The following is a 144,179-nucleotide window of genomic DNA, read 5'->3' on the forward strand; positions in this document are numbered from 1 at the left end:
CCACGCGCCACCGACCACAGCGAGAACATGGCCCACGTGTCTCCCATCGGGGACAACAGGGGCCTGAAGGGCTGGGGGAGGGGGAGGGGGGACACAGCTGCCGAGTGACGACACAAAACCACTGGGCCAGCTTTCCGGAAGTAGAAAGTGTATGGAGGCTCGTTAGGGACTGAATTGTGTCCTCTCCAAAATCCATATGTTGAAGTTAGGACCTCAACATCCTAACCCCCAGGACCTCAGAATGTGACTCTATTTGGAGACAGTCTTTAAAGACGGGAGTTAAAATGAGGCCATCAGGGTGGCCCTAATCCAGTATGACTGGTGTCCTTATAAGAAGAGATTAGGACGCAGACAAGCACAGAGGAAGGACCAACAGGAGGACACGGGGAGAAGACAGTCGTCTAATAGCCAAGGAGGGAGGGCTTGGAAGGGACCAACCTGCCAACCCTTTGATCTCCGACTTTTAGCCTCCAGAATCATGAGAAGATAAATTTCTGTTGACTAAGCCACCCAGCCTGTGGTACTTTGGTTTGGCAACCCTAACAAACTAATGCCAACGTTGGTACCAGGAAGTGAGGTGCTACTGTAACAAATACCTAAGAAGTATGGAAGGGGCTTTCGAACTAATAGTGGGCAGAAATGGAAGAGTTTCGAGGAGCGTGTTAGATAAAGCCTGGGTCGCCTTGAAGAGACTGTGGGTGTGAAAGGTGATCCAGAGAGAAGAGGGGGCCTACAGAGACCGCCTCCCTTGTCTTGGAGGAGCACACACACCATCACAGACAGGATACAAACATAAACGCTGAAGGTGCCCCCGGTGAGGTCTCAGAAGGAAATGAGGAACAAGAGACGGGAAGGGGAAGGGAACCTGGAGGAAGGCGCTCCCTGTCAGAGCAGCAGAGATCTCAGCTGCATCACGTGTTCTAGTGTTTTGTGGAAGCAGAACCGGCAGGTGACCAGCGTGGATGCACAGCTGAGGAGGTTTCTTTTTCTTTTTTTCATTTTATTTATTTTTGGCTGTGTTGGGTCTTCGTTGCTGCGCGCAGGGTTTCTCTAGTTGTGGCGAGCGGGGTCTACTCTTTGTTGCGGTGTGTGGGCTTCTCATTGCGGTGGCTTCTCTTGTTGCGGAGCACAGGCTCTAGGCATGTGGGCTTCAGTAGTTGTGGCTCACAGGCTCAGTATTTGTGGCTCGCGGGCTCTAGAGCACAGGCTCAGTAGTTGTGGTGCACGGGCTTAGTTGCTCCACAGCATGTGGGATCTTCCCAGACTAGGGCTTGAACCAGTGTCCCCTGCATTGGCAGGTGGATTCTTAACCACTGCACCACCAGGGAAGTCCCGCTGAGGAGGTTTCCAAGCAAAGTGTTGAAGGTGCAGCCTATTTTCTCCTTGATGCCTATAGCAAAATTCAAGAGGAAAGAGATAAATTGAAGAGGGAACCAGAACGTGTAGATTTGGAAAATTCCCAACCAATCCACACTATAAAAAATGAGAAAAGCTTGTGCTCTGGAGAGAGCACTTAGAGTGGTGCTGGGCAGTGTTTGCTAAGAAGCTTATGGACATGTGCCTGATGGATCCAATCAGCCATCCCAGCAGAAGCCAGGGTAGAGGGGAGCTTCTCCAGGGGAGATCTGCGGAAGACCCTCTTGTTTGGTGGCTTAGGCCCACCAGACCCAAGGTTTCTGAGAGTTTTATATCAGCAGAAATGCCACCAGCTTGGACTGAAGGAGACTGAGACAGGATGAGATGAAGGAAAGGCTGTCCAGGATTCTGTAGGACAGGACCATAGCACCAGCCCGGCAAACATGCCTCATCCTCCAGGCAGAGGGAAGAATGACCCTGAAGAGTGGTTTAAGGTTGCCTGTCACACGGCCCAGGGCACCGCGGTGGGGCAGGGCTGAGTTCTCTATTTCACTCCAGGGCTGAAGGGTCACGGCTGCCACCCTGGTGGACCCAGAAAGAAGAGCATGGAGCCAAAGAGGATTATTTTCTTTTAATTAAGTAGAGTTGGCTTAAAGTATTGTATTAGTTTCAGGTGTACAACATAGGGATTCGATATTTTTATAGATTACACTTCATTTAAAGTTATTATAAAATAATGGCTATGTTTCCCTGTGCTGTACAATATTTCCTGGTGGCTTATTTATTTTATACATAGTAGTTTGTATCTTTTAATCGCCTCCCCCTATCTTGCCCCATCTTCCTGCCCTCTCTCCACTGATAACCACTAGTTTGTTCTCTATATCTGTGGGTCTGTTTCTGTTTTGTGATATTCATTTTTTAAATTTTTTTAGATTCTACATATAAGTGATAGCATACAGTATTTGCCTTTGTCTGACTTATTTCAATAAACATAATACCCTCTAGGTCCTTCCATGTTGTTGTAAGTGGCAAAATTTTATTCTTTCTTTTAAGGCTGAGTAGTATTCCACGCACACACACACACACACACACACACACACACACACATATACACCACACATGCATATATATACCACATTTTATGTATCCATTCATCTGTTCATGGACACTTAGCTTGGTTCCATATCTTGGTAATTGTAAATAATTCTGCTATGAACCTTGGGTGCTTGTATCTTTTCAAATTACTGTTTTCATTTTTTTTCAGATATATACCCAGGAGTGGGATTGCTGGGTCATAGGGTAACTCTATTTTTGGTTTTTTAAGGAACCTCCATACTGTCCTCCACAGTGGCTGCATCAATTTACACTCCCCCCGAGAGTGTACTAGGCTTCCCTTTTCTCCGCATCCTTGCCAACATGTGTTATTTTTTAACTTTTTGACAATAGCCATTCTGACAAGTATGAGGTGATATCTCATGGTGGTTTTGATTCGCAGTTCTCTGATAATTAGTGATGTTGAGCATCTTTTCATGTGCCTGTCGGCCATCTGTATATCTTTTCTGGAAAAATGTCTATTCAGGTCTTCTGCCCATTTATTTAATCAGGTTGTTTGTTTTTCTGATACTGAGTTGTATGAGCTGCTTATGTATTTTGGATATTAACCCCTTATCATAGCATTTGCAAATATTTTCTCCCATTCAGTAGGTTGTCTTTTCATTTTGTCCATGGTCTCCTTTGCCGGGCAAAAGCTTTTAAGTTTAATTAGGTCACATTTATTTATTTTTGCTTTTGTTTCCTTTGCCTGAGGAGGCAGATCCTTAAAAATATTGCTACAGTATCTCTCAAAGAGTGTTCTGCTTATGTTTTCTTCTAGGAGTTTTATGGTTTCCAGTCTTACATTTAGGTCTTTAACCCATTTTGAGGGTTTTTCGTTTTTGTTTTGTATATGGTGTGAGAAAAATGTTCTAATTTCATTCTTTTAGATGTAGCTGTCCAGTTTTCCCAGCACCACTTACTGAAGAGACAGACTGTCTTTCCTCCATTATATAGTCTTGCCTCCTTTGTCATAGATTAATTGACCATAGGTGCATGGGTTTATTTCTGGGCTTTCTATCCTGTTCCATTGATCTCTATTTCTGTTTTTGTGCCAGTACCATACTGTCTTGATTACTGTAGCTTTGTAGTATAGTCTGAAGTCAGGGAGCCTGATTTCTCCAGCTCTGTTTTTCTTTCTCAAGATTGCTTTGGCTATTCAGGGTCTTTAAGTTTCCATATAAATTTTAGGATTATTTATTCTAGTTCTGTGAAAAATGTCAGAGGTACTTTGATAGGGACTGCATTAAATCTGTAGATTACTTTGGGTAGTATGGACATTTTAACCACATTAATTATTTCAATCTATGGACATGGGATATTTTTCCATTTCTTTGTATCATTCAGTTACCTTCATCAATATCTTATAGTTTTTAGAGTATAGATCTTTCACCTCCTTGGTTAAGTTTATTCCTAGGTATTTTATTATTTTTGCTGCAATTGTAAATGGGATTGTTTTCTTGAATTCTCTTTCTGATAGCTCATTATAATGTATAGGAAAGCAACAGATTTCTGTATATTAATCTTGTGTCCTGCAACTTTACTAAATTCACTTATTAGCTCAAAAATTTTTTTGGTGAAGGCTTTAGGGTTTTCTCTATATAGTATCATATCATTTGCAAATAGGGACAGTTTTACTTCTTCCCTTCCAATCTGGATACATTTTATTTCTTTTTCTGGTCTCATTGCTATGGCTAGGACTTCCAATACTATGTTCAAGAAAAGTGGTGAGAGTGGGCATCCTTTTCTTGTTCCTGATTTTAGAGAAAAGGCTTTCAGCTTTTCACTGTTGAGTATGATGTTAGCTGTGGGTTTTTTTGTTTTTTTTGTTTTGCGGTACGCGGGCCTCTCACTGTTGTGGCCTCTCCCGTTGCGGAGCACAGGCTCCGGATGCACAGGCTCAGCGGCCATGGCTCACGGTCCTAGCCACTCTGCGGCATGTGGGATCTTCCCGGACCGGGGCACGAACCTGTGTCCCCTGCGTCAGCAGGCAGACTCTCAACCACTGCGCCACCAGGAAGCCATAGCTGTGGGTTTTTAATAGAGGACTTTTATTATGTTGAGATATGTTCCCTCTATACCAGCTTTGATGAGAATTTTTATCATGAATGGATGTTGAATTTTGTCAAATGTTTTTTCTGTGTCTATTGAGATGTGATTTTTATCCTTGCTTTTGTTATTGTGATGTATCACATTGATTGATTTGAGGATATTGAACCATCCTTGCATCTCTGGAATAAATCCCACTTGATCATGGTGTATGATCCCTTTTATATATTGGTGAATTTGTTTGCTAATATTTTGCTGAGGATTTTTGCATCTATATTCACCAAAGATATTGACCTGCAATCTTCTTTCTTTGCAGTATCAAAGAGGATTATTCTTAAACCTTAAAATCTAATGGAATTTGCCCTGGTAGGTTTCAGACTTCCTTTGGACTGTCACCCCTTTCTTCCTTCCAATTTCTCCCTTTTGGAATGTGAATGTCTATCCTATGCCTGCCCCACCACTCTACTTTGTTATAGCAGTTCTGACTGGCTAATACACTGTTGCCCTCATGAATCCCCAAAGCCACATGCACAGCTCAGCTTGGCCTCCTGCCAGCTCCAAACCAGATGTCCATAGGGTGCACACATCTGCAGGGACAGCCCTCAGCACTGGACAGGGGCTCTAAGCTCATAGCCCATGATGAGCTCCAAGAGCGCAGGTTCAATCCCTGATTGGGGAACTAAGATCCTGCAAGCCAGTATCCTTAGGGTCAGAGGCCTTTGAGTGACAGAACTTATCATAATGATAAAGTAGACAATAAAATGAATAAGGGTTGCAGAAAGCATTCAAATATAGACAGTGAGAGCTCCTTGGGGGAAAAGAACGGCTTGATCGGAGCAGGGACGAGAGAATCCAGTTCCATGTGGCTCCTGGGCTCAAGCCTGAGGCTGACGGCTCATTCCTGGACTCTGGGAGAAGGTCTGTGTGTATCTCCGACACCTCTAACCAGCCCTGCTGGATCGGGGACTTAGGTGATAAATAAACTAACATAGACAGGCCCACTTCCATCACCTCCCTCAAAGGGGGAGGAAGTAGAACTGAGAAATGTATTTAAAGAAAGTACATTAGTGCAAGTTCTTCTTTTGGTCTATGCTGATAGCTCAATGGGGTTTTTTGGTATCAACTCCTTAAGGAAGCATATGGACTTCAGGCCAGTTCTTTAGGGGAAGCAGTGAGGATCCGATTGGGACACGGGTCCTCTTTCCGGGTGGCTGCTCTCACAAGCCCTGCAGCCAGAGCTCACCACGTGCCCCTCTGTCCCTGTAATAAACGGGCCTTTACCCCGTGCTCTCAGCTGCAAAGAGCACGTGCGGAAGGGGAGGAGATGCATTCCTGAGGCCCTGGGCATGTTGGCCGAGCCGACCTCTCACTCCGAGAAACACCCACCGTGTCCTTGCCTTCCTGGGACAGCAGGGCTCCTGAGAGGGCCGGTGGCTCCCACCCAGGGAGGGCCGGAAGCAGAGCTGCCAAAGTGATAAGTGCTCTCGTCTATCAAGTCTCTTTTCATGACGATAGTTTTGGGGACAGAGCTACTCAGACCATCAGCTTGAGTCCCACATGCCGGACCTGAATTTTATTAGCTGCATCTCTCTCTCTCTCTCACTCAATGAAAACTCAGACTTTCCCTCCAAACACAGTCTTTCACTGATGCATCCTTTTATTTTAGCCAAGTCACCCCAAGAGACAGAGGATCCAGACTGTGAGGGATGTCTCCAATAGTTAGAAGCCCGCTGTGGCAGCGAGGGCCTCCAGCATGCCCATGGTCACACCACTGCAGGAGGACCAGATGGCCAGGTCCGTGTCTGCATTCCAGTGGCCAGCGTCTAAAGCCAGCTCTTACACGGAGAGGTTGCCTGGGTGATGGGATTTTAAAAGATCGCGTCACCTCAGACTATCATTACCTGTCAATCTGTCACACCACCAGCAGTATTATCATTAAAATCAGTTGTCCCTCAATGGATATGAGTCTTATCGAAGGGAGGACCACGGTGCTTTTTAACTTGACCATCAACTACTCAGAGACTGAACTCCCCTGACAACCAGATGACAGCCTCACAGGCAGCGAGAGTGGGCAGACACCGGCAGGGGAGCCAGAACCCCTGTTCAATCACAAGATGGGGCAATGGGGGTCCTGACAGTTGCCGCCTGTGCCCCGATGCCTGGCCCAGGGCTCTTTTCTCTGAGTCACCCGTCATCATGGAAATGAAGAGCCCTCACTTCCAGGAGGCTCGTAAAAGCTTCTTCCTAAGACACTTTATATTAAGGCATTTTCCTGTTAAGAAGACACACGGCTTCTCACCGCACACAAGGCTAAGCCAGATGCCATGCTGGCGTCCGGGCTAGCGTGCGGGCTCTGAGGACACGGGCAGGTGAGTTCTGAAGAGGCTGAGGGGACACTGGGCAACGGAAGGCACCTGGAGAGAAATCGAGGCAGAGGTGAGATGCTAGGCAGAGGGCAGCGGGGACACTGCTGCAGGGCAGAGCCCTGTCACCCCTGCGGACTCGGGACATCCTGGTCTCGCGGCAGCTGAAGAGGACATGGATCTGTGATTGGGCCCGTTGTTCCCAGGAACGTTCACGCCACGAGGCCACGCCCCAACTTGCCTCCTTCCTGCCCTGCACGGACTCAGCTGGCTTCCTCAGAGCACGTGACGTGTGGGTCCTTCCAAGGCACCGTGTGCGGGGAGAGGCTGTGGATGGGGTCTCACAGGAGGCTGTCGTTCACGTAGGAATCCGTGGGGCTCCTCCTGGGAAATTTGGGGGCCAGGGTGACGGAAGAGCTCAGACTTGGCCCGGCAGGGCTGGGTGCCCAGCTCAGTGGTCACTTCCCTGTGCAAAGTGATTTGCCTCACAGGTCGCTGTGAGCAAACAGGTGGCCAGTAGAGGAGAGGCGGGCTCCCCTGCCCCTGTCTTCCTCAGCATCCAAGGGGGCCTGCGGAGGGCCGGGGCGGCCACATTCGCCGAGGCCCTTGCTCAGAAGGGAAAGAAACAGCTGTGGGGGCTTCCCAGGTGGCGCAGTGGTTGAGACTCCGCCTGCCGATGCAGGGGATGCGGGTTCGTGCCCAGGTCCGGGAAGATCCCACGTGCCGCGGAGCGGCTGGGCCCGTGAGCCATGGCCGCTGAGCCTGCACGTCCGGAGCCTGTGCTGCGCTACGGGAGGGGCCACAGCAGTGAGAGACCCGCGCACCGCAAAAAAAAAAGAAACAGCTGTGGACGGCTACCCCAGAGCTGACCCACAGGCCAGAAAGAAAACGGGGCTGGAAAGTTTAGTTCAGTAAAGGTCAGGCGGCCTGCATAATAATCATCAGTCAGGCTTGTCTGTTATCAGCTAAGATGCAACTGTGCTAAAATGTATTCTATCAGCTAAGATACAACTGTGCTAAAATGTATTCTATCAGCTAAGATGAAACCGTGCTAAAATGTGTTCTATCAGCTAAGATGCAACCGTGCTAAAATGTAGGGAGATGAACGGGAGGAGTGAATTGGCGAAGGAGATGCAACTGTGCTAGAAGCTATGAACCGTGCTAAAGGCATAGCTAATGAACCGTGCTAAAGAATAGCTGAGATGCAACTGTGCTAAAGAATAGCTAAATGCAACTGTGCTAAAAGTGTCTATCAGCTAAATTACAACTGTGCTAAAATGATCATCAGCTAAGATACAACTGTGCTAAAATGTATTCTATCAGCTAAGATGAAACCGTGGTAAAATGTATTCTATCAGCTAAGATGCAACCGTGCTAAAATGTGTTCTATCAGCTAAGATGCAACCGTGCTAAAATGCGTTCTATCAGCTAAGATGCAACTGTGCTAAAATGTGTTCTATCAGCTAAATTACAACTGTGCTAAAATGTATTCTATCAGCTAAGATGCAACTGTGCTAAAATGTATTCTATCAGCTAAGATGCAACTGTGCTAAAATGTATTCTATCAGCTAAGATGCAACTGTGCTAAAATGTATTCTATCAGCTAAGATGCAACTGTGCTAAAATGTATTCTATCAGCTAAGATGCAACTGTGCTAAAATGTGTTCTATCAGCTAAGATGCAACCGTGCTAAAATGTGTTCTATCAGCTAAGATGCAACCGTGCTAAAATGTGTTCTATCAGCTAAGATGCAACTGTGCTAAAATGTATTCTATCAGCTAAGATGCAACTGTGCTAAAATGTATTCTATCAGCTAAGATGCAATTGTGCTAAAATGTATTCTATCAACTAAGATACAATTGTGCTAAAATGTATTCTATTAACTAAGATACAATTGTGCTAAAATGTATTCTATTAACTAAGATACAATTGTGCTAAATACTCTTAATAAAGATACTCTTTGACACAATAATATCAACGGACACCAGCATAGTGCTAGCAGCAGAGTCAACAAATAACCACCCAAAGATAATAGGTCCTAATCCCTGGTGCCTGAGCCACGGGACCAGAGGATGGAGCCTCAAGCCCCAGAGGGTGACTCCCAGACCTTGAACCTAATGGAATCAGCCCTGCTGGGTTTCCAAAGGGCTTGGGACTGGTGGCCCCCTTTCCCCTTTCATTTTCCCCCTTTTGGAATGAGAATTTCTGTAGCTGTTATTCTAGGCCTGTCCCACAATTTGTATTTTGGGAATAAAGAATTTATTTTCTAGTTTCGTAGGTCCAGAGGTGGAGAGGAAACTTCCCCCAGGACGGTTCAAATCCAGAGTCTTACCGAAACCTGATTTACACGTTGTGATTTGAGGCTTTTGAGCTTATAGATTTAGATGAGATTTTCAACTTGAATTGATGCTGTAATGGGTTGAGACTTTGGGGGATGTTGGGACGAGGTGAATATATTTTGTAATTGGAATGGACATGAACTTTAGGGGCCAGAGGATGGACTGCTGTAGGGTGGCTGAATAATGGCCACCCAAAGATATTAGGTCCTAATTCCTAATTCCTGGAGCCTGTAGATATTACCTTATAAAGGAAAAGGGTCTCCGCAGTTGTGATTAATTTAAAGATCTTGATATGGGGAGATGACCCTAGATTGTGCAAGAGGGCCCTAAACCCAATAGCAAATGTCCTTATAAAAGAGAGGCAGGGGAGAGTTGCCACCAAGGAGGAGAAGGCGATGTGAAGACAGGCAGAAATTTGTGCTCACAAATGCCTGCAACTTTAGGAAGAGAAATGAAGCCTCTGGGTATGGAGAGATCGGATTCCTGTATGAGGGAAGCTGCGATGCAGGGAGGATCCGGGAAACCCCTGCTTAGAGACGCCCCGAGAAAGGTGCACCTGAGGGTGTTCTCAAATTTGTTGCTGTGAAAGAAAAAGCATCAACTCCTGCTTCCTGAGGCTGTATTAACAGACCCCTCCCATCTCCCCACCACCATCCCACCTCTCCGGGGTCAGGAAGCCCAGCAGACCTCCTCCCCTCGCAGAGCCTGGGGAGAGGGAAGCGCTGGCCGGTGGCTGACCTCCCAGGAGAGTCGGGGTCAAAGCCCCCACTTCCACCCTCTGAACTTCCACCAGAAAAGAAAAAAGAAAAGAAAAATAACAGCGGGGGTTTTGCTCAGTGCGAAGCTTTAGCATCACCGGTTGGTGACAGAATCGCGTGAGCAGCGGGGCAAGGGTGCTGGGCGCTGCTGTGTCCCGGGCCCGATTCCCGGGGCCAAGGGCCAGACGCTGTCCCGAGGGGCAGAGGCCTCCCAGGCGCCTCTCGGAGGTTCCTTGGCTCCCGGGCTGCTCAGGACGCGGGGTCAGGTGGTGCGGTCAGAACCGCTGGGCCCCTGTCCCAAGATGCCCGGCACGAGCCAGCTGACCGGGGCGTGGGGCTGGGGTCCTGTCTCCATGCCCTTCTGGAGCCTCCCTCCCTCCGGCGCTGAGCCAGGGCTCCCGCAGCCCCCCTCCTTTAGGGAAGCAGCTTCCCAGGCCCCCTTACCCCTTGCTATGTGGGGCAGGGGCTCTTACTCTGAACCTTCGCTTCTCTCAACGTAAATTGCATTTTCATTTTGTTATTTTTATTTTGGCTGCACTGGGCCTTAGTTGCCGCAGTCAGGATCTTTCTTAGTTGGGGCGTGCATGTGGGAGCTAGTCCCCCGACCAGGGATGGAACCGGGGCATTAGGGGCACCGAGTCTTACCCACTAGACCACCAGGGAAGTCCCTAAACTGCATTTCTAAGAAGCCACAACAACCAACCTGGATTTTGTGTTGCCTTGCGTGTTTTCTAAATGGTCTCATACGGTGAAATCCTGTTTTCCCAAACTGGCTAAAACGGACTTGAAGCCACATCTTAGTGATGCCGTGTGATAGCTGAGGGTGAGGTCAGGCTGCCTGAGTTCACGCCCTGGCTTCATCACTGACTGGCTGTGTGATTTTTGACCAAGTACATAACCTCTCTGTGCTTCAGTGTCTTCATCTACAGATTAGTGACAGTGACAGTGCCTGCTGCTGGGGCTGTTGTTAGTATTAAAAAGAACTAATTTATGTACAGCACTTAATATAGTGTGTGGTACTTAATAAGTGGTATGAAAACAATGTCAGCTGTTATCATTAAACTTTTCTATAAGCCCTGCAGCACCCAGAAATATACTAGGCACCCAGTGCCTCCACTCAGTAACTATTAATGATTCCGAAAGAACACTTGTGTGAAAGCACCTGCATGACTTTACATAGTGTCTGGTCTCAATTCTCCGTCTACGGATGGTGAAACTGGAGTCTAGGAAGAGTCCAGAGCTTGGGGTCATAGTGGACCTCACCCTCCACCAAGTCTACCCTCACTTTCTTTGAGAGAAGCCCTTTCGAACCATGCCAGCAGCTCACCATTCAGTGAACAGATTCCCAGCTGCCAGGGTGGCACAGCTCACAGCAGATCTTCACATTATCAGGACAAGTTCTCTTACACGGAGCCCAACTCTGCCCTTAACTCTGACCACTAATTTTACTGAATTAGTCCATTTGCCCTTGATCTGACAGCACTTCAAATACTTGACAAGGAGGAACTCTTCAAGGGTCCACAATGGTGCTCCAAGTTACAAGTCAAGAATAAGTGATTTAGCTAAAAGTTAAGCAACATAGTCAAGGCCCCTCAGCCAGGCTCATGTACCTCCGGAAACAGAGGCTCTGCTCCTGACCCCCAGTCCACACATGCTCCCCAAGGCCTGGGAGTCAGGCTTCATCACTCTTTCCTCCAAAACATACCCCAATTCAGGGGTGATGCTTATCTTCCACAGCTACCCCAGACCAAGCCCCTACCTTCTCTGGCTGGCCAGCCCCTACCCCTTTGCATCCATGCTTGCCTTTCTTCAATACTGTCTTTCCCAACATCTAAAGTGATTTGTTAGAAAGAGATCACTAGCGAAAAGATACTCGACCTCAGAAATCACTAGGGAAGTACGAACTGAAGCCATAAGAAGACACCACTTCATACCCACTAGGGTGGCTATAATATAAAAGACAATAATAATAAGTGTTGGCAAAGATGTGGAGAAATTGGAACCCTCACACATTGCTGGTGGAAATGTAAAGTGGCAAAGTTGCTTTGGAAAACAGTCTGGCAGGTCCTCAGAAGGTTAGCTATAGAGTTACCGTATGACCCAACAATTCCACTCCAAGGCATCTTCCCAAAAGAAATGAAAATATATGTCTACATAAAAACTTGTACACAAATGTTCATAGCAGCACTATTCAAATAGTCAAAGTGAAAATAAGCCAGACGTCCACCAACTGATGAACAGATAAATAAAATGTGGTAAATACATGAGAATAGTACTCAGCCCTAAAAAGGGATGAAGTGCTGCTACATGGATGAACCTCGCTAACATTATGCTGCGTGAAAGAAGCCAGTCATAAGAGACCACGTATTGTCTGATATGAAATGTCCAGGATAAGCAAATCTATAGAGGCAGAAAGTAGATTAGTGGTTGCCCAGGGTTAGAGGGTGAGACGGGGGTGGGAGAGGGGCGTGTTTGCTAATGGGTAGGGGGTTTCTCTTGGGGATGATGACAGCGTTCTAAAATTCGATTACGGTGATGACCGCACAACCCTATAAATATACTAAAAACCACTGGGCTGTATACTTCAAAGGGGGGAATTTTGGGGTATCTAAATTACGTCTCAGTACAGCTATACACTAAAAGTGAATTTTCGTCGCCATTTATTTTTTATTCGGCAGCTTATATGCTTAAGACTAGTGCAACTGACACAACTGACCACACACGTTTTCTACCTTAAGAAAAAAGAAGAAAGAAAAAAATGAGCCATTTCTTTGTGGAGACGGAACTATCCTGCTAGTGGTGGTGGCATCTGGGGGCTGCACACGTGATGTGGCGTCACAGAGCTGTACACACAATTTCTACACGGAGAGAGAATCACTGCACCAACGCCAGCTTCGTGCTCCCCTCACACAGGGCCCAGGGGTCCCGAGGTCCAGGAGGAAAGGCCTGTCTGTGCCCGGACGCTCGTGGTACTGCCGCCGTCCTGCTCTGGCCGCGCAGCTGTCTGCCGGGCCTTTTAGAGCGCGGTGTGTTTCTGTACAGACACACCGCTACTCAAAAGCTCCCAAAGTCTTGCCCTCACACAAGGCAGGGGTGCTTACAGATTCCTTTGCAAATCTGATCAACTCTACAGCCTTCTTTCCAGAAAACAAAACCAAACATATGCATACACAAAACACTATTTTCCTTTAGCCTTGGAGCCCCTACACCTGCCCTACAGGGGAGCAGAACAAACCCTTCCCTGCCCTGCCGTCCCCACCAGGTCCCTTTCTCAGCGCTCCCTCACCCCACAGTGGCCGTCCAGCGGACATCTCTCCCGGGGGCGCAGCGGGTTCCCCTGAAGCCCCAGCTTCCTCTCAGTCAGCTGCTCTCCCTAGGGCAAGCTTTCAGGTTTCGAGGCACTTTGCACAGAACTCTAACCTGAGTGCGCAAGTGTTCATTGCTTCTGCATCAGGACGCCCCCTCCTGGCAGGACCGCTGCTGTGGAGGATCTGGGTCTCACCGAGGGGTGTCGCTGGCATTTAGGAAATAGTTAAGATCCTTTATTTGTGCAAGGTTCTTCCTTGAATGACTGGTTGAATGTATTGAATGAATGATGGCAAGGAACTAACTTACATTAAACAGTTAATGGAAGACATTATTTTTTTTTACTTTATTTTTTAATATGCTGTTCTTTTAAAAAATTTTTTCTTTATTTTTTTGGCTGCGTTGGGTCTTCGTTGCTGCGCACGGGCTTTCTCTAGTTGTGGCGAGCAGGCGCTACGCTTCGTTGCGGTGTATGGCCTTCTCATCGTGGTGGCTTCTCTTGTTGTGGAGCACGGGCTCTAGGCGCGCGGGCTTCAGTATTTGTGGCGTGCGGGCTCAGTAGTTGTGGCTCGTGGGCTCTAGAGCGCAGGTTCAGTAGTTGTGATGCACGGATGTCATTGCTCCGCGGCACGTGGGATCTTCCTGGACCAGGGCTCGAACCCGTGTCCCCTGCATTGGCAGGCGGATTCTTAACCACTGCGCCACCAGGGAAGCCTGGGACTTTTTATCTTAAATGAGAGACGGTGGGCAGTGAGGTGGGCAGGGGACAGCGCAGGGTCTATGAGATCATAGGGGTGAGGCCCACCCCCCCCACTGCCCACTGCCGGGCTCCTTGCATAGAGCGTGGTGTCAGCTGTGACTGTCCCTCGGGTACCATCCGCAGGAGCAGAGAACTTGCTTATTCTAACGCACTCCTGCTGAGTGAGCCAATCCTCAGGTAATCAGAGACCCGCGAGGTCCCTGTGTCCACGCTGTTCATTCTGTTTGTTTACGCTTGTCCCAAAAGACATCCCGAAAGAAAGGCACCCAGTCCTTCCTGCAACATCCCTGAGGCCGCAGTCCCCCTGGACGGCAGGGAAGCCCTGCTGATTCAGCTGCTGGAGCCCAGCACACAGTGGAGACGGGTGGGGAGCGTGGCTTCTCCCTGCCGGGTGTCTGGCTGCTGCATCTTCTGTCTTTACATTTTATCTTATTGTGGTAAGAGCACAGCGGGAGCGCGAGCCTAGAGCTGACGGGTTTGTACGCGTCCAACACGGTGTTGTTGACCACGGCCAACGTGACACAGGATGTCGTACGGCAGATCCTAGCACCCACTCCTCTCGCCTCCCTGAGACTTTACGCCCCCTGACTGCAACTCGATTCCCCCCACCCCCCGCCAGCCCCAGCAGCCACCATTCCCCTCCCTGATTCTGTGAATTTGGCTATTTTAGGGACCTTATGTAGGTAGAGTCCTGCCATATTTGTCTTGCCATGTCTGGCTTCTGTCACTAAGGCTAAGGTCCTCAAGCTTCATCCACATTGTCACTCTTGCAGAATATCCTTCTTTTCAAAGACTAACGTTCCATCTTATGTTGACGAAATAAAAATTCTTTTGAAGGCAGGACAAGCGAAAGTTTTAAACATAAAATGATCTCTCTGTCCGTTTGGGCCCTACCCCTCTTTAGTGTGCGTGGCGCATCTGTATTACATGTTAACCACGTCCCTTAGAGGACGCAGAAAAGCCTGCTCGCCAAAAGAGAAAGACAATTTCCTCCCGGCGCCAGCGTAGTAAGTGTTCAGGAGATAACATTTCCTTCTCAATCCTGTAAGGGGTCACAGTGACCCGCTACTCACCTTGCTGGACTATGTACTCTGTCCACATGTTACCGTGATGTGGGATCCTTTGTCTCAAAAATGTACACAACTGTGCTTTGTCCTCAGAGCTTTTCTGAATGTCTCCTGGGTTATAATCCTCATGTTGGCTTGAATAAAAACTTCCACTTCTTTCTTAGGTTGACCATTGATTAACTTTTCGTCAACGACGTATGTTCCACGTTTTCTTTATCCATTCATCTGTCGGTGGACGTCAGGTTGCTTCCACATCTCGGCTGTGGTGGATGGTACCGCAATCATCATGGGAGTGCTAATGTCTTTTCAAGACCCTGATTTCAATTCTGTTGGATAAATACCCGGAAATGGAATTGCTGGATCATGTGGCAGTTCTATTTTTAATTTCTCCAAAGAAGACATACAAATAGCCAACAGGTACACGGCGGGCGGGGTGGGGGGGGAGCTAACATTGCAGTCATCAGCAAAATGCAAATCAAAACCACAATGAGACCTCACACCTGTTAGACTGGCTATTATCAAAAAGACAAGGACAGCAAGTGTTGTCAAGGATGTGGAGAAACTGGGAGCCTTGGACGTCTTCCGGGAGGATGCAAAGCAGTGCAGCGGCTGCGGAAACCAGCCTGCAGGCTCCTCTGTTTTCTACTTTGGACTCTGATGGTAGTTGGTCAAGAGAGCACAGTCTTAATACCTAATTAAAGCCTTTTGATTTGACTTGGAGGCAGACCCTCTTCTGAAAGCACCTGGACATCCACAGTCAGCTTTGGGCCCCTGGGTGTCCTCTATCCATCCCCATATTTTGAGCACCTTCTCTTGTGCCCTGAGATGTGCACACATTAGTGAACCTTTTAGTAGCAAATGTCGCCTGTTACCAAAAGGAAGGGTGGGCACTCTGCAAGCAGGGGCGGCTGGTGAAAGACACAGATTTAGAAGAAAGGAACCCCTACAGGGCTGGGGGTGGAGGGACCTAGGAGGCTTCCGAAATCTGTTCCGGCCTCCCAGCTCCTAAGATGTGGACAGGGGGCGCCCCCTACGGCGCCCTGCCCGTTGCCGTCATCCCGTTGCCCACATGCCTTGGACCCGTGGGGTCCCTCGGCTCCCCTAACCCCAGCCTGAGCCGGACTGTGTCTCCACCAGCTTCTGCTGGTGCGTGGCTTGGAAGAAAAAGGGGACACAGGATCCCCCATGAACCCCCCCCCCGGGATCTCATCTTTCAGGGGGTCTAACTTTTCACCCTGGAAAGATCGGCCTCTTCCTGGAACGTGCCCTGCGTGTTCCATCCTTTACTTGGCCTTCCGTTACCGGGGGGTGGGGAGGTGGGGGAATGGGGGGTGTGCGTAGCTGCACACCAGGCCCCCGGAGGGCCTGAGAGCAGGAGGCCTGGGACAGAGCTGACCTCCGGTGTCACCGGGTTTGTCACTCAGCCGGCCGAGCTCGCGGTCGTTAATGGGGGCAGCAGTGCCTGGGTGTCTACACCCCTCACATCATCAGGGTAACCTTGGGAAGGAAGCCAGGTAGGTATTTTATCCCCAGAAACCGAGGCCCAGAGAGGCAGTGGGCGCGTTCAGGGCGGAGCCTGTGCTCGGCTGGAAGTTCCGAAACCTCAGAGGGCATCCCCCCTGCAGGGGGTCATCCAGCATGGGATCCCCAGGACCCCCACGGCAGGGCCAGGCTGTACAGGGCCGGCAGGACTTGGGCTTCACAGGAGACACCTTCCCTCCGCCTCCCGCTCCCTGTGGGCCAGTTCTCTCTGCCCCGGACGGTCCGGCCCTGCAGCATCCTGTCCTCCGTTCCCGCTGGGCCACTGTCACGATGGTGGGGAGAAGCTTCCTGAGATGCTCCAGGCTGCCCCTCTGAGGCTGCAGGGACACACAGGGGACACGCAGAGAGCTCTGGGCAGCCCTCTGGAAACTTCCAAAGGGTGTCGGGGCCCCATGCGGAACCCACCAGCTCTGCGGGGTCAGACTCTATGTTCTCCTTGGCCTTTTGGGGGTGTGGCCAAAATGGAAGCTGGGAGACTCCCAGTCAGAAGTCAAGGCTCACCTGGCTCGCCAAGGGGGGACCCCAGAGGAGGGGACGGTTCTGGAAGCTGAGACCACCCGGAGACCACGGCAGCTTGTTCGAGGGCGCCCGGCCCGCAGCCCTCCCTCCATCTCCCTCCCCCCTCCCCTTCCCACCCTCTTCTCTCTCCCTCCCTCCCTCCCTCTCCCCACATCCAGGAACCACTTCCTCTTGATAGTGGGTCAGCAGTCAAGTAAGCCATGAAACTGTTAAAGTCGGTTTCCTCTATCAATGTGCAGGTGTTTTTTCTAACCCAAATGCAAGAGTGCATCTATATTTTATTAACATTCTTTGAATGCCTACTACATGCAAAACATGACGCTAGTTTCTGCTCCGACACCCTCCGGGGGTCCCTGAGTGAGCCTTCCCCGTCCTGCTGGGCTGGTCATCTCCCCCACCGCAGCCTGTCCGGCCTGAGGTCGTGCTCTTCCCCAAGGGCACCGGGCGCTGCTGCTCTAGACCCGCAGCGCCCAACCTCGGCCTGGGATGGGCCCAGCAGCCCTCGCGCCCCCGCACAGCCCGGCTGAAGACGAGGCTGTCGTGGGTCCCTGAAGCTGCTGGGCCGACTCTCCCCTTGGGACTTGCCCCAAACAGGCCCTCTCAGCCTAACCTGACCACCTGCTGCCTCAGGGCTCCCCAAACCTGAACCTTCCCGTCTTCTGCAGAACTGGATCTCTTTACAAATACTATACAGGCACTTTTTGGTTTGCTATGTCCTCTCCGCCCTTCAGGAGGGCAGGGGTCTTTGTCTTGTACCCACAAGGGCCTGGACCTAGGAAGCACCCAGCACACATCTGCGGGAGGAATGAACGTGGAATTCAGCACCAAGTTCCCTTCCCACTCCCGCCCCGTGACAGCACGGTTGGAGGTCTATGACTTGTTTATGGTTCTCTCTCCTCGCTCTGGAGCAATAGAGACCTCGTGTGACTTTCTTACCTTGGCATCCACGGTGCCTTAGAACCCTGTGGGACCCTAACTCAGCACCTCTATGGAAGGAACGCGCTGTGTCTGCAGCCGCGAGAGGCGCACGAGGTGTCCTCTGCCGCCCTCTGCTGGGCGGACGTGGAGAGGCTCACGGAAGGCGGGCGGATTCTGGGAAGGCAGGGGCTGGACCAAAGACCAGGTGTGAAAACATCGTTTTTCATTCTAACACTCTTGAAAACAAACAAAGCTGCCCCCACCTTCCCAGCGCTTGTACAGTCTACAGCAGGACAACAATCCTTCCAGGTTTTAAAATATTCCATCCTGTTATCTTCATGAATAAACTTATCTGGCCGGCCGTCTCAATTTAGGGCTTTGCTTACTTGTGGTCTCTAGACTTTCTGCCTTGGAGGATGGTGACTGTGGATAAAAAAAGCCACTGCTACCACCTGGCTTGATGCAGGCTGGCCAAGGTCAGGCTGCTGCTAAGAGCTGGGGCAGCCATGAGAGGGCAGAGCTCACCCCACCTTTTTCCAGTTCCTGGCATGGGGGGAGGGTGACAGGGAAGGTGGGTCAGCCGCTGCCCCCAGCCAGGATCTGCCTAGCAGAGACCCTGTGTCCAGCTGCCAGCAGGGGTGTCCCACCCAGTCCCGCCTCCTGCCCACCAAGAACGCTGCCTCTGGTGCAGGATGTTTAGCAACAGGCAGGGTGTCCCCTGCTTTCGGAGGCGTCCGGTGCCCACGTGGGGCAGCTCTAAGTGCTGGAAAGCGCTTCCCCACTGAGCTGAAGGCTGCCTGCTGGTGATGTCCACTGTATCCCAAGAGGGACTAGGAGCCCAGAGACCCCTGGCATGCACCCCTGCCCCGAGTCAGCGCTGCACCACACTCATCACCCCGTTTGCCCAACTGCCCCTCGTAGCATCCAGCTTTGATGTGGACCCACTGTCCTTGCCTCCTGGACCCCTGACTGGTCCATGTCTCCTGCTGTAGGGAGGGGCCAGGACTGGACACGTGACTTGACTGGTACAGGAGCTGGCAAGAGCACCCGTCCCACTTTGGATACTGTACTTCTAGTGATGAGTAGTGACAAGGGGACAAAACTTCTGAGTCACATACTATGGCATTATGTTGAAATGGACGAAAGTTACCCCAAAACGCCTCTATCAAAACTCCCACAATCCCACAGCTCCAGATCTTAAATTCACACCTAAAAATGTATACAACTGTTCTGAGTCCACCTTTTTAATCTACTGAAATCATAGAAACCCCTTCCCCTCCTTCCTTCTGTGTTCTACTCACAGGAAGGAAGCTCCCAACTGTGAAGCTAGATGCAGTTTTTTCTTTTTAAACAGCTAAGTCTAGGGAAAGAGCTAATTAAAAAAGCTAAAAATCTCATTTGCCCAATTAATCATTTTTTCCACCACTTTTCTGCCTAAGCTGCGGCCCTTTCTTAGTGGAGGAAGGTGGGGAAAGAGGTGAGCGCACCACGCTTCCTGGGAGAAAACAGAACCAGGTACAAGTTGCTGGGGGAATGAAAGGAAGAAAAGGGTCACAACTGCATATGAGTACTGATGAGATGAGAAACTTTCTTCGTGCTTGGTGATGACCTCTTGAATAGCTAAGACCACTTTTTGCCTTGTTGCCCCACAGATGCCACGCTTTCCAAAGACACTTATGTATAAACCGGCAAGTCCTGGTCAGAGGCAGTCTCGTCCCAGGCTTCCGAGATGCTCAGATCCCATCTTTCCGGGTCTGTGTAAGCAGGTGTGTCTGGTGCCTGCGGACGTGGAACACCCCACATTTCGGAGGGGGCTGTGCCGTGCACCCAGCAGCAACGCCGACTGCCACCTCCACCACGCGGGGGGCTCGCCCCTCATGGAAACCTTTCTTCTGGGCAGATCTCAGCCTCCATTGAGCCCCGACGTACTTGCACCCCAACGCCCTCGAGGCAGAGACCGTGCAGTGTGGCTCTTGGTACCACGCCTGCCGGGAAAGCTGAGCCGCCCGGGCGTTGGTGGGAGTGACTGAGGTCCACCCCGCGCCTCTGCCCCCTGGAGCCCTCACGGCTGTGAGGCATCACCTTCCCCCCCTCGAGAAATAAGGATACAATAAGGGGAAGCTGGGATGAAATGAGAGAGTGGCATGGACTTATATATACACTACCAAAGGTAAAATAGCTAGCTAGTGGGAAGCAGCCGCGTGGCACAGGGAGATCAGCTCGGTGCTTTGTGACCACCTAGAGGGGTGGGATAGGGAGGGTGGGAGGGAGGGAGACGCAAAAGGGAAGAGATATGGGAACATATGTATGTGTATAACTGATTCACTTTGTTATAAAGTAGAAACTAACACACCATTGTAAAGCAATTATACTCCAATAAAGATCTATCAAAAACAGACAGAAGGTGTTTGGGTGTGACAGTGAAGGCTACAGAAATGCAGGGGCTATTCGACATTGCTCTTTTCCAGAGGGGGCTGTGGCGTCCCTGGGGCAGGGCTGGGGTCACTTCCTGGGAACCGTGCTGTGATCTTTTGGGGGTTCCCTTTCCTCTGGTACCCTTGGCTTTCTATACCCAAGACTGTTGACGAGCCTTTACCCAACATGGGGACAACACCAGACACATGCTGGCCAGTGGGCAGCACCTGAGGAGGAGGGATTGAGGCCATTCTGGAGACGCACCCCCTACCCCAGCCCACCACCCACAGGACGGCATGCACCTGGGCACCTGGGGAGAGGCTCCAGGCCGGCCCTCCCCTCGTGTTGCCTGGTGAGGAGAGGCCAGCTGCAGCCTAGGGCCCTTCTCTGGCTGAACGCCCCCCAGACCACAGCTCACCACCAGGTCAAGTTGGGCTGCATCAGGCCTTCAGCCAAAAAACACCCACCTGGTCCAGGGCAAGAAGGCAACACAAGTGAGCGAGAACGACACAGGGAGGGTGTGCACCTTGACTGTCTGCAGTATTTGAGGTCAGAAGACAGGTTTGATCTCTCTTTTCTGTAAAGCCCCAGACAGGAGAGAGCACCGTATAAAGGACTTACGTGAATCAGGCCTAAAGCTGCCGACCCTCACGGTGGGTCTGGGCAGCCAGTGTGTGCAGTGGCGAGAACGTGGCCTTGATGTCAGGTCCACTGGCTTACCTGGGAAAGCTGTCCAACGCCCCTGCCAGCTGGGGATGGTGACGGGAGGAGGGAGCAGGGAGCCTGGAAGGAGAAGAGCTGGGGCACAGGGAGCTCTCTGTGCTGCACGGACATGGCCCTGGCTGTCTGCCTGTGGCCGCCCGTGGTTGCCTCGTGGTGGACGGCACGCCCTTTCTCTCTCCCATCACCCTGTCGCTGAGTTGCTCTCCTGGACCTCCAGGACCTGCTGTCGGGGGAGGGGGGGGATGCTTTTTCCCTTAACCGCAGGCTGGAGGAGCATCACTCACTGGTGATGGCGAGCCTGCCTCACACCCGCCTCGCTGCGGATGCCAGGGCGGGGTTCTGGAGGGTGACAGCGGTGCCCGGCCACACACTGTGACCCAGGACCTCCCCGCTCCGGCCGGGCTCTGCGACCTTCTCATGTTGGCCACAGCTGCAGAGTTAATTCGATTTTGGTGGCCAGGCCTTGTCTAATTTAGTCAATAAACTGGATACCTTTACCCAGAATGATCCAGACACCAAGGTTTTCCTATGTCACTCACCTGAGTTTTGAAATACTCATGTAATGTTCCCGTGACCAAAATAAGATATTGTTCAAATCTGAGACTTTTGGGGAAGCAGAGTGCGGGGGAGAAAAGACGATGCGTCTGGAATATAGACCCGGAGAAAGAAAGCACCAAATACAATCAGAAATTCATCCAAGTCATATTCTCCTAAGAATTATCTTACCTACTTCCAGAGACAGCTGAGGTCATGTGACTACGTCACAAACTGTGGAACCAAACAGGTTAACCTGCATTCGGTCTAACAGATGTTCTCTGGAGAAGCTTAGATGCTCCAGTGGTGCTTTGTTTTGAACCAGGTTGGGAGCTCATCGTCTGTCCTTCCTTCCTAGACCCCATAGCAAAGACCTCCCACCGGGACTGGTATGCCACAGCGGCAGGACCTGTGCGGACAGGGGTCCCAGCAGCCACGGGATGCAGGGAGGCCACCTGCCTCCCAGCCTCTGCCAGGCCTGTGCTGGCCGCCCCTCCCCTGCGAACCTCGCACAGGGCCCCTTCCTGGTCACCAGTAATGGCGAGCTTCTCAATGAGCCCGTCCAGTGGGGAGCCGCCGTCCCTCAGACCCAGGGAGGTACGGTGCCTGGTGAACGTCAACAAGTCACTCCACAGCCCATCCAAGGGTGAGGTCCGGGTCCCTGCAGGTTTCCCTCATCTGTGCTGCCTGTCACTCTGTCCTCCTCCCGGAAAGGGAAGAGACACTGCCCTCAACCTGAGAGCTGGTGCGGTCGCCACAGCCTCCGCTAGAGCCCAGCTGAACTGCCGTCCCCTCAGTCATTTCTCAGAAACCAGGTGGCCACCGTCTTGAGTTCAGAGCACTGAGATGGTGTAAGTACTCTGTAATCGCTTGGCGATGTGAAGTCACCTGCTACTGGTCACGGCAGCGCCTCTTGTGTTGAATCAGAATGACACACAGCCCGGGAGAGGGCGGACCGCCAGGCTGGGAGACAGGCACGACGTGTCTGACGGCAGAGGCACTTGCAATACAACTAAGCACTCACGGGGGGGACCAGGCCTCCGTACACGTGTCTACCAGTCAACACTTTTAGCTGAATTCCTCTTCTAAACTGCTCACGGGCTCACGGTGCTAGAACAGTCAAGATCGTGTACGTGGGATTATATGAGAAATCAAGACTTAAAAAAGGAGCCTGGATTTTTGTCCCTGACCTTTTCAACAAACTCACGTATTAACAAAGAGTCAACATCTAAATAGACTTTTATTTTTTTTCTTTTACTTATTTGGACAGAAAAGAAAATTCATCAGCTTTCATTAGAGTCTCCCTAAGTGTTGGAGACGCATTAAACTCGGAAATAGTGGACCTTGTAGAAAAGCATCACAAATTAAAAATAGATTTCTCCACGTGGTAAAAGTGCTTCCAATCCAATTAAAGGACACGGCGAAGGTGTGTTGAGACGCGATTTAAAATTTGGCCTACGATCCGTGGCATCGGATTAAAGCCACAGGCGAGGTGACCGTCACGAACCCGGGGACAGAAATGTGAGTTGGGAGCATGCCGCCAGCAACACTTTTAATTAACTGAGTGACAAGGAAGAACGTCCCAAAGCCTGAGTAGAGTAGGTTTGCATCTGTAAAAATAAGGGGGCGACATAAACTGGGTCGAAGGGGGATCACGTAACTCTAGGAATGACTTGCTTCTTATCTGCGGGGACAGCCAGACCAGCCGACCACCCTGGCCGAGGTCTCCCAGGGAGACCTGTGGACCTCGGTTCAGAAAAGGCCCAAGTGTTCTGGGCAGTAAGCAAAGCCCTTGCTGCCAGCTGCTCATCACATAGGCCTTTCTGGCTGGCGGTGAGCAGGCCCCCGGCCCGCGGGAATCACGCCCAGCCAAGCTGGTACCGGTGGGTTTGTCAATGCCCACCACAGCGTTCTGAGGGGTGCTGTGAGGCCGGCAGACACTGCCCGGTGACCATGCGAGGGATAGAGTTAGCCAGTGGTCATCCGCAGAGACATTCTGGTGTCTCAGCCATGCTGTGTGTTTTCCAAAACAGGTAGTTCTGCTAATGATGACAGAGCTCAAGGCCTGCAGGCCCCCGTGCTCTGATGGAGGCGAGGTGCCCTCTCTGGCCCAGGTCTAGGCCTGTGATCATATGCAAGGAGCCACGACAGGGTGGGGTGAGAGGGGGAGGGCAGAAAAGAAGAGGGATATCTCCTTTTACAGAAGATCTGAAGCAACAGTAAGAAAGTAACCTGAAGACATATTTAAAAACAAAAAGCAGCCTCACACTTCACTGTCATCCTATCGCCGTTCTCCCTTTCTCCGTGTCCACCAGCCACGCAGGGATGGGCAGGAAGGCCGCGTGGACGTATCAGAGGGCCCCGCTCCCCACGCCGTCGCTGCCTTTTAATGGCGCCGGGTTGTGTTTCTTCTTCTACGAGCCCCGTTCTAAGCTGCCTGCGCAAGGCAAACGCTGGAAAACCCTCCGGGCTCCCGCACACACCTGAGCGGTCCCAGCTGCGCAGAGCCCACCCGGCTCGCTTCCCGCCACTTGCAGGCACGGCGAGACGCGGACCACGTCACGGATGTCTCTCCATCTTCACCAAGCAGAGCACGCTCCGGCTCATCTCATCCCATCCCTGGCGCCCCTGGTGGCAGCAGCCCTCCCAGGTCCCCTGTGCTAAGCGGGCTCTCCCGCGGCCTCCGGGGGGTCTTGAGGGTGCCCTCTATGGCCCCTCGCTGGCGGCACGGAGGGTCTGGTTCAGGGCCACACCTGCCGGGTGCTCGCTCCGAGGCGGTGGCCGCTCTCCGGAGGGAGGCCGTGCTCTTCTTTGCGTGGAAAGCGGGATGGTGCCATCCTCTGACCAGGTCCGTCCTGGTCCCTCCAGAGGCCCCGAGCACCCCTCCCGGGCCGCAGCCCCACGCAGGGCGTCTCCGGGTCTCTGGCCGGTGGGTCGGACGTCAGGCTCCCCCTCCCCTCCCTGGACCTGGTTCTTACCTAACCTGGGCCGCGCCCCCGGCATCAGAGGCTCGGAGAAGTGTCCTCCAGGCCCAGCAGCTCTCGCACGAGTCTCTCCCCGAACTGGGCCCGGCTGTACCTCTTCACGTGGTAGGCCTCCGACATCTTGTACAGGATGTAGGCGTTATTGATGGCAATGCTTATGGCAAACCAGAACACCTGTTGCCAGGTCTTGTTTGGTTTATGAGAAATGAAATACCTACGAGGACAGAACGGCAAGAAAGGCTGGCTCAGACGGTGCCCGGGGGCCCGGTGCAGGAGAGACATCCCCAAAAGGCCTCATCGGGGTCAGCGAGATGCTGCAGGGGACGCGGCGGTGGGAATCCGGCTGTGGGGAGGGGCAGCCTCTCTCTGAGGCTCGGTCACGTGAACCGTACTTGAACGTGCAAACAACCCCTATCAAAGATCAGGTGGGAGGAGGCGGGTCACCACAGGGGACACCGAGACCAGGAGCCGGGCCTCCGCGGTGCAGCCTGGAGCTCTGGCGGGAACCGGGCCTAGGGGCTCCCCTGCTCGCCGAGGGCCCTGCGCAACTGCGGCACAGCCCAAGCCATCTTGCGCCGCGTCCGCCCGCAGCTCTGTGCGTGTCTCTTCACCACGCCCGCCTCCCCTCAGATGGAGGCCTCCTCTGCCCCGAGGCGGAGGACGGCGCTTCGCCCCGGACCGCCAACTCAGAACCCATCCCTGCACCGCGCCCTCCGTCTGCACGTGTGTCTCTGCACCCGGGGGGCCAGGGGCACCACCGAGACGCCCAGCCAGGGCGGCCATGGATGTCCATTCGCTCAATCGTGCCGATTCCCCTGGAGCCACCGCGCAGGCCCACGAGGTGCCAAGCACACTGCAGGCTCCGTGGAGCCCGTCCAGTGACTCCCTGGGCAGCAGGGCTCCCTCTTACACCCGGGCTTTCCCAGGAGACCCAGGTCCACGTGCTGCCCTCCTCGCCCACAAGCAGCCCGGGGAGACGTCCGTGGCCCTCAAGGAGGGCTGAGAAAATGCCCACCACCTTTGGGGTTAGTGCAACCCTGTTTCAGGCTGTGAGGCTCAGGCCCAGTCATTTCATAGGCAGACCGAGGTTCAAGGGCAATCACTTTTTCCCTCCTGTTGTGGACACAGGAGCTCGCCCCGAGACAGCAGGGGGCCGTGTACATGCACACTGTGCGGGCACTTGACGACGACCCCACACCTGAGACTGCGCCCGCACGCGAAAGAGCTCCGTAACCAGTGCCGGAAAACATGTGGCCCAGCCCGACGGCGCCCAGGGCCCAGAGGGTGTGGGGTGAAGGCCAGCGGCTGGGCCAGGGGGGAGGGGCAGAGAGGGCATTGGTGCAGGAGGTGGGGGGCTGGGGGGGCCAGGCCGCGGGCCCAGGATTTTCTCTCTCGGGCTCTCCCGTTGTCAGCTCTGAACCTGGGGAGACTGACCGCCCAGCAGCCCCCCTGCTCTCGGCGGCGAGGCCTCCCCTGCCGGGGCGCCGGCTCACTTACTTGCTGTACTTGTCATCGTACTTGCAGATGTAGCTGAGGTGGGCGGCGAAGGCCTCCACGGCCAGGGGGCAGGGGATCTCCCCACTCCTCCTCTTGATGATCACTCCTGCGGGAAACAGTCGGAACATCCCCTCTGAGCCGCCCCCCGCAGACCCCCGTGCAAAATGCGCCCCCTCCCCCCTGCCTGCTCGTCAAATAGACGGCAGGGGACGAGATGGAGGGAAACCACAACCAACACCGCCACTGCAGCTTCAGGGGAGTGCAGGACACCAGGCCACGGCAGGGCCACGGCACGGGGGCACGGCACAAGCCACGGCATGGGCCACAGCAGGGGAGGAGATGGAGGGGAACCACCACCAACACCGCCACCGCAGCTTCAGGGGAGTGCGGGGCACCGGGCCACGGCAGGGCCACGGCAGGGGGGCATGGCAGGGCCATGGCATAGGCCACAGCAGGGGGCATGGCAGGGCCACAGCAGGGGCCACGGCACAGGGGCATGGCAGGGCCACGGCACAGGGGCATGGCGGGGGGGAGATGGAGGGGAACCACCACCACCACCGCCCACCGCAGCTTCAGGGGAGTGCGGGACACCGGGCCACGGCACGGGCCACGGCAGGGCCCGCTGCACCCGATGGGGCCTTGAGAGCAGGAGGGGAGCTCAGGACCCACCTTCCCCCTCCCTCCCTCCCTCCCTCCCCCGGGCTTCAACCCCTCCCGCCAGGGTCTGAGCGGGGGTGGGAGGAGGTGGCCGCCAAGGTCAGGGAGCCGGGGGTCCCTTCCGCCTGCCCCGCCACCCCCATCAAGGCAGAGGGTGGCACTAGAGGCTCAGGAGAGGCAGGAGCTGCCCCGACCCCAGGCTCTTCCACGCCTCGCGCCGCGCACAAAGTGCTTCACACCCAGCCGCCCCTGGCGCTCCCTCTCTCACACGCCTTCAAACGCCTCTTCCTCCCAAATACACATGGAACCGCGCGTCCCAGGGCCACTCGCCAAGGTCACGGCAAGATTCAAACGGCCCACTGACCGGGCATGAGAAGCAAGAGGCCATCAGTCCTCTTCAGCCTACTGCCCAACAACCTGTCTTCCAAGACCTGCCCCGCCCGCCTGGGTGGACGTCCACTGCGCCCACGGAGGTGACGCGGCGGCGGGAAGGACGCTCCTGTGAGCGAGGCCGGGATTACAGAGCGCTTCCTCCGCGCCGCCCGCCCCCATCCGCGCTGCCCGCAGAACGGTGTGATTAGCGGAACAGTGCCATTCAAAGGGCTGTGGGTTTTCAGCACTACTTAAATAGGCGTAACCGAAGTAGAAATGGTCACACAGGTCCATCTGCTGAGGCTGAGCCCTGAGCCGGGATCTCTTTTGTCTCCCACCCCACTCCCCCAGTACTGAATTTTTGCACTGAAGAAGCACCTGGACATCTTGTGAGAGACTGAGAAGCCAGGCCCCGCCCCTAGAGCTGTGGTCTGGGGAAGCCCGGGGCAGGACCTGGGCAACACACTTCCTAAAACCTCCAAAGCTCAGAGGATCTCCGTGCCCAGCCAGAGGGTCCTGGGCCCTGGTTGCTTAGGGATCCTTTCCCCACTCAGAGAGACGTTCTATGGTCGGGTGATGCAGCCGCATGTGCATCCTTCATGGCTGGGCTCCTGCCTCCAAGGAGGGCTGTGTCTCTGCAGCACCCTTCCTGAGGGGACCTGTGCTGGTGTCTTTGCTCACCACCCCGCCCGACCTCAAGTCCAAGTGGGCAAACACCCCAGTTTCACACCCCGGCCCAGGCACATGGCCTTGGGAGGTTTCCCACCTCCAGCTCCATTTTAATTTGCCCGACTTTCGACCACAGCCTCCTCTGGGACTAAGGAGGCGCCTGTAGGGCTCCCCGGAGTCCACGTGTGTATGAGCAGATCAGACCATCCCATAAGGAAATAAAACCCCCTCAGTTCTTTTCCCAGAGGAAGAGGACAACTCACTCCGAGTCACCAGGGCTCCCAGCGGGTCAGGCCCACTGTCCGAGGGCCTCGGCCAGCACCGTGCCCCTGGGGCTCCCCGCCTGCAGCTCCGGCTGCCGCCTTCTGCACAGCCAGGGCCGCCGCTGTCCCAGCACACCCAGCCGTGCCAGGCCTGCTTTCCTTCTCCATTTCCCTCCCATCCCTTTGAATGTTTTAACTCAACATGAGGATTGCAGCTGGAAATCTCAGGGGACTGGTTTCAAAATCCAGGTGTGCGTCAGTTTCTTTGAGCATTTCCCCAAGTTCATAAGCCAGTCCACACTCCTCTCTGCTGACGTTTTGGATTTTAGATACTATTCGAGCTGCAAAGGGTAAGACTGCTGTCCTATAGTATCCTTTTCTGAGGACTGAAAAGCTTTAGACATTGGAAATACTGACAAGAGGTGATGTGACATTTATTGTGTCCTCTGGCATCATAACCAGGAATGCCGTGCTCTCCTGGGTGCACCCTGTACATTTACAGCCGTGTGGGGGACCCTCTGCGCACAGCTTTATTCCACGTGTCTACCTCTGTGACACTGTAGGTCCATGTGAGCCTATGAGAGAACCACGTTGTCTTCATGTTCCAGTGAGTTCTGTCTCCTGCCTTCCCCAGGCTTTTTCTGGCTGGGCTGACCTTCTTTCCGTCCTTCTGTAAGCCTGAATGAATGAGTCAAGACCTGACTCACAGACCCATGCAGACATTCCACACTCACATTAGCCTCATGGAAACTGAACCCTAAGTGGGCAAAGACGGAGATGGCAATGAGATGGTGGACTCGAAATGGATTCTAGAAGAAACGCAAAAGGATGTGGTTCTCAACGGGGATGTCCCTGGATGAATGACAGCATGTAACTTAAAAAGCCTGCATGTGCTCACCGTCTCTGAAAGAGGGCTCATTTCCCCTTAGAACCTGGGGTAAAGAATAATAAATCAATCCCTAAAATGTTCATAACTAGTTAAATGTTTGCTAAAATTCGAAATTCTTCTCATGTTCTAGAAGAGCAAATACGGTCACGGTAGAAGACGGTATAAAGCTGAGAAGCAGCCTTTAGAATACAGGAGACTTTGTCATCTGGGTGACATGTAAAGTAGGTAGAGAATAAAAGAATTCTTTGATAAATGGTTCAGGTACACAGGTGGGGCTGCCTGGTCAACCAACCTTTGCTACTTAAAGAAAAAAAACATCGTAGCTGCCCAGCTGGTGCCATGACCAAAATAAATTCCAAGTGGATGGCTGCAAAGAGCACAAACTCGCCCTATGAAACAACCAGGTGAACTGTACTTACCTGGCCTTGGGACAGAGCTGGGGCTTTTAGGCATGAGAGCAAATAACATGATCAACAGCTGTGCCTATGCGGAAATGAAAAACGCTTTTGATGTGAAAATTACTGGCCATAAATAAAAGCAAAAGGAAAACAAATGAAGAAAAATGTCTGCTATAGGCATAAAATCTGCTTTCAATTTCGGAAGACAAATACTTCCAATGAAAAATTGACAAGAACATGAAGAAAGCATTGAAACTTAGCTAAAAACACAGGAAAAGATGTTCAATCCCAACAACAGTCACCGCAATTTATATTTAAAATTCTGCAGCATTTTCAGCCATCATATTGACAAATTTAGAAAAAAAAAAACAACTAGTGTTGATAAAGCAGGAGGAATAACCCACTGCAACGGCAATAAGTACAGCCTTTTGGCAACACAGCATCAAGAGCCTTAAAAACGTTCAGACCCTTTGGCCCAGCCGTTCAACTTTTAGATTTATCTGGAGGAAGTGATCAAAGATGTACCTGAAGATTTATATATGAAGATCTTCACTACATCATTCTTCATATTATGAAAAAAGGATCATTCATAGGGGCCAAGATAAAGAAATTATGATACATCTAAGGATGGAATATGAGGTGCTTTTTATTATTATTATTTTTTGGAGGGGGTACGCAGGCCTCTCACTGTTGTGGCCTCTCCCGTTGCGGAGCACAGGCTCAATGGCCATGGCTCACGGGCCCAGCCGCTCCGCGGCACGTGGGATCTTCCCGGACTGGGGCACGAACCCGTGTCCTCTGCCTCGGCAGGTGGACTCTCAGCCACTGTGCCACCAGGGAAGCCCACGAGGTGCTTTTTAAAAATCATGTCTTTGAAGTACACCGAAAGGAAAACTACCTCCTTCATTAAGAAACGAGGCCCTAGGATGTGGGCCAGGAGAAGGACTCCCGGTGGGGCGCGTGCCGGCCACACGGCCTCCGCTCTGAGCCCCCTGGGCCGCACCCAGGGTCTCCTCTCACCTGCCGGGCTCCCAGTGTCCACAGGCCCTGGGGGTGCCCAGGGGCCTGGCGGTGGGGGTCAGTCTGTGGCCAGGCTGTGGACACACTCCATGGGATTTTCAAGGGCGACTAGGATTGGGGACTGCATGATGTATAATAGAGTACGTACTTTAGAAAACTACCACGGAATTGAACACAAATACCAGTTTCGGCGTATTTAAAAATCACCCCTCCCAATTTTCTCATCTAGCCTCAACAGCCTCCCGCCTCCTTCCCTTGGTGCCTGATTTAAGGGTTCTTAGGTGTGTCATCTTCAGTCCTATTGCAGGCTTCTCCCTAACCTCCCCAGGTGCGGTCTTTTCTCTGCTACCTCATTTCACCCAGCTCAGACAGGTGCGAAGTCCTTGCTTCGGGACATCGTTTCAGAGACTATCATTTAACATAACTTGGTTGGAAGCAGCTCCCATGCCCTACGCCCACACCTGTTCCTAGAGACTCTCTGGCCCCAAGGCCCCAACCGCAAGAGAGCCGAAGTCCAACTCAAACTGGCCTTCAGCTGACAAGGTCAATTCCAAACCTCTCCTCTAAGTGCCCTTGACATAGCACTCGAGGGGAGGGGTGCCGCTTTCTCCACCCCCTACACATAAGTAGGGTAACGACACCCACGTGCTTGAGTACCTCGATTGCAATCTCCACTGAAATGTAACACAACTTAGGTGTGTGTGTGTGGGGTGAAGGATGGGAATAAATGAACAAGAGGTACTAAATACCCACATACCACATACATGCACACATACCACGCACACGCAGACATACACACACACATCACACACCCCTGAGCTCCTTGGCAGTGTTCCTTTAATAGAGAAGAGGAAAGACGTCTTAATGTAAAGGAACACAAGGGACTTTTCAAATACACTACGCAACGATAAATATTTTTGTAAAGGGTCCCTTTGTCTCTGCAATTTCCTTTTCTGTTGTTTAATCGTGTTTGAGCTGTAGGTTACCTTAAATATAGGCTCCTTGCTAAATGAATCCCCTTGTTAGCAATGGATTTTAAAACCCAAGGAAAATCAATGATACCAGCTGAAACCCCCAAAACCCAACGCTAGCGATTAACTTCTAAGGAAGACATTTCAAAGATAAGAATGGTTGACTATTCCCCCGCCTCCCATCAGAACAGATTTTTCACAGAATCCTAGATGATGATCATGTAAATACCGTTCAAACGGAGCCTATTAATCACACCGCGTTCGACCTGGGGGACCTGCAAATGCCAGCCTCACGGCTTCTGTTGACGGCTGGCAAGTCCCAGGCAGCGGACAGCCTGCGGGCCCAGGAAGCGCTTGCCGCCCCGCGAAGGGCAGCAGCCGTCACCCTGCGGCCCAGAGCCGAAGAGGGGCAGGGGTCACCCGACGCCAGAGCTCACCCACACCCCTGCCCCGGCGCCCACCGCGTGCCCACCTTGCTGCACGGGCGAGTAGGCGTTGGTCAGGAAGCGGAAGTGCCCCTTGTTGTACCAGCAGATCAGGGACATGCTCCCCTTCGTTCGGATGCTGTGCTGGCCCCGGGCGGGCGGCAAGGCCGGGCTGTTCAGCATGGAGGGCGGCAGGCCGGTGCAGTCACTCTTCCTGGGGCTGAGCAGCCCGCAGCAGTAGATCCCTGCGGGGACACGGACCGCACGGCCTCAGGGCGTCTCCCCCCGACCCCCCGGGCTCGGCCCTCGGGGGCCCCCTAGAAGAGATGGTGAAGTCCGGGGGCTTTCATCCCATTTGTGCTGCCGCCCCCAACTTCCAGACGTACTAAGATCGCAGGGAAGAGCTAACGCAAGCAGGGCGTCAGCAGTAACAACAGCAGCTCTCGCGGCCAGAGGGCTGGCTACCTGCCAGCACAGGGCTGAGCCCGAGGACCCAACCTCCCACCTGCTTCTAAAAACTTCTGAGCACATGCGATGCACCAGAACTGCAGGCTCCCGGCTGGGCGGGCAGAGACGGGCATCATTAGCACAGATCTGTCTGCCATCTAAGCCTGACCCAGCTAGTCACCCTGCCCCCTCACCAAGACTCGCTGGGCACCCGGGCAGCCCCGGTCCCGTGCAGCCAAGTGAAAGGCAGAGGAGGCAGGGAGTCCTCACAGGACACGTGCTACACAGGGTCCTGCCTGTGCTGTACGCCAGGCCCCTGGGGGGGGCGGGGCTTCCCTGGGGCGGGGCTTCCCTGGGGCGGGGCTTCCTGGGGGGGCCTCAATGCCCAGCACGTTCCACGGGGCAGGAGACCCTCCAGGCAGAGACCAGCAGGAACAAGGAGGCTTCTCTAAATTCCGCAGGGACTCAAGGTCTTTCCCAGCCCTCCCTGCTCGTGGTCTCCGGCTCTCCCTGTGCCCAGGAAGCAGTGGGGAAGCCCGCCCCTCCCCACACCCGCGGGGAGGGGGACGTGAAGGGGCACTTTGACTGAAGGCCCGCGAGCAGTCCGCCCCTCCGGGCTCACTGACACTATGGGCACATGTCCCAGGCCCATGCGCTCCTCTCCACTGCAACCCCCCCAATGCTGAAAGGACCGCTGATGACTTCCTGTCCTCCTTGCCGCCCCAGGAGCAGCAGTGGGTGAAGAATAACACCCGCGGGGGGGTGTGGGGGGGCAGGCCCAGTCTTGCTGCCAGAAAAAAGAGGGCTCCCTGCGGCTCCCATCTCTACAGATCCAACTACCCAGACTCTGCTGGCCTTGAGATTTAAGAAGAACGTGTCTTCCAAACGGGGAAGAGGATTAGACAAATGGGGATAACGTTTTAAATCGCCCATCGGGCTCGGTGAACCCACCCACCCAAAGGGCAGCTGCATTCTCCTAACAGGGGAGGAAGAGAATCCAGCAGCACACGAGTTTACTTATGAAAACAGCCCATCTTGTGTGAATATCCTTCCTGGCTGTTGTTTGACAGGGCAGTCTCTGTGCGCCCAGGAGGGACAGCCAGACTCTCAGCTGGGACTCCTGTCTTCAACCCTGGCCACCCTGCCCGTTAGACGCCCCTGGGGGCACCAGGCCAGACAAGGCAGTCAGAGTCCCTGCGGATGGGGGGCAGCCATCCGTGAGCGACGTGGAGACAACCTCCCCGCGTGTCAGTCATCACAGGGGAAGCCCAGGAGGTCGTGTGGGAGGGCTCACAGCCTCAGATGCTTCTAACAAACAGGCGAAGAAATCTCTGTCTACTCTCGGAAAACTTCAAATTCCATGTCTAATTATTTTCTTCCCACTGGAAGATTCTCCTCCATCCTCCGCTAATTCCCCGTGAGGGGAGGGCCCAGGCCAGCAGCCCAGCTCTCAGGGAAGCCTCTGGCGTCCTCACTCAGCACCCCACCAGCCCACATGCTGCAAGCGGGTCCTGACTACGTCATGCGGCTCTTGGCCCAGGAGACAGGGACACCCACGGTGTGGGGCAGGGAGTGGGCCTGCAGGGCACACGGATGCTGTGGGGGGCAGTTCTGGGAACCCCAGCGGCCATGCACGTGACACTCACCCTGGGACCCGCACGAGCGGGCCAGCGGGTCACCCCACGCTCTGACATGGGCACCCATTGTGCTGGGTTAAAGTGCGTCAGCGCCAGTTTTCTCCAACTTGGCTCCACGGCCCCTCTTCACATAGTCTGACCTCTCCACACGGAATTCTCTCAACAATTAAGCCCTGAGCCCCGTAGGGACCAGGCTTACAGATGAGTAAGACGCAGCCCAGGCCGGCAAGAGCACAGGGTCCAGGCTGAGGCCGTAGGTCGGAAGCTGTGGGCTCCCCATTACTTAAGAGGGTTTGTTTTTTTTCTTTTTTTTGGCTGCGTCAGGTCTTAGTTGTGGCACACAGGCTTCTCTCTAGTTGCAGCACGCAGGCTCTCTAGTTGAAGTATGTGGGCTCAGTAGTTGTGCACGGGCTTAGCTGTCCTGCAGCAGGTGGGATCTTAGTTCCCCGACCAGGGACTGAACCCACATCCCCTGCATTGGAAGGCGGATTCCTTACCACTGGACCAGCAGGGAAGTCCAGAGGAGGTTTGGTTTTAAGGGCAGACATCAGATCTGTTGCTAAGCAACAGGTCTGCAATTCCAGCGTCTGGAGTAGCTGAGTGGGGGCTTTCTGTGTTTCTCCCGAGTGGACTGGATATAAATCCCAGATGTAGGATGAAGTGAAGGCAGATACAACCTGCCATGGGGCTTCCTGACTCGGCCCAGGTCTGTCTCTATAGCCCCATTTCTGCCAGAGCCCTGGAAGGCTTGCCCAGTCTTTGCAACAAACGAACCAGGCATCTTAGCACTGAGGGGAACTAACACCTTTCTGAGGCCCATTGTACTGCTGCCTGTATTAATGCACACAATTCTCTGCCCAGCTGGAAGGGGCCACATTACAGACTGGGGTGGGGAGTTCAGACTTCCTAAGAGTCTTTGTAAGAGCTGTGCCTTGGTGCTGCGGATTTAACATTTGTGTCCGCCACACCCCAAATTCCTATGCCGAAAACCTAATGCCTGAAGTGATGGTATTTGGAGGTGGGTCTTTGGGAGGTGCTTAGGTCATGAGGGTGGAGCCCTCATGAATGGGATTAGTGCCCTTATAAAAGAGGCCCTACACAGCTCCCTAGTCCCTTCCACCATGTGAAGACACAGGGAGAAGTCTGCAACCTGGAAGAGGGCCCTCACCCGACCACACTGGCACCCTGATCTTGGACATCCAGCCTCCAGAACTGTGAGCAGTGAATTCCTATTTATAGGAACTATAAAAAGGATTTATAGGGTGGTCTATAAACCACCCACTCTGTGGTACTTTGTTATAGCAGCCCGAATGGACTAAAACACTAGGAAGACTCCTCGGATGGCCATGGCCTTACCACAAAGGACACAAAGAGATGTGCCTGGAAGACCTGAACTGACCTGTCCCCCAGACCACGAGTCTGGTCTCCCTCCAGACCTCCAGTGCCCAGCAGGGTGCAGGCAGCCGGCAGGTTGGCATGACCTGTCCCCCCGGGGGAGGGCCTCCCCGCCCGGCATCCTATGCTCTGTGCTGCCCGCCACACGCCTGCATCCCCAGCCTTGCCCACCACTTCTCGGGGGCGGGGGACTGCGCTCGGACCCGCTCCCCACTTGCCAAACCTTGCTTTTCAAACTCCTCAAACAGGGTCAGGCTGGTGATGCTGGGCCCCGTGAAGATGATGTAGTTCCTCCCGGCCGCGGTCCGGCACAGGCTCCTGGCCACCATGCTGTGCAGCTGTGGCTTGTTCTTCAGCGCGTCCAGCCCATCAGGGCCCCCGCCTTCCTTCAGGTGGACGTAAATCTGCAATAGAAACACACAAGGGTCAGTGAGCTCACAGAAAGGTCGGGCAGGGGTCCAGCCATTCTGGAAGCACAGGCTTCCGTCTCCAGGCCGGGTGTGTGGGAAAGCCACCCCTCCTCGGGCTTCCGGTTCCACAGTCCCCACCGATCCCAGCATCTCTGTGGCCCACAGAGGCCACCAGTCACTCCCAAGGCTGCCCATCAGCCTGGTGCCTCAGCCCCAGACTCTGCAATTTAGAAATGTCAAGGTAAAGAAGGGAAAGGTCAAACTGTTACAAGTAATGAATCTGGCAGCTGAGATCAAAAGCAAACACATCCCCCCATTCTGAAGCACAGGAGTCATGTTCACAGTAAACAGAAGTAAAGGCTACTTCGCCTGTAAGAGAGAAACATATCCGTGCACATTCTGTTTGCTTTTTAATTCACAGAGCACATCCACAATTACCCCCTTACTCTTTACAGTAATCACCGTGTGGGCAGAAGGGGTAATACTGACTTCATACTGCAGAGGAGGGGACAGGATCAGGGATTTAAAACTCACCTGACGTCCCAGGACCAGCAAGGATATGCTGCAACTACTACACAATAATTTTAAATTCTGCCCGTGAACATCCTCGAGGAACATCATCTAAGAGGTGGGTGCGGGAAGTGGGAACGGAGTCAAGAAGCGTGTGGTCCTTCCTACGGCTGACTGAGCCACGCAGAATTATCATATGGGTATTAACCACTAACCTTCAGGGAGAACAGCTCTTCTCATGGAACGTTCTGGGTGCCTTTGCTGGCAGCGGTTCACAGACAGTGTGCCCGTCACACTGATCAGGGACCCTGACTGTCCTCCGAGGCACAGAATTGCTGAGTGCAGGCCCATCCGTGCAGACTGAGCACAGCCGAGGGCGGGCACAGGGAGGACCGGCAAGTCCACGGTACCGCCCTCAGGCAAACGACTGCGGACAATCATTCGCAAAATACAGTGTCTCAGGTTCCTGAGGCAGACGAACAGCAGGCGGTGTAGGTCCTTCTCTAAAAGCAGCTCATCCTCGAAGCCTAATTCTGTCCCGAATACTCATCTGAGACGTCCCCAGGGAGGACCGACTTGCCCGCAGCCCAGCAGGCAACAGCGGGATCACGCAGCAGGACCCCAGCACTTCATTTTGGGGTCTTTACGCCTTCACCACCTCATTCCCAGGAGGAACCTCTCTGATAGAGAGTAAAACACCGACACAGAGAAGCCAATCGTCTTGGCCACGTGTCACGTGAGGTTGCGACCGAGCAAGGACATTTCCTCAGAACCCGCCTGCTCTCCTTCAGCAAAGCCCAGTCCTGCGGCTCCCACCATGGGTTCTGCACCAAAGCCAGCTCCGACTCACGGCCCCTCCCAGGTATCCTGCCTGAACTGCTGGCACAGCCACGCTGGGCACTGTGTCCCCAAACCTACCTGGGGACAGTTAGTTTTGTCCCGTGTGTCCCTCGAAAAGCAATCATCTGGCTACACACACCCAGGATTCTCACCAGGGAATAGAAGGTGTGCTGCTGGAAACTCTCAGGCCAACCCTGATGACACCCCATGTGGCTTCCAAAGTCCCCCTGAGAGACGGGCAGACCGTGGCATAGTTGGCCTGAGGCAGGCAATATTTCATAGGATGAAATGCAAAATCCTACAACCAAGTTCAAAATCTTAACTGCATCTAGTACAGGATGCAAGAAACGTGACTTAGCAAGAATATTTTTGGAAAACAAACACTAAACCCTTGGAGATGGCCAACTGCAGGCCTCAGATACCATGACTGGCCTAAGTGATCATGACCCGCATTAAAAACCAGGGTGGTGAGCATCTCATCCTTCCCTGGTCAGGCGTAAAGAGAAGGGTGGTGGTCGGCATATTAGTTTGCTAGGGCTGCCATGACAAAGAACCACAGAGGAGCACAGAGGACTCCAAGAACTTTGCTTTGGCTAGAGAGCTGTGTCATGGAATGATGATTAAGAGCTTTCTAAGGCAAAACCAAGATGAATGTATACAAACAGAAAACAGATCTGCAAGCATCAGAGCCCTTACTAACACTCAGAGCTGTCCAAACACTGAATGGGTGCCCTCAGAGAGGCTCCAGGACAAGCTGGTGGCCCCTCGGGAGGTCTGAGCTTCAAGTGCAGGGGGTGTATGCCAGTGTCGGAGGACGGTTCAGAACCACACAGATGCCAAGTTCAGGTGCCCCAACAAAGCGGCACATAAGACCCTGGAGCCAGCAAGGCTAAACGTGGCCATCGCAGGGCGAGCGACACCAGAAGCATAACCTTGCCCTGGAGCCAGCAAGGCTAAACGCGGCCATCGCAGGGCGAGCGACACCAGAAGCATAACCTTGCCCTGGAGCCAGCAAGACTAAACGCGGCCATCGCAGGGCGAGCGACACCAGAAGCATAACCTTGCCCTGCGTCAGTCCTAACAGCAAAGGGTGTTGGAGTCTAAATTCAGAGAACACCGCTTCTCTCCTGGATCTAATAATACCCTGGAGAGAATCACGTCTTTCTCACCAACCGCTTTCCCAGCTGAGGCACTGCGTGAGCCAGGGCCTTATAAACTTGTTTCCAGCAATAAAGCCAGTGTTTTGGAAGGTGGGTTATCCAGGCTCCCGGATATGAGATGCTTTCAAAACATCACCCCCCTGGATTTCCAGACCCGACTCAGCTGCACAGACTGGTGTCCTCCCCCGTCCCGCCCCCGCCCTCTTTGGAAGCGTGGATGTCCTCGGGGTCGGCGGGTGGGGAAGGGGTGGCACGCAGGGGCGGTGAGGACCTGCCACAGTCCCTGTTGGGACAATGCTGGGAAGGGAACCGGGGCGCCCGGTCAGGGGACAGTGGATCCCTCACACGGCCCCGAGAGACTGGCCGCTTCTGTTCATCACAAGACATGCACCAAGGTATGTGAGCCAGGAACTGAAGGCAAGGGAGGACCGTCTTGTCTCAGACTCACCCATCAGGGCAGAAGAGGGCCGAGGCACCAGCTCCCACTTAGCAGTGATGTGCAGCCCTTCCCAGGACCCAGAGCTGCGAGACATCCCCTGAGGTTGTGTCTCAAAGTACCTCCCCTACTTGCCAGGCCACGGGCAAGGTGACGCGTGCCCCCTTCAGGGCAAACGTTGTCACTCCGCAAAACAGTGAGGCGTCAGGACTGCGTTGTGACTTTTGTGGGCCCTTTTGCTTCCACGGGCCTCTTCCTCCATGAAAAAGTATTTGAAATTATATTTTACAAGTGCATTGGCATACAGAGAAGTATTACACGTCGAAGCACTTCCTGCAACTTACAAGTTCGTTATTTTGTCCCTTCTGATTTTAAGAGAAACAGAGACACCGTCGCAGGCCCCTGAAGTGCTGTGGGCCTCGGCACTGATCCCGTCGTGCTGTGGAGCCATCGGCCCCGGGCGGGCGGGTGAGGGAGGAACACACGAAGGCCGTGAAGCGGTGGCCCGGGCGGCAGGTGGTGCGGGCGGGATGCGCGGGCCCCGGCGTGGTGGCGCTGAGGGCCGTCCAGGCAGCAGCTACGCACAGAGGAAGGTGGAAAGAGGAGACGGTCGGGCGGGCAGATACAGGGGAAGAGTCGGCGCCTGTGGGTGCCAGGGGCTGAGCCGGGCCCCTGGGTCGCCAGCATTGGGGGGCGGGCCGCGGAGGAGAGGCTCACAGGGAGGCGTCGGGGGGATGGGGGGGAGGGCACCCGGAAGAGGAGGGAGGGCTCAGGAAGGCCCAACAGCCCGGCTGGAAAGCAGTGACCAGGGGGGACACCCGAGGACGCTGGTGACTCCTCCAAGGCCACGGGGCTCGATGCAGAACTGAAACAGAAATTCTGTTTCTAACTACATGTTATTTAAAATCCGGTCTAAAGGACGATTTCTACCTTCACACACACAACTGTCCTCTCCTCACGCAACTTATTCAGTATTTCTGGACAGATATCCATACTCAAATGTAGACACATTGTGCACTTGCCGCTCCTTTTCTGCTGGGTCACGAGTCACCACAAGCCTAGTGGCTTATACAACACCCGCTGGCACCCCGGCTCTGCAGGGCACCGTCAAGGTTCTGCTCAGGGTACTTCGGGGCTGCAATCAATCAGCATCGCTGGCTGTGTGCGCCCCGTCCCCTGCTGGCACGAGCCGGGGCGGGGGCTCTCAGTTCCTAGAGGCCCCTGCCCTCTCCCCCCAGGGGCCCCTCCATCCTCAGAGCCGGCAGTGGAGACTCTCCCTTGGGTTGAATCCCTCCTGTGCTACAAGTCCCTTTGCCAAGGAGAGCCCTGTTCCTTTTAAAGGCTCACCTCGTTAGGTCAGGTCCACCTGGGATCATTTCCTTTTTAAAGTCAGCGGGTTTAGGACCATAGTTATACCCGCAAAATCAAATTCCCTCCACAGCAACACCTAGATCAGCGTTTGAGTGAAGAGCTGGGGCCATTACACGGGGGCGGGAATCTGTGGACGTCTTCGATTCCGCCTGCCACCCACGGGGGCACAGCGTTTCAACAGCCGCGTGCCTATGCACCTGACGGACCCAAACACCACGGCTGATGAAGGGAACGCTCCCCCATCTCAGTAGTAACACCAGCAGGGTGCCAATGATGTCATAAAGTTGCTGATGTAAAAGTAAAGTGGATGATGTCAACTTTATTCCCTGAAAATAGACTGATTCCATGTACAACGTACGGAGACCAGCAGTGAGACCTCCCTACCCAAACACCCCACACGGGTGAGGGTTTGGGAGTGTTCATCACTGCTGGGAACGCTGCCTTGGTAGTACAATCTTTGTGTGCGTGCGTGCGTGTGCGTGTGTGCATGTAGATATGTTGACTATACCCTTAAATGGCTATTTTTATATGTTGCAAGTATAGATAATTTGAGATTTTTGTTTTGGATGCTAAACACTCAAGCCAATTTAATAAAAAAGACAAACTAAATATAATTATAGAAGAGCCCCCCATCAGGGTTACCCAAGCATAGGCCCACGTGGAACTCGTATCTACTCCCGAGACAGCCCCACCTCAGTTAGCGCTTGTTAATATGCACTGCATTAAGCCCACACCAGGAGGTGATGACAGCCTCTTCCCTGGGATAACACATTTCTCCAAAAGCCATGACGTGTGGTGGTGTTACAGGACCATCTCAGATGACTTAGCTTCGTATGCCCACACAGGCAAGTCTGAACACTGGTGTTTCCCCAGATTCCAGCCAGTCCCTTCCCAAGGAGTAGACACTCAGCTGCTGCATCAGGAGACGGGGAGAGGTATGGGGTCAGACATCTCCCTGTTCCTATTAGGAAATCTGGAAGAAGCCTGAGGCCAAAAAGTGGCATCAATAGGAGTCCAGGGAGGGTCTTGAATTATGGCACTCAGTACTAGAAGGTAAGGTGAGTTTATCTTTAAAGTGAATATAGGGCTTCCCTGGTGGCGCAGTGTTTGAGAGTCCGCCTGCCGATGCAGGAGACACGGGTTCGTGCCCCGGTCCGGGAAGATCCCACATGCTGCGGAGCGGCTGGGCCCGTGAGCCATGGCCGCTGAGCCTGCACGTCTGGAGCCTGTGCTCCGCAACGGGAGAGGCCACAACAGTGAGAGGCCCGCGTACTGCAAATAATAATAATAATAATAATAATAAAGTGAATATAAAATAGGATCTAAATAGGGAATTCCCTGGCGGTCCGGTGGTTGAGCCTTCGCCTTCCAATGCAGGGGGTGCGAGCTCGATCCCTGGTCGGGGAGCTAAGATCCCACATGCCTCGGGGCCAAAAATACCAAAACATAAAACAGAAGCAGTATTGTAACAAATTCAATAAAGACTTTAAAAATGGTCCACGTCAAAAAGTCTTTAAAAAAAAATATATATGATCTACAAAAATAGTAACCTCGAAAGTCCCAGCTGAGGGGCACGGTTTCCAATGAAGTGTTAAACTGGGCAGTCAAAAGGCCACACAAGGACTCAACCTGCCTGGCCAGCGCCGCTGGGTCAGCCTGGTCCAGCTCCCACTGGTCTGGGTTTGCTTTGACTGAATAACTTCAGCTGGTCTAAGATGTGAACCTGTAACCCTGAGTTGGATGAATGAATCTATGAGTCTATGAAAAAAGTCATAAGCTCCCATGGAATCTTACCCCAACTACACGCCATTGCTCCAACTGCTGAAGACAGGCGGCTGATCATGTGCAGATTTGAAAGCCCGCCTTAGACAATCCCATCAGCACCCCGACAGAGGCAGCCCCACTGAGCACCCCCACACACCCATACACCGTGCTGGCGGCCAAGGAAACGCCACACACCTAAATGTGTAATTGCTGCCTCGTTGGCTTTTCAAACGTTCTCTCTCTCCGTCCACGCATGCAGAGAGCACCGTCGCTGTACAACAGCCCCTCCTCCAGCAGGGAGGGGCACGGGGGGGGGCTCCCATCACTGCGTAAAACGGAATGTGCGGTTGAGCCCGTTCCCCTCTGAGCTACAAGCTCGTTTGACAAGTGTCGTTAGGGCAGAAAAATGCATCTTTCAGTTGCCAAGCTTTTCACTTTTCCTGCAAAAAAGTTCTTCTTCCTCCTAGGATTTATTAACTTTTTCATATACAGATTTAGAAAGAGAAGGAAGAAAATTTATTGATATATGATATCATACGGTATTACATTTTGCTCCAGGATGTTATTACTAATGTTGTGTATTTTTTATTGACATCGTAACAGAAGGAATCTTAGGAAACATGGAGTACAGTGGTAATGCCTTGGGAGATGCCTGTACCACGTGACTGTCTATCTTAGCCCTACTTCTGAAATGCCCCAAGACCTCGAGAGGTGGGACCTAGTTCATCACCGCCTCCCCCAAAAGAACACTGGTGACAGCTGCCATCACGGATGGACTCAAGGGTCATGAAGATGCACCAGCTGACGCCTCCACTAAGCTGTCCCTGGGCTTTGCTGGTCTGGACCACTGGCCCTACTTCTCTCGCAGAACAGAAGAGAATCGGGCTTTTCCATGGCTGGTGGAGGGCATACCTGCGGACGGGGAAGTCATTCGTCGGGGACTACGGTGCACAGAGCAGGTGTAGGCTGTAATCCCAGCAGTGGGGCAACAGCACAGGAGTGCAGGGGCCGCACTCATGGAAACCACGCGGAACAAGCACGTGGAGATGGGTGGGGCTGTCACCCATGTGGGGGGACGGCCATGCGTGAGAGCCATCAGGTTTAAAGGATGCTCACTCATCTCGCGAGGAACGGAGTCTGCCACCAGGAGACGATGAGGGCAGAAGACCTGGATTCGATGGGCAAAGCCTCTGCCATTTAGAGGCTTATGTGATTTGGGGCCAGTTACTTAATTGCTCTGAGCCTTGATTTCCTCATTTGTAAGGATAGTACTACTCTCTGTACCTCGCAAGGCCACTGTCTTTACGTGCAAGTCGTGTACACAGAAGTGATTTTTTTTTTTATGGCAAAGCTCCATATCTGTGCTGTAGCCTCTAGATACATGGGGCTGTTTTAATTTAAATTAGCTGAAATTAAGTACAATGAAAAACTCAATTCCTCAGTCACACTGGTCAGGTACGCAGCAGACACATGTGGCTAGTGGCTGCCGTGGTGGAGCCCACGGGTACAGGACGTTCCATCCTCACGGAAGGTTCCACTGGACATGCTGCCTTACACCATCCTTGGCTCACCAGCCTGGTTTTCCAGCAAAGTCTCCATGCCATCACCTTGTGGACGGTTTTTACTACCAGTGTTTTCTCAGGTCACCTCTCGCCACGACCACGGCCAGGAAGGGCTTGTGCACTGAGACCGTTCTCTACCCCGTCTTCTCCAGCACCTTCGGTACTACAGGCCCTTACAAGAACCTTGCTTTGTTTTATCCCAAAGCTCAAATAATCGGTGAGTCCGTCTTTCAAAATGACGGATTGCGGAGGAAACTCTAATTCGAAAAGATACATGCACCCCAATGTTCAGAGCAGCTCTATTTACAACAGCCAAGACATGGAAACAACCTAAATGTCCATCGACAGATGAATGGATAAAGAAGATGTGTACCTATATACAATGGAATACTACTCAGGGACTTCCCTGGTGGTGCAGTGGTTAAGAATCTGCCTGCCAATGAAGGGGACACGGGTTCGAGCCCTGGTCCGGGAAGATCCCACATGCCGCGGAACAACTAAGCCTGTGCACCACAACTACTGAGCCTGTGCTCTAGAGCCCACGAGCCACAACTACTGAGACCGTGAGCCACAACTACTGAAGCCTGCACGCCTAGAGCCCACACTCTGCAACAAGAGAAGCCACAGCAATGAGAAGCCCACGCACCGCAACGAAGAGCAGCCCCCGCTCGCCACAACTGGAGAAAGCCCGCGCGCAGCAACGAAGACCCAACGCAGCCAAAAATAAGTAAATAAAATTTTAAAAAAAGAATGCTTTCTTAAAAAAGAAAAAAAAGAAATACTACTCAGCCATAAAGAAGAGTGAAATAATGCCATTTGCGGCAACATGGATGGACCTAGAGATTGTCATACTGAGTGAAGTCAGACAGAGAAAGACAAATACCATATGATGTTGCCTATATATGGAATCTAAAAAAATGATACAAATGAACTTGTTTACAAAATAGAAAGAGACTCACAGACATAGAAAACAAACTTATGGTTACCAAAGGGGAAAGAGGGGGAGGGATAAATTAGGGATAAATTATACACACTACTATATATAAAATAGCTAAACAACAGGGACCAACTGTATAGCACAGGGAGCTATGTTCAGTATATTGTAATAAACCATAACAGAAAAGAATATGAAAAAGAACAGATATATAACGGAATCACTTTGCTGTGCTAACACAACATTGTAAATCAACCAACTATGCTTCAATAAAACAACAACGGATTGGAGGAGAAGGTGGGCTCTGCACCCCTCGCATGAGTGTAGTTCCTTGGGGAGAGGGCCAGGGTTTAATCTGATCCAGTTAGTGCCTGATGCACCTACACGGCACTTACATTCTTTACTGTCTCTCCTTCCCTATACGGTAAGAAGGGCTGGGCAGACTAAACCATTCCACAGAATGAGGAAGGGATTAGCGCTCAGCCACTTGCTCAAAGACACTCAGGTCTGTGACAGATGTCCTGGGCCCCAGCCAGTTCCATCCTGGGACATAGCCACATTCAACCTGGACAGGATTGAAGCTAGCATCCCGGCCACTGCACAATTAAACAGATGGGTATATGCGCTGCCCAGTTTTTGATTCCACAAGCAAAATTCACTCTTGTTAATTAATTCCATTCTGAGCCTCATTTTTCAAGCTAATCCGGTTAGTTTTAGGTCAGGAGCAATTCACTAGTACACAAAAAAATTAAAAGTCAAATAAGAAAAAAAAAAACCTTCAGTGCAAAATCCTCAAGTTCTTTCAGTATAAAAAGCATGTCTCAAAATAAGGGAGATCAGTGACAATTTGAGGCTAGAACATCAATCACACAACAATCAAGTTGGTAAGAAACAGAGACTTGTTTTTTGTCTAAAGGGAGAAAAGTTATCTTCCTGGGGACAGATCATACCCTAGTGGTCCAGAGGGTGGGCTCCGGGGTTGGGAAGGCTGGGTTTAATCCCAGGTCTGTCCCTTTAGGCTGAGACTTCGGACGAGGTAGCGAATCTCTCTGGGCTTTGGCTTCCTTACCGTGAAACAGAGGCAGGAGCACGCCTACCTCCCAAGACGGCTGTGAACAGAAAAGGAGCAATGCACGCACAGTGCTTAGTTGTGGAGCCTGGCCCGCGGCAAGCGCTCCATGGATGCACACTGTCCTTTTCTGAACTGCAGAAGCAGCTCATAATCTACTGATAAGACTGAAGGGAGGAAGAGGCTCCCAGAGCAGCTGGTCCAGCCACACCAAGTGTGCGGCCCCTCACAGATGCTGCCAGGTTCCCCTGGACACCCCCGGTGATGTGCACGGGGTCAGGCGGCAGGGTCCCCTGGCCTGGGGGCTCCGTTTGGCTTCCGACTTCTGAAGCCCAGTGTCTCTGGTGTACGTGCACTCACTGAGCGGTAGGACCACGCTCGCCATTTAGAACGGCTCTGCCCCCGCTCGGCACCCAGCACTCAACCCTCTAGAGACTGTCCAGTTGTCCTCTGCAGGCAGAGCACCGGCCCTTAACTAAAGCTCCCGCACGGGCCTCCCAGGCCTCCCTCTGCCAGGTGCTCTCCCAGCCGCCACCTCCGGCTCGGGGACCCTGGGTCTCACACTGCAGAGGCAGGCAGCCTATTTCAACACACTCAAATGGGAGAATTCGGCGCTTTTGACCATACCAGCTTTTTTTTTTTTCGTTAGTAGACTCTTTTCTTTCTTCCCCAAAGAGTCTCAGGGCTGCACATAACCACCATAGGTCAACACAGCATTAACTAAACTGTGCTCGTTTTCCCCACTTTATTCTCAATCTTTCTGACATGGTAGAGACAGAACAGCAGTCTCTACAGAGACAGTTTCCTCCTGTGCCCATGGAAGGGTCACAGGCTTCCAAGATGAGTGACCTCAGTGTCGCAGACTAAGAACCCATGGACGCCCGGTGACACGGCTTCCCCTGAAACTGGACATGCCCTCTTCTGTACAAACCCCTCCTTGCACCCCTCAGCTCACTGGGAGCCACGGACGACGGCACAGGCGGGGCCCTCAGCTCGCAGGCGGCATGGGCCGGAAGACCTGCTGGGGTCGGGGCAGCTCTCGGCAGGCCTGTGACACACCAAGAACATTCTCTCCAGTGCACCACATGCCTCTGGTGTGGAAACGACAGTGGTTTTGCAAAAAGAAGGCATCAGCCGTGGTCTCAGAGCACAGAGCTTTGTACCCGAGGAGCAAGTGCGTCTCGGGATGGTCAGAGCCTCACGTCACCAGTGATTCCCCGACCTGCTCATTCCACTGCCGTCAAAACCTGGGGTCACAAAGCCTACAGATCCTCCAGGGGACCCGCGACAAGTACTCCAGGCTGTGGGCGCCTCCGTCTGCCTCGAGGATTCTCCACTGTGGACAGAAACGCCGCGGATCACCTGATTCTCCTGAAATGGACACTTCAAAGGCGAGTCACAGAAACACTCCGATGGGTGTCAAAGACGCCCGCCCGTGTTTGAAAGAAGATACTGCATGGGCACGCACTGGCCCCGAGCCGGGTCACCGGGTGTCTCCTCTCCCTCCCTGAAGGGGTCCTGGGAGCGGAGACCGCGGAGTAGGGGGCCGGCCAGCCCTGTGGCTCACATCCCTGCCTCCACCTATCATCGCCTGGAGATCTGGGGTAAATGACTCAATCTCTTCGGTTTTCCCAGGTGTAAAGTAAGGACAGCAAGACGCTTGTCAAGGTTGCGTCCTCTCAGTGGCCATGCTCAGGGCTGGCCTGTGGCGAGTGACACTGGCTCTCACCTGTCAACCTCAATCCCTGCCTGCACCATCCACCTTCCCCTCTGGGGCACCCGGGAGCCTTTCTTAGCCCCACAGGCGCCACCCTACAGCCTCACAACATTCCACACACCCCTCACACACAGGTCACAATGTACTGAGGAATATTTTTGAACTTACTTTTTTATTGAAGTGTAGTTGACTTACAGTGTTGTGTTATTTCTGCTGTACAGCAAAGTGATTCAGTCATACCTAGACATGCATTCTTTTTCATATTCTCTTCCATGATGGTTTATCACGGGATACTGAATATAGATCCCTGTGCTGTACGGTAGGACCTTGTTGTTTACCCGTTCTATATGTAATAGTTTGCACCTGCTGACCCCAAACTCCCAATCCTTCCCTCTCCCACCCTCCCTCCCCCTTGGCAACCACAAGTCTGTTCCCTATGTCTGTGAGTCCGTTTCTGTTTCGTTGATAAGGTCAGTTGTGTCATATTTTAGATTCCACATAGAAGTGATATCACATGGTATTTGTCTTTCTCTGTCTGACTCACTTCACTTAGTATGATCATCTCTAGGCCCATCCCTGTTGCTGCAAATGGCATTATTTCACTCTTTTTTTATGGCTGAGTAGTATTCCATTGTATCTATTACTCATGAATATTTTTCATACTTCCATCTCTCCTAGGAGGGAGGCCATTAGGGCTCCATTCACTTCTGGGTCTTCAGTGCTGAGCACAATGCTAATCCCATAAACTGTGGTTAGAAAACAACCTGCACTTAGGTTTTCCTTTGTAGACGTCTTGTTTTCCCATCTATTTTGTAAACTCCTTGATTATAGGGATGTCTCCGACTTCAGAAGAAAAAAAAAAAAAGCTGGCAAGCCCCGTAGGCTCTAGAGAGGGAAGGCTGAAGAAGTCGTGGTCCCTGCCCTCTAGGAAGCCAGGGAGCCTCAGACACAAACAGGCTGTGTGAGTTAGGTGGTAGCGGAAATCCCTCTGCAGTGGAACCGACGGGATGGAGACAGAGATACAGAGAGAGTTCTATCCATCTATCCATCTAGCAAGAGACAGAGGTATTTATTTCAAGAAACTGATCGTGTGATTACGGAGGTTCGTTAAGTCCAAAATCTGCAAGACAGCCTGGCAGGCTGGAGACCCAGGGTAGAGCTGCAGTTCGTATCCAAAGGCCATCTGCTGGCAGAATTGCCTCCCCTTTCAGTGAGGTCAGGCTTTTTCTATTTAGGCCTTCAACTGATTGCATGAGGCCCACCCACACGAGGGAGGGCACTCTGCTTTACTCAAAGTCCACTGATCTAAATGTTAACGTCATCTAAAAATACCTCCACTGGGACATCCAGAATAGTGTCTGACCAAATATCTGGGTGTTGTGGCCCAGCCAAATTGGCACGAAATTACCCATCACGCCCTCCGAGCCCTGCTAACGTCAGAGGGTAAAGCCAGAAAGGCCGGGTCAGAAAAGGGGTGAAGCAGAGCAGGCATTCACGGACACCCTGCAACCGCCCCCTTCCCCTCCCCCCGGCACCAGAACCATCTGACAACAGACTGCCCGAGAACACTACACGTGACTGCAAGCATCTCTCCTGCGCGGAACGCAGACGGCCCGCGCTGGGACCAAAAGCCGAGCACATACCCTGTCCCGGCCACTCACCTGCCTGTAACTAGGAGTCCCAAAGTCACAGCAGGTAGAGCAGCCTGACCAGGGGGAGTGTGACCAGAGTTGAACATTCAACCAGACCAGGGTGCCAGGTGACCCCGCCTCTGAGCTCCAGAAGCATCCACAGTGTATCCGGAGGATGCCTTTGCTTGGGGGGAATTCACTCTTTCTGTGTGATCGTGTATCATCCCGCAGCTAAGAGAGATGCTCCCAGCTGTTTGGGATGATGAAAAAGTTCTGGAAATGGATAGTGATGATGGTTGCGCAGCACTGGGATGTATTTAATGCCACTTAAAGGGTAAATTTCACGTGGCGTACATTTCACCACAATAAAAAAAAAAAAAAGATACGCTCCTTCAGGATAGGCCCACAAGATACAATACAAATTTCATCCCTCAAAGTCCTCGAATGAGTTTGCCAGATTACCTCAGACTCGTGGCCCCAGTCCTACAGGCAGCAGTCTCCTTCCCAGGGCAGTGTGGCTGCCATCGTCACACGCTGATTCGGTATTCAGCGTTCGGTGCAGGGGCAGACCCCAAGGTAGACACCTTGGGTCCGAGGGCTTTTGTGGTGAGTAGGCCTGCAGGGAAGCTCTACAAACGCCAAGTGGGGGACCGGCCCCACCACGATCAAGGCCTCTCATACAAGATTCTGGAAGGAGGGCTGGAGGAGAGAGCTGAGGACAGACGAGGCGGCACCACCTCATCACACGGGACAGCATCTCCACGCGGGTGTGACTCTCTCTGCAGTGACCGCACCTCCTCTGATGGCTTCTTCCTCCTGGAAGAAATCCCTCCCTCCCTCTTGCACCCCCAGAAGTGAAACCCATTAACTCCTTCATTTTCAGGGCGACACAGTTCACCTCTTCTCCCACACACCTCCCTACCGTCTCCTCACGGGTTAGATCACCCAGGACTCTTAACCACTTCCATCTGATTCTGAGATTCCCCTTCAGATGAATTCAAGAGTAGTGAACCTATAAAAGTACTGGAAATACCGGGGTTCCCCTGGACACCCTGCCCGTTAGCAGCAGTGTCTGTCAAACTGTGGGTTTTCCTTCCTCGCTCGGGTGCCCTTAGAGGAAGCACTCACCACTTCTGAGGCTTGGAGCTCCTGGTCAGCTCTCACAATGACCTTTACTGGGACCACTTGAGAAACCACGACCCAATATGGAATGTTTTTTTCCTCACTTAAACCTTGATCTAGAATCTTTCAAGCGGAGCTAATCCCCAATGCGGCCCTACCTCAGAAGCATGCAGTCCAGTCAGCAAACCTTACAGTCTTGGCCGAATGACACTATAGAGCCAAAGCCAGGCCATGGGTCTCCTGGAATCCACTGTCCTTTCCAGGTATCAGCTGTGTCCATGACAGGGTAACAGGAGGAAAGTTATCTGGTCAGCTTTGCAGACCCTAACTGGCAGGCCCCGGGGCAATTCTGTTAACTGTGTCACACACAACAGCAAAGCCTCAGTGGCCCGCGATCACTTTTATGAGTTCATGGTTTCAGGACTCGGCGATCCAGCTGGGACATCTGCCCATGGTCAGGGCGGAGAGGCCAGAGGAGAACCATGCACACGCCCTTTCCAACCCCTTCATGCGCCACGTCTGCCGGCCTCCCATCGGCCAGCCTCAGACCTGCTACCAGCGGGAGGGCAGCAGCATGGCCACAGCCTCTTTAGGCTCAGCAACCGGGATCCTCCAGTGGAAAGTTATTTAGAAGAAGAATTTATTTGACAAACTAAAATGAAGAAAATGGGCTTGTGTACACCATCCCACAGGTGACGTTAAAAAAGAAGAATCACAGAACCTTGCAGTAGAAGGGGCCTCACTGATTAAGGCCCCCCATCCTTTCACTATACAGCTAAGGACACTAAGATCCAGGACAATTTGGGAGCCGGCTTAGTTCGCACAGGAAGTAGCAGAGCTGGGCTTGTAGCTGGCCCCCAGGACTGAGGAGGGGGTCCCTAAACATTAGCAGCACTGAGCCAACTCATCTGGGAAACGGGTGTGCACACCACTGCCCCCTGTACCTCACGGCTGGTGTGAGAACAGAGGAGATGCAGGTGTGAAAGCTCGGGGGTGGGAGGCTCCCCCTGCCCCTCGCCCCATGGCTGGATCTGCCTGGGCCACTGCCTAACCAGGATTAGGGTCTGGGGGACCAAGACAAGGGCCAGGATGTTAAAAGGACAACCGTCCTCAGGCCGCGTGGGTCCTTCTCAGACAGAGGTGTCCCTCCCTGCTTTGCTGCCACCACAAACACCTTCATCTTGACCAACGAACTGGGGAGGCCACGGAAGTCCTCGCTCCACCTGCCACGGGACAGCCTGCAGTCAAGGGTAGGTACCCCTTCAGCACCTGCGTGCACGGGGCTTCCAGTCACCCCGGCCTCGGCGGAGGCCAGACTGCTTGGGACCAGGAGCTGCCAGCTTCCATCCTGACTTCTAAATTCAAACCCTCAAGCTGCACAAAGCTTCCTAGGATCAGAGAGTTTTAGAAATAAAAGGAAATTTCAAGGTACCATCCGAACCTTTTATCTGACAGATGGGGATTTTATAGGTTTCACAGAAACTAGGAGGAACCTGCACAGAGAGGAAGAGAGAGAGAAAGAGAGAGAGAGGGGGGCCTTGCAGGTAATGGTCGTGACTCCTCGCTACTCGTCAAGTTTACAGTAAAAAGGAAGTGGTGGGCTTCCCTGGTGGCGCAGTGGTTGAGAGTCCGCCTGCCGATGCAGGGGATGCGGGATCGTGCCCCGGTCCAGGAGGATCCCACATGCCGCGGAGCGGCTGGGCCCGTGAGCCATGGCCGCTGAGCCTGCGCGTCCGGAGCCTGTGCTCCCCAACGGGAGAGGCCACAACAGTGAGAGGCCCGCGTACCGCAAAAAAAAAAAAAAAAAAAAAAAAAAGGAAGTGGTGCCAGATGCACACAGAACCCACATGCGCACATTCCTTCAAAACCCGCACAGGCAGAACCTTGGGAAGGCAGAGCCATGACTTTGTACCCTGGTGCCTGGCACGATGCTGCAGGCCACAGCACTCAGCAGTTAAGTATTTATTCAAAGAATGACTGAATGTCATATATATACAGTGAAACGGGCTCCCCTGTCCCCAGGGCAGTGTCACTGCACAAGATACTATAGCGATGGCAGGGGTTGTGTGGGGAGGGAGGGCCCAGGCTGTACGTCCAGAGTGTTTCCCGCTCTGGGGTGGGTCTGTCTAGCAACAGCCTGAAGCCTGTGCATGAGCCCAGCTGGAGAGCCTGGGCCCAGCCCGACCTGAAGCCCCCCGGCCTGTGGGGCAGGGCGGGCTGCTGCTTGGGGCACATGCACCTTCCTTGCCGCGGCTCGAGCACATGCGGCACGGAGATGCTCAGCTGAACCTCCCTACGAATCCTTCCCTGGCAGGGGGAGGGGGGTGCAAAGCCCCTGCACCTTGGGCCTGGGGCTGCAGCCGGGCAGGGCAGTGAGGGCCGCTGAGTGGCCTGAAGCGGCAGGGCGGGAGGAACCAGCCCAGCCGGGGTCCGCTTCGCCAGCCCCATCTCTTCCTTCCGTGCGCCCCGCACCCTGCCGCTCCGGCAGCTCGGCGGCGTCTGATACTGTTCCCGCAGCAGAGCTCGGCCACCTCTGCAGGGCAGAGCCAGGGAGCAGGCAGCAAGGCAGGCTCAGAGGGCCGGGCTCCTGATGCCGTTGCAGGCCTCTGAAGAAGGTGTCCTTAGGACAGAGCCCCGGCGGGGTCTGGGGGGTGTTTCTGGGGCGTCACACGGCGCGCTCTCGAGAGCCATGGCAGCGACCTCTGTGCCCAGCATTCTGGTGAAGCCTCTGGCTGACACTGTAAGGGCCTGAGCCCTGATCGGTGTTTACGGCTGTTGTTTAACCGCAGGGGCCGGAGTGGGCAGGAAGAACGTGCAGCGGACAGCGCCAGCTAGCCCCGTGCCCCAGCGAGGGAGAGAGCAGCGCAGCCCCGCCTAAGCTACAGCATCTAGTGAGGTGCGGTGAAAAGGGCAAGTGGGCAAGTTCACCGGTCACCAAATCCTCCCTCGGCCTCCAGGGCCGGCCCGGGGCTCACCTGGACGATGAAGCCAGTGGAAGAGCACTGCCGGACCCAGAGGCTGAATTTCCGCTTTTTCCTCTTCCGCAGCTCCCGCTCTGTGCACGTGGCAATGAACACAGGGTCCTCATCAATCAGGGGTTCGTGTAGCACCTGCCGGGAAAGAAAAAGCAGAGATTCTCATGGAAGGCAGCGTGAGCGCAGGGTGGGTCTTCAGGTCTGGGCTCAAATCTAGTCTCTGCCTTTGACCAGCTGTGTGACCTTGGCCAAGTTACTTTACCTCTCTGATCCTGAGTCCCCTTGAGTCTCCTCGAGTCTCCTCATTTGTCTATACCAGTGTTTGGGGGAGGATTAAATGAGAAACTGGCACTTAGCAGGTATTTAGTAAATGGAAATCATCATGACAGTTATTATTACTGGCCCAAGGTCCTCAGTCCAAACTCTCACTTGGGAGAGGGACCTCCAGCAGGGGTCCTGACTTCCAGCTGGACATGCCTGGTGGGGACACCCACTTCCTTTCAAGGAAGACCTTTCCACTGATGGACGCTCCAACCGTTCACTGAGGCAAAGGTGACCTACATCTAACCTAAACCTACCGACCCAACTCCACACGATTCTTTAGGTTCTTTAGGTTTTCCGGACAGCTCTCATGCTGGCCCGTGACCTTCTTTTTCCCAGGCTAAACATTCTCTTTTTAAAAACTCTTCCTGAAATGACCCAGTTCCCTCATTGCCACGACCGAGCCTCTCGCTCTCCTCTGGGTCATCACGTCCTTTCTGACGTGGGACTCCCCAGGCAATTTTTAAACTTACTTCACCTATTTCCACTTCTAGATGGCACGGTGACAGGACTTTTTCAATGACAAGACAATAAAGTAAAAGGAAATGGCATAAAAACAGGTTCCAGGGGTTCCCCAAGTTTTGTTTCTTCAAGCTAAAGCTTTTGGGGGGACTTCTGGGTAAATTTTAGGAAGCTGCTACACTTCCCTTCCAATCCAACTTCAAGCTTCCTTACGGACTGGTACGTACACGTGTGGTTCACTGAAATGAAGAATGCTGGAAGTACTATGATTCCAAGAACTCTCCACAAAACTCCAGATCAGGGGCTGGCCCACTGCCCGCTCTAAATGAAGTTTTCCCAGAACCCGCCGTGCCCCTCACTGACGTGCTGTCAGTGGCTGCTTTTGGGCTACAAGGTCCCAACACAGACCACACGGCCCCCAAAGTCTAATATCTGGCCACTGACAGAAAAAGCGTGCCAATGCCCGCTCTCCATCAGGGCCTTTCAGCTTGAATGAACAAACTAGTCACCTGGGAATCTTATGAAATGTGGGTTCTGTTTCGGAAAGCTTGGGGCAGGGCCTGAGTTTCTGCATTCCCAGCGAGCTCCCAGGTGATGTCAGAAAGTGGCCTGGCGAGGGCAGAACAGGGGATAACACTGACCGAGCGTGAGATGGACAGTGGCCTTCCACTCTCCTATCAATGTTACCTCGAATTCCACTTAAGAAATAACGGCCCTGCAGTGTTGGGTCTTAGGTGTGCATACCAGCCCCTCCAGGGTTCTGTTGCTGGAAGCGGGGGGCATTAAGCCCGGCCTCCCCTGCCTTGAGCTCACGAAGGGGAGGCTGGAGAGGCTGACCTCATGCCCGGTTCCGTGCGGCTCCCCAAACCTTCAAAGCCCATGTGGAACCACTGTAGCAGGATGGCCACGTCCCACACATGGAGGGGCGGGCGGGTGGAGTAGGGAGTGAGGAAGATGCGGCCCTCTCTCTGCTCTCCAGAAAGCCAACGTCCTCTACTCCACCTGCACTTATCACAGAATCCCGTTCAAGTTTCTATTTAATCACCAAAGCAAAAGAGCCAGCAGGAACGCCTGGCCTTCCATGGCTTCTCCTCTTTTCTACCCTCATTACAGGCATGTGGAACGGGTCACAGCTGAGCGCAGCACGGGGTAGGGCGCTCTCCAGAGCTCAGAAAACTGCCCCCTCCTCTGCCAGGCTGTCGTCGGCCAGCACTGCTGTCGCCCAGCTGTGTGTTCTGAGTCCCTCCCGGGTATGACGAGCTCAGGCTGGGGGGGCAGTGGTTATGCAGGGGAGACACGGCAGCCATGTATTGACTTCCGCAATCCCTCCCCCAACCCTCCTTTAACTAATCTGCCCCCGGGCTTGAGGAGATGCAGCATCTCCCCATTTGGTAGCTGTGTATAAACACTCGTGCCTGGGCGCACCCCACTGCTGGGGTTACTGATCGAGTCTGGAGACTCTGTAAGCTCATCCCAAAGGGTCACATTTGCTGGAATTAAAAGGCTCCAGAGACTGCAGGGCAGAGGGTGCTGTGTGTCGTGTGCCCAGGTGCGGTGTGTGCGTGGCGGCGATGCAGAGCTGTTCCCCGGAGCCTGGAGCGCAGTCTGCTGGGGGATGGGACGGGGACTGTTCCCACTGGTCTCAACGGGCAGAGTGAAGACCGGTCAATGGAGCCCTGAGGCCTCGGGGTGGAGGACTGCAACTTGAAAACACGCCTTCTCCTTGAATGGAATGTTCCAGAGCCAACAGGGACTTCAGAAAAGGAGAAGCTGGAAAGCCAGGAAACCTTGAGGGTTTCCTTTATTTTACTTAACGAAGACATATATGACCCTGATGTTTCTACGTGTAAGAACGAGGCAGCCTCTGCGGCAGCGAGGCAGAGGGGCTAAGGGCGTGCGCGTGGGTGACCAGAGCCGCCGCTCGACGGCCCACGTTGGCGGGACCGCCAGCCCACAGGAAGGCCCGAGCATGCTCCAATCCACGCTGCACTTTCTGGTCTCACGTCCTTTGGCTGGCCCTCCTCACGCAGAGCTGGCTCAATGGGGCCCAGAGTCGGGAGGAAGAGGAAATTCCAGGTGATTACCAGCGCACTGGAAAGCCAATCCCAGGGACTCGGACTTCCCCTCTGCCTCATGTTCCTGTCTGGTGGGTGGACTCTACCGGGTACTGTTTGCCCCCCAGACCCCCTTTCCATCTTCCTACCCTGCGCTGTGTCCTGGTGGCCAACCTCTTATAAACCGCACACCCCAGGTCCCTGCCCCCAGCACCTGGCTTGTGTGGCCACGAGGGAGGGATGAACAAGAGATGCGAGCCCTGCCTGCCTGCCCACGCCATCGCCACAGGCTCACGGCGGCTTCCCGCTGCTGCCAGCCCAGGTGTTCGCCACCCTGGTGATGCCCCTAAACCCTGACTGTCCACAGTCCCTGCTTCCAATTCTCTGCAACTGCCCTTCTGGAACATAGCATTTGTTTCCTGCTGGGATCCTGACCAACATATAGAGCACGGGATGGAAAATGGTAGCGACAAGAGCACATAAGTTTGCAAATACAAAGGTAAAAATAAAAATTAAATACAAAGTAAAATTTTAAAAAGAAAAAGCAAAGTGGGGGGAACAAAAAAACCCAACGTGAGCAGAGAGCTGAAAGCCCTTCCCCAGACTAAATCTCACGTCAGCCCCTCTTTTCTCAGTCTCATCAACTGGACGCAAAGAAAAGATGTGGGCGGCAAGAATAAAGTGACCGTCTCTCGAGGGTCTCCCCTCGTACCCATCTGAGCCGTACGACACAGGAGGGCAGAGCTGCCGCCCCAGACACCTGCCCCCCTCACGGCACCCATGTCTGGGGTTGGGAAGGGGTGAGCCCACACAGCTCAGAATTTGCTAGTGGGTGTTGCAGTGTGCCCACCGGCTAAACGGACCCTGGGGACACACACACAGCATGGCGATCGCCCGGGACGCAGGTCTCAGGTGTCTGATGCTGCAGTTCCAGAGGGATCAGACCGCCCGGGGCCGGCACACGGCAGGCGCACACAGACATGGGTGTAATCACGGGTACAGCTCGTCTAGGGGCCGGAAGGACCCTGGGCAGCCTTATCTTTAGGCTGTTATATATCAATCATCCATGGAGTTGCTTGCTTGACTCTGGGAAAATGCTTAGTCCTAGTGAGCTCACAGCCCTCCAGCAGCTCTTCAAATGTTTGATGCCAAGGATGGCCAGAATATTGTTTTTTTTCCCCTTGCATCCCAGCCAATGTGTCTCTGGTCTGGCTCATTTTCAACCAAGCAAATATTCAGTGACACACACAAAAAAACCACGCCCAGCCCTGAACTTGGTCCTGCAGGGCCTGTTATAAGGCAGGGCGTGTGTCCCCAAAGACCCCACCTCCTGGTAAGAAGGAAGGTGAGTGACAAGACAAAACGGCATTCGTTGCCCTATCAACAGTCGGGGGATTCGGGAAGCCTGGAGTCACACGGGGTCCTGGAGATGGGAAACCTGCAAAGGCAGAGAGGAGGGAACACCTCCCAGGAGTCAGAAGGCGCATCACAGACACCTGGAGACCCTCATGAGCCGGCACATTCACAGGACAGCAGAGCAGAGGCAGGAGAACCGTGCAGGGACCGCGGACCTGACACAGGACATTATCTTCCCCACAGAAGCCCTGTGCTTTCCAGCTGTGCGGAGAAGGTGAGACAGGGAATTAGGAGAGGATCTCAAAGAGAACAGCGAAAAGAACTTGAGGCTCGTGATGAAGGCCTTTAAGGAAAAGCACAAGGAAAAGTAGTTGGGTGGGTGGGTCTTTAAATGTACAAATAAAAGAGAAGTAAGATTTTGTCTCCGTATGGAACAGGTCAAAAGGAACTGGGCTCACGTGGGCCAAGAACCTCCTGATGTTTTCCTTAGAGAAATTTCTAGAAAGAGCCACCTCCTCAGTTTCCCGACCCGCAGAGCAACTTTGAGGACGATTCTGAGACTGTTTCACCACAGCCAAATGTGATTGCCTCAGCCAACCAGAGGCCGGGGCTCAGGAGCTGAGAGCACACACAGCCTCCATTTAGGAAGCGAGGAAGGTGAGGGGCCGTAACAGTCAGGGCCGGGGCTCTGTCACCTCCAGTCCAAAGGCACCCAGCTCTCCATGCGGGACAGGGGACCTCAGCACCTGAGCCACTCCGACGGCCTGAGGACGGCTGCAACCCCAGGTTCGTTCCCTTCACCCCCTAGAAGGCCTCTCGCCTCCTTTCACCACCAGCAGATGAACACGTACTCGGAGGATACAAGAAAATTAACATTACCCTGAGCAAACCATCATTTACAAAGAAAGTGTAATTAAAGGAGAGGGAGGGGCTTCCCTGGTGGCGCAGTGGTTGAGAGTCCGCCTGCCGATGCAGGGGACACGGGTTCGTGCCCCGGTCCGGGAAGATCCCACATGCCGCGGAGCGGCTGGGCCCGTGAGCCATGGCCGCTGAGCCTGCGCGTCCGGAGCCTGTGCTCCGCAATGGGAGAGGCCACAGCAGTGAGAGGCCCGTGTACCACAAAAAAAAAAAAAGAGGAGGGAAACTGCATCTCGGAGCAAAACGCTGAATGTGGGTTGGAGCTGTTCCTCCATCAGCTCCCTCTGATTGGATGGGGATGGATGGGCTGGTGGCCTGGGGGACGAGCAGGGATACCCCGGAGGTGACCTCGGGGTCAAGGCAGGATGGGAGGGTGCCAAGGGCACCACCCACCGTTTCCCCAAACCACGGCCACCCCTGAAGGCCCGGCCCTGGCTGGCGGCCTCACCTGGGTTTGGGAAGGCCTGAAGGCGGCGTCGAAGCCATTCTGCAGGGAGTCCAGGAAGGGCTGGACCTTGTAGAGGCCGTGTGTGGTCTGGCTGGAGCGGAAGGCCACGACGTGGAAGTACTTGAGGATCTTCTCGAAGCGGGCCTGGCTCATGACCAAGGCAAGGCTGCGGTTGCTGTAGAAGCCGCCACTCCAGATGCTGAGGACGGACTCGCAGTGGGAGGTGCTGGTGGAGATCACGTAGCCCAGGAACGCCTTCATCTCCGGCAGCGTCACGTCCACCCAGGCCCCGTCGCTCCCGAACCGCTCCTGGAACTTCTTGGCGTACAGGTTGGTCTGCACCACCATGTTCTTGAGGACGTTGTCAGGGACGAAAAGCTGGAAGAAGTCCACGGCACTGGCACTGGGCGGCATCTTCCGGATGGGACCTGGACAGGCAGGCCAAGCGCCACTGCTACAGCCACTGGGTCCCCTCGAGGCCTCCGCCCGAGCGCCACCTTCCCTCCCGACTCCCTCCAGGGAGGAGCCCAAACACGCGCCCCGAAGCGTCCTGCTCTCCATCCCTCCCCCGACAGGACACGCCGCCCCGCTTCCCCACTGCGCCCTGCACTCGGCCCCGCCTCACAGATCTGGCAGACCAGAAACACCATCGGAGAGAAAGGCCCGCGGGGTAGGAGGGTGGAGGGCCCCCACCAGAGACACAGCGAATTCGGAACAGAGGAGCTCGGCGTGGCGCTCTGGCTCTCGTCTCCTTGTAAGTTAAGGTGACTTTGGAAATAAGAATCCTTTCACCACTCGGGGCCCGAAAGATTCCGTTCAAGCGAGACGGCAACCTATTAGGTACTGTCTGGGTGGTGACTCTTAATTTATTAGTAAATAAATCTGAAGGGTCTTGTTTAGATAATTTCACCAATGCAATGAAAACCTCACAGTTTTTTACAAATGCAAGGACAGTCTTTTGAAACACACACACACACACACACACACACACACACACATCCTTAAAGAGACATGGCTTTCAACTCCATGTAAGCCAGGCTAACAGTACGTAGAGACTTGAAGGGGACAAGCTTTGCTTCTACTGCATCCTCATAGTGACTTCTAATAAAAGCTGTGCACGTTCTTTGGAAGCTTAAACTCACCCCCAGCCCACCCCCAACTTTCCTGTACGACTGAATTAGGCAGTCTCTGAAAAACAACTTTTCTACAGCAAAATTAAGACTGACAGTGTACATGAGGCATCCCAGGTCTTAAATACAGATGGACAGATCTGGGACGTGCAACCCTAAATTTACTGCTCGCTAACTGCACGGCCTTGGATAGATTTCTTCATCTCTCCCGTTCATAAAGTGGGCACAGTAATAGCTGCTTTGCCAGGCTGTCGTGTGGGGCAGGCTGAACGGGGGACGCAGGGGATGCACCGCGCACAGTGCCTGGCCCTACGGAGGTACCTACAACTGGGTAACCTTTACTGAGACATTATCCACAGAAGTCCACTGACGGCGGGCTGAGGGCTTTAGAATGCTCTAACTGCCCTCATTTTACAGAAGAAGAAACCAAGGCCCAGAGAGCAAAGTGGCCACCATATTCTCTTTCACCAGTCGTTTCTTGGAAGGGCTCCAGGTGGTCCTGGTGCCATGGGCACCGGCCCTGGCTGACCTGACAATGAGGCCGGGAAGACGGCTCCACGGCCGCCCTGACTGAAATCATTTTATTTCCGCGAACCTTGCAGTAGGTGAAGCCATAAATTATTCAGGGGTAGCTTTCAAAAAGGAGGAAAACCAGCATTTTAATGGCTACATCATGCTGAGTAAGCAGAATGAAATGTTCTCTTCCAAAAGTTATGTTTAAAGTCATTTTGCCTCTCAGACCATTTCAAAATGAATTCACACAGGGGCCTGGCCAACCGCTTAATGAAGAAACCGGGAAGTAGCTGATACCCTTATAAACTCACACAGCCGTCTCCCTCCCCTCCCTCCTCACCGCCACCCACCCCATCGTGTCATCACACCGCTCCTTCAAGGCCCCATCGCCACCACCCACCTGGTTCCCTCGGCCTCCAGGGGATCAAACCCAGGATGTGGCAGCAGGTCTGCAGACCGGGGGGCCCCGACAGTCGCTCAGTGAAGCTCCATCCCCCAGAGACTCCCCAGCCCACCGCATGCGAGGAAACCCTAACGCCCCTTCTCAGCAGCGGCTACAAAAGCAGATGTGCTGTTTGGAAAGGGGACGGTCACTCGAGGGTGGCAGGGAACCACCATTCAGTGAAAAACGTCGTGGTGACCCTGGGAACAGAAAGGAGTGCGACCGGTATTCCCTCCCCAGACGTTCTCGATGGGGTGAGGGGAGCAGGCCATGGAGAGTGACCCGGTGACATCAGGCTGGGGAAGGCTGTGCCCACGAGGGACCCTGAGTCCAGGGCCTGGGGACAGGGTCCGGGAGGCTCCCTGAAGGGGCCACGTGAGCTGGGCTTCATGGGTGGAAAGTCATCAGCCCGTGGCGCGGGGCTGCAGACGTTGCAGAGTATTTCCGGTAGAGAGAACATCTCATGCAAAGGCCCTGGGAGGACGGTAAGCGGCTCGAGGCGTCGAGGGGCACGGGACCTGGGCTGGCACCGGGGCCGGGCCAGTGAAGCACCATGAGCACGACGGACCACACCTCAGGGGATCCTCGCTGCCACAGAGTGGGGGAGGTCTGGGCAGCTCCTGAAGTCACTGAGACCCGGCGGGGACCCAACGGAGCGGGAAGGGTGGCCACGGCCCATCCCTGTGCTTCTCGGGCTCCTCCCCTGGTCCCCCTGCAGGTGTGCTGGGCACGGGCATGGACTACAGGCGAGGGGGCAGTGGGGATGGCCTGAGCCCGGGAGCCTCCATGCAAAAGCGGCCACATCCACTGATCACTTCTGGTGGTACCAGGACTGGCACACAGGCTGATACCTTAAGCTAATGGTGTCTGGACCGAAACCCAAGGTCCCCCACTGCGCCCCCCCACCCTCTGCTCCTCCCCACCAGCCCCCCAGTTACCTGGGCCAGACACCTGGACCACCGTGGGTCCTGCGCCTCCTGCAGCCCACGCCCACCCCTGCGGCACATCCTGCCACCCTCACCGCCACACCGTGCCCACCAACCAGCGCATGCGGCCCGCCCTCCCACGCGGCCGCCACCTCTGCCTGGACGATTAAAGCAGCCTCCCGCACGGGCATCCCCCCTCCCCAAATAACTGACAGCAACAGGGAAATTATTTTAAAGACACAAACCGGATCACAGTGCCCCGCTGCGTAAGGAAAACGCCCCCACGACCGCCCACTGCACTTAAAGCAGAGCCACATTCCTCCCCGAGCGCTCAGGGCTCAGGGCCCTGCATGCCCCACCCCCAGACTCGTCCTGGGCCACACTGCATGCCGGGTAGGTGCTCGGCTCATAGGTGGAGCTGGTGTCAGGCCTGGGCCCCGGCATCTCTTCCCACCACAGGGCCTGCGTCCACGCAGGCCCGTCTGCGGGGACAAAGCCCTCCTGGCCTCTGGACTCCCTGAGCATCCCCGGTAGGCTTTCCTGCCCACCCAACTGCAAGCTGACCAGCGCCGGGCTTCTCAGTCTCGGCCCCCACTGGGTCTCCCCGCTTATGTTCATCAGCCTACGGTGGTTTTCTTAGGGACTGACACTTGCTGTGGCCTGCCTCTGCTGCCCCACCCTCAGAGGTCGAGGCCGTCGTATCACCCTGCAGCCTCGGAGCCCAGTACACGGTATGTTCAACACATCCCCGCTGATGGTGGATGGAACGTGAGTGGCAGGGAGGAAGGAGCCACGCCCACCAAGGAGGAGGGGCATCGGTGCTGAGCCCCCTAGGCAGGGTCTCTTGTCTGGAGAGCAGCCCCCCGTGCTAATGCCTGGTGGAGAGGCCAGGTCAGCCAGCAGCTTCTGTGTGTAACAGGAGGCCTGAGTGGGTGGGCAGGGCGGGGCAGAGCTGGCACACCCCTGGCTGCACCTCCCTGAGGACACCAAGCTGGGGCGGCCAGGTGAGCCCTGGGTGGGAGACACTTGGTCACGGACAGGATGTGGGAAGGGGTGCGTCACAGACACCTACCAGGTGCCCAGCTTCGGTGAGCTGGCTTGGGGTCTTGTTGGGTTTAATTTCCTCCCTCCCTCCCTTCCTGAATTGAGGGGAACCACTGCAGAACCCCCCCCTGGCCCTTCTGCACCTTCTGATGCTTTTTCCCCCTTCCCTGTCCACAGCTGCTGGCTGTATGACCTTAGGCAGGCCACATAACCTCTCTGTGCCTCAGTTTCCTTATCAATCAGATTGGAGTAATAACCGCCCTAGAGCGAGTGGAAGTCAGACAATGGCCGGTCCCGGCCAGTCCGCCCTGAGGCCCGCTGGGGCGTGGGTCCCGGTCCCCAAGGAGCTTCTCCAGCTGCTCCCTTCCCTCCACGCACTGCACCACCCAGACCCGAGGCAGCGGGCACCCCGCGTGTGGCACTGACCCCCACCTCTGCCCTGTCTGGAAGAAAAGGCTGGCTTTGTGTGCTTTCGAAAGCGTAACCTTTTAGAGACTGAAGCTTTCATTTTGAGATGAGATTGGCATTTTGCATACACTGGCACTTTGGGGTACAAATAGTCAGCAGTTTTGCAACATATATGAGGAACGCAGTATTTTGAATGAACGGTTTAAAAATTAAAAAAAAACTTATCTCCAGGCCAAATCAAATGGCATAAAAATATAACGGGAGGACTTCCCTGGTGGCGCAGGGGTTAAGAATCCGCCTGCCAATGCAGGGGACACGGGTTTGAGCCGTGGTCCGGGAAGATCCCACATGCCGCGGAGCAACTAAGCCCACGTGCCACAACTACTGAGCCCACGTGCCACAACTACTGAAGCCCGCGCCTAGAGCCCATGCTCTGTAACAAGAGAAGCCACCGCAATGAGAAGCCCACGCACCGCAACGAAGAGTAGCCCCCGTTGCCGCAACTGGAGAAAGCCCACATGCAGCAACAAAGACCCAATGTGGCCAAAAAAAATTAATAAATTAATTAAAAAATATAACGGGAACATCCTGGATCATCACAAAAATATTCCTCTCACTGGAGACACTGAAAAACCTTAAGGCAACAGTCCATAAACGGGTAACGCAGAAGACAGGCGGACCCGTTGTTCTCATTACCAGCTGCCGCTGGTCTTCATCTTCGGTGGACGTAATCGTCCTGTCTCTCGCATCCTTCTATCCTTCCCCCAGGGGCTGATAGGCAGGACAAGCCAGCTATCTGACAAACACTTGAGGTCTAAGTCTCCACTGCAGAATGCAGCCAGGCGGCCACGGGAGAGCTCTAAAGCCTCTTCCCTTGCGTAACTTTTGCTCACAGCTAAGTGACAGGTAACAAATGCAATTCAGCCGGATCAAGGGGTCTCCAGGCAGGGGTAGGAGACCCGGCTGTGTTCCCGACATCCCTGGATGTGTGGCAGGGGGAAGGGGGATACCCTGCCCTATGTCACTGGGCGGCTGTAGGCAGCACCAAGGCTCCCCTTCTGTTTAGGCCTGATCTGCAACGCTTACCAACATACGGAAATGAGCTCAGATCAGTGCTACAGTCCCCGAAATGGTGTCTTCCAACAGAGGAACATCTAAGGCTAACCATCCTCCACAGAAAACCTGCAGAAACCTGGCCGGAAAACCCCACGAACGGCATCAGTCACGTAACATATCAGCTGTGGAGCTTCCTTGTTAGGGACGTAACAGTAAACTGTGCACGTGTGTGCGTGTGCGTGCGTGTGGTCTTCGTCGAGCTGATGCAGCCCAGTGGTTGGCAAAGCAGTTGACCACACAAAGAAAACAGTTTTGGCGCCGGGCACCTGAGTTGGTGCCGTTCATAGCGAACAGACCATAGAATAGCAGCGTGTAGTCCCTACAGAAAGAGGCTAGTGGGCTAATGGAGACACTAAATCCAGAACCTTGACTAGACGTCATGTGGCAAAGCACAGGTACGCAGAGAAGGGGTGACATGCACCCGAGCCCGACGTGTCACCTTCAGAAACACTGTATGAGGCATATACACACACGTAAGAAAGCCCTATTTCACACGAAACGTTAAGGTTTCTGTGTGACAGCCAACGCGAGTTCCTCCACCCCCAGTCAACCTGCTCCGAGGGGTCTCCTGGGAGTGCTCTGCTGGTCAGAGGTGGCCGTGCCCATCTCCACGTGCACTGAGCTAAGACAGCCCTGGAGAGAAAGGATGGCAGTGCCCGCTCCCCTGGGCCCGGGGAACCCCCCAGCCCGACCGTGTCCTCTCTGTCTGGAGCAGCGGTGTCTCTACAGTCGAGCTCACGTGCACAAACTATTCTTTGGACTCCGTTCGCGAAGAGAGATCAGGTCAGACATGTTTGTACAGACAGAACAGGAATTCCTCCCCCTCCGACCGGATCTGGTTCTCAGCGTGAGTAGCAAGGTGATGACGCCGCAGAGCAGACGCAGAGGTCACATGAACGACAGATGTCACTGTAACTGACTCCTTTATTGGCAGTAGCCCAAAGGCCAGGAGGCAACAAGGCTATTCTGCGACAATTTGTGAGTCTGTGAGTCCTGCCATGCCCAGTGTGCTGTGGCCTTCAACAGTCCACGCTACTGAGAAAGCCTGGACCAGGCTCCCCCTGCACCCACCCTCCCCCCAGGCTCATTCCCAACCCACCACCCGCCCTGGACCAGGCTCATCCCACTAAGATACTTGGGCACCAAGACACAGCTTCCCCTCTCCCTTAGTGCTGGGGGGTGGGGTGGTGTTAAGGGTTGAAGAAGAGCTGCACACAGCTGGGTCTGGGTCTGGGTCTGGTCTGGGACTGGGGCTGGCTCTGGGGCTGGCTCTGGGTCTGGGGCTGGGTCTCTGGGTCTGGGTCTGGATCTCTGGGTCTGGGTCTGGGTCTCTGGGGCTGGGTCTGGGTCTGGGTCTCTGGGGCTGGTGCTGGGGCTGGGTCTCTGGGGCTGGGTCTAGGGCTGGGTCTGGGTCTGGGTCTGGGTCTGGGTCAGGAGCTGCCCTGCTCCAGGCTCTCGTCTACCTGAACCTCCGGGAAGCTGCTGTTTCTCTGGGTCTCAGCTTCTTATTGGTAACTTGCATCATCTCCCTTCCAAGACTAACGAAACAACAAGACGATGATGTAAGTTATCTCGAGGAATGTCAGTAATCGCATAAAAGTCTCATATCGTCATCCTGAAGTAGCTGCTGTCCAGACACGTTGAGGACAGCCCGTACTGGGCCCAGGTCCCCATGACTCGCCAGGCGTGGGACCTTGGGCACGTTGCTTAACCTCTCTGTCTTGGTCTGTTTGGGCTGCTACAACAGAATACCACAGGCAGGGGCTCAAACAACAGAAATGTACTTGTCACAGTTCCGGAGGCCAAAAGTGCAGGGTCAGATCGAGTGCAGGCAGATTCGATGTCCGGCGAGGTGACGGCCGCCTTCTGGTTCATAGGGGGCTGTTTCCTCGCTGTGTTCCCATATGCGGAGGGGACCAGGGAGCTCTCTGGGTCTCTTTTATAAGGCACACATCCCATCACGAGGGCTCCACCCTCGTGACCTGAGCACCTCCCAACACCATCACACTGGGCGTTAGGTTTCAGCATATGAATTTGGGGGCACAAACGCTCCGTCTGCAGCACCGTGATCTGCAATCTCCATGTCAGTAAAGGGAAGAAATTCTGTATGAAATTCAGGGTTTGGGTGAGGATGAAGTGGGGCGACGTAGGTCAGGAGCCTAAGGTGCGTCGCACACGCCCGACGCCCAGTAATAGCGCCTCACCACCTGCGGACGGCATCCGTGAACCCCGCATCCCCGGCCCCTGTCCCTCTTCCAGGAGCTCGCGTACCAGATGGCTGTGACAGAACAGCAGGCTTGGCGACCACACTTTGTGTTTCATTTAGACACCGTGTCTATTTTTCACACGAGGCTGTATTTTGAAAGCTCTGCTTGGGTACAGAAAGGACAGAAGGACATTTTCCCACTTGGGGAGCACCTGATGGGGGAGGGACGTGGTGGTGACGAGCAGTCCAAGGCCTGCCCACCTCCAGCCCCAGTTCGTGCAGAGTGGCCAGGGAGGATGGGCCACCCAAGATGCCGAGTTAACGTCCCCCATCGCTTCCCAGATCTTCCCTGATGCCACCACACCCACTGCAGCTCTTCAGCCCCAATCGCATCGGGTCTGTGCCCAACTTCCATCCACCCAGGACACTGTTTATTCCTCAGGCTCCTTCCCCAGACCTACCTCCTCCCGTTCATGAGGGCTCAGCTGAGGCCACTGAGGTCCCCAACTTGCTGCCAGCCCTGGCCAGTTCCAGGTAGCATGGCAACCTCACCCGCACCCCCCAGACCACCCTAGTCCCTCCTCCACGAGAGGTGACAGACGCGGACCACGCCATCAGGCGCCGGGGCAGAAGCAGTGAAAAGGATGTCACCACCCTAGGCTTCTAGAAGGGTGCCCTTGACAGGACAGAAGACCCTGAGGCGCTGGTGGAGGGTCTTCTTGGCATCGAGCACCACAGCGGGAGTGTAACTGGCAGTATTTTCCTCTTGCAACGGTCAACCAAGGAGGCACTGGGATGCCCACCTCGCAGCTGTGGAGGCTCAGGCTCACGGGAACAACTCGTGCGAGGTCACCTGACCTGGGGAAAGACGCGCCGGAGGACCTCGCCCCGATGCCCCTGCGCACGAGGGCACAGACGCCCCACACGGGGGGTCCCTCTGGCTTTGTGGTTGCTTGCGACCCTCCACGTACGTGATGAAGCTCTGACCGTGAGGTGGCTGTGAGGCAGCAGAAAGGAGGGAAAGCTGGAAGCCGACCGCCGGCGCGCACGTGGGCTTGGGACGTCTCCTCGTGGCTGAAGTAGATCCTCAGAAAGAACTGTGTGCTGTTGACGTGAAACGGCCCCTCCCTGAAAGCCGGCGGGGATGTGCCAACAGGAAGTCGTGGATATTGTTAGGATACCGTCGGGGAAGTCAGGGTGATTTTGTCACTTACGGTGACTCCCGGGAGAGGGGGTAACAGAAGGGGTGCGTGTAGGGTCCACAGGCGGGGGTCTCTGTCTCTTCTGTTCCCTGTTGCATCTTCACCGCCTAGAACACCGTCTGGCCCACGGGAGGTGCTCAGCAGATACCTTGTCGGGTGAGTGATGAATGAATGAGGGAACGAGGGAGTGAAAGGGAAATGGCTCTTTAGGATTTGAGGGCAGTAAACAGAGGAGGTCAAAAGCATCGAGGGTTAGGGTTATGGAACCCGATGAGGGAGGGAGAAGACAAAGGGGCAGGTCCTGGAGCCTGGGACCCTTACCAAGCACCTGTGTGTGCGTGCATGCATGTGTGTGTATGTATCCAAAGAGGTGAGGGACCCGGGCCTCAATTCCTCAGGACCCTAGATGTGGACCTTTGTGCTTACCTACACATGAGATTAAATACGTGGCTACAGAGACACACACGCTGGGCCGCGCACAGAAAATGCGCCGTTTTGGGAATCCTGTCTTGGCACTGAAAAAATGCTGGGAGCCTGAAGAAGCAAACAAACCAGAAGCAAGTGGCACAGGCTGGTCCCGAGCCCTGGAACACCTCAGCCACAGGCCAGAGAGGATTAGTCTGGAGAATCCAGAGGCCCTGCGAGGCCCCCAGGGAAACGGTCCGGCCCTTGCCAAGCCAAATGAGAAAGTTAACGGTCACATGGCAGCCTGCCCCCAGACAGCGGGCCTCGGAAGGTCAAACCTGGACCTCCTCTCCGGGGCCCAGCCCGGCCTGAGCAGCAGTTGGTCAAGGATGTATGTGGACATGACAGCCGTTAGATCACTGATGGGCGGGGGTGGGTGGGGACAGCTGGTCCGTGCTCTGCTGGCCCCTACAATCCAGGCACTGCTGGCTCCCAGGCTCCCCTCTCCAGAGGGCAGCGGGCTCCGCCTGGTCCGTGCACGCAGTGATAGGGGAGGTGGGTGGCACTGGACTCCCTCTGCAGGCGGATCTGCAGGACATGGGTGATAGCCCCCCACCCTGGTTCTCTTGGGCAACGCCCCGACACACACACACACACACACACACACACTCTCTCTCTCTCTCTCTCTCTCTTTCTCTCTCTCTCTCTCTCTCTCTCTCTCTCTCCTGGCTTAGAATCACTGGTGCGATCCATTACCCCCTCTTACAGACTCGTCAGTCACTTGAGGCCACACAGCCCAGGTCTGCAGACCCACACACCGTCCTCCTCCTTTTCCACCATCAGCCCCTCTGGATTTACTCCAAGTGTCTGTGTGTGCTGGGGACAAGGGGGTGCTGCAGAGTAGCTGGGGTTAGGAAGAAGCTGCAACAGCACAGGGCTGTAGCTTCTATCCCAGGGCCCCGCGGCGCCCCACAGACAGACAGACGGCCGGTGCTGGCCCTGTCTCAGCACAAATGAAGGCACAGGCGCCGCTTGGTCCCCGGATGCTGATGAGATCCCTCTAATTCCCTGCACACCCGCCCACACCCTGGTGGGTGAGAGAACGCAGGACGAGAGACGGAGGAGATAAGGAAAGGGGTGCTGGGATGGAGAACCAGGCCCTGAGGCGGGGGGAGGGAGAAAAAGCCTGGGCAAGTGAGGGACAAGCAGCACGGGCCCAGGATCCCCGCTCTCGGCGTGGAGGCCGGGCGGGGACGGGCAGGACGCTGCAGGTGCAGACGCGGGAGGGCGACCCCGGAGACACTGTGGGCAGAGGCTGACCCCGTCCCGCTGGTCACCCCGTGGCCTCCAAGACAGATGGCACGTCTGCCTCACTTTCCCACCAGGAAACAAGGACCAGAGACGGTCACAGTCACAGTGAGTGAGCTGGGGTGACTCCAGCCTCTGGCCTGCTGGTAGCCTTTCCCCTTTCAGGCCACACTCCAGAGCCCAACTCCACAAACGCTGCCCAGGGAGATATTTATATATTTATCAGTAAGTAGAAATAAATCACATTTATTTTACTTAACAAAGACCTATATGACCCTGATGTTTCTACGTGTAAGCACAAGGCCGCCTCTGCGGCAGTGAAGCAGAGAGGCTAAGGGCTCGCGTGTGTTTGCCCAGAGCTGCCCCTCGACGGCCCATGTTGGCGGGACCGCCAGCTTCGGCCTAGGCGACGGCCCTCGGCGAAGGCTGTGTCACCAGGACCTCCTTTCCCCTTCTGGGTCTGGGTGGGGCTGGGCACCCGCAGACCCCAACCTGGGCCCGAGCCCTCTCCCTTCACCGGGAGCTCCACCATCACCTGACCAAACCCACGTCCGGGCACCAGTGCCCGGCTGTCCACGGCAGCACGAGCTCGGACAAGTGTCTGCCGTTTTAAACTGCAGTTTGTTTTCCAACACAAATGCTATTCTTGTCGCCCATCTCGTGGCAATGTTATTTTTTCCTCAGCTTTAAATCATGCAGTTTCAGGATGAAGTTTGTACGAAAATTATCGGTAGGACAAATTACCCAGATGAGACCTGCTCTAGAAACACGATCACCTGTGCATCGTGGGCCGCTCTGCCTGAAAGGCCCACCTGCTGCCATGGGCTCAGCCCCTGGCCACTGGAAAGACAACCAGCTGACGCCTGAATTCTAAAGGATTCAAGGATGTTTAAGAAATACGTAGTCGTGCTCGCTTCGGCAGCACATATACTAAAAAACTGGAACGATACAGAGAAGATTAGCGTGGCCCCTGCTCAAAGATGACACGCAAATTCGTGAAGCGTTCCATATTTTTAGAAACTAACACACCATCGTAAAGCAATTATACTCTAATAAAGAAGTAAAAAAAAAAAAAAAGATACAAGGAGATAAAAATTTTAAATAAAAATTACTCAAAACCACCCCCCCCAAAAAAAAATAGAACTCAGGCCTACCGGACCTACTGAATCAGAATCTGCGCTTTTACAGTCTCCCCAGTGTACTTGCGTACCCATGAATAGCTGAAAGGTACATTTCTACCTCGACATGTCTTTTCTGTCTGAGAAATACACACATTTCATCCAATTTGATATAAATAAAACACTCAAAAATGCAAAAAAAAAAAAAAGACTTAGTCTTTGAGGAACAGAAGGCGCAAAGGTGACCGCCACCGAGGCCCGGCTTCAGAGAACTTGAGAACAGAAACCCAGAGCCAGTTGTCTCGTGCCCAACAGGTCTGTTCAAGCTGGACAGTAGTCAGATTATTCCTTCAGGAGGGGAGCCTCTGAGGTACATCCTTTAATTCCACAACATACCTAAGTTTGAGGTGTCCGGTATGGGGAGGGGACCTTCATTTAGGGCTGGTGATGTGCCCAGAGCTGCACTGGAGACTCATGTACGTTAGCACCACATTTCTAAGGAAGTTTTACGGATGAGGAAGAAGAGACACAGATCTCGGGCCAACTGTTGAAGGTCAGAGCCCAAGCGTGAGCCCTAGTTGCCTCCTGACTCCATGCCGCTGCCCCGTCACGGAAGCATGCCTCCCACCACAGCGCCCCAAGTGCCATCCAGCCGGTGCACCAGCTCCCTGGGCACCGAGCACGAGGACGCGGGCTGGGGGGATGGAAGGCAGTAACAGGTCCCATTGTGGGGCAGCCCTCCCCAGCCAAGGTGAGTGATCTCTATCACCTAAGCGTCTCATAACAGAGGAGCGGGTCTTCCAGGCAGGCGAAGGGCCCACGGCACACAGGCAGCTGCACTTGTAACGTTGTGAGCCCAGGAAGAGCAGGGTGCCCTCAGCTCAGCGCGCCCTCCGACACGTCACACCATGCGGATGAGACAGCACCCAGACCACGTTTACCCAGCACTTTTGGAGCTACTGCGTTGTTTAGATTTCCTTCCTGTTAAGGGTGACTCCACACTAGAAAGGCCAATTGCAAAGCACATACACAATGATTCCTCATTTTCATGCATAAAGATAAAAAACTAGAGTGAATAATCAAAAGTGAAAGCAGTTAGGAGACCCAGAACACTATAAACCACACCTAGCAAATGCCCTACGTGTCTTCCCCACCACCGTCCCCCTGTTGTCCTCTCATTTGGTAAGGAGCTCGCCCCACGTATGTGCTAAGAGCACAGAATGCACCTTTCCAACGGTAGCCCTTCCAATTGGAGCAGATGCCGAAAGGCTGTCCTCCTCCTATAGAAACTCGGATTACGTCATATCTTCCTTAGAGAGATGCTCTCTGCAACAGACTCCGCTGGCTAAATGTCGACGGGGATGAAGTTGGTACTCCACTCACCCCTGTTCATGACCAGAAGCCAATCAGCATACACGACGCACAGGTCCCCTCCAGAGAGCCTCACTGCGGTCAGCCAGGTGAGGATGACCTGCAGCAGGTGGCCTGGGGTCTCCTGTCGCCTCCTGCCGGCCCGGCCTTTCGCCATGGTGCGTCTCCCACCCCCGTCTGTCCCTCACGACTCCAGCTCTGCAGCTCTGCCAGGATCTTATTAGAGAGCACCTTCAGGTATGACCCTTCCCACGGGGGTTTTCATTTTAATAAAGGCTTTAGTGACCATCAAAGGCTTAAACTTCCTAAATCACTGCAGTGGCAGAGTGGCTAGGAGGTATGGAGAATGACACAAAGTGGGGCTAAGACTTGTAGCCTTCGTATCGCCCAGGGTGTGTCCAAAACCCATCTGTGCAGGTGCCACCCGACACCCAGCGCATACACAGGCGCTCACCTCCCCAGGAGTGAACAGAAGAGGACCTCACCCTCCACTTCAGCATAGGTGTCAATCCCTGTCCAGAGCTCGTGTCAATTCCAGTAGCTAGCAGCTGCCTGTATACATGTTAAGGAGGATTCTGAAGCCCTGTCTGGGGCTGGGGGAAGGTGGTGCTGACTCACAAGCAATGCTTGCTGTGAGGGCAGGTGGCCAGGGGCAGGGCCGCCATTATAAGCGATTTCCATTTTTCATACTTTTCTGAATGTGATTTCTGGGACTAATGGATATAATTAAATATATGGCCTTTAAAATTAGAAAAAGAACAGCAAATGACATTTTAAAGACTGGGCACTTGAGGTCCTGGTGTCCTTCTACCCTGCCTTTCAAGGCAAAGGGTTGGTTTCACTTGTAAAGCTAGAGTGGGATTAGGGGGTTTCTAGAATCCTTTCTACAGTGATATTCTGTGCATCACGGCCTATCTGCCTCGAGCACCAACTTCTACTCCTTAGACAGGAAGCCACATGAGCAGGAGAGAAGTCGAGCCCCAGGCCCCACTTCTAGAGCCCACGGCCCCCAGGCTCCAGCTCACTGCCTACAGCACTCCCACTGGGCGGCGAGGGGCAGAGGGCCCTGGGGCGAGAGCTCTTCAGAGGCTTCCAAAGACTTCCAGCCCCTTTTTCCTCTTTGGGATTCCACCTCCCCGACCTAAGTTTCTAAGAAGGAATAAGCGAGCAGACAAGCCAAAACACCCAACTTATGGAGACTGAATGCAGTCCAGACCTCAGAGGGTAAATTTTTTATGAGGCTGGAAAAAATATAAGAATCCCTCAAAAGTTAACACGGTAGTCAAACACTTGCTTGTGCTTGCCACTGGTTACAGATACTCCTCTTTGTAACCAAGGGTGTTGTTTGTCAAGACTTGGGGAAGAAAAGGCAGCCTGAGCAGATGTTGGCAAAATGCAAACGCAAGCGCCCCAGCAGGAGGGGGGTGTAGCAATGAGGGGAGAGGCGGGGAAGCTCCGCACCCCAGACTCTTGTCTTCCAATCAGCTGTGCGCTGCTCCCCAAATCAGAAAGCAGGTTTCCAGGTTGACATTTCCACGCTGGACGCCGGAGATGCACTAAGGAGAAAAACTCTCCATCCTCGCAACCCCTTACATGTGAGAGAGATGGCCGGTCGGGCTGGGCTTTGAGTTTTCAGCTGAGCTTTCCCTTCCTGTTTGTGTTTTTTAAATACAGACAAGGGCTTCCCTGGTGGCGCAGTGGTTGAGAGTCTGCCTGCCGATGCAGGGGACACGGGTTCGTACCCCGGTCCGGGAAGATCCCACATGCCGCGGAGCGGCTGGGCCCATGAGCCGTGGCCACTGAGCCTGCGCGTCCGGAGCCTGTGCTCCGCAACGGGAGAGGCCACAACAGTGAGAGGCCCGCGTACCGCAAAATAGAAAAAAATATATATAGAGAGAGAGAGAGAGAGAGAGAGACAAAGAACCTCACAACGAAACAGCAAAACATCCAGGAGGATGTGAGCAGACCTAAGCGAGAGGGCATCTCTCTTCCCTTTTCTAAACAGGCACCAGTGTCAGAAGCCATCGTGGGTGCTTCTACATGAGACTTCTTTTTCATCCTCCCACGGCCATGGGGGGTTGAGAGTGAAGCTTCCGGCACAAGCAGCGCAGGGGTGAATCTGCCACTTGTTAGCTGTGTGACCTTGAACGTGATGCCTCCTCTGTGGGCCTCAGGCCACCTACCTCACTGAGCTGTTGTGAGGATTAAATGAGTTAGCACTTATCAGGATGCACTCAGGAACCATGGGTCACTCCTCCTCTTGCTGTTGTTATTATTTTCATGGTCGAGCCGCAGTCTCTTGATGTGACATGGAATCAATGGAGAGCAGAGCATGGGCAGAGGGCCGTGGGATGGCCAAGCTGTACAGACTCCTTCCCTTCTAAGGAGGCATCGTTCCAAAGGAACACTTTACAGAGGAGAAGCTTTGCGTAGTTTTATTATTCTTTTTTTTTATATAAATTTATTTATTTTTATTTATTTATTTTTGGCTGCGTTGGGTCTTCCTTGCTGCACACGGGCCTTCTCTAGTTGCGGCCAGCAGGGGCTACTCTTAGTTGCGGTGCGCGGGCTTCTCATTGCGGTGGCTTCTCTTGTTGTGGAGCATGGGCTCTAGGCGCGCGGGCTTCAGTAGTTATGGCATGTGGGCTCAGTAGTTGTGGCTCACGGGCTCTAGAGCGCAGGCTCAGTAGTTGCGGCGCACGGGCTTAGTTGCTCCACAGCATGTGGGATCTTCCCGGACCGGGGCTCGAACCCGTGTCCCCTGCATCTGTAGGCGGATTCTCAACCACTGCGCCACCAGGGAAGCCCTATTATTCTTTTATTATTTATTCTTCGCTAAGGCGAGAATCCCAAGCCACCCAGGAGGCAGGCAGCTCCCTACCTCTCACCAAACCTGGAGCTGGCCTGAGCGTCTACTGGCCTTACTTTCCTGGACTCAGCCCGCCTGACCTGCTCCATCCACTGGCCAGGGTTCTTACACTTTGAGGTCCTGGGTGACTACAGAAAATATAACGATCATCCAAACAGCAGTTCTATTTACAAGTGGGCAAACTGAGGGCCCGGGCCCTGGTTTCCCCTCTGGCGGCCCCTGCGCTCTGCAGAGCGGCCCCAGGGCCGTCACTGTCATCGTTCAATGGTCTGTTCACGTCACCGTTACTGAGAATTCTTATTCTAACCCCAAGGACTACTTTTGGCACACACTGCAGGGCTGGGGCCTGCTGCCTGCTGGCTGGGGCGGGCATCACGGGAGAGCTCCGACACTAGGGGGCAGAGCAGGGGCGGGGCAGCACGTGGAGATGGATGGGCCCCCGGCCAGCTGCACCGCCCACGAGCAGCCTGATGCCAGGCAAATATTCGTCTGCAGAATAAAGGGGTTGGACTGAGACCACCTAAGGTTCTTTCCAGCTCTTTCAAAAACATAATTGCTGTCCACAGCCAAGAAGCAGGCCCTACGAAATCTCCAGAGACAGAACGTTGATTATTGGCTCCTTGGAAAGTGGAGGCAAGGAGTATGCAGGGGTAGGGGAGTGACAGCTGACAGATAAGGCGTTTCTCCTTGAGATGATGATGTTCTAAAGCTGTGACGATGGCTGCGCGTATTTGCGGCCGTCCTAAAAACCACTGAATTGTATACTGGAAATGGGTGAACTGTATGGTATGTAAATTATATCTCAAAAAAGCTGTTATCCCCCAGAAAAAAAAGAAGCAGGCTCTGACTTCATTGCTACTGCTCCTGCTGGAAGAAGGGGACATCCCCTCTCCCTCACAGGGCCATCAAGACGGTATCCGAACAGTTCTGAGCGCAGTGCCTGGTGCAGCCCACGTGCTCCGTGCACAGCAGCCAGTGGGGAAGGGCCTGCTCCTACAGAGAGGGCCCTTCTCCCAGGGAAATCTTAGAAGGGAGGTGAGGAACTGCCCTGCCTTTGGCATGAGGTCAGTCCTCCCGGGCCAGACCAGCCCCTTCCTAATCACAGGTGCACACAGCCCCCTGCCGCGGGAGGAGAGCCTAAGCGCGCAGGTGCAAGGTGCTGAGTGTGGATCCCTGTGAAGCAAATTCCTTGAGATAAAGGGGGTGAAGCTCATCTCCCACAGCAGAGAGGGACCAAAGTCCTGCAGACAACTCAGTCTGGACGCTAAAGCTGTGTGCCGCGGGGGCTTGTGGAATCGGAGAGGCGAGTGGTGACTGCAGAAGTGGAGAAGCAATGGCAATCGGTGTGAAATGCTGCCGCCGACGGTGCCAGGCATGGGAGGAGAAGCAGCTGTGGTGCTGATGACGCCAGCAACGCAAGGAGGATGACCCGGTTTCCAGAGATGGAAGGGTCTCGCCAGGGCAGCTCTGCCTGGGAGTGGATCTCTCGACCGCAGACCCTGGCCGAGCACCGAGCTGACCAGCTGCTGCTCCTGGCCCTGCAAAGTCTCCGAGGATGCTCTGCACGAATAGAGCACGGGGGCTGCAGTCAGGCAGAGCTGACCATCAAACAGAGCCTTGGGCAGGGCACATAACCCAACAGAGCCTCGGTTTCCCCGTCTGTAAAATGGGGATGATTGGAGTATCTGCCCCCAAGAGTAACCACGAGGATAAAATTAAACACTGCACAGAAAGCACAGCGCAGCAGCTGGTACACACTAAAACTGGAAACAGCACCAGCTACTGCTATTAATGCTGCCTGCCAAGCGCTGCCACGGGGCATGTGCCTCTCGACACTGACATGATGATGAGACTCAAGCCTCTTTCCTAAAGACCAGTGAGGCCAAATGAGGACGCACCCCCGGCTTGATCGGAGTCTGAGGAGGAGGGATGCTACAGCCAGAGACTGAAGATAAAAAAATGCAGATTCCTCATCAAGGTCCCATTGTGGGTGTCCATCCCAAGTCTAAGGACAGGAACCCATCAGGAGAGCACATCACAGGGTAACGAGAGCACTTTCGCTTTTGGGGATCAAGGGCAACGGAAGTTATGTTGGGGACACCTTGTTTTGGCACACGGGTTTCTGACTATGATTTTAAGCCACCACGCACGAAGCGATATTCCTACTTTCCACTGCCTCTCGGTAGGGCCAGGATCTAATACAGCACTAAGGAATCACATCATCTCCTGTGCAGGGATTATTAAAAAAAGGGTCCTCTGGTGGTCCTTTCACTCATGAGACATGCTGTCAAGTTGATGCTGTCTGCAATGGGGGCAAAACAGGGTCCCCCACCCCATGGCCATACCTGCCATTCCCTCTCTCTCGACATTGAAAACCCTCCCAGTCACCTGGAGTCGTGCGGCTCGTTCAGATCTGCTCCCCTACGTCCCCAAAGCATGCTTCAGAGTCGGGGAAGAAACGGCACGGGGGGCCCGCAGGGAGCCAGGGTATCTCCTGAGGCTGTGCCGTTCTCCGCAGGAAGATGCTGCTTCTCTCTTAACCTCCCTTGGAACACTGCCCTGCTCCTCGCCTGCTCTACAAACCCCGGGGGGCAAACGTCCCCGTCAAGCTCCGCCCTGAGCACGAGGCTTCCCCGCAGCCGCCGGATCTCAGCGCGGCCACCGCCCCCAAGACCACGATGTCCGTGCGGAACGAGGCCCGCAGGCGGCCCATCTCCTCCGTCATCCCCGAGACGGGGGCCGATTTTATTCTCCTTTGTGGATGAAGACAAGAGAGACAACCCAAGGAGACAGCCCAAGGTCCTGCTGTGATATCCGCACGAGACAGTAAGGCCGCCCGAGGACCAGTGGGCGCGCGTCCACAGACCGCAGCCCACGCCGCACGGCCTCCCGCGCTCACCCCGGCGGCTACGCTCCAAGCTGGCAGCTCCACGTGCGCCCGCGACCCAACCTGCCCGACCCCGGCTCCTCCCCTCCCCGCCCCCTACCTGCCCCGGGACGGTCGTTTGGGCCACCGGAGCCCTCCGTCCACCCCCTGCCTCTCCCAAGGCAGGCCGTGCAGCTACACACGCTGAACGACGTCTCCCCCAGGCCCCTGCGCAGCCCCTCAGGCCACAGCTGCCCAGCCTTCTCGCAGCTCCTCCCCCAGCCTGCCATCACGCCTCTGCTGGCGTGACCCCCCCCACCACCACCTCGCAGCCCTACGTGAAATGCCGCGGGCCGCACTGCCTGCAGAGGACAGGTCACCGACCCTCCGTGAAACGTTTCTTATTGTCTTCAAATTAAAAAAAAAAAAAACAACAACAACCACTTCTTCCTCTGGATTCTCAGCCCTGCCCAGTGCGTCCTGTGAGCCCAGAGCCTGTCACGGGGAAGCTCCTCAGCCCTGTAGGTTTCGACGCGGGGTCACCTCTGGTTGTTCAAGAAGCCCCCATTCACAGCCCCCGTGTGTCCCCTGCACAGGCAGAAATGCAGCACAGGGCGCCTTCCTGACCTCAGACACAGCCTGGGCCGCCCTGTGCGCACAGCCCCGCAGGCATCCCCAGGCTGGGGGGAGCGGATCTCCCCAGGTCCACAGGCCATCCTGGGCCAGCCTGTATTCTGCCTGTTTTGTCCTTCATTCTAATTCTGAACCTAAACCATACCAGCTCCTTACTAAGCAACTGAATCGGGGTCAGGAGAGACAGGTACTCTCAGTAAAGGTGACACTATTATTGGCTCAGAAATAATGAATCCTGGAAATGAGGTTCCAAGTAAGGTCATTTCAAAATATGAATGTCTTGTCTTTTTTTTGTCCATGCCTCTCTACTCCTTCCCATTTAGAAATTTAAAAATTTTATACGAAGGACACTCTACGTACATGCACACATATATATACTACCTGTCTGCTAAACTACAAATTTTATTTAAAAATTAAAAGTTCTTCCAGCTCCACGTTCTAAAAAAAATCCAGCATCAAAAAATAGAAGAAAATGGTAAATGCATGTTTCCAAAGTTTGGTGAGGTGCTTCAGAGCCCCTAAGGTAGCAGGGACACATGACGTTGGCTCAGAGTTAGTTGTTCAGTCGTAACCTCAGACTCACTTCTTCTAAGGCCATGAGTTTTAGGTGGGAAGGAGGAAAGTCTCTATAGTGATGCTGAACATTCTCCCAACTCAGGCTTCCTCTCCGAAAATCCCCTCCTGCATTTGGAACATAATCCAATAACAGGACAAAACACCATGTTGGAAATTGGAACTACATTTGTAACATATTTCACAGAGATAATATCTAAATGTATAAAGAGTTCTTACCAAATCAAGAAGAAAAATGATAACCACCTCAAAGGAACACCCACAAAGGACTGAACAACAGGCATAAAACGAAAGGCCAATAAGTAAATGAATTCATGTTTAACAACACAAGTAAGCAGATACATTAACCACTGGTGATGAGGCACCATTTATTTCTGTCAAGCTATCAAAGATTTTTTTTCAAAAGGGTAACGGCCAGAATCAGCATGGGAAAATGGGCACTCACGACTCCGACGGGAGTGAAATTTGGCATCTGTCATCAAAGACCTTCTCTTCCACTGATGTATCCCAGGTAGGTGATCAGACAGGGAGACGAAGACATTCGGTATAAGGATGCTCACCACAGCACTGATTATAAAAGTGAAAATCTGTACAAACCCTATACGTTCAGATAAGCTCATCTTTAAATTAAACATAGACACACACACACATCCAGGTATGTGGAAAGATATTTACCAAAATGTGGGAATGTTGGGTATTTTTCTTTTTGCTTATTTGTATTCTCTAACTTTCCCTATAATAACCCAGCCCTCCTTGTGCACTCGGAAAGGGGTGGGAGCAGAAATCGACTCTGACTCGGCACATGGTGCCCATCGGAGACGGCCTGGACCATCTCCCGCCTTTCTCATCCTGCCATCACTTCAATGGAAGTCAAGCTTTCTTTTCCAAAATCCCTTTTGCATCAGGAAGGGGGGTACAAGTTATTTTAAAGTTTCGTTTCATTTTTTTCTGCCATGTAAAAGCTGTGGGTCTGGCCCTTTAAAATGCTGCTTAAAATTCTCCCTTAAAAAACAAGGCGATTACTTGCCAAGCCCCTGCTGCAGGAAGGAAACCTTGTAACTACCCAGCATCTGTCTCTCAATTCAAAGTCAAGGCTCCCCAGCCAGGAGACACTGTGATTCAGAGAACAAGAGGACCACGTGAGCTATGGGGGAATCTACACCCGAATCCTGAAATACCATGTGCGGGAGACTAAAACTTCAAACCTAAGGCTGGGTGTGAGTACATCACATGAGCAAAAAAGAAAGAAAAGCAGGCCTCTTTCATTTGGTGCGTTACGCCGCTGGGCAAAATAAAAGGCAGCAATTCTAACTGCCACCTTTGCAAAGAGCAAAGTCGAGTTCAGTGACTAAAAACGTGTTTACTCAACAATAGTCCTTTAACTAGAGTAAGGAAGAGTGAGTAAGCCACGATGCCTAGAAAGTCAGCAGGCTCTGGACCAGCAGTGCTATTTTTGGAAACAGCTCTTTAGAGCAACGGTTCAGCACTAAAAGGGGGAAGGAAGATGGGGAAGCACCTCTGGGTACAGAGACTTGTGTTGAGGACATGGAACACTATTTCCTATAATCACAAGAATGCCCATTTTACAGATGAGGAAACTGAGGTAAAGTGGCACCATGGCGTGATGGGAGAGTCCAGCGGACCTGAGATCCTGCCCCAAGGTCCTGTGTAGGCTTGCACGAATCACTTCTAGCCTCTCCCTTTCCATTTCTTTATTTGTAAAATGTGGATAATAAAACTATGTGCCATATTTGTGAGGCTGGATTGAGGGCACATATGGCAATTTTCTAGCAGAGTGCCCAGCACACGGCGGGTGCTCAGCAGACGGAAAACACTAGGAGGAGGGTTTATACTTGGCCCAAGGACCCCAGGCCTACATGCCAGAGGGCGGATCTGAACTTGGGTCCTTCTCTCCCCAGAGTCCCTGCACACAATCTCACTGCACTGTTTCCCTCAGAACCCCTCTCCCTCCCCGTCTCCCACTTGTGAAACCTACATCTCACCAAACTCTCCGGTCAAAACATCACAAGTACTAACACACGTTCCCTCTTTTGACTACTTTAGTTTCTTGTTTTTATTAACATGATATTCAATAATAATCTCAAACTGAATCTTAATGGTTGCATGATCCAATGTTCCTCCAACTGTCATCTGCATGTCCCAGATCCTCTTTCCGAAAAGTATTCCCCCCGAAAAAATCAGTAATCTTCCTATCCACACAGCAAACCAGTTTCTTTGAAAGTCAAGAAGCTTTTTCAAGAGCTTGACTGGACACGAAGGTATTTTCGCCTGGAACGGACGAGGATGCCGCCGGTCCCCCAGGTTCCATCACCATTGTTGCTTGGTCCAGAGCCTCACCTGCCATCGGCACCTTGCTGTCCTCACGCCTGGGTTTCCGCTCCCGTCACTGCTCACCCTGGCAGCCCACGTGGCCTTTTGTCCCCAAGGCACAAGCACACACGGTGCCTCCGATAGGAAGGTGCTTTCGTCGGGGAAGCCAGGAATGGAGGCAAAAGCCAGGTACAGCCAGCTGATGGCTGCCAGGCTCTGAGCAGTGAGCTCTCAAACACCCACAGAACTCGGCCCCTTCAAAGGCCCACCAGTCCCAGATGCTGGCTCTGTGCTGCCCCCAAACTCATGCGTGTGGGTCTCTCAAGAGACAGCGAGATGGTACAGGACCACCGGCCAGAGAGCTCCCCACCAAATGCCAACGGGAGAAAGTTTAAATAGAGGCCAGCATCCTTGCAGTGAAGTGACCACAGCATCTGGCATTTAAAGAGCCCTTAACACCTCGCACGTGCTTTCATAACAGACTCATCTCCTCGGGTGACCAACCGCCAGTTTGCCCAGGACTGTCCTAGTTTTAGCGCTGAAAGTCCTGGGTCCCAGGAAACCCCTCAGTCTCACGCAAACCTGGACGGCTGGTCACCCTGTGACCCTTATGGCAGCAAATGAATCAACCAACTCCGTGAGGTCCGGGATGCCCAGATCCCAACAGCCGGAGCTCCACCTGGCCATCACCAGCTCCACCTGTTCAGTCCAGAACAAGTGCTCACAGACGGTAAACTATGGGCCTGGCACTCACGGCTCTTCTCTTTACGTTATTGCTTTGAAAAACCTCCCACTTGTGGAAAACCTTGAAATTCCATCACTAGGACTTCACTGCTTTGGGTCAAGACCCTTGTGTCTTGATAAAAATTAAAATACTTCAAAATGCTCAGGAAGAGAAACAAATCATTAGCGTTAACACCTAGACAGAAAGATTCTTTCTTAAATGTCTTTTAACAGGGAGAAAGGAGGAAGGGGAAGAAACGTTTCTAAGAGGCTGAGATCGTGTGGGACCTGGGTCCCCAACATGAATTCCAGCCATCTCGCCACATTGCAGGTTCGCTCACCACCAGCCTTAAGTGGAACAGCCTAGAGACATTCTCCATTTAGCTTATATCTGATCTCTCCTTTTTTTTTTTTTGCGGTACACGGGCCTCTCACTGTTGTGGCCTCTCCCGTTGCGGAGCACAGGCTCCGGACGCGCAGGCTCAGCAGCCATGGCTCACGGGCCCAGCCGCTCCGCAGCATGTGGGATCTTCCCGGACCGGGGCACGAACCCATGTCCCTTACATCGGCAGGCGGACTCTCAACCACTGCACCACCAGGGAAGCCCTATATCTGCTCTCTTATCTCAAAGCGGCACTAAGAGAGATTTAGGACCGACAGTCCTATTTCTCCAAATTCCTTCTGCTTCTCAGATACATTCGCTTCACTGAATACTGAAATGTGTGAAGAGCAGCCATCAAACCTGAATGTGCTGGAAACCTCGGGGCACCTGCCACGCTGCCGGGTCGGGGGTCTGGGCGTTGGACCTGGATTTCAACCAGCTCCCGGGTGATGCCCGGCCTGGGAGGCGCCAGGCCGTGGATCAGGGAGCAGGCAGGAAGCAGAGTTCTGCCCCTTGAATCACGGCCAATGACCAAATACTTCCCCAATTCTATTCAAAAGAGGAGTGACTCAGGTTGGAGTTTAGGTGACTGAGTTGCAGTTACCAAGTTCAGGGAACACAGTTTGCAGTGTGTCCTCTGGGGGTGGCAGATGTTCCCCAGGGAATCTGTGAGATGGGAGAAGACGGGCCACAGGCAGAAATGAAAAGACAGACAAGCATGTCCCCACGTCACCAGGCCCCTCAGCACATGCCTCAGGAGTCAGACACACAGTCGAGAACAGGTCCTCAAAAACAGAGAAGGTCAAAGTCATTTCCAACACCCAGACCCGCTGACTTCTCTTTAAACACAGTCCTAGGGCTGCCTACGTGCACGGTGGCAGCCCTCCCAACCCAGGGAATGGCCGGGAGGAGCTGTGGCCACCCCGGGCTCTGGTGAGTCAGGTCCCCAAGTGGGAAAGGAGGGGCCCTGGTTGGAGAGAGGAACAGACGGAGTTGGGGGGACCTCAGGCCAGGGTTCCTGTTCTGGCCCCTCCAGCCAGGGAGACCGGAAAGACACCGGCCTGGGGCGTGGGCCCAGCTGCAGGGAGCGCGGCCGAGTGGGCCTGGCCCTCCAGCCACGCATCCTCCCCGCACATGTCGGTACCGAAAGCTCCACGTTTCCAGGGCTTCAGGCGAGCTTTCTGCTGCAGTGCAAATCCCTTGGAGATTCTGCAAGAGTGATGAAATTTCTCCGTATAAACATACACATGCACACTTACATGTAAAACTTTCCATAAAATATGAAGGGGTCCAAGGACTCCCCAAACCCCGTCTATGGACCTGCGAGCACAGGTGTCCAGCATCTCTGCAGGCAGGCAGGCGGGGCCTTTTCCTTCCTTGGGCACTGCAGACACAGCACCTTCAGAAGGGCTGTGGAAATGCTCCAGCCCTGAAAAAGGTTTTACTGACTCCGTAAAACAGAAAGAGGACTGAAAAATCCAGTCAGTAAACGTTTTGTTAAAACATGTAAAGTGTGGCCTTGTGTCAATTGGTCAACAGCAGCCTGACACCTATTACTTAGAATTCCCAGGTGACTCGATGTGGAGAATGGGACCTGTCTGCCATCATTTGGGATGGGACCTGAGAACACTACCCTGTCCCAAAGTGAGCCTGCCTAGGGCAGGAGGGCATCACCCATCGCTTTTATAAAGATGGACACTGGGGTCCAGGGGAGGGGGGAAGGGCAGAAAATAAAGCACAGCTTTGGAGTTCGCAGTGACTGCCAGGTTGGGATGCTCCCAACTGACCATAAACAAGGCTCCGGAACAGACAAGGTGGGACATGCACAGGCGGCGTCCACACCATAAGATAACCGAACGTCCCAGGCTCCATCCGCCACGGCGGCCACTGTTGCTTTATGCTGCAAACCCGGCCCACGATCACCCTCCACCTTCTACATAAAGGTGACCGAGATGCTCTGTCACTGATGAGTCTGGACATCTCCCGGTCGAGAACTGGCCGCGGCTTGGTGTCCTCAACCTGCCTTAGAATCACCCAGCAGAAGCCCAGACCCCGTGCAGAGCCCTCCTGATGCCTCTGACCTCTCGCCTGAGGCCCTGGGGTGCTCCCCTCCCATCCCACCCACGCCCTGCCAAAGCAAACTACACCGATCCACGTTTATTAGCCAGTGGTATTCCTGGCTGTCTCTGCCGGTGACCTCCAACAAGGAGAGGGCAAAGCTAGGCTGAAGCTGGGTGTCCCAGCCTTGCCATCAGTTACTGGCGCGCTCCCACGCCGCCCAGCCTCTCCGCGCTCAGAGTCACCCGGGGGTTAGCAGGGCCCAGTGGCCGTTTCTCCACCCCCATTTCAGACTGACGGGTCGGGCACCGGGCTCAGTCCTTCAGGAGAGCACAGGGCACGTGGCCGAGGATGGAGTTTGCCTGGGCATTTGTGTGACTGGGGGCGGGGGCTGCTGACGGGAGGCATCTGGAACGAAGCAGAAGGGGGTTCGTGGCCGCAGCTCAAAGTGAGGGTCCGAGACAGGGTCCTGACTCACTCTCGTATTTAGTCATCAAAACATTTAGGAAGGATTCAGAAACTGCATATGGTACCACTGTTTAGCACTTTTCCAATTTTGCCCCCCTCATCTTTTTCCCCAGCAAAAAATACGTTTGCTCTCTCCTTCCCCACAGGGATGTAACAGAGGTCTTACAGACAGACTGCGTCTCAGACAGCAACATTATAAAATGGTACATACGGTGGGGTAACCCACATATGACGTTGGTATCAGTGAAAAGTGTAACACGCTACGCAAATGTAACACCGACTATTGCCCGTCAACACCTGACGGGCTAAGTCCTAACATGCTTTTCTCCTTGTACCAGAACAGTGTCCAAGACCAAACTGTGTGATGCTGAGAGGACAAAGAACTGTATTTTGGTCATCCATAAAATACGGCTCCGACAGTATTTTTGGTGCAGTTAAGAGAATGCGCTCTTTCCAAGAGAAACAAACCTCATCCTCACCATCTCTAACGGCCAATAAATAGAACGGGCTTTACAATTATGAAGCGCCCCCAAATGCCTGGCGCCAATCCTCATTACAGCATTAGACAAAAAGGAAGCCACGAACGGCAGGCCTTTCTTCCAGGCTACGCGGCAGCCCAAGCCTGCCATGGAGAAGGGGCCGCAGGGAGCCAGACACAGGTGTCCTGCTGGGCATTCGCTCATTTAATGATGTGGTTAAGCAGAATATGAAAGGAGCGGAAGATGAAATGAACTTTTTACTGGAAAAGGCAGGACTGACGCTTCCCAGGACCATGAAGCTTCATTCCCAGATCTCAAGCCCAAATGAAAATCTGACCTGCTTTGAATCTTTTATTTTAAAGTGCCTGCGTGAGCTCCCCTGGTGCTGAGTCCAGAGGAACAGCTGGCCCTCCCCAGGCCTCAGGGCGGAACAAGGGCCAGGAGGCAGGTGCTGGCCAGCGGGAGCAGGTGAGGGATTTGGTCCCGATTCTGGGACAGGTGAGGACCCTTCTGATCGTGGGCAGGAAGGGGGCTGCTAAAGGTGTCCCTGCCCACACGGGCTTCTCAATTTCACACACATCAGTAACAATCTGAAAAACAGAAGAGTACTCATAGGGTCCCAGAGTTTATTTTGCCATAAACTCCCTCCCCCTCAAAAACAAACAAAAAAACCCTCAACCATTTTAACATTAAAAAAAAAAAAAGGGAGAAAGGACGAACTCTCAATCAAGGACACATTATGAGACCATGACCCCAGGGTCCTGACTCATTTTCTTTTCACTGTGGACCAACAGGAACTTCCCTGTTGACCAGCAGTGGTCTGCAGGCTGGCACGGGAGTCCTCGGTATAAGCAACAGATCCTGCTTCCTACCACCTTGAATGGCCTTTGGGACGGTTTGGGCGCACCCACACACTGCCCTGCAGGGAGCTGTGCAGCCAGACCCAGCTCTGCGCCGAAAGCCGAACCTCCCTGAGCCTCTGCGCTCGTATCTGTGAAATGAGGGATTCCCACTTATCTCTAATACAACGCATGCTGAACACCCGACTCCGCGCCCAGCACACAAGCAACAGCTCCTCTCCCCTTGGTTGTCCCCAAGCCGGGTGCATTTCACACTAGCTCCACAGCCGGGAATGCTTGGTGGGGCCCCAGCTGGGGTCAAGCAACAGATGACTACATCTACCGGGCAAAGAGGATCCGTATCTGCATCGGCATCAAAGCCGGGTCCGCACCAGCATCCTCCCTCTCCTCACGTGCCCTGCATCCTGAAAGATCGAGCAGAGAGAAGGCAACGGCCACTTAACAGCCACCGGGGTCTCCCATCAAAGGGCTCGAGGCATCATTGAAAAACTCTGCTCTTGTGTCTGCGGACTGCAGCAAGGTGTAAAGAGGAGAGGACTCAGAAACGAGAGAAGATAAGCCTTGGACTTGGTCTTGGGCACCTGCTCCAGGTGGCCTCAGCACCTCCTGACCCCTATTCCACAGGCATGGCACTGAGAGGTGTGGAGGAGCCAGGTGTCACCGGGGATTGGCCCTGTAGATGAAGCCCTGCGGCCACCGGGATGCCTGTGGCCGCCTCTGCCCGCACCCTAGGGGCCTAGGGCTGGGATTACCCCCCAGTCTGTCCCACTAGGTGGGAGCAGCCCAGCCGATGAGGTGGAGGGCTCTGGTGGCTGCCGTCTGAGCCTGTTTCAACCTAAAGAGTCAAGTGTTGTTTAATTCCAGGCAGCTCTTTCCCCCTCCAAAGTCAGTTAAAAAGCACCCAGAGCTCTGGCACTTTCACTCAAGGAGCCCTGGAGGGCAACGTGCCGGAGGAGGAAAAGGCGGCTCTGGGGGCTCTCAGGGGACACGGGAGGGTCTGGTCCTGGGGCACAGACTGGCTGCTTCCAGCGTCCGCCACCAGCTGGGGACAGAGCTCAGCAGAGAGGCTACCCATTAGGGTCCCACACAGCCCGCTCTGCTTAGAAACCCAGGTGGCTTTTAAAGGCTTTGCTGCCCCTGGCCGTGGGGTCCTGCCCTGGCACCCAGCACCCAGGGCCCCGAGCTCCTAGCCCTACTTTCTCTCTCATCCCCAGCTGGGCTGTGGACCCTCCATAATCCCTTTCTCTTATTCCAACCCTACCTATGGCTCCCCAAAGGACCAGCCCACATCCTTTACCCAGGTTTTCAGGGAAACATGCTGTTATCTTTTTATCTCCCTGGAGACTACCCACCCCTTGGTCAGGATTATTCCCAAAGCACGAAGGTAAGGTGCCCCTCCCACCCGTGAACCGGGCAAGCACGCTTGGTGACCCTGCCCATCGCCCTCACCAGCCCTGGTGTGGTTTCCCTTACAGCTTCCACAGGGCCCAGGCCTGAGCCAGCCCTGCCGCTGCATTCGGGGCAGTGTTTCTGAGCGCCGGCAGGGGAAGATGCTCCCTTCGTCTGTTCCCCCCCCTTCCTCTTCCACCCCCTTGCCCCCCCAACGCCCTCCCCTCCCACTCACCCCCCTCCCCTCCCCAAGCACCTCTGCCTGAACTCCTCATTCCCCCCCTCCTCTCTCCTCACTTCTCCCCCCTCCCTGATCTGCCACACCTGTGGGGCTCTCCGTCCTAGGGACCTGCAGACCCGTCTCTGCGTGGAGTGTGCTGCTGTACCTTCACAGCAGGGGCAGGTTCGGGACACCCCCAGGAGGTCCTCTTGGATTGGTAAGTTCCGCAGGTACTCCAGGAAGCCCCATGGATGCTGAGATCAGCATACCTGAGGGGCATCACAGGAAGCCCCTGGGTGCACCTGGCCCGCCCCTGGACCACCGAGAGCCTCCATCCTTTAAACCAGGACAGAGCCACCCGTGGGCCGTGTGAGGACGAGAGGATTAGTGTAACCACTAATGAGGTATTTAAGTAAACCGATCACTCGAGTTTTAAACCCAGAAGGGTGCCTTGAAACTTCATGCACCTGGGGGCCACAGGGGTTTGGAGTCACACCTCGGGGTCCTTCCTGAGATGACAGCTGAGAGGCACACTGGTGCCACAAAGAGGGAGTTCCATTTTGTTCAGGCCGAATCTTCAGCTCTCTGTGGCCCAATTCCGGGCGCTGGGAATAGACACGCTACTGAGATCTACAGCTACCCGGCCACCCACACCGGTACGCGCACCTGAAACCTTCAACCTGGCCCCTGCGGTTGAAATCCCCCCGCCACCATCCCAGCTCGGGAAGCTGTAAGGAGGGAGAGGACGCCCAGCTGTCAAGCTGTGATGGTTTGCCAAGTGCTCTGCTACCCTCACGGGCTAACTTGTCCAATTTAAGTTTAGGACACTGTTCCCCTAACTGTGGAATCTAAAGCAAAAACTCACCAATTGCACTTACACAGAAAACATTAAAAATTTTACGACGTGAAGTTCTACAGCATAACAACACCAGTAATCTAGAATCAAGTGCTGGTTTTACAGCCTTCAAATTAATCCAGGCTTCAAATTCTTAGTGTTTGACCTTGGAGGTGACATTTTTACAAAAGAAAATGAGTCTTTAAATGGCAAACTAGCCTAAGCAACAGAGGGTATTAAAGAATATTTACCAAATTCATTCCTAAGAACAACGATATAAAAATAATTTTAATTACCCAGAGATGTCACTGCCATAAAAATAGCTCTAGGATAACATTCTTTGGAAGCCTCCCCCAGAACACATGGGTATATGCACATGCAAAACTCGGTTGAGCTGTGACTCTTCCGTTACATGTTACCGACTAAGTGACAACTAAGACACGTAAAGAAGTTCAGCGTCCTCAAGGAAGAGCGACAGCCCCGTAGCTTCAGAGCTGGATGGTATTTTCCCTGCGAGACCTGCCTCCTGCAGGGCTGAGATGTCTCATCTCAACCCTGGGAGGCCAGCCTCCCTGCCTTGCTTTCTCGTCTGCCTTTCGCATCTCCTTGCTGATGGTCTAGTCATCGGCTGGACTTAACAAAACAAAGTACCACAGCCTGGGAGCCTTAGACAACAGGAATTTATTGTCTCTCAGTTCTGGAAGCTAGGAGTCCAAGGTCAAGGTGTCTGCAGGGGTGGTTTCTCCTGAGGCCTCTCTCCTTGGCTTGTGGCGGCCGTCTTCCCCCTGTGTCCCCAAGGGGCCTCCCTCCGTGCGTGTCTGTGTCCTGATCTCTTCCTATAAGCACCAGTGACATTGGATGATGGCCCAGCCTAATGACCTCACTTCAATGAAATCACCTTTAAAGGCCCTATCTCTGAACACAGTCACATTCTGCGGTCCTAGGACTTCAACATACAAATTTAGGGAGGGGACATAATCAGCCCATAACAGAGGGAGGGGATACCTAGCAGAGTAGGTGCTCAGGACAGGGCTGGAAGCAGAGGTCTCCCCAGCAAAGCAGACCATAAGCTCTCACAGGGCAGAGCCAGCCCAAGGCCTCTGTGCCGCTGGCACCCAACACCACTCCCACGGTTCCTAGTCCTGGATTTTCCAGGGCTGAAGACCTTGAGCCTCGGTCCTCAGCACTGCCTCATCCAGGAGGACTTAAAACCCAGCAGTGGGCCAGCAGGGAGTCCCCTGGCAAAACTCACGTGGGAGAAATAGGAGAGGAAGGGCAGGCTGTACAGGGCTCTGATGAGAGCTCGGGATGAGACCTGATTCTCTGCTCAGACGACGGGGAAAGACGGACCCAAGAACACACAGAATCTTCTCCCCACACAATGAAGCGTCTCTTCCAAAGTCAAGTCGGTTACTCGGCAACTCTGACAGGTTACGAAGGTGCACCTCGCCCATTAGCAAGGACACACCAACAGAGGCTAGGCAGGTTTAGCAAATTTAAATACAGGACGCCTACTTCACTTTGAATTTCAGATAAACAACAGTAATGTTTTCATACAAGTATGCCCCATGCTGTATTTGGGGCAAACTTACACTCAAAAAAATGATTCACTGTTTATTTGAAATTCAAGTTGACCTGGCACCCTGTGTTCTATCTGGCAGCCCTCCTGCAAAAGTATAGCCCTCCCAGCTTTGCCGACGGCCACTTGGCATCTTCTCAGGAGCCAACTACTCAGAGAGCTGGAGGTCCTGCCCGGGGATGCCCAGGGGAGCAGGTCTTCTCAGGAGGGCTCCACAGCAGGGATAACCTTGGCCCCTCTTCCAGAGCCCCTCCCACTGGCCCGGTGATGCTGGCACATGCTCACCTCATAGGGGAAAGTGGTTAAGCCCACCTCCTTCATACCTGGGAACTCAGCCATAACGGCCAACGCACACCAGCCCTTGCGGTCTGGTCCTCAGACAGCTGTCACCAACACCACTACCACCATCACCAGTGACAACGATATTAACAAGGACACGGGGGAGGCCGAGGGCGACTCAACTGCAGGATGTCAGGAGACCCTGCTGACGTCAGCTCCACCCGGCGTCAAGCCAAGCTTTTGGGAAAATGATGCATCTTTCTTCCGTCAACAGTGCCGACGATTCCTCCAAAGCTCAGTCCCCAAGGTCAGATCGTTCGATCCATCAGGGCACGTGGTTGATTCTAGTTTCAAGACACACCCATCGCGGCCTGCACTCCTCCAGCCCCGCTCTTCAGGTTACTACGTGGCCAGATCCTACACCTGCCCCAGAGCATCTCTTTAAAAGTTGTGTTGGGCCAGGCTACTCTTTGCTGAAAACACCCCAAAGGTTCCCCATCCCACTCCAGTTAAAGCCATGCCCCTACGACGGCCAGCAAGACCCTCCGTGATCCGCCTCCAGCCCGTCCCTCTGGGACTGCCTGTCCTCCGCACCGTCACCCGCTCTCAGCAACTCGGCCTCCCTCCCCTCCAGGCACACCTCCACCTGGGGCCTTACACTGGCCGCTCCCCTGCCTGCCCAGGAAGGATATCCACCTCCCTCACCTTTGCTCCAATCTCACCTTCTCCACGGGGCCTAATCCCGTCCGCCCTACTGAACCGTGCAGCAGACTGCTGTCCCCTGCTCCAGCACCCCCGAGCCCCCTAATCCTGTCCACTGCTTCTTTCCTAATGTTTCCATTCTAACACACCATCTGTTCGCCCTGGTTATCGCTAACTGTCTGTCTCCCCCTCAAGAACGTATACCTCACGCAGGCAGGAATCTGTCTTGTTCGCTGACGAATTCCAAGAGCCTAGAACGGTGACTGAAAGAAACACAGATGTGCTCAATAAACACTTGTCTACTTCACCGTCCACCGCATGGACACGGGAGACCAGGAACAGGAAAAGGGCCAACACTTCCTGGGCGCCTTGTTACATGCAGGCACCACGGAAGGGGCTTTACAAATGCTGGACAGGTCAGGCAGGGTGAGGGGCCCTCCATTTCCTACATGAGAAACCTGCCTCCGAGGGGGTCACTTGGCTACCAAGGCACACGGTTGGGAATTCGGACGAGACGTGAAATCCCAGGCGATTCCATCATCCCGAGAGGCGTGTGCTGTCTGCCGTCACCTGGGAAGCACCGCTGTCCCCGCAGCACTCACGCTGTCCCTCCCGCCTTGTGCCTGACATTTATCAGCAGGGGCAGCCCCGTGCAGACTGTCGGGCATGGACTGCCACGTCCACCTTTCGGGAGGCTGTGGGATGTGAGGAAAGGATGCTGCCTTTGGCCCCCGGGTCACAGGCCACCCGCGGCCGTGGGGTGCACACAACGCCCATGAGACGCGGCCCGCGCCCGGCCCGTGGGGCATGTGAATGTCCATGCCCTCAGCATTCGGGAGAAGCTCAGTGACTGCCTCAGTTCTCACAGGGAACTCCTGACCTGGCACGGGGAGGACCTCAGTGCCTGCGGCCTGGGGACAGAAGGGCGAGCAGCAGACCCTTCACAGGACAAGTTCAAGGGCAGAGAGGGGCCGTGGTGCTGGGAGGGGCTCGTCGGAGCTGAGGGCCTGCCACGGTCAGGCCGGGGAGCTGCCCGGGGTGCCGGGATCCAGCGCGAGGTATCTTCTTTCTGAACGTGGGGATGGCAGCCAGAGCAGGGAGGAAAAGAAGTGTATAGAGTTTCCGCTCTCCCCTGACTTCCGGAGGGTTAAAGAAACACGGAAAACACGCCGGCATCAGTAAGTAACCAGGTTTCACACGCTTCCTCATCTTCTGATCAGGATTTCTGCTGCCCGGGCATCTCCCGAACTAGAGGCCGTGGGCATCTGCACGGCCGGCAGGGCCCAGGCAGCAAACACCTGCCGACCCCAGACGAGGCGGGAGAGGCACCTGGATGGAAGTGTGATGCGGAGGGGCCTGGGGAAGGGGGACCAAGGGCCGGAACTGCCTTACAGTGTAAGAGGGCAGGACCCCAGCCACAGAGCCCCTGCCAGGAGTGATGGCTGATAGAAGCAGGGGCGTCTGCCAAACAGGGCATCCAGCCTAAACCTGTGAATTCTCAGACTTGCCCGGTCTTTCCTGAAAAAAGAAATGCTTGTGCCAAACATTACTCAACATATTCTACATCCACACTTCTCACGAGCAACGCTGTCCAGATGAACGGATTCTAAAGGAAACCGACACCCACGTGCACATCTGACTGGTCACCCGAAGGGAGTGAGCCTGGGGAGCCCGTAGAAGCTGCCCACGTGGCCCAGAGTTTCTCCTCTTCATCCTCAAGAAAGGCCTGGGAAGGGTTCAGGGGACAGACAGAGCAGGGGAAGGGGACAAACACTGTCGGAGGACTTGCTAAGGGTCAGACACAGACACTTTACAAACATGTTATGCCTTCCGACGAGGCTGTGAGGACCCACTATGTCCCCATTCTACAGATTAGAAAACTGAGGCTCGGGTTAAATTACTTTGCCAAGTGAGTTACCGGAGGCTGGGAAGTCTGAGAACTCAAAAATTTGGCTGGACTCACAGCAGGCCTGGGAATTTTGACTCAAAAAGTTCTTTACACTCTCAAGCTTCACCCAATATGAAGCCAGAAGCTGCCGAGGCGTCTGACAAGCTGTTTGGCCGATGCGGACACGGGCTGGCTGAAGGTCACGGAACCCGGCCGAGACAAGACCAGAAAACTGGGGCCACCTTCTCTTGGCTCTGAGGAACTAGTCTTTTAATCTCCACGTAGAAAGCGTGGAAAATAGGTCAAAATCATTTTAAGCGAGGCTAAAAGTCCAAAACTAAAAGTCTTTTATGATAGCAAGAACAACGTTTAATAGGCCTCAATTACGTAATATTTGGCCCAGCTGAACACCCGTCCCTCCGGCCAAAGGCCACTTCAAGCCACTGCTCACATGGTCATGACTTTGGGGTTCCAGAATGAGGGTCTTCAGGGAGACTCCTGCCCTTCTTTAACGGCTTCTTGTCTTCATCCCAGCAACTACCAGACCAAGTCCTTGTTAGAAAGTTAAGGAATGGGAGATTAGGACTGACATACATACACCACCATGTGTAGAACAGACAGCTGGTGGGAAGCTGCTGTACAGCACAGGGAGCTCAGCTCCGTGCTCTGTGATGACCTAGATGGGTGGGATGGGGGGTGGGAGGGAGGGAGGTCCAAGAGGGAGGGGATATATGTATACATACAGCTGACTCACTTCACTGTATAGCAGAAACTAACACAACATTGTAAAGCAATTATATACTCCCCCCCCACCAATAAAAGAGAAAGAAATGCCCCCCAAAAAAGAAAGAAAGTTTGAGGAATGGAAGCCCTGAACATGAATCTCATTGGAAAGCCACCCACCTCTCCGCTGTTTCCTCCAAAGCACCCACGTTCGTAACCGTGGGGATGGCAGAGCAGTACAGGACGGTACGAGCCAACATTCAAGGGCATGCTCACTGCGTGCCAGGCCTCTTCTCGCGGAAAGACCAAGCAGCCGAGTTAGACCCCTGCTTCCAGCACTACTGCTTATGGTATACATCCCTTAACCTCGCAAAGCCTGTTTCATTTGTATAATGGGGATAACAATACTTACCCAAGTGTGCAATAAAACATTTTAAATGCTACCCAGTAGACCTTTATTCTTTTCCTTCAGATAGTCTTTGACGTTTCTCTTTGAAAGAACACGGTGACTCCGACACGGCCCTTACCCGTCCCCACCAGGCCCCTCCGGTGCGGAGACCCGCAGGCTCCGGGGGGAGGGGAGCCTGCCCCCTCCTTTTCCTGCCTCACGCTGGAGGGACCGCCCCGGAGCCCCAGGTGCAGGAGGCCTGAGGACACCTGTGGACCTGGGAGGACGGTCAGCCTCACCCGTGTGCTCACCTAGATTCCCAGGCTCCACAGGTAGAGAAACAGCGGGAGAACAGGCGAGGCTTCCTGCCCCTGAGCCTGTGAGAACAAGCAGGAGGTCCTGCAGGTGTCAGCCGTGGACGTGTCAGCTGCCTTCTCTCTACCACGCAGGCCCACAAGCCCACAAAGAAAGACAGTCGCCCTTCCAAGGGTCTCACAGCACAGGGAGTATGGTGACTCAGAAGAAACAGAGCACTCACTCAGGGAGAGAGAGCTGCTGGCAGATACAGACGCCAACTTGAATTTTAATTAAAATAGGAATAATAGCACTCAAAGAGATGCAACGGCAACACACATGGGGGAAAAAAGATTTCCTGTAACTATAAAACGTGATTTCCCCACTAAACAACTCTTCAGGCAAAGAGAACGAGAAGGTGGTCACAGATGATCCCTTGAATCACTGACTCAGAAGATTGAGTCCAAGAAATAAAGCAGAAAAGCCCAAGTATGAAGAAATGAAAAGCGTAAGGGACAGGCTATGAGACTTTCAAGCTACATCCTGAGACAGAGAGAAAAGGACAGATGAAGGACAGGCACTACAGGGCACCCAGCTCTGGACATAAGGGATAAGACAAGGGCCATATGCCAGTTAAGTTTCTGAATCTAAGGATAAAGAAAAAAAAAAGACTGTTCTTCAGGCAGAACGAACTCGTCCCTAAAAAGGAAACAGAACATGGAGATGGACACGAACTGGCTGTGGACGATGTCAGAGCAGCCCGGATGGTGAGAGACCGTCTGGGAACCACGGGACGTGAAAATAGCTCCCCAGGCATCAAAATAAAGGCTCCTCAGCTATCACGATAAAAGGAAAGGTCTTTGAAGACAAGAATTCAGAGTATATACCACTAGGCACCAGGCACCACAGCAGAGGAAAAACAAGGAAGGAAAAGCTCTAACAACAAATGGAATGGAACAAGACTCCACGGAGCAAAGAGGAGAGAAAACTGATGACTAACGAGCTGAACGGTCTTGGCCTTGGCGAGGCTGAAGGCCGATGCCTGCGTCAGTGTCATTTCTGACACCCCTGAAGTAATGGGTGATCGACACCATTTAGTCAGGTAGGTTCTCATCACGCCTAAGCAGTACAGCCATCTCAGGCACAAGGCACAGGACATGCAATTCAGATTGGTTGTTAATATCTGAGTATTCACTTTCACGACAATGAAGCATTCGAGATGTAACCCAGGCTGAAAATACAGACTTATAAGCTTTCTGTGGCGGAATTCTATAAGTTAAAGTACAAACGTATATTTACTGGTACGAGTAAAATGTTGCAGTAATTAAAGACTGGAATAGCTGACCATTTTATTAAAACAAAAAGTAGTAAGATTAAGAGCTTTCAAATACTTAAATCAAGAAACAGAATGACAGTTAACACAAACATTACACGCACGTAGTCCAGATAACTTTAGAGAAAATATCTATCCTTTAAAACTGAGTCATAAAATTTAAGTGATGACAGAAGGCAGAAAAACAGTTTAGATTATATCAAAATTATAATCTGTGTAGAATTATTTCAGGCACTAGCTTTCGTAAGACTAAAGCAAACAGCCCTTGAGAACTTACTGTAATTTTATAATCATTCAATTTCATTCAGGCTCTGAGTATTTCAAGAAAAAGTCCTATTTGTGAATTCTTCACCTAGTGAAGATGAATTAAAATCAGAAAGTCAACTCTGCCAGCTTAAAAATTCAGGAACAGAAAAAAATTCCACAATCATTTATGACAACATCCACAATAAATCACTTTCAATCTATGAAAAATAATAGAGTATGAAGAAAAGAAAGTGTTACAGAATAATTTTGTTTCCATTAGTCATGTTTTAAAATAACCTTACAAGAGTGCCCTTTAAGAAGACAACGTCTTGTAGTTTTAAGCCTATGGAAACTAACGCTACACTCAAAGTGTCTGTTGAAATGATTACCATGTGGGTAACAACTACCATTTTCAGTAGTTAGAAGATGAAGAACTGTTGAATCACCCAAACTATGAATCCTAGTTACGAAGTTCCTCCTGGAAAATGTGAGTCTGAAGATCTGTTCCCCTGAATTAATGTGCTCCTTCTGCATCTTGCACAGCACACGTGTTAAGGTTGCAAACACATCCAGAGGCCTCTGAACGCCGAAAGCCTACAGTGGTGAGGGAGTTACCCCCGGTCCTGCCTTTCTGGCTGGGCTGCAGAATCCTGGGTCACCAGGCTGACGTGTCACAAGAGCGTAAGTGTTCTTTACGTGATACGAATCGTCTCCTAGGGAAGACGCCAAAATCCATGCACATAGCCATGCCCGTATACCAAAATTCGAGGTGCAGACAGAAATTCAGAAATGATTTTGTTATCGTGGAAGAAAAGCACACTGTTCCACTGCCACGTTCCCAGTTTTTCCTCAAGGGACTGCAGGAGGTAGCAATTGCAGTCGGAAATATTAGAAGTAAAAGTTACAAGTGAGGCAACATCTGAAGTTTACTCCTAAAAAATACTCAAAGGATACCTGTAAGCAGCCAACCAAGGTTTAGTTCGTGGGATTTTGCCAATGACATCTCATCACCCCACAGACTGACCAAGTCCTCAAGTCTAGGAGATGAAAAGAAGGTAAGTCTCTACCTTCAAGAGCTACTGTGAGGGAGGAAGGTGCATTGTCACTGGCACAAGTCCCTGTGTTGGCAGACACGACCACCTTGCCCCTTCCCTAGCCCAACAGGAGGTGAACACAAGTGTTCACAGGTGCGCAGTGGTGCGACTATAGGTACAGGAAAGCCACCGACAGCATGAGAAATGGCTATTCCTGTACTAGACTGTCAACCTCTTGAATTTTGACACCTAAAATGTTTAATAAAATATAAATGCTTTTTTAAAAGAACAAAACTTCAGACTGTGTCTTTATCCTAGAAGTTCATTCCACAGTTGGCTTCAGTCCTGCCTTAGGCAAATGTTTAGCCATTTGGACAAAATGGGCAAAAAACGTGAACAAACATTTCTACAATATACAAATATATGAACGGCCAACAAGCACATGAAAAGATGCTCAACATCACTAATCACTAAGGAAATGCAAATCAAAACCACAATGAGATACCACCTCCCACTCATTAGCATGGCTACTACCAAAAAGACAAAAAACAGGACTTCCCTGGCGGTCCTGGTGATTGAGACTTCGCCTTCCAATGCAGGGTGTGTGGGTCTGATCCCTGGTCGGGGATCTAAGATCCCACATGCCTCACGGCCAAAAAACCAAAACATACAACAGAAGCAATATTGTAACAAATTCAATAAAGACTTTAATAATGGTCCACATTAAAAAAAATCTGAAAAAAAAAAAAAAAATGATACACTGCTGGCAGCCACCCACTTTGTAAAACATTTTGTCAGTTCCTCAGAAAGTTAAACAGAGAGTTACCATACAACCCAGCAATTCCATTCCTAGCTACATACTCAAGAAAAATGAAAACTATGCCCACACTAAAACTTGTACATGAAGGTTTTGGCTTTATTCATAGTAGCAAAAAAGTGAAAACAGTCCAAATGTTCATCACCTGATGAGTAAACAAAATGTGGTAAATATATCAGTTCAATGGAATATTATTCAGCCTTTAAAACGAATGAAATTTTGACACATACAACAACATGGATGAACCTTGGAAACATTATGCTAATGGTAAGAAACCAGTCACAAATCACCACATACTGTATGATTTCATTTATATGAAATTTCCAGAACAGGCACATCTATAGAGACAGAAAGTAAATTAGCCGTTGCCTAAGGCTCGGGGTGACGGCTAAAGGTTTCTTTTGGGGATGACGAAAATGTTCTAAAACTGACTGTTCACACAATTGGGAATACATTAAGAGCCACTAAATTGTACACATAAAATGGGTAAATTGTATGGCATGTGAATTATATCTCAATAAAGCTCTTATCCCCCAAATGGAAAGAACTTCCCTATTTATTGCATAAAAAAAGAATAAACAACTTGATCAAAACACCAAAAACAGGGAAAGAGTACGGAAAAAAAGTGAATTAAATAATATGGAAGGAATAAAATCGTGCTTGTTTGTCATCATTTTAAGTGTGTACAGGGACTTCCCTGGTGGTCCAGTGGTTAAGGCTTTGCCTTCCAATGCAGGGGGTGCAAGTTTGATCCCTGGTCAGGGAGCTAAGATCCAACATGTCTTGTGGCCAAAAAACCAAAACATAAAGAACAGAAGCAATATTGTAAGAAATTCAATAAAGACTTTAAAAATGGTCCACATAGAAAAAATCTTTAAAAAAAATTTTTTTAAAACTAAATAAAATGGAAAAAAAAAGTGTGTACAGACTGATTTCTCCAACTAAAGAGTCTATCATGTTGTGTCAAAAATATACATCCATCTATATGCTGTCTGTGAAACACAAATAGGGGCAATAAGGGGTTGGAAACAATGCACCAGGCAAGGAGATACCTGGCAAATGCAAGGGAGGAGAAAGCAGGAAAGGCAAATTAACAGCCAACAAGCTGGATTTAAAGTTAAAGGTACTAAGCAAGATGAAGAGGGACATTATTACAGGCACACTTTGGTGGGAAGATATAAAAGGTATAAGTACTCATGCACCAAACAACACGGCAGCTAAAGACTCCTAAATATGCAAGCATATGGTAAAAACTCAGCTCTTCAAATGGGAATATCTACTAGACAGAAAAAAGAAAAACAGAGAGGATAGAGAAACAGACAGACACCCTTACTTCCCTCAAATAAAAAATACATTTTTTCTTACCTATGTATGCCATGTTTGTAAAGATTAACTAGATATCTGGCAACAAAGAAAACCTTTACAAACCTTTCAAATTAAAGATTTAAAGGACAGCTCTTTGATCACAATCCAATAAAATTAGAATTAAATAATCAGGTAACAAAAACTCTTAACTAGTTAGAAATTAAGAAATATACTCTTAGGTCAAAGAAGAAATCAAAAGGAGGAATGGAAAAAATTTGAAAGCAATGGAAAGGATACCAAAACTTACAGAATACAGCAGAAGTTATACTCTAAGGATATTTTTGTGTCAAATGCCTTCAATACTAAAGAGTTTTTAAAATAAAAAACCATGCACTCATCTAAACCAATTAGAAAAGGACAGCTCAATAAGTCAAAAGAAAGAAGTTATAACAAAGATAAATTTTTAAATTAAAAAAAACATAACAGGGACAAATAAACTCAAAGCTAATTTTGGGGTTTTTTTGGGGGGAGGGCCGCACCACGCAGCTGGCAGGATCTTAGTTCCCCGACCAGGGCTCGAACCTGGGCCCCCGGCAGTGGAAGCTTGGAGTGCTAACCACTGGACCGCCAGGAAGTCCCTCAAAGCTGATTCTTTGAAAAGACCAATAATACAGAAAAACCTCACATGCCCAATTAAAGGTAAGAGAGAGAAGGTGGGTGATGGGGGGAGAGGAAAATTGGAGAAAGTGAAGGAAGGAGGGGAAGGAGAGGAGGGGATAGGGGAGAGAGAGGATGTACAAACACAGAAGACCAGGGCTGAGAACAGACACATAAAAGCAAGTGCAGATTACAAAAGCAAATCCGAAAGAACCATTTTGCAAAACCGCATGGAATTTTACATTAACAAATTTGAAAACCTAGAATAGATGATTTCCTAGGAAAACATAAATCATCAAAACGATTCAAGACGTGGAAAATTCAGAAGTACTGGGACCAGACAGGTTCACAGCTGAGCTGTATCTAACGCATAATTCCACCGCTGAATGGCAACAGACAATTAAACAATAATAAGCCAATTCATTTTATGAAGCTGAGCATTATTTTAATACTCAGACCTGAGAGAGATGGTGGGGGGAGACAGTGAACAAATCTGGCTTAGGATGGATTAGCTACAGAAACACTAAACTAATACCAGCAAACAACAGAATTCAGCCATCTATCAAAGAGACCAACTTGGATATATTCCAGGAAAGGAAGGGAATCTCAATACCAGGAAATCAGTGAAATCTACTTCGTCCATAAATTAAATGTGAATAAAAAATAGGACCACAGCGATAAATGCATTTTGATAAAAATAAAGGCATTTGCTAAAAGTTTGGCAGCCATTCCGTATAAAAATAAACTAAGCTAGGAATAGAAGGAAGTTACTGATGAAGTATTCTTGAATGAGAAGAGCATAATACAAAGTATATAAAGTGAGTCTGTATTTGTTAAACAGTGACCCCAAAACTCCTACACATGACGTATATGCACAAATGTGTTTGCGAATGAGCGACAAGTGGTCAACACAGACTACAGGGAGGCAGGCAGTGAGGAGAATTCTAACAAGAAAGGGTGAAACAGGACTGCAGTTAAACTCCATGTATGATATTAATGCATGTAAATAAAATTAGTTCATGTGTATAATTTTTAAAAGACTGCACAGTATGAAAACTACCAAGAAAAGAAGTATTCCTTTTCTTTTTAACTCCACAACCATCACTGACTTTTTTTTTTTATTCCCAGTAACAAGTTTAGGGTAAGATGATCTGTTGTCAGTATCGCCTTTAGCTGGACTTCTTAATGGAAACGGGAATCGGCTGCAGGTCAGAACGTGGGCACAGCTGTGATCCTTCTATGCAGAGCGATCCCGCGTGCCCAGCTCCTGATATCCCATCCCGGGGGAGACACTCTGGAGCCGGTGAGAAGCAGGTATCTGAGCAAACCATCCTTGGCTTCCCTTGGTGCCGTGTGCCGGTCACATTTACGGATCTACAGAAGTGCTGGTCCTGGCAGCTCCCACAGCACCAGGATGCCCTTCCTACGACAGCACCCACCATACGGGTCACAAGTCTTTGAGCACTTCCTGTCTTCAGGGCTGGGCACCATGCTTTCCTTATCCATTTCTCAAGCCCTAGCTGCTGACACAGTGCCTGGCCCATCACAGGCCACATGAATGAAGTGTATTCAAAAGAAGAGATGACGTCTGAACTCAAGAGCTTTTCTTTTGGGGGCCATTTAACTTTAGCTTTCCAGGCAGCTGTACTTAAACGTTTTCCAGCCCTGCTGCCAATGACCTGCTGGGGTGAAAGAATGTTGGCACACCCCAGGGGGCACATGGCTTTGGCTGGTCCTTTGGCAGCAGGGACACTGGGAATTGCTCTTAGGAGCCCAGCAAGACAGTGGGGAGGGTACTTCACCGAGTGCCTCCTCTGTCAGACCACATAGGATCTCGTTGGGTGCCTGGAGCTGCCCTGCAGGAGGCGGCGCTTTGGATGCTGAGCTGGGACAGGTCCCCCCTCCCTCCCAACAAAGCATCTCACGCGGAGTCTGGGCTGTACCCTGGCAGCCGGCCACTCCAACTTCCCTGATGGAATCTGCCGTCTCCCTGAACTTACCGTCATCTTTTCAAAATCTTTCTATTTCTTCTCTGCCAAACTTCTTGAAGACAATGAGTCTATAAACGTGTGATACACGCTGTGAATTTACACTTGCTGATTTTTACCTAAAATTCACCTCTTCCAATCTTAAATGCCTTCTCACTGGAGTTATCGCCAATTTCCAATTATGTAATTTTCTAGATTCCACTGGAATTCTGAATGCATGTCCCCTCAGGTGAAATACCTGTGCTGTGGTCCAGTTTCTCAGCTAGCCAAGGAAGCCTGACTGGGAATTTTGCTGAAATACAATAGTGCTAAGAGCAAACCAAATGGAACATTTTTATTTACCTCAAACGCTGGGGCCCAAGGAAAGCAAGCATCATTACAGGCAGTTGAGGAAGAAGGGGTAGATTTTTTCAAGCGTGAATTCTAAAGTGAAGGTCTACTCACGGAACCTCGGCATCTTTACTCAGCACACCCCACTGACACAGCGGGGGTCCCAGGGAAGCTTCTTTAAGATACTACTGATTCTCCACTTCCCCAAATGTAGAAGGAGCTCACATAAGCAAGCCCTTCATTAACCACTCTCTAAATGATTCCACTTGTTTCTATTTTTTTTCTTCCCAGAAAATTATCCTTTATCCCCATCCCTTATATTCTCTTTGTAACTCTGTTTTCCAAACTTGAGAAAACAGGTCTCCTCCCTCTCTGGTTCTTCTAAAGTAATTAAATTTTTAATCGCCTTTGCCACGGAAGCTTTTTGGTGGCTCTGAGACAACAATATTGCATTCACCTACAGGTTTCCTCTCCACCATGGGAAAGAGGATGGGGCCCAGCAGAGCCAAGGACACTAACTGCTTCTCACCGATGTCTATCACCTGCCTGTGGAGTCTCTCTCCCCACCCAGCCTGGGTTCCACCAGATGAAGGCCCTCGACAGATGGGAGAGGGGTCCTGAAGCACCTCACAGGGTGCCACGCGACCGAGGGCTGCCAGAGAGGGTGGGGAGGCCAGCTGGGTGGGTTCTGGGGCCTCTCCCTCCAGCTTCCAAGAGAGCCTCCTGGTTTTGTCCTGAGGTTTCCGGTTGCTAAAAAGTTTTGAGAACCTTCTAAGTAGCACAATATCCATCCATTTTGGCCACATAGGAAAAACGTAGTTTAAAGGAATGAGAATCAGCTACCTGGAATGAAGCACCAGCTCTGTGCTTTCCCGCATGTCTTTACTGATTCTCGGTGCGGAGCTCCACTGGGTCCCCTGCCCAAGACTGCAGGGCGAGCACGCAGCAGAGCCCAGGCCCTTTACCCTGGGCATGCTCGCTCCCACCAGAAACCGACCCCCAAGCCCCTTTCAAACCCTCTACCACTTCAAAACACCAATGTGCAATGAATAACTGCGTCTAGAATACTCCATGCACATTGCTTACCTGCATCATCTCACCTGTTCCAAAGTTACAATGGGAACTTCACGGAGAGAATGCAAATAATTCTTTTTTTTTCTCTAGGCTTTTTTCCCCACAGTCTCCCCTCGTGAATCCTGTACAGGTGATCAGCGAGAGCCCTGCTGGTCTGAATTCGCTTCCCCCATCCGTCTCTGTTCTTCAACATCTGTGCAAATAGGACTCTGCTGGCTCCTGTAAAACCCGCCCTCCACCGCATGCCCCTGCCAAGAGGGAAGTTCATTTCTTCATAAATTTAGTCCATGACAGACATGACTGATCCACAGGTGGCTGTGCTCCAAATGCTGATTCAGACACAAGGTCCTCTCATCTGCTGGCCCCAGCATCTCTGACGTGCGGCCCAGAGGAGCCTTCCTCCTGGTCAGGCCCGAGCATGGGGTCCACACTTTGCCTCATCTTCCATTGCCCAGAACCCAGGCATCGGCCCTTCTCGCTGCACAGGGTGGGGTGGGGGGTGGGGGGGCGTTGGAAAATTAAGTGCAGCCAAAGCCTGGGATGAGAGTCAATGGGTGAGACAGATTTGGAGAATGACAATGGTCTTCAACTCAGAGCCCCCTGCAAGGGACTTATTTTTAATTAGTTGATCTGACCGGCATATACCATGGTTCAAATTCATGCTTAAGTATGATGCTTACTTGTACCCTAATCAAAGGGACCAGTCCATACTATGTCACTTAACCTCTCTGTGACTCAGTTTCCTCATGTTGAAAATAGGAAAAATAGGGCTTCCCTGGTGGCGCAGTGGTTGAGAGTCCGCCTGCCGATGCAGGGGACGCGGGTTCGTGCCCCGGTCTGGGAGGATCCCACATGCCGCGGAGCGGCTGGTCCCGTGAGCCATGGCCGCTGAGCCTGCGCGTCTGGAGCCTGTGCTCCGCAACGGGAGAGACCACAACAGTGAGAGGCCCTCGTACCACAAAAAAAATAAAAATAAAAAATAAATACAGGAAAAATAATAGTCCTGACCTCACAGGGTTGTTATGAGGATTACATAGGTTAGAAAGTGCTCAGGACGCTATCTGGCACACAGTAAGTGATACACAGGCGTTTGTTAAACAATTAAGCTGTACAAGGAGCTGGTTCCCTGCAAATTCCTAACACAGTCCTGTCTTGGAGGTCTCCAGCTACTAGAAAGTGGGCAGGTTGTAGAAGCCCAGGGCTGGAGTGTTCCCCAGAGGCCAACGAGTTCAGTCTTCCATCCAGGATGGAAATCCCTGTTAAACACATCCTAGACTTGCTTCAGTGCCTTCCTGGGAAGGAACTCATTCCCCATCCACGCTTCCACAATTTAGATGTTAAAAACGCACAGATCCTTGTAAACGTTTATTCACCGACACCAATTCCCACCCCCATTTAAAAAATCTACTTCCGCATCCATCTAGTCTTTTGTTCATTCATTCATCCAACAGAACTTGAGGAATTACCATGTTCTAACCATGACCAAGACATCCAAGGTCTCAGCCCTGGGAAGGAGTTAGCTTATATGGGTGCTAAAAGGGATCAGAGGGAAGACAGTGATTTTAGGTTCCTGGAGGCAGTGACATTTGAACCAAGACCACCAATGACCAACAAGCAAGGGCTGCTATTCGAGTATTGGGAAGAACATTACAGGTGAAGGTCTGGCAGGCACAAAGGCTCTGAGATGGACAGGTCACGTGGCGAGAGAGTGCTGTAGGACAGGTACCCAAAGGAACGTGGGACAGGAAGGCTAGCAGGCCCTGCGAAGGACTTGGGAATTCCCTTTGGCTTGAAGTTGAAGCCACTGAAAGGTTTTAAGCAGAGAAGTGAGTGGATGAGCTCCGGTTTGTAAAGATCACTCTTCTTCCACAGCCAATGGGAAGAGAGATAGAAGCAGGGGGCGGGGCATCAACAAAACTGGAATCTGGGAATCCCAGCAGATGAAGAAGGCTCCAATGCCTTGACCAATGAGTGATGTTGCCTTGGTTAAAGTTGGAAGCAATGGCAAGGATATAAGAAGAGAAAGAATTTGTGGTTCTAATTGTTTTAATAAACTGATTTATTAAATACACACCTAATATTTAGTATGCATTTAATAAATCAAAAAAAGTATGGCCAGACAGTCATACTTCTGTAGTAATTCTTCCTGGAATTCACAAACAAGGGGAAGAAAGTTCTTTATACCATGTGCCAATCCAGGCAGAGCGTCCCTTTACATTACAGGATATTTTAGGTATCCTATTGTTCTTGTAGCATGACATTCTCCCCCTCACCCTAAGTTAATATTGATACTATACATCCTTTGGCCATAAAGGTTTTACCACACTGACTCTGGTAGTCATTCATATCCCCTCTTCCTTCCTTAAAGAAAAACCCCTAGTGCCTCTCCATGGATTCCACCCTCTCTAAGCACTTATTTCTCGCCAAACCTGCCGAATTCCCCTCACTGGGGGATCTAGCATTTGCTAGGTAAATCCGTACCCATGCCTGGACTTCAAGTTCAGATTCCAGCTACAGTTTTCTTGCAATGGTAACAATGACAAACATCAAATTTCAAGCCATTTTCACTAAGGCCTCAAGTAAAGATGCTCAGCTCGAGGGAGAGTGGGGCTGCCCATAGGCAAAGATGGCACAGCTTCTTTCCACCTTCCACCCCAGCCTTTGCCTAAGTTGCTCCTTTGTTTGAGATGCCTTTTTCCTTCCTTTTCACCTGATTCATTTTTATTCCTCAAGATGCAGCTTCGGGGCCACCTCTGCCAGAGGATTAGGTGCAACCCAGCTGGATCAGGTGAGGTACCTCTGGAATCCCATCTAAGTGCAGGTTTACTTTGATCACAGACTCTTACCTCTTTTTCTTCACTTTGTCTCTCCTAGGAGACATGCCTTACTTAATCCCAGCAGGGTTCAACATGCTTGCTGAATGAATACATGGCACATCTCATACACCACTGGTGCATGTATAAACTGGAAAGCCATTTGGCAGTACCTACTGCAGCAGTGGTTCTCCACTGCAGATGACTTTGCTCCCCAAGGGACACTTGTTAGTGCCCGGAGAGAAGTTTGTTTGTCACGACTAGAGGAAGGCATGCTGTTGGCTTTCAGCGGGCAGAGGCCAGGAGGGCTGCTGAGTATCCTTCAACGCACAGGACAGCCTCGGCGACGAAGGATCCCCCCGGCCCATGGTGTCTACGGCGCCAAGGCTGAAACGACACACCTGTTCTATGACCCAGAGATCCTACTCCTAGGTATATACGCCCCAGGGAAATTATGTATATGTCTATCAAAAACATGCTCAAGAATATTGGTAGCAGCTTTGTTCATAAAAGCCTGAAAACAGTCCAAGAGTCCACTGATAGGATAATAGATAACAAACTGTAGTATTTATACAGTGGAATGCTACAAGGCGAAATAAAAAAGACTGTAAAAATAAGACTTGGATATGGGCTTCCCTGGTGGCGCAGTGGTTGAGAGTCTGCCTGCCAATGCAGGGGACGCGGGTTCGTGCCCCGGTCCGGGAAGATCCCACATGCCGTGGAGCGGCTGGGCCCGTGAGCCATGGCCGCTGAGCCTGCGCATCCGGAGCCTGTGCTCCGCAACGGGAGAGGCCACAACAGTGAGAGGCCTGCGGTACCGCAATAAAAAAAAGTACTAGGTACTGACTGGGAAGGGGCTGGAGGGACTCTACCTTGACCTGGGGAGCTGCAGGGCTGTGCTGCACACGGTGACTCGTGTGTGTCATACCTCGGTAAGCTTTATTACAGGGAACACCCTCTCAGGGCCACACTACCAGCAGGAATCACACGTTGGTTTGCTGCCTTAGAAGCCAGACTTTCTAATGGACTTCCCGGTACACTGCTGGCCAGGGCGTAAGTAGCTGCATTTCCAGAATGCTATTTTACAGGAGAGACCAAAAATGTTAAAATGTACAGAATCCTTCTTCAACTCTGCTTTGATCATTTCATGCTAAGGAATATATTAAAGATGAGCACACAAACTTAAACTTCAAGAATATTTATCACAGCAGAATAAACATAAATAAATATACGTAAACGGCGGGGGGGGGGCAAGGAACCCAACGCCCACCCAAAGGGAGCTGGTTCATTAAAACGACACTTTAAAAGTGAAATGGAAAATGTTTACAATATACTAATTAGAACTAAAAAGCAGGTCACCCGATAATATGTCACCTAAGATTTATGAAGGGTACACTCAATGAGTTAACTGTGATTATCTCTGAGTAACGGGAGATTATGGGATTTTTAAAAATTTTGTCGTTTTTCTTTTTGGTTTTTTTCCTAAAATGAACATATATTACTTGTTAATAAGAAAAAAATATATACTCACAGCTCTTAAAAATAAAGGTGAGTGCCACACTGTAAAACTGAGCACTAGATCACACTAAACTCCCAGGGTGCTGGCATATTCAAAGCCCTGCTCCCCGCAGAGGAGCTCTGACCTCCTATTACCATGGCTCAGGGGAGCAGGGATTAAATCAGAAGCTAGATAAAATCCTAGGCCTTCTGTTTCAGTCCCGGACTGTGGGACTGAAATCCCACTGAAATACACAAATCCATACCTGCATTAAGCCTCACAGGACTATATATGGTTCCAGAAAAGGGAATGGCAAATCCACGTATAAACATGAAAACCAGTATAAATATGTTTGACTGGGAAGAATTCTAGGTGAAAAACAAACACACAAACAAACCCAACCCACTACCTTTCCTGAATTATGAAGTCTGAGCAGTTAGACGGTGGTGATCACTTAACCAAGGTAATCTCATTGCCCCCAGACTCTGGCAGAAAAGCCCCATCCGTCTTTCTCTGTAAAGTGGAGAAGAGAACTCCCACACAGAGTACCTGTGACGATTCAGTGCGATAATGCATGAAAAAGCAAGTTACAGATGCAAACTGTGGGTTATTATACTCCTCATGAGCTCAAGTTCCCCACCACAGGAGAAGACTCCTAGGAAAAGAGCAAAACACCTCTCCCAGGAAGCTCCCTTCTCTGAAATCTGCGTGGCCGCGCATGCGCTTGAGTATTAGGTAGCACTGCATGCGATTTATCTCATAGCTCACCATGATCTGAGTTCCCCCCGGAGCCACAGAGCTAAAGGCGGGAGCAGCTGCTTACCTGACACCAGAGGGGCCCAGTATCTTAGCTGACAAATCCACTACGGTAGAAGGTCTCGGTTTAATTCTGGTTTTAAGAGAAAGGTGCTTCTCTTCTTCCTTGTTAGTCAAAAAGACTCTAAACCAAATAAACCAACAACAAACTCTAAAGATAAAACATTTCAGTGTTAATTATCAATGCCATACGTCCCCCCCCCCCCAGCTTCTCAAGGTCACACCTCCCCACTGCATGATGACAGAGGGTGGCTGACATGGGAAGACAACTCCTGTGAAGTCCACGCTCTCATGGAAAGAGTAAATAGCTCAGATCCCAGCTTCCCATGACAAAGGACCCACAAAGCCAAACAGAAGAAGCCCCCGAGCATCTGTCAATCTGCCTGTTCCTTTGCCTCCTCAGAAACAACGAATCACAAGACTGCTCAGAAAGGGCAGGAGCTCCCAAAGCAGCTGAATTTCATGCTGTTTCCAAAGAGTGAGCTTGCATGCTGTGCCGGTTATTTGCACGGTGGGCAGACGAGGCTGACAGCTTGAGGGGGCTATTTTAGGGGGATACCCTGCGAGTCTGGTTGGAAGACAGTCCTGGGCCCTGAGCTCCCAGCAAGCACTTTCTGCTCCCAGGCAGACTCCTCCATCCACCAGGGGTTAAAATGACCCACACAGGGTCTTTGTACTTAAACCATCCCAAGAGGACCCAGCGGGAGGAGAGAGAAGGGAAGGGGGTGTGAGAGAGAGGACCCCCCCACCCATAAGTGCACTTCTGGAGAGCCTCCCTAAGTGCACTTAGGGAGCTAAATACACTGAAAAAAACAGAACGAAGAGGCTGAGAAGACAACCTTAACTACAGAAATGCTTCCTCCGGGGCATCAAATGTCTCCCTACTGTGTACTCTCCCTCCCACGCCGGGCCAAAAGCAGCTCTGAATGCAGATCAAAGGCGGCTCTGAATGCAGATCAAAGGCACAGTGGTGCCCAGCGTCTCTCTCCTACACAGGGACTCTCTGAAAAGGGTTCCAGGTCATCAAGAGGGCTCCCAGACAGCGGTCATAACCTCTTTCTGATAGAAGAAACCAGGCTCAGCACAAGCGATAACGCATTTTCACTTAAGACAGTCACATGCATACACGCCTATTTCCATACAGACGCCTACGTGGTTTTTCACAGCAGGAGGCAGGCAGGAAGCCTGTTCCACGAGTCTAGAATCCTTTGCTTTCCTCATGTGATTCTAGCAGCAACAGCAATTTCCATTAGGGGTTTTCTTTGACGAGGGCTGATTACAGATCAAAATGCCACCCTCTGGCTTGGTCTCCTTCCCGCCGTACCAGCCCAGTGAGATCCATCAACAAACTGGGAAACAAAGATGGAGGGAGGTGCAGGCTGCGTTCCTTAAAAGTGGGGAGCACACTCTGGCTGGAGCGTCTGAGCTACTGGACTTGGTAAACTTTGCAGGCTGACCCTTCTTTGCTCAGGGCATCCAGGATGCAGCTCTCAAGCCTCTTAACACGCCTCTCTCTCCGCACCAGTAAGGCACAAGGATTTTCCCTCACCAGCAGCGTATTTCTGCACCTATTTTCAGCCCCCGTAAACCCTATTCCATTGTTTCAGGGGACCTGAATTCTTACTTAATAAACCATCAATGTCATCCCTCCACCGCTACCCCAAATTCCCTCAGGGAGAAGGCGCTGCAAGGAAGAAGAAAGTTCTTCATTAGGGCTGTGCTCCTACACAAAATAGGAAAGCAAAAATAGGTATAAATACACCATCAAATAACCACTAAGGTCTTTGCTTATGGTGCTTGACTGCAATTCTCAGGTCCAGGTGTGAACTCAGTGGACACGTGAAGGAAGCAGAACTTGAACCTAACGCCAACTGACACACGATGCTGCTCTTCCTGACCGTTTGTGCTGCAGTGGCTAAACTGCTCTGCAGAACTTCTCCCATTTATAGGTTACTAAGAAACATAATATTGCTTTAAAATTTCAGTGTGTTCAGCCTCCTCAAACCAGCATACTCATGAATCTTATTCATAACCAGGCTGAACCCAACACAATTTCCCTGTTTTCCCCTGAGACAGGGGAAACGCCGCATCCTCCCAAGCAGACACGCATCACAAGTGTTCCAAGATCAGAAACTGGATCACAGACACTCACTGCATAAAGCCTGCCAAACCAGGGCTCTGGGTAGGTACAAATTCTTAAGAGCCGATATGAAAAACAGCTGTCTGGGGCTGGAAGACTTTATGACGTTTTGGAAAATATGGGGGGGGGGGTAAAAGGATTTATACAGAGTGATGTGACTGAAAACTCCCACACTCTTAATCAAAGCCCAAATAAGAACCTGCTTTTAAATGTACCCACCTCCAACACTGCACAGCTAACCTGGACTCTGGAGGCCTAGCTGTAGCTTAGCATATCCACACTGCAGCCTGACTGCTGGAGGCTTGCAGACCACTCCTTGCTGAGAGTCCAGCCAGCCCTGGCAGCAGGCTGCAGCCTGATGTCCTGATCCGAGTCCAGCCACCAGCCAGGGGTCCCTTGGTCCTGTCCTCCTATGGGCTGTGTTCCCGACCAGTCAAACAATAATCGGGGAGAGCCACGGGGAGAACCACAGGGTAAGCCGCAGCTCACCCAGCATCATGCCCACTGCGGCCACTCCCTGGTCGTCAGCATCACCGGCTGCTTGCCATTCCACCCATGAAAACAGTGTGCAGAAACCAGGGGCTGCCACGGAAGGCGGCGCAGAGCAAGGAACAAAAGCATCAGAGGACAAGTGCAAATGGCTGGCCTCCAGCTCCGGGAGAGAGCAGAGGCTACCGAGCTTCCGCGGGGAAAGTGGAGATATTTTAAAACCACCTCCCAAGAAAGGAGGCAGCAAAGAGGACCTCAAGCAGCCAGAGCTGCCAGCCCTTCTCCAGGTATCAGGGGCTGGTCTATGACCGTAACAGTAAGCAGGACACACGTGAAAGTGCCTTCCGGTGCAAAAGCATACGCCTTGATGCTGCCCAACTGGTCCTTTCACTCTTCCCTGTTTTTCGCAAGAGATTCTCAACGGCACGGACACGGAAAGTTTCTCAGATTAACTGCAGAAAACTAAAGCCCAGTGAAGACGCCATGGGTGGCCTCTCAGCCCTCCCAGGGCCTCGCTCCAACCGCTACCTGCCCCACCCCTGGCGCCCGGGTAAGGCTTGCTCTGGGGCCAGCAACGCAAAATGACTCCCCCGCCCCAAGACACGCCAGGTTTTCAGGATCCCCTCAACTAGGAGAACCTAACTCTGGCCCAACCCCCAGGGGCGAGTGGCTTCTGGTGCGGGACGCGGGGACACTCCCAGTACGTGAGGGTACACTCCCCCGTGCTGCCGCGGCCTCGCCTCATCCTGTCCACCCACGAGGAACTCGGCGGAGCCCCGGCACGCTGCCGCAGCCTCGTGTGTTTCCTGAAACGCACAGCTGCCACCCGCAAGCCGACCCGTGGAGCTTCGGGAATTCTCGCGCCCCCGCCCCCGGGCCGCGCCTTACCGCCGGTGCCCTCGAAGCGCGGGGCCGGGCGGTCCCGCAGCGTGGCGCTCCAGCCCGCGCCAGCCTCGTCCTCCTCCGACTCCTGCGCGGCGGCGGCGGGGGCGCCGGGGCCCCGCGCGGGGCCGGGGCGCTCGGCTTCGTCGTCCGAGGATCCGGCCGAGGAGGAGCGCGAGGCGGCCGACGTGCTGTAGAAGGGGTTCCCGCTGCTGTCCGGGCCCGACTCGCCGAACACGTCGTCCGAGATGTGCAGGCTCTCGTAGCGCGCGCGGGCCGCCTCGAGCAGCGCCGGCGCCCTCCTCCGCGCGCCCCCGCCGCCCTCGGCCATGGCCCCGGCCGCCGCCCGCGCGCCGGCCCCCCACAGCGCCTCCCAGCCGCACGCGCCGGGCCCCGGGCCCGCGCCGCGGCCCGCCGTTCCCCACCAGCGCAGCCCGCAGCACAGCGCCCGCCGCCCCGCGCCCGGCCGGCCCGCCGTCTTGGCCGCCTCGGGCCCAGCGCCCGGGGAAGCGCCTCGGAGCTCGGGCGCCGCGGGCTGCGGGCCGCGGCAGGAGGCAGGGGTTGCGGCCCGGACCAGGGGCCGCCGCTCCCGTCGCCGCTGCGTCTCCTCTGCGCCCACCGCTTCGCCGCGCGCCCTCCCCGCGGCGGCTACCCGCGCTCCCCGGCCAACCTTCCCGGGCGCGAGCCGCCAGAGGCGGGCCCCGCCTCCTCGCGCCTCCAGCCTGCCGGCCAATGGGGAGCCAGACCCGGGCCGGGCGAGAGGGCCTGGGCGGGCCCTGCGCCGGGAACGCCCCCCCGTCCGCCCCACCGGGGCGGGGCGAGGCGAGGGGCCGGGGAGGCGGGCAGGGGGCGGGCAGGAGGCGGGCGGCGGCTCCGGCCAGTCCCCTCGCCTGTCGGGACGCGCCTCCCGGGACGGCCACCGCAGGCCCTTCTCTGCCCCTGGGGGAAAAGGGAGGAACCAAGTGGGTCTCCCTCAGGAGGACGCAGTGTGCTCTTCCGCCGCCCGAGCCCGCTGAGGGTGCGCGGACCCTCCGCGCTCACGTTCCCTTCCGCAGTAGGCGCCCTGCACCGGGCGCCGGGGAGCTGTCCGCCCCGGTGGTTCTGAATCAGGCGCTGCGGAAACGCTCCAGGTAGGCGGAGGGTCACAATTCCCCGGCTGCTTCTGCGCTGCTGCTGCCCGTGGGTCACGGCGGGCTGCGCCGCTTGCTCCTATAAATACAAGGGCTGTCCCGCTTCCGGGAACCTTGCTGCGATTAGGAGCCGGCCCCACCGGTCCATTTCTGGGGTCAGTCTCCCTTCGTACCCCTGTAATTTGAGGGTGGCGGCATCTGCAGTTAGGTAGATAGTCATTCGTCATCGTCTTTGACGTTTGACATCCTTTAAATTCAACATATTCACTACCACCAAAATATTGATTACTCTAACACCGCTATTTCAGTATCTCCTTCCCTCAGACATTTGACACACTCGTCTGTTAAAATACAGCACAATCACCCTGGCTTCAGGGCTCTGATAAATAGAACAGAAAGGTTCCAACTGCCCCTCTTCCATGGACAGGAGTGTGTGGCGGTCATCCTGTTGATGGTGGTACATAGGATCCGTCTGTCTGTCTTCTTGCGCCCCCTCTCCCTCCCACAAATAGTGCAATAAGTCACACTGATGTTAATTGGGTCATAAAGTCACTATCACTCTGAAATAAAATAAATCCACAGCAATGTGAGGGCTTACAAATCCTACCGGGTATTAGCTAAATAATTACACAAAATGGAAAGGCATGTTGCTATTTCTAAGCAGGCATAAAGGATAAAGATGTGGGGACCATTCTGCCGTCAACTGAGGTCAGTTCTGTCAGGCAGGCAATTTCTGTTCCTGACCTCTCTTCCCAGCCCCCGTGTTTCCTCCTCCCAAACCAGAGCCACTGTACAGGCAGAACTTCATGAAAATCACCGCAAGACAACATATAAGAAGGAAGGGATTCGCATAACATGGCTTGCTTTATGGATTGACTGACAAATGAGAAGTGTTTGCAAAGCATTTCAACTCCCTTGGAAGAATTATGCCACAGAAAAGAACTGATTTCCAACATATCTATATACTGTGCCAACCAGCCGAAGAGTTTGAAGAGGGTATGTACAGGTCCTCAGGCTTACCACAAAGGGTCATGTGAAGCGTAGACTGAAGATGCAAGGAGCAAAATAAGACTCCATACTTCGAGTACAAATCCTGCAATTAGAAATTGTGTAAGACTCCTGTGAGATTTCATGTTATCTATTAAAAATAATTGAATAGGATCCAGAGGGGTGGATTCTATGGGAAAGAATTCCTCCTTCTCTTCTTCAGGTAGCCAATGAAAGAGTCAGCAGCTAAGGCAAGTGTGTGTTTTTAAAACAATGGATTGCTTTGCTACCCCTAGGAAGCACAGAACAGAGCAGTGAGAGTCATGTGGATGGACACAGCCTTCCACTGTCCTTAATTTGCATTTGTATGGTACTAATCCCAAGGAAATGCCGGGCCTTTGTGCATTCCTGACCTCAAAGTGCTTGTAGCTCACACAGCATGTAACAGTGGGAAGAGGATTATTTGGTCACAAAAGACCAAATTTCCAAATCAAATTGTTACCCCAAAGCTTGTCAAATAAAAATTAGATGACTAGTCCTGTTTAGAATCAATGTTTAGCATGTTACTTTGTTTAACCCAGTAAAGTAAACACCTAGAAAAGTAAAAATATTCCAACCTTTAAAGACAGTGGCTGCTTCTCATTGTGGAGGGAAGAGAGGAAAGGAAGAAAACAATTGGAAAACAAAAGGCAAGAAAACTTTCCCATCTGCCTGGCAACTTCCTACTTGAAGCTACCATGATGATTCTACATCATTAACTTTTATAAGTAACATATTTGTGAGGATAATTACAGAACCAATGTGACACTAAGATCTTTTAATTTTGAGTCATTTGAAAACATCTTCCAAATAATATAACTTTGTAATATAATTAAGTAATTGTAGGTTAATATTGAGCTTTTGGTTTATAGTCTTCTCAAAGAGCTCCAGGTAGCAAAAGCAGTTCATTTGTGTAGGAGATTCCTTAGGTTTTGTTAAACCAGGGGTTCGTACTTTTATGTACCTGGGGCTAGTAGCCGTATTTCATTGAGTCTAGGCCTCCTTTCATGGTATAGTACACTTTTGTTGTATGTATCACCACGAAAGAAAAAATGCTACCATTTAAACTATGATACAGTGTTTTCTTTTCCCTAATAATTTAAATTTAAACATATCAAAAACACCTCTTTGATAATTATTTATAGTATCAAATCTAAATACAGATACAGATTTTTATCATGTAGCACTCTAATGAGCACATAAAAATACGTTAAAATAATTGGTTAGCATTTTCCTAAAACTTCACCTCACTAGTCTTATTTACTTTCCCACTGAGAGTTTTCAATGCCCAGGTTTTCCCCATGGGTATGTTCCTCTGAGCCACCCAGAGCCTCTGTCACACCACACTTCTTATAGAAGTGCCTTGAGGTCATCCAAGTTGCTGCCCTCTGTTCTGCACGGCTTAATGCTGGTATCTGTTTGTTTGTCTTATCCAAGGTTTTCATACAATAACCAGCTTTATTTTCCTTCTTTAATTGGTCATCAAAAGGTCCTCAGCCTAAAGTACCGAGGGGAATAGACAGCCAGGCGTGCCCTGGAATCGTAATCTTGCTGACACAGGCTCAGGCTACGTAGGAATTCCCACTTGCCCACCACCAACTACAAGACGATTCCTGATGTTTGAGATGTGAAATGTGCGAGAGAGAGAGAGAGAGAGAAAAAAGTGGGTATCTTAGAATAATAAAATATGGTGTATATTTCTTCCTGTCGGTACTTTTACAATTTTTATTTTGCAAATGGCCAAGCTGCTGCAGGGAATGGAAACGCACCAGAGACTGGCCTGGCCAGTCCCAGACTTCACAGGCCAAGTCAGGCTTGGGCAGTCTGTGTGTTGCTGGGTCACGGTGGGCAGAGAAGGCAGAGATGGAGTCGGGGCAGCTGCTGCCTCTCCCCACATTGAATTCATCACCCAAAAGGAGGGAGCTAGAGCTGAAAAGGAGCTCCTGGAACCGACAGGAAGGAAGAGCCACAGCTGCTGAACCATGGCCAGTATGTGGGGGGAGGAGGTTGAAGGCAAGTGTACGTGGCAAGGTGTGACTTTTGGGGTCATATCTGACATAGGGACCTAAGGATTAACCTTGCTCAAAATTATTTTATATGAAGAATTTATCCAGGAGTCAACCCAAAGAGGCAGAGAAAGAATGATACAGGGTAACACGATAGGAAACTATGGGGAAAAAAATCCCTTTCTGGGATTGAGATGCCCTGACATTTCCATTGCTTGCTTGCTTGATTGACTGATTGATTGATTCATTCACTAATTCATCAAAAATGTACTGAGTACCTAGTATGGACCAAGCCCTCTTCTAAGCACTGAGAATAAATCAGAAAAAAAAAAATCTGTTTTTATAGCACTTACATTCAAGTAGAGGGGAAGAAGAGAAACAAATAAATATGTAATACATCAGTTGTTGATAAGGGGTAAAAAGTAGAGGGACAGAGATCATGGTGAGTGTGGTGGTGGTGATAATGGTGTGTGTGTGTGTATGTGTGGTGGCAGACATTGCCCTGGTAGAAGACACTGGGGCATATCCTTGAGAGAGCAAGTCCAGTGCATTCAGGAAGAGGACACAAGTGCAAAGTCCCCGAGGTGGGCGCACACTAGCTGTACTCAGTGAGCACTAAGGAGGCTGGTGCAGCTGAGGCAGAAAGTGTAGGAGATGAAACTGCAGAGGAAGTTGGCTGTTAAATCTTGTAAGACTGGATTTTGAGTGAAATGGAGAGCCACTGGCGAGCTGAAAGCAGAGAAGTAACAAGATCTGACTTGTATTTTAAATGGATCGCTCTAGCTGCTGAGTGGAAGATAAACAGGAACAGAGCAAAGACGGAATCCGGAAGACCAGTTAGGATACCACTGCAATAGTCCAAGACGTATAAAAAGGGTCAGAGTGGTACAGAGTGGAACAGAGTGGTAGTGATGGAGGTGATGAGAACTGCTCAGACTGAGAATATATTTTGGAGGTAGAACCCACAGCTTTTACGGAAGAGTTAAAAGCAGACAGTGAAAGAGATGAGTCGAGAATGATTCCATAGTTTTTTACTTGAGCTACTGCAAGCGCAGCAGGATTGTAGGGAAAGAATAAGAACCTGGTTTTGAACGTGTTGGATTTAACACATCTAAGTGGATCTGGAAAGCAGGCAGTTGAAGAGAGGAACCTGGAATTCAAGGCTCCGGCCTGGACTGGAGCTAGAAACGTGGGCGTCATCAGTAGGTAGGTGGTAGATAGTGGACAAGACCACCCAAGGATTAGGAAGTCTGCGGGGCACACTCATATTTATTGATTTATTTAAGCTTTGCATTTTTTCAATTTTATTATTTTTTAAATTAATTTTTATTGGGGGATAGCTGCTTTACAATGTTGTGTTAGTTTCTACTGCACAGCAAAATGAATCAGACATACACATACATTTATCCCCTCCCTTTTGGACTTCCTTCCCATTCAGGTCACCACAAGTGCATCAAGTAGAGCTCCCTGTGGTATACAGTATGTTCTCATTAGTTATCTATTTTATACATAGTATCAATAGTGTATATGTGTCAATCCCAGTCTCCCACACACTCATATTTAGACATGAGGGAAATGAGAAAAAACCACCAAAGGAGACTGAGAATTCAGAAACCTGAGACAAAGCAAAGTTTTAGAGGCTAAGCGTGTATTCTGAGGAAGCTGTAAGTGTCAAATGCTGCTGAGAGATCTAGTAAGATGAGGGCTGAGAATTAATCACTGGGTTTGACAACGAGGGGATGAAACTGTGATTGGAGTGGATTTCAGAAAATGAGAGAAGAAATTTGGGTATTGAGTAAAGACAAAGTTTGAGGAATTTTGCTGCAAAGAGAGGAGAGAAAAGGGAGGTGGCAAAGGTGGGTTTGGGACTGGAGAAGAGATTTCTTAAAATCAAGAGAAGTTTGAACAGTTGTGGACATGATTCAGTAGAAAGGATACAAGGGAGATGCTGGAGAGAGAGGGCGCAGTGACTAAACGAAGCCCTTGGTTGCTCGAATGGTGATGGGCTGGAATGCAGAAGCAGAGGGGTTGGTCTTCTCTCAGAAGTGAGTGAAGGCCCCGTACAGGTAGATTTGGTGAGAGTCTTTGGGTGTTTTTTCCTTACTGATTGGATTTTCTCAGTGCAGTCATCAGAAGGGTGATCAGCTATGTCTGAGGAACGGGTTGGTCCTCAATCTTGGCTGTACACAAGAGTCACCTGGAGAATTTTAAAAGCACATTCATAGGGCTTCCCTGGTGGTGCAGTGGTTGAGAGTCCGCCTGCCGACGCAGGGGACAGGGGTTCGTGCCCCGGTCCGGGAGGATCCCACATGCCGCGGAGCGGCTGGGCCCGTGAGCCATGGCCGCTGAACCTGCGCGTCCGGAGCCTGTGCTCCTCAACGGGAGAGGCCACAGCGGTGAGAGGCCCGCGTACCACAAAAAAAAAAAAAAAAAAAAGCAAATTCATAGCAAGGCCCCCTGTCCTATCTACACAATTAAATCAGACTTTCTGGAGTTGGGGCCTGGGCACTGGTGCTTTTTACAGGCTTCCAGGTGATTCAAAGGTGTGGCCAGAGTTGAGGATCCCACGGTTGCGGGTTTGAGGAAAGAAGGTGTGAAATAGTTCTCTAGGGGTGCAGGGACTCAGTCGACTAGAGATATACAGTTGGATTTGTGGTCGAGAATTTACTGTGAAACCTGCCAGCATGGTTGTATTTTTCTCCAACTGCGTTCAGCTGCCAGGAAGAGACGCGGGGCTGACAGACTGCTGGGTTTTACCCAGGTGGGATTTTGCCAGGTGTGTGTGATGGAGGGTGACAGCATGAGAAAGTGACTTTAATGACAGACCTGGAATCTATCAAGTGAGAATTTGGGGAAAGATTAAGGGACATTAAAAAGGAGTTGGGTAAATGGCTTTTTAATCACAGGAATTTTTTTTCTCTTCTGAGTGGTTTAGATCATTAATATTTCCACAAAATAATTTAAGGCAGCTAGACCCCTGCAAAGCATCACAACCAACTCTGATCAGTGTTTCCACCTCCCTTTTATTCCCAGGGTTTGAAATCAATTTTTTTCCACAAGTGAACATATGAGACATTGAGAGACAAGAAAAATACAATACAAATTGGAAGTTAGCTTTACACATTCTTAGAAAATGGTATAGTTATGGAGTCAGGGCTGAGTCCAAAGCCCTTCCCACAATTTCGTACTTTTGTCTAGTTCCTTTCCCTTCTCCTCTGGAGACATTTTTCCGTTTTTTAGCACCCCCACCCCCCATCACCAACAACAACTTGTTCTCCGACCAAAGAAAGAGATCTGGTATGAACACCATCCCTAAAACTCATTTGCTTTTAAAGGAGAAACTGCAGTGAGAGGTTAGGGTTTAACACAAGATAGTGAAGCACTTAGTAGTAGAAACTCAGATATGCTAAGAAACGGGGAGAGATGCTTCCTGGAAGAGAGGGGACCTTCTCCACGTTCCTAAATTCACAAACCTATAGCAGACGCTGACACAACTCAAAGTGTAAACTGGCGTTGCAGGGTCAGGTGCTGTCTGGATTACTGAACTGATATGGCGTTGTAAACTCGATGTTAAAGCATCTCTGTCCCTCAGGCTTCTCAGAGTGGGAGGGACCAGAGGATGATTCTTACGAGGGTGTCTGTGAAAGGCCAAGCGCCTACAAAAGCACGTAGCGGACCTGAACCGTCACCTAAGTAGGATGTAAGCCGCGTTCTAACCGCAGGAGGAAGAGAAGAAACGCTCATGTCAGGGCTTCCATCGAATGTACTGCAACCTCCCATCGCTTCTCTATCTTCACCTGCACTCATCTTTTGTAAGCATTCACGTGGGGATTAATAATGCCCTTGGTCACAATAAGCAACTCAATTATCAGCAAAACTTTAACGTTTCTTCTAATTGCTAAAGCAGAAGAGCTAACAGAATTTAGAAGATTTTCAGCAAGGTTTAAGCAAAAAGGATTTTCCACTTCGTTCTAATTAGGTCAACACAGATATCACTTTCCCATAACATCCGAAGCAGTTGGTATTTTTCCGAGATACCTTTTGGCTCTTTTAGAAAGACAAAAACAGAGGTCCATAAAAATGGTAACCAACTGTCATGTGTGCCTTCTGAATGCCAGGAAATGTGCTGAGTGGTTTACCTGGAGTATCTCATTTAATCCTCAGGACAAACCCTGTGAGGTCAGTAGTCTCATTATTCTCATTTTTTGTTAACAAAATCATGGTTAACCCTTTAATTATTACACTTATATGTACAATTCCAGTTTATGAGCGCGAAATAAGTCATTCTTTAGACGTTCAGCTATATTTAAAGTAGCACATTTTATAACTTTTGCAGGACTTAAAAATGCAAAGAACATCCTAAAATGACAATAAGCGCCCATTAATATTTACATAAAAACGAGAACATAAATTATTGGCAGAGTTGCGAGAAACAGATGTGCTCTTGCAATTTGACTCAGGTTGTTAGGAGAGCAGTAAGACACAGAGCAATAGAAAATGAGGTGTATCAACTGTTCCTGCCCGTTCTTCAACCAGGTCACCTGACTTTGGAGCAAGTGGCTCAAAGAATTAACTCAGAAGAAAGAGAAAGGAATCTACATCGAGAGGTTCATAGTGCATTATTCATAATGGTCGCAAGCTGGAAACACCCAACGCCGTTCAATAAAGACAATAGACCAGGAGACTTCCCTAGTGGTCCAGTGATTAAGACTCCGCACTCCCACTGCAGGGGGCACGTCCCACGTGCCTTCAGTGCAGCCAAAAAAGACAAAGAAAAACAAAAAAAGACAATAGACCAGACACTAGTGTTAATACCGAGAAGTGCATGTATGTAATGGGTTTCACATACTGATTGTAAACGTGAATTCGGTACATCAAAAAAGGAAAAAGAAAATAAAGTAGCATATTGTTTCTCTTTTCCTTATAAAATATCAACATAGAGAGTGTTTCTTTGAGTCACAAACAAAATGACTTTTGTTGTATCAGAAAAGACATATTGAATACATACAATGGACTATTATTCAACCATAAAAAGAGAGAAATCTTGCCATTTTCAACAACATGGATGGATCCCGAAGGCACCATGCGAACTGAAATAAGTCAGACAAATACCCCGTGATCTCACTTATATGTGGAATCCTAAAAACCGCCACCACCAACAACAGAAAAACAAACAAAAAAAACCCCAAACAGCAACAACTGAATTCACAGATACAGAGAACAGAGGCAGGGGGGTGGCGGTGGATGAAACAGGTGAAGGAGGAAGGTGGTCAAAAGGTACAAACTTCCAGTTATAAAATAACTAAGTTCTGGGGATGTGATGTGCAGCCTGGTGACCATAATTAATAACACTATATTGTATATTTGAAAGTTGCCAAGAGGGTAGATCTTAAAATTTCTTGTGAAAATATTGTAACTATGGATGACAAAACTGATCTTAGAGAGGTGATTTTCCACGGCCATACGAGTAATCTACGAGGGAGTCAGAATTAGAGCTCAGACCGTCCAATTCCAGCCTGAATTCTGTTTGACTGTAACCTGCTCCAACCCCACTTCCGTCTGGGGACAAGCTGCAGTACCTAAACCACAGTGGCCGTGCATGAGGGGCGACTGCTGGCTTTGATTATTTATATGCAGGGTGGAAGGGCTGCCTCGTATGTTCTGCTCCTTCCTCTGCCCAGGGAAGTATCCATCCTTCAAACCATCAGTATTAATTGTTGTTCAGAGATGAATTCCGCTTCAGGGGTCACACACAGTGTACTATGTCGTGCATATTTCTTTCAGAAAACCTAAATAGCATTCGCTTGGTGACAAGGAGGAATGACGGGGGGCGCGGGGCAGGGGAGGATGTTCAGAAGGGCTCCCGGAGGTATTTCCAGACCAGTAACGATCACTAGCCCTTATGTTACTCTTGGCGTCATTTTGCTGATTCTTGAAATATATCAGTTTGCCCTAAGATCACGTGGCCCCTCATAATAATCAAAAGCTGTCAGGGTGGGTCAACGTGTTACCCCATATGCTGTGATTCTGCAGTTTGAATGTATTTCTCGGGCCCTTTCCTGAACATGCTGTTATAAGGGGAACAGTGACAGGTGGGCAGACATGGGACAAGTGACATTATCAGGTGGGAGGGCGCCTGGGACACTGGCAGGAAGGAGAAGCCCGTGCTCCCTGCTGACCTGAGCCTTTCCCAGGAATGCCCGCACCCTCTGCGGCTGAGACCTCTGCTCTCAGTCTCCTGCCCAGCCAGGGCCAACAGGGCTCTTGCTAAGGGCCCTTTGTTCGACCCAAGAAGAAACACCAATCAAGGCTTCTCCTCCCTTCATCTTCTGGCTTTGTCTCCCTGGCCAGAGACTTGGCCGAAGCACCCATTTGGGCTTCTAGGCTGAGGCAAGAGGCCACATACGGAGCGAATAACGTTAGGCAAGTGTTGGACTGCACCGAACCTTGATTGTAACACCTGAAAGGTGGGGAATGTGTGAGGACTAATTAAGACAATGTTGAATTGTTATCATGGAATTGAGGAAAATCTCTTGAATGCAGTGCATTCCATCTTACCCAAATAGTGGGCAAATCATATTGAATTTTATATGTGTAGATATAGAAATGTGTATATATGTAAATTAACACATAAATACATTTAATATGTGTATTTATATTTAGCTTGAGCTGCAGCAGTACCCTCCTGAGCAATGGAAGAAGGGCAGGTTTTTGCCGTGATTCACCAAATGGTCCGACCCAACAGAAAGGCCAGCCTTGCACCACGTTATAGGGGAAAGCCTGGGGATTGGGAGGGGACCGAAAATACTGAGTAAAGAGAGTCAATTAGTCTTGAAAAAACACCAACCCACCACAGCAGTAAAGCATTGGACATATTTCTTTAGTTTCAACTCCAGTGTCCAAAGCCTGAAGGTCCTTGGGGAAGGGCAATGGAGAGAGAGGCAGGGTGGACTTCACGGTGGGCAACACTTGGAGTTGCACAGGGCCCCGCCTCCAAAAGGCCCCCCTCCCAGAACCCCCCACCCCCAGAAGGGCCCACCTCCAAAAGGCTCCAGCCCCAGAAGGGCCCGCCCCCAGATAGGCCCCACGCTCGGAAGGGCACCACGCTAGATTTAATGCTCAGCTGTCCCTTGAAGTTCTTAGTAATTTTCTTTTCTTTTCTTTTATTTATTTATTTATTTTTTTTACAGTACGAGGGCCTCTCACTGTTGTGGCCTCTCCCGTTGCGGAGCGCAGGCTCCGGACGCACAGGCTCAGCGGCCATGGCTCACGGGCCCAGCCGCTTCACTGCATGTGGGATCTTTCCGGACCGGGGCACGAACCCGCGTCCCCTGCATCGGCAGGCGGACTCTCAAACTGCGCCACCAGGGAAGCCCAGTAATTTTAGTTTTGAACTTGTGTTTTGTGAGTGAAGTGGATGGGACAACGGAGCACATATGTGAGCAGAGGAGACGGCCCATGTGCATGTCCATGGTTTCTTACCTTCTCATTAGCATAGAGCGGTCGCCCTGCCTGTGAGCACAGCATTGAAGTGGACATGCTATGCTCATTGACGCTCAAAGTGAGTACAAGGTAAGCACTCACGTCGATGACCACGCACCCTTTCCCTGCAAACCAGAGCTTGCTTTAAACACAGAAAGAAGGCAACAGCCTTTTGCGAACAACCAAGCACCTTTCTCACTCACGTTATTTCTCTGTTAACCGACCACTAAAGCTGAAAATAGTGACATAGAAGGAAAGGGACAGAAAAGCAGCCTCCTGTTTCTGAACTGTTCAGCTGTTCAGTACGATGATGGATAGGAGGGTTGGTAACAGATGTGTGTGTCAAGTGGAATGAGCTAGGCTTGTGCAGGATTTCCACTGTTCTGGTGAGAACAAGATACTTGTGCACCTACCAGCTGTGAAATAGGAACTGTGAGTCCCCATACAAATTATTTACAACTGGCATTGTCCAATATAAAGATGAATGGTAAAATTCGTGCGAATAATTATTTACTTATATCGACATTAAATAGCATCCACAACAAGGAGAGACCATGGAGGACAGGAGCCTTCTGTTTTACTACCTTTAACAATGCTTTGTTCAAGCTTTTGAGCAAAGACCCCAACATTTTCATGTTGCACTGGGCCTGCAAATTATGTAGCGAGCCCTGGGAACACCTGTGCAGTGTCTGGAAGGCCCAGTGGGGTAAATGTCATGAACCTCCTGCCCTGACACAGCAGCATAACACAAGCTCCCCCAAACTGAAGCAAAACTTTAGGGTAGGGCTTCCCTGGTGGCACAGTGGTTGAGAGTCCGCCTGCCGATGCGGGGGACACGGGTTCGTGCCCCGGTCTGGGAAGATCCCCCATGCCGCGGAGCGGCTGGGCCCGTGAGCCATGGCCGCTGAGCCTGCGCGTCCAGAGCCTGTGCTCCGCAACGGGAGAGGCCACAGTGGTGAGAGGCCCGCGTACCGCAAAAAAACAAACAGACAAAAAAACTTTAGGGTAAAAAGGGGGGCTCCTCAAATTGAAAGAGACCATTTCTGAAACACAGCTGTATTCGTTTGCTCTGGCTGCCATAACAAAGTACCACAGACTGGATGGCTTAGACATCTACTTTCTCACAGCTCTGGAGGCTGGAAGTCCAAGATCAAGGTGTCAGCAGGATTGATTTCTTCTGAGGTGCTCTCCTCCACGGGTCCATGGCCATCCTCTCCCTGTGTCATCAAATGGCTGTCCTTTGGACTGTATCGTCTGTGTCCGAATCTCCTTATCATATTGGATCAGGGCCCACCCTAATGACTCCAGTTTACATTAATCACCTCTATAAAGGCCCTCTCTCCAACTACCGTCACATTTTGAGTTCCTGGGGGTTAAGGCTTCAAGATATGAAGTTGGGGGGACACAACTGAGCCCATGACAACCGGCAAAACTGGATTCAATAAAGAAATTTACACATTTAAAAAGAAGTAAGATCGTATTTTTTGTGCCCCTTAGTTGATAGACTGAGATGTATTTGCAGCCTTGCAGTGAAACATTCTTTGGAATGAACAATAGAGCTTCCATGTAATTCCACACATCTGCTGTCAAAACAGACCCCGAGGCTTCCTAATTTGGGATTTGGCCACTCTCTGTTCAGTGGCAACAGAGACTTGGGGCTTTTCTTTTGTTCTAGCAGAAAATCAGCAGGAAGAGGAATTAAGCACTTAGACATCTCGGTGGTGTCTGTTTTTAATCATTGAAACCTAATTAAGCTCTTGGCTTCATAGAGGAGGGATGATGTTAGTCATATGTCATTGGCCACAATGTGCCTTTTTAACATTATTGTTACTATTTGTGTTATTTTTAGGAATAAGAGACAAGCTTTATCTTAGCTCAGGTTGCTATAACAAAAATTACTGTAGATTGAGTAAGTTAAACAGCAGACATCTATTCCTCACAATTCTGGAGGCTGGGAAGTCCAAGATCAAGGTACCAGCCAATTTCACGTCTGTCTGAGGGCCTGCTTCCTGGTTCATAGTGCCCATCTTCTCACTATACCCTCAAGTGGTGGAAGGGGTGAGGGATCTCTCTGGGGTCTCTTTTATGAAGGCACTAATCCTTTTCAGGCAGGCCCTACCCTCGTGGTACAAGCACCTCCCAAAGGCCCCACCTCCCAACACCATCACCTTGGGCATTAGGTTTCAACATAGGAATTCTGGCGGGGACACAAGCATTCAATCTATAGCAGGATTCATTGAGCATCTTCTGTGTCTAAGGCACTAGTAAATGGCAAAATTAACCATTCCCCCACAGCCTTTGAAGAGCGAGCCATTCTCCACTTTGTCTTCCTTGAGAGCTTTTTTCCAGGGGGAATCCTGAAAGATTCAAAAAGGATTCAGAAGAAACCCACTGACAGCTGGCTGAATCATTCTTCCTAGTAGAGCAGAATTTATCCTAAAACAGGTTCATCTTGGATATCCAGGCAAAGAGACTTTGCTTTAAAGTCATCTCAAATTACGTTTTGTTATTATGAATAATAATAACTGTGATAGCAATACGACGCACCAGGTACTGCTGTGCACCTGCTACTCTCTCAGCGTCCTCACCATAGCCCGCTGACAGAGACGCTGCTCTCATCTCCAGATTAAGGGTGAGTACTAAGTCCTGGCAGAAGTCCCACGACTCTCCCCAAATCACGTCACTACCAAGGAGACGACTGGCTCTGCACCCACTTTGATTCCAGAGCCTGTGTTGGCACACATGGGCTACACTAGCTGTTCAGGCCCAGGGGCTGCTGATAGGGGCAGAGGGGAGACAGCAAACTCCTGGGGCCACCCTTTTCCCCACACCCTGGCCGTGACTGCCCGAGTTGGGGGTGAGGTCTGGATGCAGAAAGGGGTGTATTTCAGAGAGCAGATGTGGCGGCAAAGGGGCTCACAGAATGGACACAGGGAACCAGGACTCGGGAAAATGTCTATAGACTGGGTCTATAGAGCAGAGGTCTCCAAACGTTCGTGACTGCGTGCCTTTCGTTCTCAAAAAAAGGTGTTTTTTTTTGAGAACATACCAGCAATGTAAGCATATTTATTTGTGTATGCATACTTATTTACAAATTATAAACTTATACGGCTGCACTAAATTACTATGTGCATTATAAATGGTATACAAAAGATAAACACTTAAAAGGATGACGTGGAAAATTAAATACAAATTAAACTTCTAATATTTTCTTCCTGCTCCATACTAGACTATCTTTCAAACATCACTTGGGAGAACACTTTTCAAAAGAGAGGTAGGGCACTTCGATTTTTACCATTAAATCCCAGGACTAATATGGAAAGTGGGAAAAGAGCTTGCTTTTTAAAGAAACACACTGACAGTGAATAAAGAGGGAAGCCAGTGCGTTCCTGGCCTGCCTGTCCGTGATGCAGCATTCATCCGAGTCTCGAAGCTGCAGCTCTAGGACAAGCCCTCTCCTCCCTGACTCGCCAACTCAAAGCTTTAAAAACGTATTTCACTTAAAATCAATATCATCACAAAATTCTTTTAGCCGTTAGTGCTCCCAATATCAAAGTCAATGTTTGCGGCCTTCTTCCAACAAAACGAAACTGACAAACCAACCTTTGGGGACATCACATTACTTTCTTGGGAGGAGGAAGCAGAAACATAGCACATGACAACGAGGTTAGCAGAGAGCTGATCACCCCCAAAGGGCTGACGGTACAGAGGAAAAGAGAGAGATGTAGCATCAGAACTGACCAGGTTGTAGAATCTGACCCAGCAACTTCCCATGGAGAGGAGAGCCCTGTGAGGGCCCTGGAGCCCCGGGGACTGGGCAGCCATTCCCCCCTCCCCCGGGGGAGAAGAAGACAAAAGGGATTTACTCTCCAGTAACCATAGCAATGTGTGGATGCGGTAGGTTAGGTAGATGTCTGGATACCTGAAAAAGTCAGGGAGGTCCCCGTCCTGCCATCTCGTCAGCATTATCCGCAAGGCTCCCTTTTAATGGGATGCCGAGTGAGTTGATGGACGAATCTGACCACTGGCTGCGTGTAAAATGGTTCAGGTTGTGTGTGCCAGCGGCTCCCACCACCGAGGGGATGCCCTTAACATTACAGATATCTTTAGTATTTTGAAAATGTTAAAATATTAAGTTTTGACTCTAAAGATGGGCAATTCGTTGCTTATTATGACAATTTTTTGGTAGAGGGCATAAAACCCTCTTCATTTCTTATTAAAATCAGTATGTTACTGATTTTCTGAAAGATGGAAACAAAGTGCCCCCTTCCAGCTGGGTCCGTACACGGGCATATCATACCTATTGGCCTTGCAATAGAGCCTAGCGTTTGCAAAACATGGGCGCTTCTCAATACAAAGACTTTTGCTGATGTTCATATAGAAAACATTCCCAAACCTGGTCCAGGTTGCGGATGAAACCTTCACTATCATCGACAAGGCAAAGAAAAAAGGTTTCCTACAGGCAGTCCATGGTTATGGAAGAAATTAACCCTGCAATTTGTGACTGATTTCAAAGGCTCTAAAGAGGTGGTGGGTGCCCAGGCAGAGCTGTAACTCTTCCAGAGGCAGCAGGCATGGGAGAGATGTCAGGGAGCTCCTAAAAATCTCCTGCTGCGGGATTACTGACCACTGAGCTTGAGGAAGACCACGGCAAAGACCTGGAAAAGCATCAGACCAAGCCCCTGGACGCTGCTGGTTTAAAAATTCCATGAGTGCCGCTATCCCTGTTCTTAACATGAGGCCAGAGGATGGAAAGCCTTGCTTGAAAAATGGCCTCATGCCTCTTTAACACCCTACAAAGAAATGGATACACATAAGTGCTGACAGTATAAGCAGAGCTCCACTAGCAATTTTTTCTCTATATAGCGTCACCCACCTCCTCTGAAGATTTATCAGCATCCAGGAACATCTCCAGCAGCAGCTTCTCGAGTTTTGTCAGCTCCAGGCGTCTACCTCACTTGGGGAGCTGCGCTGCAGGAAATTGCCCTAATATATTGTAAGCATTTTCTCTAGTAGATCCATTTATCGCTGTTTGTAATTTGCCGTGCTATACTGCAAATGCAAAATTGCACGCAAACCTACGGGAATACAGAGCAAGTGTTGGCTAACACCATGTTCATTGTGGGGTGATCAGGAAGCAGTGTTCAAAGCATTTATATCCCTTTGTGTGTTTGCTACTTACATGAAAGCATTTCACTGCGTTTTAGTCGTCTTAGTAAGTTGGTTATGGAGTTTCTGTTGACGTATAATGTATAGTAAATTTTCCCGTTGAAAATAAGGGGGAACAGATTACTTTTTGCTGTTGTTGTTCAGAACATTTGAGTGTCAAGAATGGATTAACTATTGTCAAGTGGGAGATGGTTCTGCTTTCATTATGAAATAAAAACAAGTTGGTAAAGGAAAGATCTTTTTGCCCAAACAATTTCTCAGATAAACTGCTCTAGGCAAAGAGCTGCTTCTCTGATTCCTTTACTGACTGTGGCTATCTTCAAGTGAAAAATGATACACCATTAATATTAGATACTGGCTAAATTTAATCTTTGAATTCGATTCGTTGTTCATATCTTCTGGAATTGTTTGCTAAAAACAGGATGGTATTTTGAGTTCCCAGTTTAAATCTGTAAGTATTTTTATTGTGACACAAATCATTTTTAATAGCTAATATTCATTTATCATTAATAAGCCACAAAGTATTACATAGAAATAAGTTAGACGTTACTACAAAATGGTCCACTAATTGTACTATAGCAGTTACTTTCAATGACATGGAAATTTTGTTGGTATAATAAATTGCCTACTTGTTACATATATTATTACTTTAAATTACATTTACTTATTACTTTAAAATGTTATTACGTATTACCTTAAAATTTTATAAATTCTAAGTTAAAATACTACCAAACACTTACAAAGACTGAATCTAGTAAAAAATAATTTGAGCCAGGCCTACAACTTTGCTGCAAATGTGCATGGAAAACACAGTGGATTAAAGGAAGATACTTAAAGCATATTCTGGGACATTCCCTTCTTCTGTACGTTATTAATTTTTATTTTGAAACGATACAAAAACTCAGATAATGAGGAACATTTTCCCTAAACCATTTGAGAGTTCATTGATACTCTTGATGTATCATCACTCCTGAATACTTCAGTGTGTATTTCCTACAAATGAGAATGTTCTCCTCCACAGCTACCACACAAGCATCAAAATGAGGAGATTCGCCTGGGTACAGCACTACCGTTTCATGCACAGAGCCCATGTGCATTCTGTCACCTGTCCTGATAACCATGACGGGATGCAGGGAGCTGTCAGTCTCCATCTCCTTCAGGCCGCAGCAGCCCTCGGTCATTCCTTCACTTTCAAGACCTTGACGCTTCTGAAGATTACAGGCCAGTTATGTTCTAGAGTGTTCCTCAGTTTGGGTTTGTCTGAAGTTTCCTCAAGATTAGATCCAGGTTATGTGTCTTTGGCAGGAATAACACAGTACTGCTACTGTGCTTTTCTCCCTGCATCCTAGGACGTGGTATAGCATTTTGATTTGCCCCATTACTGGTAGAGTGTGCCAGTCTTCACTGCAAAGTTACATGTTTCCCTTTTGGAATTCAGAGTTATCTTGTAGAGTGGTATTTTAACATGATGTAAGTATCCTATTCCTCTTTAAGCATTTAATTTATTATTTATTTTTTTGTATTTGTATGGAGGCACGTTTTCCAATTTGTTGAGTGGAGTACAATCTGTTACCACCATTATTTATCTTGATATTCACGTGGTCCCCAATCTGACCAGTAGAGGGGGCCCTTCACGCTGACTTTGGGTTTCTTTCGACATGTCCCATCATTCTTTGAGCACTTCAGCACAGCAAGATGTTCCAGGTTTGTACTTTCCCTGCCCAGCCCTAGAATCAGTTAACTTCTCCTGGCACCTTTAAGTGGAGAAAGCAATTTAGAAGCCAAGATCTGCACCCTAGGTGTGCTCATTGCTACTGAGATGTCATTGTTTCCAAGCAATTTATTGAACAGTGCTACATATATGTATGCATATAAATATGTCTGTGTACACATGTATGCATACATGTGTGTTTTGGAGCAAACATAAACACATTTCCATTTGTGTTTACTTCTATCTATCTATATATTTTGGACTTGAGTTCCTACAGTTCTTTCAATCCCAATTCAATACACAGGTTTAATTCTAGTTCTTTTCCCCTTTCCATATTTGTAACCACCTTCGCCAAATGTAAGAAACCTGGGTCCCATTATCCTTAATAAACTAACATGGTTTGATCAGTTCCCCTGTTCATAACTAGTCTTGCATCTTCCCTGCACGATGTCCTCCTCACCACACGCTGGCTCAGCTTCTTGGGGCTGCACTGCCCCCCACTCACATGGACACCCTCCTCGGCCTGCTCAGACTCTGATGGCCAGCCTGGCTTCCCTCCACGGGGACTCCTTCTTCTCCCTGTGCACTGGGCTGCTACCCCAAACCACCCCGTGTGGGTCAGAGGCCCCACGCCAGGCTGCCCCACAGAGGGAAGCTCTTTTCACTCTGTTTGGACTGTGATACTTCACCTGAACATTCTTTAAACTTAGCAGGAAATGCACATTTACCAAACATAAATTTGAAATATTGTTGGACACGTGGTGGGAAAGTTGAGCTGATGCCTTCATGCCATGAAAAGTCAACTAGAAGCTGTATATAATTTTGTGTTAGAAATTCTCAATGTCCAATAAAGACATAAATTCTGGATTTCAGCCAAAGGTGTACTTTTAAAAAATCTACTTTTAAATGTATTTGTTCAGGACTAATTTGGCATGGTGTTTGAAGAAAAATTAGTATAATTAGCAAAGAGTTATAGGAACTAAAATTCCATGTACATAATAATCCCAAAAGCATTGCAGGGATTTAGAAATATTTTGAAGAAAAACAAAGAGGCAGTATTTATATTTTATTTTTTTTTATTGAAGTATAGTTGATTTACAATGTTGTGTTTCTGGTGTACAGCAAAGTGATTCATGTATATATATACACACACACACACATATACACACATATATCTTTTCCATTACATATGTATAGATGTATATATCATATATATATATCATTTCCATTCCATATTCTTTTCCATTATGCTTTATTACAAGATATTGTATATAGTCCCCTGTGCTATATTGTATAGTGGCGTGTATCTGATAATCCAAAACTCCTAATTTATCCCTCAACCCCCTTTCCCCTTTGGTAACCATAGTTTGTTTTTTATGTCTGTGAGTCTGTTTCTATTCCATAAATAAATTCATTTGTGTCATATTTTAGATTCCATATATAAGTGATATCATATGGTATTTGTCTTTGACTTACCTTACTTAATATGATAGTCTCTAGGTCCATCCATGTTGCTATAAATGGCATTATGTCATTCTTTTTGATGGCTGAGTAATATTCCATTGTATATATGTACCACGTCTTCTTTATCCATTCATCTGTCCATGGACATTTAGGTTGCCTCCATGTCTTGGCTATCGTAAATAGTGCTGCTATGAACATGTATCTTTTTGAATTATAGTTTTATAGTTTTGTCTGGATACATGCCCAGGAGTGGGATTGCTGGATCATATGGCAACTCTACTTTTAGCTTTTTGAGAAAACTCCATATTGTTTTCCATAGGGGCTGCACCAATTTACATTCCCACCAACAGTGTAGGAGGGTTCACTTTTCTCCACACCCTCTCCAGCATTTATTGTTTGTAGACTTTTTGATGATGGGCGTTCTGACTGGTGTGAGGTGGTACCTCATTGTAGTTTTGATTTGCATTTCTCTAATAATTAGTGATGTTGAGCATTTATTTCATGTGCCTGTTGGCCACCTGTGTATCTTCTTTGGAGAAATGTCTGTTTAGGTTTTCCATCCATTTTTTGATATTTTTGTTGTTGTTATTGAGATGTATGAGCTGTTTGTATATTTTGGAAATTAATCCCTTGTCAGTTGCATCATTTGCAAATATTTTCTCCCAGTCCTTAAGTTGTCTTTTAGTTTTGCTTATGGTTTCCTTTGCTGTGCAAAAGCTTATACGTTTGATTAGGTACTATTTATTTTTGCTTTAAGTCTTTAAGCCATTTTGGGTCTATTTTTGTGCATAGTGTGAGGGTATAATCTAACTTCATTGATTTACATGCGGCTGTCCAACTTTCCCAGCACCACGTGCTGAAGAGACTGTCTTTTCTCCATTGTATATTCTTGCCTCCTTTGTCAAAGATTAATTGTCCATAGGTGTGTGGGTTTATTTCTGAGCTCTCTATTCTGTTCCATTGATCCATATGTCTGTTTTTGTGCCAATACCACACTGTTTTGATTACTGTAGCTTTGTAGTATTGTCTGAAGCCTGGGAGGGTTATGCCTCCAGCTTTGTCCTTTTCCCTCATGATTGCTTTGGCATTTCTGGGTCTTTTATGGTTCTACATAAATTTTATGATTATTTGTTCTAGTTCTGTGAAAAATGTCACGGGTAATTTGAAAGGGATAGCATTAAATTTCTAGAATTGCTTTGGAGAGTATGCTCATTTTAACAATATTAATTCTTCCAGCCCAAGAGCATGAGATGATTCTTTGAATCATTTTCAATTTCCTTTATCAACGTTTTATGGTTCTCAGCATAAGGAGGTTTTCACCTCCCTGATCAGGTTTATTCCTAAGTATTTCTTTTGGATGTGATTTTAAGAGAGATTGTTTTTTTTACTTTCCCTTTCTGATATTTCATTGTCAGTATAAAGAAATGCAACTGATTTCTGAATGTTAGTCTTGTATCCTGCTACCTTGCTGAATTCATTTATCAGTTCTAGTAGTTTTTATATGGAGTCTTTAGAGTTTTCTATATATATTATTATGTCATCTGCATATAATACAATTTTACCTCAGAGAGGTAGCATTTATAAAATATATATTATTGATATTCAACAACTTGCAGATCTCCTACACTGATGCAAGAGATATTAGAAAAGGTATAGTGAAAACCCATTTAATCTCCAAATCCTATGATCATCCCAACTATAATCCAAAATTAATTTGAAAGTAAAATTCTTTTTTCTATATTTGTTACAACAGTACCATCTTTCAAAGATAAGTTTTTGATACTGAGTATCATGACCTACTCAGCAATTTAGATGCCATGTATTTGAGAATGATAAGGACCATGGAGTACTCTACTATGCAATTTATGAAAGAAATAGATTGGATACATATAAACAATGTGATATTGATGAATATCAACAAAAGAAGAGCTAAAACCTCAGGTTACTTTCTAAAATCGAGTATGGCATCCGTTAGTATATTTTAATATTTTTGCAGCAACAGCTTATCAGATGCCTTTCTGCATACTTATGTAGCTTTCAGGATATATTTAACTGTGCCAATATGGTTTCTCAGAATGAAAACTTACTTTAAAAGACTCAAAGCCTAAAATGTCACAAGATAGGCAGGCAAATCTTGCAACTATTTCTCCAGCAAACAAGGTATTGGGACAAGTAAATGTCACCATGAAAGCAAGATACTGAGCGTAATCATTCTGTGGTCCGGTGACCTTGAATTTCTAATCAATTGTGATCAAGTTTTCCATTTTCAATAATGTTATATGCAATAATTGAATTTATAAAATCTATATAGGTTGACATTATTTTGATAATTATTATTACTGAGGAACAACTAATTTAGGAATTATAGGTCTTTACCTATGAAAGAAGCTCTCTTCTAATTTACTAAGAGGTGTCACGGGAGCCCACACCAGCCTTGTGTCCTGGGTGACCCCCAGCTCTGGTTATTGTGATCTCTGCAGGAGAGAGGGAGCCTCCACTTCACCTCTTACTACTTTTAGGCCAGGAGGGGGCTGTATTTTTGACCCCCTAGTTTCAGTGTTCCTCAGTTTAGAGAGGTTTCCCTCACCCACCTTAGCCTAGAAAATCACTGCTTAACCTGTGGGTTATGGATTTTACGTGCTTCACGTACGGTCCTCCAAGACTTGTAGGCCAGTTTGCAGGCCCGGTCTCTGCTCCCAGACCACCCTATTCTTAGTTAGCAACTACAGGAGAACATTCTCTAAATGTGCTACAGGTCAGGGCTTCGGCCCCTCCGGCTTTGGTATTTCCACAGAGGGTTACCCAGTTATATGTGGATTTCAGAAATGGGACGTACTTTTACTAATACATTACTCATTGTTGATATGAAATTCCAACTTAGCTAGGCTTCCTCTTGTTTTGTTGCTAGTGTGTTTATTGTTGGTGTTTGCTAAATCTGGTGACTGTATTCTCCAAGGCCGAGAATAGCGTACGCATGGCAGGGAGGTTCTGGAGATTCTTGGGAAACTTGCTAGATTCTGAGAGAGCCTGACTGAAAGATGGACAAGCATATACGGAAATAATAAGGCGGCTGTTCCCCAACTCCTTGCAACAGTCGACCTCCTTTAGATGAAAGCCCTTTTAAATTAGTTTGGAAAGATCCCACTCGTTTTCCTCAGGCCTGAGCTTCTGCATGTGAAAAATCAGGGCGTTTGGACTCTGAATCCTTGAGGATTTATGAAAGCTATAGACCTCTCTCCAAAAACATGCACATAACAAAGGTACAGTTTCAGAGGGCCACGCCCCCTGCTTGAAGGCCTTCCTTGGCCCCCGGTCAGGGCTCCAGAGACCATCTGGATCATCTGGCCTCTATGGACCTTCCAGCCATGAGGTCGTCATTCTGTGGCTCTCATCGTACTTAAGGAATAAGAAACCGATGTGCAAAAGCAGAAAACCATGAAGCTCCTTGCTGATACCATCTTGGAATATTTTTGTCAGACGACGTCAAAGGTTTTACTAATGTTGACCTATTAGTTCCTGCATCTCTGCCCACCTGATAGGTCAAAAGTGGTTCTGTGTGTGCTGTTTATATGAGGAAACAGAGTCAGCGGAGGAAAGGACTTCTCAGGACTTGAGAAGAACTCTCTAAGCATCATATCCTATTGGACCCCTGTTTCCATCTCTTTTGAATGGAGATGAGACCTCAGGAAAGGCGAGATTCCCTGATATAGTGGACTCAGAAGTGTCTGGGCAAAACTTCCTGGGAGACAACCTGGCCGAGACATCCAACATGATAGTGAAGCTGGAAGAAAATACTGCCTGGGGACTCTCAGTGGGAGAGAGCAAGGTTGCATGAAGTTAGTTGCTGATTGTTGAGCACTTGCTCTAAAGGCAGTGTGCCAGGAGCTAGCTTCATTTCTTCATTCAACCCTCAGGACAACCTATCATCACCCCCATTTGATGGAAGAGGAAACTAAGGCTTAGAAAGAAAAACTTTTTCAAGGCCATGGAGGCTTCATGATATTCACCTTAATCCATACAATACCCCATGTGGCACTGACGGGGTGGAGAGAAAGTAGGGTCCCACATCTCTATTCTTTAATTCCAGTAAGATCCCGTGATGCCAGACCACCAGGAAAACCTGAAGGCAGAAGGCAGATCTGGGGACCCAGACTAGTGGTTCCTGCAGGACAGGGGGCTCGATCTCACGGCCTGAGGCAGAGCTGCCATCCCGCTGACCTGGCTGTGTCACAATGCCCCTCGGGGAAATGATTAAGGGAACACATCAAAGACATGACAATCACACAGGATCCCTGGAGCGAACTCAGCTCCCACTTCAGAGTGACAGAAATCATTACACAGGTCAATAATGCAAAATCAACCAAAAATTACTTTCATTTTCTACGGTAGTAAAATGATAACACCAACCAAATTCAAATTCAAGACATTTGCCTTGAGAATAAAGATGACAGTTTTTAAAGGCTTTTGTCAATGAGCAGCTTCTATCATTCACCGCTTAAAAAAAAAGAAAAAGATCTGAAGTTTAGGGAACAGACTCCAGAAATGACTTTTAACCTTGCCATTATCTAAATCGATTCCATTTGACCCAGTTTTCCTTTGTGTCAAGGTCAAAAGCACTTGTGGTCTTATGGACTGAATTTTTCCATCTCTAAAGAACAGAGAGATGTTCAGAAAATTGCCAGTGGGAATAAAAAAAGGTAACCAAAATCTTGCATTAGTTGGACCAAAGCAATCGGGATGAAGCATTGTCTTTTATTTTTCACGGCAAGATGGAGAATTAACGTTTTTGGAGCAATTGTTTCGTGCCAGATGCTGATGCTGAGCACATTATGTACCTTATCTTATTTAATCCTGACAGAAATTTTGTCAGGCAGGCATTATACTCTTTGTATTACATATGAGTAAAGAGAGGCTAAGAGATTTTCCAGCCAGTAGATGGGATTCAATTTCACTAGGTCCAACTGCTTCCCGAGAGAAAAGAACAATTCTTCAACTCTTTTTGGCTAATATTTGAAAAATAAGTTTTAAAAAATTGAGGTGTATTCTATATACCATAAGATGCGCATATGCATCTAAGTGATCCATTTGATAAGTTTTCACAGTTGTTTCTGTTCCTGTGACCACTACCCAAAGCCAGGTTGAGAATAAATACCTCCACAACCCGAGGAAGCTCCCTGTGGCTTCAGCCAGTCAGTGCCAGTGCACCCCAGGTGAGCGCTGCTCCGATATTTGTCACCAGAGGCTAGCTTTGCCTGTTCTTTGAAGTCATATAAAGTGAAATAATATATTCCATTATTTTCTTGTGTCTGGCTTCTTTCACACAACATAAGCTTTTGAGATTCATACATACTGCTTTTTGTATTAGTAGTTTGTTCATTTTCGTTGCTGAGTACTATTCTGTTTAAGGGAAATACCATAATTACTTATCTATTCTCCTGTTGATGGACATTTGGGTTGTTTCCAGTTTTTAAATGTTAGGAATAAGGTTGTTATGAACACTTGTACAGGACATTTTTGGGGGCGGGGGAGGCATATATTTTCATTTCTTTTAAGTAAATTCCTAAGAGTGGAATTGCTGAGTCATAGGATAGAGGCTTATTTAACTTTTTAAAAAACTACCAACACATCTCCAAGGTGTTATATTCTTGGATAAATATTAAGGTTTATTCAACAAATATTTATCAAGGGCTAATAAATAGAACAAAAATCTCTGCTGTGAGGGACAGCTAGTTGGGGAAGACACAATAAACCAATAACAAGTTAAATACAAAATGTCAAAGGGTGATAAGAGCTGTAGAGAAAAATGAAGTTCCAAGGAAGGTGAAAAAGCATCTGGCTTGTGCACAATTAATGTTAACTATTGCCATTTTTAAAAATAGAAACTAGGGGCTTCTCTGGTGGCGCAGTCCTTGGGAGTCCGCCTGCCGATGCAGGGGACGCGGGTTTGTGCCCCGGTCTGGGAAGATCCCACATGCCGCGGAGCGCCCGTGAGCCATGGCCGCTGAGCCTGCGCGTCCGGAGCCTGTGCTCTGCAACGGGAGAGGCCACAACAGTGAGAGGCCCGCGTACCGCAAAAAAAAAAAGAGAGAGAGAAACTAGGCTCTGCTTCTTTTGTGACTCAGAAGTCGGCTCTGTGGATTTTGCAACACGGAGATGGTTTAGTGACCTCAACAAGAAGAGTTTCAGTGAATCACAGGACCTTTTAGTTAGCTATGAGTCATTCTTGCCAGTGGACACAGAAGAAGAGTTATCAACCATCCTAGCAGGCAGTCTGGGCTCAAATCCTGGCTTTTCCCTTACTGAGTGCCCTTGGGCAAGTTATTACTTTCTTTAGGTCTCAGTTTTCTTATTTGCAGGTAAAGATAAAAGTGCTCTCCTCATCGGATTATAAGGTCAAAGGAGATAATGCTTGTCAATTGCTTGACACAAAGACTGAGATACGATAAACACTCAATTAACGTTGGTTTTCATCATTTTTTAAAAGGAGCCTTTTTTGTTTCTTACGTGACCTAGTTGAGCATTTGATCGTCATATCCTGTATTTTCTCCAAAATGTCCGCGTGTTCCCTGAAATTTACATTCCCGTGGTCACGGCTAGCTGTGAATCGCTGCCTCTGTAAGGACCCTTTGAGATCACCTCCATTTTACCTCCTATGGTGTCTTTCTCTTCTCTGTGCTGAGCCAGATGTGGAATTCAGCCTCCATTTCTGGATTTCCCCTCCCAAATCTTGATTTCACACAAAACAGTTAGGTATAGCAGACATAACTGATGGGAAGGGAAGATGAAAAAGGGGGTCAATGCATGTGCCAGCACCCAACAGCCTTGAAATGGCCCAAACCCCATGGAATCGGATATTCTGTTCCAGAGCCTGGTCCCTCTGATGCCGTGCCATCTGCTCGGTCTTCCGCCGTTGTTTTCTATTTCTCTCCTCCCCTCTGCTCTTAGCATCCTTCCACCCCAAATCTCTGTTCATCTCTCCCCAGAGAAGTTTGTCTCATTTGTTTTCTTGTTCTCTGAAACCCAGTCTCTACCACCGAGCGGCTTTTCAACACAAACTTTTCCCTCCAAGAGAAAGTTTTTATGGCATTTGTACTTGATAAGCAACATTTGGCTAATGTTATCTCTCTTTTTTAAAAAAAAATAAATTTATTTTATTTATTTTTGGCTGTGTGGGGTCTGCTGCGCGCGGGCTTTCTCTAGGTTCAGCGGGGGGGGGGGGGGGGCTACTCTTCATTGCGGTGCACGGGCTCCAGGAGCGGGGGCGTCGTAGTTGCTGCACGCGGGCTCAATATTTGCGGCTCACGGGCTCTAGAGCGCAGGCTCAGTTGTTGTGACACATGGGCTTGGTTGCTCCGCGGCATGTGGGATCTGCCCGGCCCAGGGTTCAAACCCGTGTCCGATGCATTAGCAGGTGGATTTTCAACCACTGCGCCACCAGGGAAGCCTTTAACGTTATCTCTTTTGTCCTAGTTACCCTTATGTGTGAGATGAGATGTCTAATTTTGGACGGGGATTGACATTTCCCCATTGTCTGTCTGAGAGCCTGTGATTTCTCAGTAGAGGTGATGTCGAAGAGCCTTGATTTGGCTTTCTGACCAGTGGAAGAGAGATTTGCGGTTTGTTGGGCCCAGGTTGTGCCTTTTCTTCCCTCCATCTCCTGCTTGCCTGGCCTGGGGCCATCCTTAGGGTATGGTGTAGGGCGAGTGGTAAGGGCCCTGCTGGCTGTGTACTCTGCTCTGTAGAAAGCTCTCCAGCCCTGAACTCTGCTCCTGGGCTTCCCTTGTAAAATATCACCTCGTTTCCTGCATGTTTGTTTCAAAGGAAAACTTCGTTTTTTTTGTTTTTTATGCCTTTTAGCAAACTGTATTCTGTTCTTTTGGTATTTTGTAATTGCAGTTATGCCTTGGATTACAGCTTAATTGTTTTTCTTTTACTTTACTTCTCTGTAATTACCAAGCTTTCTAATTTTATTTTCTTTTAAAAATACTTTTAAGTAACTCTCTTTCCTTAGGACCAAAAAAAAAAAAAAAAACTTACACACAAATCTAACAAAGTATGTACAAGATCTATATGAGGGAAACTACAAAGCTCTGATAAAATAAATCAAAGAATAATGAAATAAATGGAGAGATACTACATGTACATGATAGGAAAACTCAATAGTATAAAGGTATCAGTTCTTCCCAAGTTGATCTATAGACTCAGTGCAATCCCAGTCAAAATCCCAGCAAGTTATTTTGTGGAAATCAACAAACAAATTCTAAAGTTTATATGGAAAGGCAAAGACCCAGAATAGCCAACACAATATTGAAGGGGAAGAACAAAGCTGGAGGATTGACACTATTTGAGTTCAAAACCTACTGTGAGCTACAGTAGTCAAGACAATGTAGTATTGGCAAAAGAATAGACAAATAGATCAATGGAACAGAGTAAAGAGCACAGAAATAGACCCACACAAGGATAGTCAATTGATCTTTGACAGAAGAACAAAGACAATTCAACGGGGAAAGGATCATCTTTTCAACTAACGGTGCTGGAACAACGGGACGTGTACATGCAAATAAATGAATTTAGACACAGATCTTAAAACTTTCATAAAAATTAACTCAAAATGGATCATAGGCTGAAATTTAAAATGCAAAACTATGAAACTCACAGGAGATAACATAGGAGAAAATGTAGTTGACCTTCCTTGGGCTTGGCAATGGCTTCTTAGATAAAAAAGCACAGTAAAAGAAAAAGTTGTACTTCATTAAAATTATAATTAAAACTCCTGCTCTGTGAAAGACACTGTTAAGCAAATGACAGGCAATGACAGGCAAATGACTGGGAGAAAATATTGCAAAACACATATCTGAAAAGGCATAGTGTCCAAAATACACAAACTCAATAAGAAAACAAACAACCCAACTTAAAAATAAGCAAAAGATCTGAACAGACATCGCACCAAAGAAGACATACTGATGGCAAATATGCATATGAAAAGATGCTCCACGGCTTTTGTCATATCTCAACAACAATGAGATACCGCTACATACCCACTATACCAAATACTGGCAAGGATGTGGATCAAACATAATCTTTCATTCACTGCTGGTAGGAATTCAAAGTGGTACAGCCACTTTCAAAGATAGCTGGGCACTTTCTTACAAAACTAAACATACTCTTACCATATGATCCAGCAATCGTGCTCCTTGGTATTTACTCAATTAAATTGAAAACTTATGTCCACACAAAAAGTATAGAAGGTACTACACAAGGAGTACACCCAAACCTAATCTATGGACTTTAGTTAATAATAATACGTCAATATAGGCTCCTCAGTTGTAACAAATGTACCACACACTCATACAAGATGTTGGTAACGGGGGAAACTGTGTGTGTGGTGGGGCATGTGTGTGAGGGAATATACAGGAACCCTCTGCTTTCTGATCAATTTTTCTGTGAACCTAAAATCTCTCTATATTAGTTTGCTAGGGCTGTTGTAACCAAGTATCACACACTGGGTGGTTTAAGAACTGTAGAAATGGATTGTCTCATAGTTCTGGAGGCTAGAAGTCTGAAATGGAGGTGTTGGCAGGGTCACGCTCCCTCTGGCTCTGGATGGGACCCTTCCTGGCCTCTTCCAGCTTCTGGGATGTGGCTGGCGGTCCTTGGTGCTCTTGGCTTACAGCTGTATCACTCCAGTCCCTGCTTCCATTGTCACATGGCCGTTTTCCCATCATCTTCCCTCTCTGAATGTCTTCCCTCTCTGAGGGTCCAAACTTCCCCCTTTTATAATGACACTAGTCATATTGGACTAGGGCCCATCCTAATGCCCTCATCTTAACTTGATTATCAACAACGACTCTATTTCCAAATAAGGTCACATCCACAGGTAGTGGGGACTTCCACATATCTTTTTAGGGGATACAGTTCAAACCATAACATGCTCTGAAAATAAAGTGTGTTAATTAAAAAAAAAAATCCTCTTTCCTCCTATGGATAGAAGGAAGATAGGGAAGGTGGAATCTTAAAAATAATACAAATGAATGTATTTACAAAACCGAAACAAACTCACAGACATAGAGAACAAACTTATGGTTGCCAAAAGGGAAAGGGGGGGGATAAATTAGGAGTTTGGGATTAACATATACACACTATTATATGTAAAATAGATAAACAACAAGGACCTACTGTGTAGCACAGGGCACTATATTTAATATCTTGTAATAACCTATAATGGGAAAAGAATCTGAAAAAAATACATGTATAACTGAATCACTCTGCTATACACCTAAAACTAACACAACATTGTAAATTAAAGAAAAGAAGGAAGATAGGTAGACATGTGACGAAATAACTTTCCCAAATTTGGCTTAATTCCCTGGCATAGATATTTGACAAGTAAGAGCTATAAATCCTAAGGCTTGATGGCATTAATAATATGATTTTACAGCATCCTCAGTATTCTGTCAGAGTAAAGGGAAAATATTTAAGTCAAAAGAAAAATGATCCCCTCCTTTTTTTATATAACATACATAAAAAATTTAAAAATGCCTCCAAATAAAGGCTATAATGGATATCAATGTCTAAAAAGCAGCAAATTAAACTTGAATAGTTTTAGAGATGATGTCTTATATTCAATGGCATTGGGGCAACGAAGTTAGGATTGAGGGAAGAGAGAAATACAGTTTGTGATTGTGTATATGATTACCTAGTAAACTGGCTGGTTAGCCACCTTGGCTGGAATACGGTGCTAATGAGGACACGGCCTCAGATTTCCTTACGAGCCAGAACTGACCTCTGTTCCAAGCCGTGGGCTGTGATCTGGACCCCAGCCATCTCTCTGTCTCATCAGATCAAGCAGTGTCTCTGGGACAATGCGTACAGATCCACCTGTGCCAGAGACAAGTGGCTGCCTGCTGTTCAGTAGCCACTCCCCCCTCCCCCTAACACACGTAACCCTGATTTTGTCCAAGATCATGTGCCCGGTTAAGAACAGCCATCTCCCTAGGTTCCAGGAGACCTAATTCTGCTTGAATCACTGTTGGGCGTCCCAAAGAAGGGCTCTCAAGAACCTGGCCCTTTCCTCCTCTTCCTTCCTGGGTGTGGATACAGTATCTGGAGGTTTTGCAGTCCAGTCTTGACCATGACTAGGCAGGCCTCCCTCTCAGGAAGGGGAACGGATAGAAGAAATCTGAGACACTGAGCAAACCCATGGGGCTGCTTCTCCCTCTCTCTCTCTTTTTCCCCTCCCCCACCGTTTCTTGCGGTTTTATTTGTTAAAGAAACTAGGTCATTTGGCCTTTATGATTTGCCACAGTTGGGGTGTTGCTAAATTGCATCTGTGTGCTATCAGCACATGCTTTCACCCCGTTTCCTGTAAACTGGTAGCTCTCAGGTCCTGCTCTGATTCAAGCTGGAGTCTTTGGGAGGATGGGAGGAAATAACCTCACAGATGCTTCCATCATGAGAGACACAATGTACTTACCTGTCTTTCTGTGACGTTAGCAACCACTGATGATCTTGAGGGGCTCCAAATATATGATAATCTATCATTTTCGTATTCTTTCATTTCTAGGCAGTTGATAAAGGGAGACTTTTCCTCACCAACTGTTTGGCTGCTTTGAGGAACAGTTCATACGGAAAAGATAATATAAACTCTTGATTCTTTCCCTTTATTCACCACTTACCAAAATAATGGGTTAGTTTCCCAGTATCCTCAAAGACCACTAATGAAGAGGTTTTTAATATGCTCGTTTGTGTGTTTGTTTGATCATGAATTACTCCTGGACTAAAATATATGTGAGTGTTTAAACCCGTAGCTGTTACTATTTTTAGTAATGCTCAAACCATCCTACCTTTGGCCCCAGTGAATCTCTTCAGGTGGCTTCTGGGTCCATGTTATGCAACCCCAGCAGTTTTGACAGCTTCCTTGATGCCTGGTCTCACAAGATGCTACAGTCCCATCTTGTGTATCTCCTGGAATCAGACATTTCTCCAAGGAGCCCTGGTTCCTGTTAGTAGGAAAAGGTACTAAGAACCTTAATCTGGTACTTGTGGTACTTATTAATAGTGGGCTGGTCATTGTTCAAGACTTTTTCAGTGGACAGAGCTAAGACACATGCATTTTTAAAAGGTTGAATATTAAGTACATTATGAGTTTGTGAACTTCCTTGATTTTATATTTGACACTGAAATCTTACTTCCTAACCACGTTGACACAATTATTTACTTGCTTTTGCTCTCATCCACCTACCTTGGTTTCAGATTACCAATAGCAGCATTATTACTAACAATGTGATTACACATTTTAGAGTTCTTAGGATATATTTCTTTAGAAATGCAAAATCAAATTACTCTGTTTTAAAGTCAATTAGAATAATTTTCTCTATGTGGTTATGCCAAACAACTCAATATACAGTTAGATTTGTTTCATTTTGCTTTAGATTTTTAGGGATTAATATGTAACTTTGTTTTATAAAACATTTACATAGTTTCAAAATTAACTCTATAGAACAAGTTGTATTCAGAGAGGTCCAGCTTTTATCTCTTTCTTTTCCATCCTGTTTCTTTCTATCCCTTAGAAATAACCATTCTATTTTGTCTTTTAATTCATCCTTTCATGTTTTAT

General features: G+C 50.6%; 1 protein-coding gene and 1 non-coding gene across 2 annotated transcripts; one reads left to right on the top strand and one right to left on the bottom strand.

Moving 5' to 3' along the window:
* Positions 1–22,932: 22,932 nt before the first annotated feature.
* PGBD5 (piggyBac transposable element derived 5) lies at positions 22,933–58,988 on the bottom strand. Its single transcript, XM_022553097.2, has 6 exons — positions 58,426–58,988; positions 52,867–53,001; positions 35,589–35,769; positions 31,934–32,131; positions 26,223–26,328; positions 22,933–24,939 (listed from the first exon to the last, which is right to left on the bottom strand). Exons 1-6 carry the CDS (start codon positions 58,984–58,986, stop codon positions 24,744–24,746), a joined length of 1,377 nt encoding a protein of 458 aa, XP_022408805.2. The 5' UTR covers positions 58,987–58,988; the 3' UTR covers positions 22,933–24,743.
* Positions 58,989–70,031: 11,043 nt separating this feature from the next.
* On the top strand, positions 70,032–70,140 carry LOC115803712 (U6 spliceosomal RNA). The gene has a single exon (XR_004024484.1). It is a non-coding gene; the product is annotated as a U6 spliceosomal RNA (small nuclear RNA).
* Positions 70,141–144,179: the final 74,039 nt, after the last annotated feature.

Source organism: Delphinapterus leucas, chromosome 16 (assembly GCF_059928025.1).
Source record: "Delphinapterus leucas isolate spDelLeu-1000000601 "Yukka" chromosome 16, BTC_Dleu_Yukka2, whole genome shotgun sequence".
Classification (NCBI taxonomy): Eukaryota; Metazoa; Chordata; class Mammalia; order Artiodactyla; family Monodontidae; genus Delphinapterus; species Delphinapterus leucas.

Excerpts from the sequence above, each read along its gene's own strand:
- PGBD5 (XM_022553097.2), bottom strand. The coding sequence starts at position 58,986 with ATGGAGAGCAGGACGCTTCGGGGCGCGTGTTTGGGCTCCTCCCTGGAG. Across the intron at positions 53,002-58,425 it reads TCAGGCCTTCCCAAACCCAG|GTGCTACACGAACCCCTGAT; the intron begins GTGAGGCCGCCA and ends CTTTCCCGGCAG. Across the intron at positions 24,940-26,222 it reads TACGATGACAAGTACAGCAA|GTATTTCATTTCTCATAAAC; the intron begins GTAAGTGAGCCG and ends CTGTCCTCGTAG.